This window comes from Gallinula chloropus (genome assembly GCF_964237585.1).
Source record: "Gallinula chloropus genome assembly, chromosome: 2".
Lineage (NCBI taxonomy): Eukaryota > Metazoa > Chordata > Aves > Gruiformes > Rallidae > Gallinula > Gallinula chloropus.
In genome coordinates, this window is record NC_140086.1 from 131888734 (window position 1) to 132032912 (window position 144179).

Consider the following 144179-nt stretch of genomic DNA (forward strand, 5'->3'; position numbering starts at 1 on the left):
AAAAAATAAACAAGATAGTCATCTAAAATGAATGCAAGCTATCTTTGATCCTCAGTTTGACAGTTCCAGGAGTATGCTTCACTCTGATCCAAATTACGCTGGGACATGTAATTTTTTACACCCTAGTGTTTTTTTCAGCTCATTAAAAATAGACATTAATAATCACTTCCCATGTTGAAAGCTGACTATTTCTTTTTGCTTTATAGCCAAATCCTTATCCATAATAGAACTTTACCATTTATGCTGTTGCCCCTTGTTGAATTCATATTACCTCATTACCATAAGTATATTTCTCAAATAGCATTTAACTCTTTATAGGCTATTCTAAGATTTCTATCAACCTCTTATTTAGATACTATATTTTTGTACAAATACGGAGATAATTCTGATAAATTGAGCTTAATTTTCCGTGTGTGGAAGATACAAAAGAGTAGTTTAACTACAGTAGACAGACACTAGGTGTGCATGAGCATTTGGGCCCTTGTAAAATTACTTTGCAGCTCTCCCAGGAGTTGTCAGAGCCTCTTCCACTCATATTTGTAACTCTTTACAGCCAGGACTAAATTCTGTCAGTAGTAGTCAATTTTTATATGTAGGTGAGCCTGTGATTCCTCCAGCAGTAGTGTGCAACAAGTTCCTCTTTTGCCCATGGAATGCCCTGAAAGCTCCTTACTTCCCTTTGTCAACCAGGCAAGAAAACTCATTCTCCTATCTCCTACACAAGTGCCCTGGGACTGGTGGAGAATTGGGTACAGGGAGTCTGAAAGATGTTCAGAGGAAAAAAAGAGGTAACAGTTTACCACATTGTCAGCAGCTGATGGAGAGCTTGTTCTTGCCCAAGAAGTTCCGTGCTGCCTGTAAAGTACAGGTATATTACTGAATATAGTGGGGGAAAAAACGTTTATGCACTAGCATATGATGCATGAAACACCTACTCTTGAATTTCCATTGCAAAAAATCCCAACCTCATCATCTTCCCTGAGATAACATCTGTCCTGCATTATCCTCACATTCAGATTTGTCTCTGATGTGTTTGTGAATAGCTCTTTTTTCTGTGATAACCCTGACATTACAGGACTCTCACTTACATTAGAAAACAAGGGTTCTTTTTGTTGAATGACTAGTACTGAGTCTTTCAGAGTTATGTTTTTAATGAAAGTTTCCATAAATGGTGGATTTTATTTGGATGGCATTATACTTCCATAAAAAACAGTGGGTCTTTATTGTTTCCATATATACCTCTTAGAGTAGGTTTTTTTGAGCTGGTCACAGGAAAAGCTGATGTCATGTAAAACGCCTGCGAAGGGACCCTTCCAAAATTTTTTGGATCATTATCACAGAAATATAATAGAGAATAAACGTGTCTGAAAGACCAGAGAAATTTTTGCTAACCCACCTTTCTCATATTGAGGTACAAGGCTCAGCTTAGCTGTTCCTGGCCATGCTTACACTTGCATGAGCTGAGGAAAAAAAATTAGCGTGCTGCTCTCTCTAACCATGGTTAATTTTAGCATTAGGTTTTCATTTCACCTGTAGTCTCTGCAGATGTCTACACATGAAACTTTCAGATACCTACATATAGTGAGTTCTAGGACAGTGTACAGAAATAGCATAACAAATACAAGTCCTATCAACTTCCTATTCCCTTGATTGATCTGAGGATGAATTATACCTGTAGTTCCAGTTTAACAGCATTAAGTATGTAGGATCTCAAACTCCATGCACCTGGAAAAGATATGAAGCTGTTGCTGTTTTCCCAACTTTCTGAAGACACTAAAACAGTTACAGGAAATAATTTTGATGCTACTAGTCAAGGGGAAGAATTTTCCATAGTAACTTAGGAAGAGGGGTTGAATTAATCTCATGTGACTTTAGGCATGTAAGTAATAGATGCTGTGTATAAACTGTGTGCCTACACTTCTTCTGCAGGCACTAAAAAGAGATAAGAACTTCTATGGGCAATTTATTTCACTTAACAGCCCTCAGCAACCTTTGGATCTACATAGCTGCCACACTTTTGGGAATAAAACTGTGGTAGTCACCTTTAAAAATGTACCCATACCAACTATGTTGCCACAAAGCAACGTGGTATGTGGTTAGGTATACTTGAAATCCATCCCTCTTATTGGTATTAGTGGATGGACAGCATGATACACCACATGATGGAATGAGTGATATGAATGAAGCAGGAACTGAAAGAAATGTTAATCCTATATTCTGTCCTTGAGACTACATTATATATACTGCATCAGGACTGTGCATGGAACTTTGTAGGCATAAGAGAGGTCCCAGGGAATTTACCATCTAAGGTTATTTGTCAGTACTTTACATGCAACTACTAAGTTTGGCAGGATCCATATTCTTTTCTAAAATTATGAGGGATAAAATAAGCAGCCAGGGATCCCACAGACTGAGTAATGCTAAAAGAAGGTGTTTTATACTGTAAATCTGGCACCCTCTACTTCTGTATCTTGAAAGTCGAGATGCATCTGGTCTCAAGATGGCCTGGAGTGGAAGTGGACATCATGGTCATGTATAAAATTCCTCTATCTCAGCTTGAGAACTTGGCTGCTCCCGAGCCGCAGGTGGTCCTCTGCTGGGGACATTGCCTCTTGCCAGGAGCCCTTAGCTGAGAAGGGAGAAAGGAAAGCTCCAGAGTTTCCTGTTTTTTTGAACTGAAGTGTCAATGATCATTATTTATTAACTGACAAAGGGGCCTTTTTTTCCTCTCTTTTAATTAGAAACTACAACAACTTGCTTTTCAAAGCTGAAAATACTTGAAATGATCCCAAGTAATATTCCAAAACCACTAGCCTAAAGCTGGCAGTTAGAAACCTAATGAAATCTGATCGACTGGCTGAGCCCTCCTCTTCTACACACATACTCACATGCACACACACGCTCCCCTTACCCCGGCACCACAAGAAAGGAGACCCCAGAGAAGGCGACCGCATTCCTTTTGAACCGCCATCTACATTTGTTACACAGCGGACGGCTTGGGATCTGTCCATGAGAGATTACACGTACTGCTTTGAGAAGCAAAGCCTCCTTCACGAAACCTCCCAAAGCTGACTAAGAAAAGCACATTCATTTCACAGGCTATTTTTAATTCCATTCCAGGGCTTTATAATCCTCTTCTGTGGGGAATATCTTCATGGTTTGAACTCCTCTTTAGCGGGGTAGATTTAGCATTTGTTGTGGGAGGGGGAAAAGCTAAATGAAGCTGCATTGAGTTGCAGCAGCTGCTCCATCACAGGCTCTCTCCTTCCCCGTTTAGCATGATCACTATTCGAGCACCAGCCTCTGCAGCACACACACACACACACACACACACACACACACACACACACACACACACCGGGTCACAAGATGTGAGGGCTGTTTTTTTTTTAATGGCAGAGTTTGACAGACAGTTTGCTGCTGAGGTTCAGCCAGATACAGCTGGTCAAAGCAATGCTGCTCATTTGCATCTGTCTCCCATGCACTGAACTCTGTCAGGTTTTATTTGTCATGGATGGAGTTAATTGCGAAATGCTCAATACTGAGAGAATATGGAAGATACAACATAAAACCAGCATCTGTTCTATAAGAAAAATGAAATGCTGACATAAAGCTGGCCTAAAGCTCAAGCAGTTTAAATGGCTGCATAGGTCCCATGTGTTTCAATGCTCCAGGGTTATTTTTTATGTCCCATTCAGTCCTCCTCCTAGTGAGTTCCTCTGACATAGCTTTCCCAAGGAAACAGCTTCTGAGCCTGTTTTTGCACTGTGGCATCACAAAGGGTGCTTGAAGATTGTGGTAGGACACAGATAAGTAGGGGGTATAAACAATGATAAGATTAGAGCTGGTGTATAGCAGAACAGGTTTGAGTAGGGACTTGTGGGAATGGGGAGTGGGCAGAAGTTGGGGACTTTGGAGAGGTATCAGTCATGAAGCAGCATAGACAAATACTTTATAGAATTTTGCTTAAGGCATGCCTACATCACCTGTTACAGGTGCTCCTTTTGCACAGGAATGCCTATCTGTAATGTGCTTCCCTAAACTGGCTCCAGATCATCTGTGTGTGTCATCCAGTTGCTCCCCTACAGCAACAGCAGGATCACTGTTTTTAAGAAACTTTACTGAAGACATTATGGTGCCCAGAATTTACCACAAGAAAAATATTTAATCTCTCTGAAAGTGTGGAAACAAGTCTTCTCTATAGATGTTATGGCAATGGTTACCTCTAGGAAACAATGGTTTGCTGCTGAGGTTTGTAGGAATATATAAAGCTGGCACATGGCACTTCGCACACAGTATAAAGATCGTTCCCAAAAACACACTTTTTATTAGAAACCATGTTTCATTTCCATTTACACAAATTTATAATGAGGTTTTTGTTATATTTATGGTTGATTTTATTGTTTGATGATATTGTGAGGGCAAATACTAAATGAGAAACTTTCAAGGATACCCATCCTCTGTATAGCCGGACTGTACTTTTTCATATGCCAGGCTTTCTATAGGCACAGAACCATGAAGAATTGCAAAATATTCACTACACACCACACTTAAATACTATTGAGTCAAGTGAGACGAAGCATTATACTTTAAAAACAAGCTTAAACTTTTGCAAAATGGTGCTGAAATACTTGTCAAAAACTACCTCTTTCATTCCAAAGTGCCATAATAATTTGGATTTAGTTATGCCACTTCTGAGTGCTTTGATCTGTCTAGCAAACTCCTCCTTGTTGTCCGCTGCACATCTGTTTATCTGCTCACCCCAGTTGCACTCCATTAGAGCCTGTGGGCTCTCTGCAGAGCTAGTAATTTATGTGGGATGCAACAGAAATGCAGGCCTGACCCATGAGAAGGGTGAAAAATCTTGAAACTCCTGAGTTGGGAAACTGTACCAGATGTGAAGCGATAAAAATCATAGCTAATTGCAGAAAATTGACTGTCAGCAGTCCATGGGAAGATCCAGAGCTCAACCAGGAAATCCCACAAACTTCAGGAACAGAAAGAAGTCCTCTAACCCATGGTGCCTTTACAGTATTTCTCTAAACCAAACCTCTAGTCCTTTTAATGTAAAGTTAGCTACCCCTTTCTTCTTTTGTGTGTATCATTCTTTGCTTTTTTTATTTCACAATCCCTTTCCCATCCTCCTCCTTACCTCCAAAAATATACAAGTAAATAAATAAGCAGTGACTGTGACCTCTCTCTGACTTTGTTCTGCTTTCAATAGAAACATGTTGCAGGTTGATGCTTGAGCAGAATTCATGATAATTTTAATACTCTTCAAACAAATGTTTCCTGTTGTTGTCACCTGCAGCCTTAGGATAAATTTACAAACAAGAATACGCTGTCTATATTTGTTTGCATTGTTTTCAAGATCTTTATGTCTGTTTGGTTTTGTCTGTATATAGTATATTGCCCAGTACCAAAAAGGGAAGTTGGAGTCTCTGTGCAGTCATAGCTATCTGAGGTCATTCATTTTTTTCTGTTTCAGAAATTTGGAATTTTCTTCCATGTTAAGGGTGTCAACCCCCTTCAGCAGATCAGCTTCTCCAAGTTTCTGAATTGAAAGAGCAATGTTATACTTTTTTTTCTTTGTCTTCAACTGCCATCAGATACAATATATTTTTTCTTAATTTCCCCAACTTTTTATGTCAGCAATTCTTCATCTTTTCTGTTCATATAATTTCTCTCACATCATCAGCTCCAGAACAAGGAAATCTGCCTAGCTTGCCAAAGATATGTGTAACTCTGCCACATACATAGACCATCTTCACATTGACAAAGAACTGGACATATAGTAGGTGGACATTGTGGAAGGAGGTTGTCAATTTTACCTGCAGCACACCAAAACTGTGTGACCAAGCACAGAGCTATGAATATTTCTACTCCACAGCATTCAGAATTCTGTTCGAAATGCCATAGGTATCTAGCTTTGGACATTTTGCCAGGTGTTTTCCCAAGGCACTTATGGATTTGCCTGGCAGAAGTGAACTGGATTGCCAGAATACATCAACTAGTGCCTTCTGAAATCCTGTCTCAGGCTGCACATTGTGAACGTGTGCTCACGGGTTTCACTGTAAGATAATGGAGGTCCAGGTCCCAGCTTGCCCAGCTGGAAAATGTCAATATTTACACTTCCTTGTCTACATTAGAAATTCATAACATATTAATATAGAGCATGTTAATGTAGGCCCAATTACTCTGGGCCCATAAACAGAATTCCTTGATTTTAAAAAGTTGGAAGAAGAGTTAAATAAATAAAAATGAATGCGTACTTTGAATTTTCCCATGCTTTAATAGTTGAAGAAAGAGCTTTAAATGTATTGTTGTTTCTAGAACTCACAATACCAAGTCTGAGATCAAGCAATTTAAAGGAACATAAAATTTATTTGAACCATGCTAGCTTGTTCTTAAAACCCAACATTTTGGCCTATAAACTGAGATTATTTTCATGCAAAATTAATACTTACTGTTAATAACTGAAGCCAATTGCTAAGAAATTATACCAGCAGCAATCTTATGATAAACAGTTTAAGATCAATTGTGAATTTATCATGTGGCACTGATTCAGATTTGGTCAGTTTTTGTAGTGGTTTCATTAGTAAGAAGTAAGAGGCTCTGAAAGACAGAGATGATGTTGATTATTGCATGAACAAAGCCCAGGATTTTGAAGAATTTGGGGGAATTAAAGACCCAGTGTGCAGTGAACATAGACACGTAAAGCCCCTTAAGTTTATTTATCACTGAAAAATGTTTTGAGACTTACCTCCTTCCAGAAATGTCATGCTATTAGTTAAGTTTTGAGCAGAGACTGTTATCATAGCCTGGAAAACGAGAAGTGCATGACCTGTCTGTAGCACTGTCTTGCTGGGATCTCCAGCCACAACCTGTTAACAAAAATGCCAGGCATGGCAGCATGAAGCATTAACCTGCACCAGAGAAAACCTCCTTGTTTCACATCATGCTGTCTTAACAGATCATGGGTATGAACCGAGCAGGAACAACTGAGAAGATGCAAACTCAGGATAATAGTTAGTTGCTGCACATGTCAGCTTCTGCCACTCCAGTAATAGTGTAATGTTCTCAGCTATCAGAAAATGTCACTGATGTTCTTCTGACCCACCAAGAGTTACCTCAGTAAAACCTCAGAAATAGGGAATAAGAAAAGCAGTAGTTGAGGGAGAGTATCATAGAATGGCCTTCAATTTTCCTTTTTCATTTAACATGCCCTTGCTGAACCCCCTGAAGGTGCTGTGATCAGTTGAATATACAGCACTGTGCAACCCTGGATTTTGGGTAAAGAAAAATAAAAAAAAAGGTGTTTCTTAATACTAATTTTAGCCAGTTTTTGGAAATCAAGCTGTGGTGTTTTTTACCTTGCATGTTACTGTCTGCAACAGCGTTCTGCACACCGTTTTGTGATACTATTCACCACAGCTCTAGAACACCGTTCTCCTCAACTGTGCTGGCCAGGGAAGAGGAATGGAACCAGTCAGAGCCGTAAGGTCGATTAGGTGTCAGTAGATGAATTTGGTTATTGCTAGCAGTCCCCACAAATGAACAGTGTTAAAAGTACTAAGTAGCTCTTTCGGTTGCTCCCTTGAATGCTGCATAGCCAAGAAGAATCACAACTGAGTGAAGTTCCAGGTCAGGCAACATTTCAGTGAAATGATGATCTAAAATAAAGGGGGAAAGTTACTTTGGTGGCAGAATAAGTTTGGTGATGAGGGAGACAGGAGCGTGAGGTGGACAAGCTGTGTAATGCTTTGCTTGTTGCATTTATTTTATTAGTGAGGTTTAATAGGTTGTCATATGTAAACTTATGGGACTTCAGCTCACAGTGTCCCACAAAAAGGGAACTTTTTAACTAATATAAAGTTCACGAGATGAGGGCAAGCTAAGTGCCCATCTCCACCCAGTCATAGTCAGAAATCCTACGACACATCAGCGTTGTTATGTCCCACATGGAAAGGTAGAACTGGGAATAAATGCCACAGTCAGGTTGACTCTGGTTATTTTATGTGTGTCACCTCAGGCCAGGCTGTTGCATCAACCATCACAGTATATTTTCCCTCAACTCAGACTGCTTGCAGTCGCACCTTATGAACTGGTCTGTTCTGTGTTACTGACTAAAATAACGAATAGGCACCACCAACGTTTCAGACACATTTTTAGATCCATGCTTGGCAAAACCCAAAATGGTTAACATACACTCTCTCACTTCAGATTATGTTTCAAATTGAACTGACACCTCTCTCTTTCCATTTACTTTAAAAAACAACTAATGAATCATTGACATACCTGAAATGAGCAGCTGTTTAGTTCTATTATTTTTCTTGAGATGAAAAGTCCCCACAAAACAAAACCTAATAGCCAAAACAGAACTACTTTAGTTGCAATACAATAGACCAAATTTTTGGCTGTAAACTCTACTTGTGGTGTATGATAGTGTTAGTAATTCTTCTACCCTGTGGATAAGACAAAAATGAATATGGTTGTTCTAAAGCATACACACACACACTCACACAAAAGCCCCAAACCTTATTCATTTTGGATATGTTTGTGTTTATCTAACCATAATGGTTAAAACTATTTTGGCAGTGTAACAGTGCATTATATAGTTTATTGCTTTTTGTTTTGGAAAATGAAAGCTGCTAAGATATTGTGGTTTGGAAGCTGTCTGCAGAGCATGTACAGTGTTTCTCACAGGCATACTCTTTCACCCTACTTTTGTTTTGTGGAGTACAGGATGGATTACAGACATCTCATATAGTTAGGCTTTTATGTACCTTTCTAAAGCCCCTTAAAAAGTGTAGGTGGACTCTCAGCTTGTTTAATTTCAGTCAGTCTTGTGACATCAAGAGAATTATGTACTGTCCCACAATAAAATTATTCATAATATATTATATGACCCTAAGAACTGTTGGGTTTTATGAATTATTATTAGAGTTTTTGATTCCTTATTTAATATTTAGATATGTATTTTTTACCTTTCCTTAAAGATTTCCTATTGATAAAAAGTTCTCCCTTTCTGAAATGTATTGAATAAATGAGAACCAAATTCCATATTTTTTTTTTATTGTGTGCAGTGTCCGATGACAAACACATACAGAAACAGTAGAGTGAATACAGCAAAGGACTTCAAAGGGAAATTATATGAGGGGTGTGGGATGGGGACTGATTCTGATGGAACTGCAACAGTAACAGCAAGAACAGGTTTTATGCCAAGGAAGGTTCATAATGTTCATGGCACATGGCAGGTCACTGAATATACAGAGAGATATGATAAAGGATAAGTGTCAAGATGGAGCTGAAACTTAACACTTACCTGGGGTGAGTAGTTTTACTAGTATGGATGCTGGGACCACAGTCCTGCTTTGCCCGGAGACCTGGAAGGCATCTATTTTGCTCAAAATGAATCCAAGTGTGGTGAGATTTTAAGGGTTACTAGGGAAAAAATAAGATGTTTCAATTCAAAGGTTAATAGTGGAGGTGTGAACTCTGTCAGGTCTCCATGGGTCAGACTTCTTTATTGCCCAGCATGGTCTCATGAAAATCACTAACCTGAGATACATAAATTTAGTCTGAGGAATGTCTCACAAATTTCTGTTTCCTCCACTTTACAAATAGAATGGCGAGCTGCCATTTAAACTCATCTCAGTGCCTTTTTCATCCTCTCTTCCTCCCACTTGATGATCACTATCTTGCTTGAGCAAGAAAAAAGATGACAGTTTTCAAAAGGGATAAAAAAGTTCTTTGTTCACTTTTATCTCAGGACAGAAAGACTGGTGAAAGTACAAGGAAATAAATGACTAACTTATTAAAGCCTTATTCTGCAGAGTCCAACCCGTGAGTCAAGAGGAAGTACAGAACTGTTTTTCTAGTAGAAAAATCTCCAAAGCAGTCATGAGAGCGAGCAGAGGCTGAGTAGTGCCCAGGTGCCAGTCTCCTCCACCGCAGCCGTGTCTTGCAGGCTGTGCCTGGCAGCATGCTCACCCTCAAGCATGCCTGGGCAGGCACCTTGGATTATGGGCCCAGGTATGCCTGGGGTCACGTCTGCAAGCACACAGAACATGGAGAGGAGTCTGGCCACCAAGAAAGTCTGGTCCAAATGTGGTGGAGAAATTCAGAGCTTGAGGTATCAAAGTTTTGGGTGAGGATACAGGTTTTAAAGACTGCAACACGGGGAATGCAGCTGAATTTTATACGCGGTTAAGTAAAGCATGTACTTAATAAACATAATCAAGCAGCTCTTGCGTTGACTGTACACATGGTGGTTGTTATAACACTATTCCTTTGTTATTGCCTTTTGTTACTGTAGCCACATATTGACGTACGATAAAGATACGTGGGTGTAATAAATATTAGGGTGTTCTCATCTACGGCATGCCACTGAGGGGAGTAAAATCAATAAAGGGGAGATAAAAAAGGAAATTATTCATAGAGGGTAAAGCTATAAATCAACATCATGTAAAATACCAGTCAGGTTTATTTGGTGCTCTTATTACAAAAATAAATGCCAATGTGGGACATAATAGCAGGCAGGGCTCCCAACTGTACCTTTGCCTTCACTGCCAAGGTCTTCCCTTGCCAACACAACTGCATTCTGACACTTACTCAGTGTCACCTTTTTTATGTTAATCTAGCTACCAACACCCTCACATCTGCATCAGGGCTCCCTGGCAGTGTGTGGGGGCCAGCAGACACCTGGTGATCTGAGCCAGTATGGCTGGCAGCCTGGAGAGAGGTTGGCTTCACAGCAGTGCTTGTGGGCCATGCTGCTGGGTTGGTTCACCCCCTCTTTCTCAAGAACATCCTCCTCCCTGTCTCCACCCACAGCCATGCAATTCCCCCAGATCTTTACCAGATACCAGCTGGGGCCCACATACTCCCATGAACTGGATGCAATGTTATTTCCAACACCTCTTCCAGAGACCACAGCCTGCCTGCTGGGCCCACTAGGAAAGATAAGTCTAGGTCTAGGCTGGGTTCCCAGATCTCAGAGATAGCCGCTGTGGAAACAAAGGTGCTCTTCTGCAGCCCAGGCAAGCACTTTAACCCCGTGAGTGTTGCAAGGGGGCCCCTTGGCTCATGGATAAGGAAAGTGGCAGCCACGAGTGTGCTCAGTGTGCTTTGCAAATGCCTCTCTGATCATGTCCCTTTGGGGATCAAGGCAGAGGAATGCCTGGTTCCCCAGCTCCCAGCTGCTCAGCCCTGTCAGAATGGGCCCATTCTGGGAACGTGCTGAGATGTGAACCCTGGCACTGGGGAAACATTGCAGCCAAAAAGGAAAGCATTTCTGGTGGTTAGGTGCCTTCAGACTTATGTGGCAGCTGCGTGGTGGTATTCGGTGTCTTAATTTTGCATCCACCACCAAATTCTTCTTCAGACCCCTCACTTGAATCCAGGGTGTAGTTGCATTTGAGCCATTTAGAGTGTGAACTGGTGCACAGAATCATCCCTTCTCTTTCTAAAAAGGGTCTTTGCCTCTCTGTTTGCTTATATTCCTTTATTTGACCTCAAGTTGACTCCATCCCTTTGTCTGGCCCCTGAACCCTACCTCCTCTTCTGACTCGCAGGCCTGATGCACACTGGCCTGCCCCAGTCCTCCCTGGGCGGACCTTGGCTGGACCTGGCCTTTCCTCCCTGCCTCCTTCACTGTCTCCCCAGGGCCTTCCCTGGCACTGGCTGCACACCTCACCTGCGCTCGATCTGCCTCCAATTATTCCCCAAACACCTCCCAGCTTTCTCTAAGCCTGCGGTCATGATCCATCCACAATCTTCTACTCCTGGCAACAACCGCTGCTCTTTCCCAGAGCTGCAGAGTGAGCACTCGTTCCTGAGGAAAGGGCTGATTTTTAAGTAGGAATTACAGATTTTGTTTCATTTTGTTATTGTTTCCTGCCTGAAAGTCTCCTCTGTGAAGGGACCACAGGTAACGCGTGACAGTGTGTTGCGTAACCTGGTGCAATTATGTGTTTGTTTTGGTAAACAAACAGGGTGCTGAACCCAGACAGTTCCCAGATTTCATACTTTCTCCAAATGTTTTGACAGGAAAGAATTCGCATTTCACTTCCTCTGTTGTTGCAAAGGTTCAAAGCATTTATACTTGGCATATGGTTTTATTTTATTTTGAATTTTATTTATCCTTGTTTTCCCTGAATATAGAAACTGCCATAACTAAGCTGCACTGTAAGTCAAAGGCATGCTTAACTACATAGTAAAACAATGAAAAGCAAATTAAAAAATAAATAAATGAATGAGCTCAGCACTAAAGCACAGAATATTTCCAAATGGAACCATTACTGCCCCACAGAATTATTACATTGCCTGCCCGGTGGGATAAAAATAAAACAACGTCCATGACAATTTTCAGCAAAATTACAATGGAAGCTATGCAAATAATTTTATATGTGTATATACACATACATATGGAATACCATAACATTAGCTAATACCACTTGAACTTTTTTTCTCTCTATAATATCCTTGATTACACAGTTGTTACCTTTGATTTATGTCAGTACAAGCAAGAGATGGACCTTGCCCTAACAGTGACAGGCAACTATACTATCCTGTTCTCAAAAGTACCTCTGTAACAAGTATGTTTTCCATGCTGTACTTCGTATTTCTCTCTGTTGTGATTGTTTTTTCTTCTTAAAAAATGATTCCTTTGTGGGAAGGAGGACTGAACTGATTTAAAGAGCTGTTGAAATTTTCAGAAGTAGAAAAACCATTTCTTTTCTATCGTTTTCTAATATAGGTTTATACTAAACAAACTTTATCCAGAAGTCATATTTCTCAATTGTTTGGGAACAAACCGTACATGTGACAAAAATGCTCAAACAAGATTGGAATATATTATCCTACATTTTATTCCACCAGAGATTCTAAAAAAAAAAACAAGGGAATCTTTTAGTGAAGGAGTGAATTCCATATATTAGGAAGATAATACTTTTCTAGCTAAAACAGCATTAGACATGGGATTTATTAGTGCAGGCAGATGTCAGTCATTCATCCTATTTGTTATTACCCCTTTGAAGCCAAATGCTCAATGAAGGTTAATAGAATTCCTATCAGTCACAAAAAACTCCCATTGTTCCAACTGGAGAAGAAAATGTTGGCAAGGACATGGAAGAGTCATAGGTAATCTCACATAGAACAATGACTTCTTCAATGAAACACATAAATGGGAGTTTCTGCACTGCAGTAATTTTATATCCCCCATTTAAAATGAAATAATGATCAAACAATTTGCTGTGCAGATGCATTCTCGTTGCTTTAATTGTGGCAGGATGAACAAGTTCTAACAATATGGTGATTAAAACTGATCATATTTCAATCCAGAGCTAAAAAAGACTGGGAGGTTTCAGTAGATAAGTACTGCAAGACAACTTCTTTCATCTTTCTATAGCCGGCTTGAAGCAGCCCAGGTCAGTAGTAACCAAAAGTTTTTGTTGTCCTTGATAATGATCTTCTGAAGTCTAATTGAAATGAAGCAGCAGTTTCAGTTCCACGAACCAGTAAATCTCTCACTGTCATTAGGGGTTTTGCAGGCTGTCCCAGCACATCAAGCTGTTTAGTTTTTAGGACTATGGACTTCTCACCTCTGGAAATATTCCCCTGGAGGACAGGTTTGGAAAAGCTAGCTGTGGGAATGTCTGAAGGACAGACAGTATGAAAGTCACTTATGCTAAAATTAGCATGTAAAATATACAAATTGTTCCAAATAATTATTCTTTTTTATTTGACCTGTTGAGACCTGCTACAGACCTGCTGAGCATCTTTAGAGGCTACAGGAAATACACTGTAAGTCATATGACTGAATGATCTTACCATGAAACCAGAGAATGCAGGAAGACTGCTTCATTTTCACCTTCTGCACTATCCCTGTTGGTTGTGAGTGAGTTACATTAACACTCAGAGGGAATCTTATACTGCTTGTTCCCGAATTTGAACCTGTCAGAAAAACTTCTGCATTAAATTTAGAAAGAAAGCTTTGCACCCTCTTCATTAGTGTAAATGAGTTTGCTCTGAGTCAATACAAACCTCAGAGCTGCAAGACTTACGGGAAATGGCAAATGGGTCTCTGCTTTGCATGTAGGTGAAAAAGGCAGGAGGGAAATCCCCACTAGTTTATTTGTATGAATGATAGCATTTCTCTTTTGCTGTGTTGCATGGTGCTTGAGGTAGTCCTGTTGAGGACCTGATGTTCTAGTTCTGGAAATGACACCCTGTGAATCTAAGCAGGTCTACAACACTGGTGGCAAAGAGGGGAACAGCTGGTGGGAGGGCAGGAGCAGTGCACATCCCTGTGCAAACAGACGCAGGAGTTTTGCCTGAGTAAAATACAGCCTTTCACACAGCAGATTGTCTGAAACAATGTTTTCAACACATTTTGAATCCCTCAGCCTTCTCTAGATGTTATTCTTCCTACTGAGAGCTTCTCTGTGGGACTGCCCAGGCAATAGTTGAGTTAATGAGCTGAATTTGTGAAACTGGCGCATGTAGTTGATGCTGCAGAAATATCTCAGGTCAGACTCCTCCTGCTTCTCTGAGTAGTCTAGGCAGATATGTAAAAGCAATTTGGGGTGAGGGGGAATTATTTTCTAATTGTCCTGGAACTAATCACCTAAATTTTTGGACAGCAGACTGGACTGCTTGCCTGATACTCATTTATTGTCTTTTAGCTTCAGATTCTGTAAATATCTTTCCAATCAAAACCAGGACATATTCCCAGAGATCTCAGGGTGCTTTCAAAGAATCACTGAAAACATCACTGACGGCAAGGATTGCTTATGACCCTCCACCCTCCAATTACAGCCTGAATATGACCCTGGGGGAATTTCCCATGTGCTGAGAAAACCAAAATGTTCTAGAGCAGTCTGGCAACTTGCCCTCTTGCTTTTATGTCCCTGTCACATCATGTGCACTGAGGACCAAAAAGGGGGGAGCATATAAAATTAACTCTGTAACTGATTTGTCTCGCAAGTATCACAGGCAGGAGCCTTAGAGACAGATTTTTGCTTTTACACTTGAATAAAAGAATGTGTTGAACAAGAGGATCTGCTCGACCATCTTCAAAGTATTAAACAGGTGTTTGGAGAGTTGGGAAAAGAATAATTCCAGATAATCTTTTGGAGTATAAGCAAAGCCCTGGAAGTCTTGAAAAACAAAGAGGTTTAAGAAATTAAGCCAAATAGATACATAAACATTTTTTGAAGGCTGTTGCTCATGTTGCCAAGGAAGATGAGAATATCAGTCGTCACTTTGCACACATGAAAATGTCACTTCCTAGTCAGAAATCACACCTCTGTGAAGACTTTTCACTCTGCAGGCAGGAGCCTGAACATGCTTTTCTGTGGTGCCCGCAAATAAGCTTAAGCTTGCGCAAGGATGAATTTGATTATAAGAAATCTGACTAGAAGCAATCAGAGAAATTAAAAGGACACACATTAGAAGTGTTCCTTCTGCAAATGAACCCCATTTTGAACTTTAATGGATTCTGTTTTGGCTATAGTGTTGTGTGCAAGCTTGATTTGTAATGTTTTATGTACGTGTAATGGTAGGTTAAAGTTACATGTTTATTAAAAGAAAAGCTACAGGGCTTAGCCAATATATGATCATCCAAGATAAAAGCTGATTCATTTTGGCCCAAGGGCAGAATCACTGGAATAAATCCTACTAAGCACTAAAATCAGAGAGAATCAAAGCTACAAATCTGGCATGCAAGAGCTTTAATCTAGAAGCACTATATACATTGTATTATAGTTTGGATTTTAATGTACTCATTGCTTGAGGAAAAACCATCTGCTTTATATTATGCCTGCAGTGCAGAGTACATTGATTTCATCACATCTCTGTACAGAATAACAATAAATGGACTGTGAACCATTCTTCAAATAACTTCTTTAAGAATATAACAACTGGTATAATATTTCAAGGTATGAAACCATAAAGAGAATGAAATTGAACAACTGTAAAAATGCACTTTGAGAGCATGTTTCATAACTGTCTCGGTCATCTTCCATTTATTTTGTTCTCTATTTTGACAGTTGGCTATCTTCAGCTGTCACATGAAATTGGTTCAGAACTTTCACTTTGTTCCTGTTTTAGAGATACTGTGTTATATTGGAAAGAGATATTGATCTTCTGCAACATTAAAGCTGCAGTACTTGTCCCGTGCGTTTTTTCCTAAAAGAAATAGTTATTACTTAAAACATTAAAGAAAAATTTAATAGAACTTGCATATTTTTAAGAATAGATTAAGGCAGAAAACTTTGGTGAGGCTTTCCAAATAGCTAGGTTTAGAAGTGGATGTTATGTTGCTTTCTGGAACTTCCAGACCAAAATAAAAACTCAAAAGTACAATGTTTGCAAGTGTTTTGCGAAAGAAGCTGGTACCATGTTTTGACACAGAAGCAAATCTAAGTATCCAGAACATTCAGAAAAGGCAGAATAGATGTGATCATGGCATGATGTTACACAAGCTGTATCACTGTGCAAACAGCATCTACAGCACAGTGACACGTGGTTATCTCTGTCACTGGCCAGCACACAGAAAGTTAAAAGGATGAGGTAAAGTGATGAAAATTAATACAGGTAACAGTACAGTTTTCCACTGTTTTGATGAAGAATGTGTGTTTGCTCCCTGCTGTTACAGCAGGAACTCATTCAGAAAAATTTGTCAGATCAGAGCCTGAAATTTCCGTTGTAGCTAAAATAGTACCGAGCCGGACCTAAGGGCGCAATGTGAGGGGCAAGCCTGTAAGTCCTGCTGCCCTGTCTCTGTATAACCTGGATACTCCTACTTTGGAGGAAAAATAATCATTGACCAACCATGATTAGCCCAGTAATTAGAAAATTTGTCTTAGCCATCAGAGAAATTCAGTGGTATGTGATAACTTTGCGTGTGGGTGATATGGCCAGATTCCTTTAACACTGAAGGGCTGTCACCGGTGACCCAGAAGTCCTCCTCAACTGGTTCTGTTTACACTACACCTGACTCCAATCTGTGATTCACTCTCCAGGCTTGACTGACAACAGTTTGAGATCTTTGCTGACAATGACAATTGAGTACTGACACCAAGCTCACTTGCAGATTTCTAAAATTAGGCACCTTCACCTAGTGCTGACTCCCCACCCTTTCACTCTGCTGTTGTTTCTGTAGCATTTTTTCAATCATATGAGTCAAGACAGCACTAAATTATGACTGTGGAGACTAGCTGGCACGGATCATTCTGATTCATCCATGCAACTGTAAAGCAAAAGAAGTTTCAAAAGCTCAGCAAAATGGTCTCAGATGCTGAGGTCTGTATGTAGGGATATGAAAACTTTTTTCTTTTTTTTTAGTCAGCCTTAATTAAAATGAAGGGCATCATATTTAAGTGGGGAACTAGAGAGTAGTTAGCAACACTTTATCACTGGGGTAATCTCCAGTGCTTTAGGTAAGCCCCATACTGTAACTTAGTGCTTCACAAGAGAGCAACCAGGACTGCAGTTTCCTCATTTCCATCAAGATTTAGTCATATTAAAGGGGGAGGTTGTGTTTGGGGGGTGGGAGGTGGGGCGGGGAAGGGGGTCATCTACAGCTCATTTTGGAATTAATTCTGCTTCTGTAAGGGCAACATTTTCCATGGGATCCCTGTTCAGAACAGAAAGGTTTATCTTTAGGAGTCGTGTGGGGTTGCTTGGTGCCTGTGCCATTTCAGGTTGGTAATGCCTCCTCCTTCTCCTGCCTGATTTCATGAAGTAGCATGGATAAAATCTGCCTATGCACTTTTGAAAAACAGAAACTTTAGAAATACACTTAAGCAGTTCTACCTTCAGCAATGATACGCCAGAGCTGGTCTATGCTTACTTCTTTGCAAGAGCAAAAAAGGGATGGGGATAGGCAGCAAGAGGGGGATGAAAACAGCACACCTGAGCACAGATAGGGATTTTTTTCTCTCACCTCTGCTAAAAATGTCCTCCTGCTTAAGCATCACAGCACCCCTTCTCCACTCCTGCCATGCATGTCTTCATCATCACCACCTCAGGTGCTTGGCAACTCAATTTTGAAGTCCTGCTGCTGCTCTGTGTCCACTGACATTACATGTACTGGCCCATGATGGTCTTTTGGGGCTGCCCACCATCTTCTCTGGCTGAACTTGGTTCTACTAGGTGAGAAAGGACCAGAGTACTTCTGTGAGTACATCAAATGAGCTACATTTCTTTGAATCAATTTTGGCATATTTGTGGAGGCAGAAGAAGCAGGAAATGTCTAGTAAAAAATAAATATAGGTAAAAGGACCCAAAATTAGTCAAAATTTAATATTTTACATTTTATTTTTAGACTGGGACTGAAAATGAGGTTGAAGCAGGAGAGTCATAAAATATCTCAAGTTGGAAGGGACCCAATAGGGATAGTATTATACCCTAAACCTTCATTTTCCATTTTGTGGACAATACACACTTCTTCCACTGCTAGGCAGAGGAAGTGACCATACATTTCTAGTTCCCTTTTTGGTACCTAAAAGGACATTCTGAAATGAAATGAAAATATAGTAGTGCTTTGCCTGATGTGACATTATACGTATTTTTTTCTACCTCAACATAACTCAGTGGCTGTCAGCAGACAGAAGAATCCAAATAAGTGGAATAAATCGTGACAAACAGAGATTCAAGTAAAAGGGAGAGCTTTGCAAAATTTACCAAAGCAATGGGGAAAGACTGCTAAGTGAGTTAAGGGGGTGAAAGCAAAATATGCTATCATTACACTAAACACAAAGAAGGATTCTGAAGACCTGACCCTACCTAGCATCTCTTGAGACCCAGATGTCAGAATATACCTGTGATGATGGGAGTCTGGCACACACGGTAGGTGGAAGTACGACTTCAAAGGACAGCCATTCTGTGTGTAAGACCTCAAGGGAAATGTACTGTACAGAAAACCTAAAAATCCCTTAAGTAAATGACCTTTCTGGCAAAGATCATGTTGGTATTTCAGGTAAATCAGACTGTGTTTTAAAAAAAAGCAGTAAAACCTTAATGAATGCCTCTGCATTTGGCATAAAGCCAAAGAAAAATGCTGTACCACTGCTTTTCAGAGAAAGTGAAGTTATTATTGATGGGTGTGGGATAATTATTATGCAGTTCTTTGAAGCCAAATTTTTTCAAAGGTAATTTAAAGTATCAGGTAAATTGCATGTGTTTTTAAAATAAAATACCTCTTTCATTGACAATAGTCACGTTTGGCCAGGAGGAAATATACAAAAGGAGCAGGTTTATTGGGTGAAGGGACAGGAAGGTTTCCTAAAGATCAAGACTCTAAAAAATACAAATTTTATTTTCTTTTTTTCTTTTTTTCTTTTATTCTTTTTATTCTTTTTTTTTTTTTCTTTTTTGGTGACTGTTATTGCACCTATTACAGCAAAATGATTTCAGTGGGAATTTGGTTCTAGTGTGTACATGTGTGTATGTGTGTGTGTGCATGTGTATTTAGAGAGAGAACTCTGATTCCCCTATAAGCCCTGACCTTGGTGAGTGGTAGTTCTCAGCTTTATTTATTTTATAGGGATATGCAGATTCTCAGTACACTACCTTGAACCTCTCAGTCTGTATTTTAATTTTATTTAGAGTAAAATTTGCCCTTGGATAGATAGTCTGAATTATTTATTCACTTAAACCAGCGAATATGAGGGCTTACATTGTGCATATGTCCCAGCTGAGCCTTTCCACACAGTTCTCTCAGATTTTGAGTCACAGATCATCCAGTTTCTAAATCTGTGCAGAACTGCCCACAGAATTTTTGGCCTGGTCGGCAAGCTCGTCTTTGGCCCATTACCTCATCTGTAAACAGAAAGACTCTTCAGAATGAGCAATAGGAGATAAGAGGGGAGCAGTTATGGCAGAGCTTCTATGGGAGAAGTGGATGCGTTATTTATGAAAAATATCCAGCACTGTTCCAACTAGATGATGCTACCCAGATACATGCAAAGCATATGTTTGAAGGATTACAACCAGCTTTAAAAGTCTTTTCTTCAAAAATATCTCTTCAGATACAGTCTTCTTTCCTCACCAGGCCAGGGACTTGGAGGAAGAATTAGTGTAGAGCTGAGTGCCAGCAGTGCCAGCAGAGCTGCAGGGCTGTGCTCACTGTAACTGCCCGGGGCAGCCTGGACCCATCCATAGGTACTGGCAAACAGCCTGCACCATCTCATTGTATCAGCTTCCCAGTCGACTTTCTTATCCCCTGTCAGAGAGAAGGGAACAGGCAGGATCAAACCAGCATCAGCAAACTGGTAATTCCCAAGGTCTTTTGCCCACACAACACTTAGGAGCAGGATGCAGTCCAGCTGAACATTTTGGATAATTGATCGAAATGGCTTTATATTGAAGTTCAAGGACCGGAGGCCAGGCAGATATAGACAAAAGCACTGCATTGTCTTTAGTGAGGTGAGATTGGCAGGTTTTTGCACATAAAAATGTAAGTTGCATTCCAGATATTTTTGTGATACAGTTATATTTTTTTAATTTTAAACATTTTTCCAGTACAACTGATGAGCATGAAAAGATTACCACCTGCTAATGGATTAGAAAGGTATTACTAAATTCAGTTTTGCCCCTCTAATTTCCAGGTCTGTGAGATTCTAGGCAATTCAAACTATTTGCCTATTAACATGCTAAACAAATCCGCATGTTCATCATGTCAGAATGTTCATTATTAAATGTTTTCCTCCTAAGTGTTCCTCAGCAATCTGAGGATGCCCCGATGTGGCAGTAATCCATATGCCTGGTGTAGACATCAATCTGCTCTGTCCTACCAGCTGCTGCTCTGGAAGTTTCTGAGATTACTTATGTAGATGCCTTGGATATCTGATAGCTAAAATGGCACTAGGTACCTGAGTTTAGGTCATTGAATATCTTCCAATGCATCATTCATTGGTGAGGGTAGGGAGATTGAATTTATGAGTTCAGAATTTCAAAATTTATTTGTGTGTCCACGAGCTATATATACTCTGAGTAATTAAATGCCTGATCTTCATCTGGTATGTTAGTCATGCTCTTGATACTCTGTAAAATACAGAAATCTACATCTAGCATTACATCTGGTAACAGATCCTTTCCCTTTGCAACAATGAAGTATTTCAAATAGTCACTCTTCATTCCTCAGAGTTAAGAGTAAAATGGATGGTGACATTATCGCTGAGCAAGAAGGAAAAGATGCATACCAGTAAGACTGTGTCAGTAGATTGCTTATACAGCAAAGGTTTCAATTTCTCAGTGAAGGGCAGGGATTACATTCTTTGAAACTACACAGATGCTGAGGAGAGGATGTGTGGCTGAGGAATAAAGAAAGCAGGAAAATCACAAAAGCTGATTTCTCCACCTGTAGGAAAGATAATCTTCCAAAAGGTGTTTAGAAAATAAATCACTCATTCTTTCTATTGCCTCAGCCACTTAAAATACCTTGTCATCGTTTATGAACAATATCCATCTAATGCACTAAATAGTGGCAGAACTGAAATGTGGGAAGAGGCCTGCTTTGGTTCCCATGTGGTATTTTCTATCTTCTCTGGTGCCAAAATGGTTGTAGTGTAGATCTGCAAACAAAAGTTAAAGAACCCCACAGCAGTAAGTGTTTTCCAAGCCTGATTCATTTTCATTTTTAAAATGGGCATAACAGCTTTTCTGTGTTTTGTATGACTGACAATGATCTCCAGCTTCAGAGGCAGCAGCAACTACTGCCTGGATAGGAACAGAATTAAGAGAACTAGAGGTGAAATTCAGAACCAGAACCTGTCTGAACTGCTTTTGGTGCATGTGGAGAGAACAGCTATTTTCACAAATGTGGTTTGTATTTTTCTACATGGGTAGGCAGAAGTGATCTCTTTCCTGAGGCATGCAGTTTCTGTGTACAGTAGGCTACTTCTAAACTCACCTGTCAGCTTTAAACAAGCTAATTTTCTTACTTTGCAGACTGAACTAGATCCACTCTGACTGGGCCTCCAGGTGAGGAAGAACTGTCAGGGTATGGACACAGACCGGAATGGAGGGGAAGGCTGAAAGTCACTGGGTAACTCTAACTGTGTGTTTATTTTTCCCCATAAGCCAACAGGATTCCACAATCCTGCAGAAATATTTAGAAGCAGCAAATATAACATTTGCATGCACTTTTTTTGTAAATAAACTCAGATAATTTATGCTGCAGTTTGTCCAGTTCCATGAGATAAAACAGCATCACGAGCAAAGGAAGATGTATGTTCAGCTGCTATGAGAGCATCTCGATGATAGCTGAGAACACCCACTGCAGGCTGAGATATGACACACAAAGGCTGTCAGCTAGGGAGTAAACACCTTCCCTTTCCAATTTTTCTGGATCAGTTTTGAAATGTTTGGGTGAGTCACTTCCAAATGTTTTCTATGATTTGCAAAAATACATGAAAGAAAAAAAAAAAGCTATTTGGCAGGCATCTAGGAACCCTTTAAAAACACACAGGCAAGCATCCACTCTTGAGCTGTGCACACATATTTTTCCCAAAGAATGAAAGGCCCCTGTCATGGACTAAACAGAGTCATGAATAAAAGATGGCAGAAATCCATTAAGTCATATAGATTGTTCCCAGAGTACAAGCTAGCTCAGTCTAGGTCTAAGTACCCCCCAAATGGCACCTCTAACTAACCCCCAAGGGGCCATCACTGGATCTCCTATTACTCCCCTAGATATCCTTAATATTTTGATCTATCTTTCACAATTTTATCTAACAGCTCCCTGCTGCATCTTCTTTCAGAACAGTTTTCCCTTTCCTTTTTGTCTTTATTGTTTGGGAAATGCAGATGGTCACCTCTTTGAAAGTGTGAAGGAAACAAAGAAATCTTAGTGATGGAGAAACAGACATTTGACATGAGTTTGCAACATGTTCAGTGAAACCAAACCAATACAAATCTGGCATGCATAAGGAATTTCCTCACATAAGGAAGGAGGCAAGAGCTTTCCCCATGTATGTATGTCTCTAAGATGATGAACAATTGATTCAACTGATGTTTCTTTGTCCAACATTGACATAAAGGACTGCATTCAGTTTCACAAAAAACCAAACCAAAACAAAACACAAAACAACAAACAACAAACAAAGACAAACACAAACATGCCAAAATACCCAGCTTGCTAAAATGAAATTATTTGGGAAACACAATTATAAAAATGGGCTTGCATTACAAGGGAGAAGATTGAGGAGTTTTATTGAAGAACTTTTCTTTTTGATAAAAAATAGCAGCTGCTCACCTCCCACTTCTGTTGGATTGGTCTATTTCTTGTAACTTGTCTTTTCACAGCAACTAATTTTGTGCGTGCTGCATGGAAATACCAAATCCTGAATGCATACTGTTCAACTGAAAAGTGACCATGTCAGCAAATATTTTACTATGCGTCTGTCAGAGAGGCTGTATCTTCAGATACCTACAGAAAGAAGTTAGTAGGATGAAATGAAGTGCAGGAAAAGATAGGAAGGATGAAGGGAAATCATTCTTCCAGAGAGAGATTGTATAGGGTGACGGTGATCTTGAGTGAACAGGATTTACCACAGTTGCCCCAGTCAGATGGATGAAGGTTTTATACAACAAGGAATCCTGTTCTGTCAGTGAGAGGAGACATGATGTAAGAGGCATATGCATCATTCCGTGATTCACTGGTAATATTTCTGTTTACTGATGCAGTTGATTAATCAGGTGATGTACGTCTGCTAAAGGCTTTGCTGCAAAATAGCAATTTTGAAGGTTCCTGACTGATAAGCAGAGATTAAACAGTCTGATCACAAGCTATGGAAAGCCATGGGTCATGGCTTGTTTATGCAGCTCCCCAGGAAACACTCCAGCAGAATGATGACAAGACTTCACATGAGCAGGGTAATGAGCACAATATAGCTGCAATTCATGGCACTGGACTATTTTTAGTTTCTAGTGTGCCTAAAGAACAGGCTTAGAGACATTAAGAATCAGAAAAATCAGAACAGGATGTAATTTATCCTGCAAAGCAAAAAACGTTAGCCTAAAGAGCTCTTTAATCTGATCTTAGTGGCACTGTACTGACACTCATCTGATATGAATGATTTTATTTAGGCAGACTAACAAAAAAAAATCTTAAAAGCCACAGAGCCTGCACTGTGGTTACAAATGAGCACGATCCCAGAAGCAGATAAGTAGCTGATTTGCTCCCAAATGTGCAGGATCTCAAAATACATTCATGGTGGGTGAGACTTATTTAATCTCCAGCCAAGAGTTACTATTTTTCCTCATTCTACTACTAGGCAAAATATGCCTGGATGTTTTACAGCGTGTCATAAATTAAAGAACACCAAAGGGACCTTTCCTCTTTATTATAGCAATCTACACCAAAACCACAGTCTGATTTTATATTGTAAATAAAACAACATATCTAGTTTCTAACTCTAGCAATCTGAGTTCTTAATGTGTGTCCAAAAAAGCATTTCATGCACCATTTAAGAAGCTGAGTGTAGGTAATTGTATCTGAAATTATACTACTAAAAATATAGCATGGTAAATGAAAGGTCAGATACTAGCTCTTGCGGGATGGAAGGAGGTCCTTCATCATCTGTTACATGCTATTCTTAAAGTAGTGTTTTTTAAATTTGGGGTTACAACTAGGAAGTTATAAAAGGTTTCAAAGAGGCAATGGGTGGAAAAAGTATGTAGAAGTTCTATTCCTCTAACGCGGGGCCTGACGAGGGAACATGAGTGGGCTGTAATACCTGGCTGGGTATGTTTATCTTAGCCAGGGAATTGCTACCTACCTCTCACTGCTGGCAGCAGCTTGGTTCCTCCAGGGCAGAATAATTCACTCAAGGCTGCATGAAGACTTACAGGCCAAAAAGTTGAGAAAGACTGCTTTGAGGGAAGACATGACTCAGAAGCGACTGTCAAGGAGAGTGCTGAAGTACTGCCTTGAGTCTAGTGCTGGGGCGAGGTCCCTGTTCCCAGCACACAGGGGGCAGAGGAGGAATGGTGATGACAAGGACAGACTGATGGCCAAGGCCTAAAAAACCCCACCCCAATCTCTCCACTAAAGGTGAATAAACAGCCATTAGGCAAAAATTCCCTGTGTGTTGCAAAGTGGGAGAAGCTGTTTCAGCTGACACACATGAGTATGCACATTAGGAGTCAGTGTTATTTTCAGTGTCACCTGCTCTGAGGTCCCACAGCAGGAACCACGGACCAAGGTGCCATGGCAAAGGGAGTGGTGGGCAGAGCAAGGCACCCCGAGCAGTGAGAAATCACAAAGAACAGAAGCAAGGTGTGGCAAAGCAACAAAAAGCAGACAACAGGCGACTTGGTAGCTGTTCAGAGTGGGTCCTGTTACCCAACGGGATTTATCAGTTGAGGGCTGCTACTGAAGTGATACTGGTAAGCGGACCAGAGTTGACCCAACAGTTGCCACATCAGAGGAAAACAGACTTGAAAACAGTTTGGTACTTGCTTTAGGCATTAGGTGATATAAATCATCCTGTTTACCCAACTTGTTGGAATTTTCTTCTCCCTCCTCTACCAACTAAATAAGAACAGTTAAGTGATCTGTGTTTGCAAGCAGAGAAGTCAGGTCATTTTGAGCATCAAATAATTCAAATTAGTTATTGCAAGTTCCTGGGTGGGCGGGCAGCTGGTGTGTTTGTTGTGATGCCCTACATATGAATGCAGTCCTTCCTGCTGCCAGTCAAGCCCTGACAGAAAGGTTATACTAGAACCATGAGGCTATTGCATAAAAGGGAGTCACCCGTTTCTCCACACTAGTCTGAGACATGTCTGGTCTAGGACCTTATGGTCGCCTCTGGGGCCCGAGGTGTGAGCAGTACTTAGCAATACGGATCTCCCTGCGGTGCCTATAAAATAGTTAAGAGCCTTAGCAGCAATTCTGAGCCATGTTGGTCCTCTGCATGTCCTGTTAGTAACTTCAGCTACTGCTCAGCATCATGACAGGAGGGTGACTACCTTGTTCCTAGAAGAAATGGGCAACTGCTGCAGCCATGAAGCAAATGTTCTTGCTTTGCAGACTCCCATAGGCTATCTAAACTCCTTATCTGCCTTTGCCTTCTGGGAGCTGTTTGTCAAAGTGATTTGAACAGACTTTCATACTATAATTTGTCCCTTTCTGCAAAAGCTACACAGTTGTGTTCATTGGGAAGCAGCAGAGGCTAAACCCAGCATTGATAGCATCTAAATGATAAGCTTAAAGGGGTCTTATTCTGCTAGCACCTATTGGACCCACTTCTATGTGAGGTTTATATGACTCTTGAGAGTAGGTAGGTAAATGTGTCCATTTTCGGTTCTAAAAAGAAAAACAATGAAAAATGCTACAGTGGTGCCACATGTTTCGCTTTTGTTCAGATTTCATCATTAGAGAGTAACTGGTGTGCTGACTTCAAAGCACTGTGAACTTCCATAAGTTCAAAGTTACAGCTGAATCAGAAGATCTGTATCTTTCTCATCTGCAGCAAGAAACATTTTATATGCTGGCTTTGGATGTCTGCAAAACAAGGAGGGAATGGGACAAACTTGGTGAGTGTGACTTCACAGAGCTACATTTGGGGGAAAAGCAAGAGTTTAGAAGCCTATTAATGATGTTTATCTACATACTTTTAATGGATATTTTCCATATTCCTGCTGCTTAACAATAATATTCTTGGTCTGAAAGTTCCTGTCGTCGTTTTACCCAGCAATATTAAAACTGAAGCATTAAGTTAACAAAATTTTTCTTTGCCTGTGAAATTCCTTTAGTTTTTTTAAGAACTATTGAGGGACTGAAAGCAGACTTGAGCTAAGTCCATAAAAGTTTATGTGCTAATTATAAGTCTAGGTCTGCAGTTTAACACAGATCCTTCTTTATACGGAATGAGGTGTCACAGGCTCTTAGTACCCTTTCAAGGTTTGATTAGATGGCGGTGTAATTAAAACATTCTTTGGCACATGATCATGTGCCTTTATGATCACAGGCTGCTCTGTGTGTGTGCATGTCACATAGCAATGCTACCGCCACCCACACGGGCCCACAAATGCTACACCATTTGGTCCAGTAATTTTAGGGAGTTTCACAGGTGAAGAACTGCTCTGGTTTTTTATAATGACTGGTACTACTATGAAGCCCTGGCCAGCTCTTAGCATTGTAATTTAAGTTCTACTGGTAAAGTCATTCTCCTCTTCTCTACAGTTACATTAATAACTTGGAAGCACAATTTGTAGCTTCTGTAGCAACAGGTCTCAGACACGCTGATGATCACAATGTTGATGAGAAGTTAGAAAATACGTGCTTTAAAAAACATGTATGGCAGTATGGACAGCTAAAATTAAAGGGAATAACCTTTGCTAAGATCACCTAGAGCATATTTCAGCTACAGAGATCCTTCATCTACTGCAGATGTAAAACCACTTTAGCTCCTAGGCTAAAGGATACATCACTTGCTCTCTCACTCTCTCAGTTATTCACAAACTATTTTTTCCAAGTGGAACAATTTGAGAGCTTCATTTCAGGATACCCTATGAACCGCTTTAGAGACCTCGATTTCATTCACATCCTAATTTCAAACAAGGTAGAGGAGGGAGCTAACTTGTGTGTTTTGCTTGCCCATTAATTCATTTTGACAGAAGACTTTCTGGCTGTTTTCTGTTGGACCAATTTGTTCAGCATATTCTGAAACCACTTACTGGTTTGAGCCCAACAGAGGTGCAGGAAACACCTGGTATGCAACTTCTCAAGGGTTCAGTAGCCAAGTAGCTTAATGTTGCCAGGACCTGAGTGGTTATGGAAGAATCAAGGTAGTTGGCAGCTGAGTAGAGACTCTGGAGATTTAACTTTTACTCTCTAAAAAAGTATGATTATTCAGAAACTAGAAATGAATACAAATACCCACAGACATCTTTCAGGTACGTTAAGGGTGAGGGTATCCTTTCACTTCCTTCACTGCCCTCTCAAAACTTCATTGAGTAGTGTCACGAAGTAAAGCCAATAGTTTCTTCTAATTTAGTTCTTCTATTAACAGGGAGCCTAGATCCTCTGGCTCGTACCACCTACCATGAAGATGCCTCCTGTTCCATATTGAGGGAAATCTTCACATCCTACTCAGTAAAAAGGAAAATTTGATTTAAAAAAAAAATCCCTTGTAATTCTGTAAATACAGGAGGAATTGTTAATTGAATATTATTATGATGCAGTATGCAGGATTTCAATTAGTCGTAACAACACTTGGGCTGCCTCTTCAGTGTTTTTTGTTTTTAATAAAGAAACTTCTCAAACTTTTTTTATGGATTTTAGACATCCAGACAGTTACAATCACACCTGACCTTCACAACAGTGTAAAAAAAGGAAAAGCTATTAATTTCTGAATATTGCTTATACTTTTATTTGCATCCAGGCTGGATTTCTTATAAGAAAAGAGCCTGTTGGCTTCAGCATAAATTATAAAGAACGTAGAAACGAATTCTGAGTAATCTCTCTATTTCTCAGACTGGCTGCTTTGGAAACTAAGCTGTATATGGCTTTGTTTCATGCTAATAACATTGCCTCCTGGCCCTCAGCTAGGAAGATTGGGTTATAAGGAAGAAAAGGCATCATCCCACAGTCTGATCACGTTAGAATTCATATTTTTGGCTGACTCTCTCAAAATTTTGCACTTAGGTGCTGATTCCTTAGTATTAATGTCATTCTTTACTTGTCAACTTCAGGAGCTAAGATGATTCATAAAATGTAGGTATCACCACAAAAATCAGTGCACCAGAAGTTGCTTGAGAGGAAGAATGGATGTTTTCCTGGAGAGCAGGCTCAGGTTCCCTGGTAAGCAGCAATGAAAATGCATATTGCTCACTGCAGGCAACAGAAATGAAAGAGGGAAAAGTGGACAGTGGCCCATGCTGGAAATCACAAAACGTTCAGATTACGCAGGGTGCATGATGAGTGGAATTTCATTATTAGTTTTAGATGTCAGCTTGTATTCTGGATGTGTAAAGCTGTTTTGGCATTAGAGCGTGCAGGGAAGGATACCTAGGCAGAGAGGGAAGAAGGCAGAAAGGTAAATTGACAACTTAATCAATGGACAGAATAAAACTAATAAAAGTGGAATCAGGCTTTTATTGCTCTCATTCTAAATGGTAATTTTAACCTAGCTTAATAAGCCAGTTCTCGGGTGAAGAAAATCACCTGATAAGAAAACATCTCTCAATTTAACTGTGAGTGGGAAATGCAGTTCCTCAGTAGGAAAATGCACCTCTAAAAATGCTGCTTGGATAAGCCTCCTTCTGACAGAGCCTTGAGTAAGATGATGACTTCCACCAACAAACTGACCAAGCCTATGACACAGAGGACTACTACGGGTCAGGTAGCACCATGGTGGTTAACTTTCATGTTGAATTAGAAGTGGAATTCTGTAAATTGTAAAGAAAATGTCTTAGTCCAGAAAAAAGTATCTCCTTCAAACAAAACTGGGCAGTGAGGTCTTACACTTTTAGGGACAGGTTGATATGTGGCTTGAAGGCATCCTTTTAACAAATGCAACACACTACAAAAATGATGGTCTGCTTTGCTTATATTATTGCCTGATCATTTCCAGATGTCACGTAACAGATTTGCAGCCTTGTGGAATTGCTCTCATATCGTAGTTTGTCTTTTTGTGCTATGTGAGACGAGTAAACAAAAGGCCCTACACACAGAGTTCATGGCCTAGCATTAAATCTGGGTAAGACATGCACCTCAATAGCATAGTTGAAACCAATTAAATTCTTGTTCATCATGTCACTAAACCGAAGAACTGATGTAAATTTGGTAACTGCACAGGGGATTACAGTGAGACGTTTGACTTAGCATTACAACTGGTTGTCACACACAGGGAACAGTAGGATCAGTAATTAAAAACAATAAAATAATTGTTTTCCTAACCTAAAATCACTGTCTATGTATAGCAACAGGCCATCAATGGCCAGCTACAAACCTCAAAACAGAAAATGCTTATTTCCAGCCCCAGCTATGCAGAAATCTGTTCCTGCCTTGGTACTGTTCAACTCCAAGTTTACCACCACTGAGCAATGAACACAGAAACCTTCCAACTGCTAATTGTGGTTTGCTATTTACAAAGTTTATTTATAAACTCATTTTCATGCAAGTATAAAATACTAATTCCATGGACAAATACACATTTGTTCACCACTCTAAATTATATACATTGTATTTGCATCTAATATTCAGAGAAGTGCAAAGTCCACAGTGATGTAAATAACAATAGTTTTGTAAACTATGACAAGCTCTGAAAAGATATTAGTAACTGTACGGTAACCTATCTTTTTGTATACTGCTGAAATCAAACATTTTTTGCAGTAAAAGAACATACATTTCAGCTACATTCAAGTGATTATTTTATTACCATATATTATGTCTTACAAACTTTACTGGAGATGAGCAACAGCGCTACAAAACCATACCTTAACGCAAGAGGTGCACTGCATGGTATGTGCAGACATAGCAAAGGAGGGAGAAGAAAAACAAGCTCAGAAAACTTGTACAAAAATGGGTAGTAATACTGACTAACGCTGGGTTATAATCTTACAACAGACCTGAAGGGCTAACAGAGATGCAATTTAGAAACATCTGTGCACTGTAGGTACAGTTTGGTGCAGATCAAGAGTGCACTAATACAGTCAACGTTGTATGCATAAGATAATGCACAAAATACGCTGATATGCATAAAAACAACTAATTGTTTACAGTAAGTAGGGCAGCACGGTTATAGTACTGCATCCTTGGCACTTAGTGATAGGACAACATGTATTTGGTTTAACTAAATTCATAAACAGGATAGATACTGGTCTGTAAGATCTAAAACATACATTATCCCTTTGAACCTTCTGGTTATACAGCATTTTTCTAATTTTCAAGTTCAGATGCAAACATGATACACTAGCTAGATATGGAAGACGTTTCAGATATTGGCTTAAAACAAGACCTTCAATTAAAGAGAGAATGACAGAATCACAAGTCAAGTCAAACAATGCTAATTAAATCTGTTACTGATGTCTTGAGCAGAAAAGAAAATCTGAAACGTAAAAAAAAAAAGCAATGTTGTAATACAGCCCACCAGGTGATGACAGGCTTTTCCTGAACAGTAATTGCTTCCTTAACATCCCTTTCATATATGGTAATTTCACTTAAAGGAACTGCTGAAGTTATTCACCTGAAAAGTTGTAACTGAATTAAAAGTTTGTCCTAGTATATCATCTCACACTGAATAGAAGAAAGTACGCTGCTCTTCAAAGAAAGCGTGTTTCAGCCAATAAAGGATTCCAATTTCAAGTGATTGTCCTTGCATTAACAATATCAACAACTGCCTGGAGGGAGCCAATTTACTTTTGTCTGTTTTAAACAAACTGGCTAAACTGCCATTTTATATTATATATAACAAATGTAATAAAATTGTTCTTAACATATAACGATGTAACACTTTAAAATTAACTGGTTTAAAATATTTTACAAAGACATTTTATTATATATGAACTATACAACACACAAGAGTATGAAATATTTTGAACATATACACATTTCTCTATTTTTCACGTAGATTATTATTTCACACCAAACATTGGTGCCTGCAATTTTTACAATGCTCTCAGAGAAAACCAAAACAAAACCCCAGAATATTTTTGTGGATGTGGTGGTGGGTTTTTTTCTGAAAATAAAACCTATTACAAGGAGAACTTCTCTAACGACCGCTTTCCCAATTTCATATTTTGCACGCAGCTCCTCAAATGGATCAGCACACACAAGAAGAATGACCTCTCTGTACTTTCCAGTGCAATTTGCTAGGGATAAAGTTTAAACCCAAACTGACCCTTTCCCCCACTACAAACATTGAAAACTGCAGTCAGAGTAAACATCAACACCAATCGCTCTCCAGACTCCTTTACCCCTTAATTAAAATGCAATCCTTTTCGATATCCATTTTAATGAAAGTACTTGCATAGAGCAGCCTTGTATTATTTCTGAAGAACATTATGAGCGTTTTAACACAAGATAAGGCACATGTTTTTCAGCATTAATAGTCTAAAACTAATCCTGAGGATCTGCTCCTTCCCCTCAGCAAAATCTGCTTTTTTTAATATACCCTGTATTACCTGAAGAAAGCAGAAAAGCAGTATAGAATAAACCAAAACTCCTTAGCTGAACTAAATTCAGAACATTAGTAACTCCTGATGATAGTGTAACAAATCCACAGATAAAGAATTGAGCCATACTTCAAACAAATTATCTTTAGGGGGGAAAACAAAGATACAGCCAGTAGCACTGTAGATGTTAGGTAAAAGTTCACATAATATGGATGACATTTATAGTGAGTTTCCCTAAAATAAGCTCCCATCAGAAACAAGGTAGCTAAATTGTGAGGCACTTAAGGTTGACAAGAAAAGGAGGAATGCAAGGGGTTTGTTTCATAGAAAACCTGAAGTTGCATATCATATCCTTGTATTAAGCCTTCTATTAAAGTGCTAGAAATGGAGACTTAAAACAAAAGGATTTAAATACAAAATAAGTGATTAAAGAGCTTAGTATGCATTAAAATTAAGTGCTTTTGATTGTCATGAATTCAGAGCTTTTTAATAGTTTTTAAAAAATAAAGTCTGGAAATAATCCACATTTTAAATCATCTTCCTTGTGCCATTGATGCTATTTGTAAAGTGCCCAATTATTTTCTAAACAACAAAACCATTTGCCTTATCTTATGTTGTATAGCATGACATAGTCTGTAGTACATATGTAATCCATACTGTCAATCCGATGGAAAACAGCACATGCATACTTTCAGTCAGAAGTTTCAATTCCACCTGTCCCTCTACAGAACCAGGTCCTGGATTACATACCCACCAGTACATAGTGCAACCAACCTCATGTTCTCAAAACGCAATTTGGCTGTTATAGTCCGATGCTCACAGACAAACTTATCAGGCTTCTCCTCAGAGCAGCCTGACGCCCAGACAAAGTCACAGATGGAGCTCTAGACCCGAATCACATAAATCCACTAGATGCCAAATCTGAGAAGGATCTGGGTTCCGTGGGATGATGAAGAGGCTGAAGATGTGTGGCAGTCTGTGCATTACTGATCACATCTAACTGAGAGGGATACGCTTCATTTACATTTCCTCCATTGAAACCGTTTTGGAACTGGCAGGAAAAAAAACAATATAAATAGTTAGTGTGTGAAATGGGTTTGTTTGTAAGGTTTCAGAAATCCTCCTAAATACACAGACTGGACAAAATCACCTTAAAATACAACCAATAGATTTAAACCCCCTTTTTTTTTTTCTTTTTAAATGATGAACGATGAGAAGTCAATTTACATTAAAGTAGGGTCTGAACCATCAGTGAAACTTACCCATGCTGAAGTCAGTGGGATTCCTACTTCTGGAGGAGAAGCATCAGTATTATCTAAAGCACAGTGTAGCTTCCACTTACAGAAACTGCAGCCTGACTGAGCACTCCTCATGTCCGCATCCAGCTGGTAGATTTTTAAAAGCAACCTATTTACATACTTTCATGTCTGCAGTGGGATCCAGACTTTACAGCTCTTTCAGGAATGCACATGCAGTCCTGTTCCTAAACCGAAGCGTACTGCCTTCAATCCACAGGCTGAGCTGTCCTAGGGTGGGCTCTTTTGACAGTCTTTGTACTGACAATGCCAAGTAAGAGCACTGAATGGCTTTCATCAGTCTTGACATAGTTGTTCATAGGATTATTTTAATGATCTGATGTAATGCTTCCCTGTCATGCTATGGAAAAGTCACTTTATCTACGAAATACCCCGTTCAGTCATGCAAAGAAAATACAAGAAAGTATTTTAAACATTTCCATCATCTCTTCAGGAGTAGCTTATATCCTAAGTACTTATTCATTCAGGGTTTGTCCTTAAAAACATTTATTATACATTGATTCAACTACCAAATATGCTAGGTTTTGGGAACTTTTATCCTCCTACAAAAACACTGAAATTTTACTAACTCTGCACAGTTCTTCTAAGTTTTTTAACAAGACTACAGCCACATGCATTATGCTTTTAATCAAAATTGCCATACTGCTAAAGACAGCTACAATAACATAAGCTAGGATTACTTCTGACAGAAGCAGATTATTTCAATATTCTTCCTTAACAAGATAAGCACACTCATTAAAATTTGTAAGAAAGTTCTCAAGACAGAAGCTAGTAATTAGCAAGATTTCTCCTGTTTAATAAAGGAATAGCGACCTTAAACATGCAATTAAACTATCTAAGGCCTTTCTGCCCTTCTCCACTACCGAAAGTGTTTTTAGACTACATCAGCTATGATCCTACTGCAATTACAAGCTAGGCAGAAGGTCAAGGCAGATGACCACAACAGACCCTTCTGGCTTTCTAATCCCCTAGTCTTTTCACGTAGAAATCGATGGGAGTTAGAGGGCTGAGGAAAGGATAGCAATCATGGCTTGCGTAGCTACATCTGTCCTCTCTCCAGACTCCAACCACTGATAGGCATGTCAGTGTGCTAAATCCAGCCACAAAGACTGCCCTACTTTGGTTTGGCTGCGTCAGTGTAGGCTCAGACAGCAGTATCCTATCTGCTTAGCCACATCCTTACTAAAGTTACCAATTAGCACCAAAATCAAACCTTCAGTTTGTTACCACAAGCAGAAACACATTTTCCCTATTTACAGTAAAGAAATGTATATTATTTGCCATCATGACTTCGGCACAGGTGCTATTTTACAGGATTACTTCAAGTGCAGCAGCTGTACTTCTGACTTACTCGTTCCAATGGGCTCACACATTTTAAAGTTCTTAGCTCCTCTGATACAAGACTAAACACAATCTCTGTAATATATACATATACAAATACAGGCTTATCTTTCTCTGGAGCAATGTTTCTAGGTAAAAAAAATGTTTCTACATTAAAACATTTCTCAACCCAGCAACCTGGGTTTACACAGAGCCTTACTTTGCCCTCAATCTATAAAAACATTAACTGGCAGATGTGACTAGAGGTCAAAACTGAGATGCAAGAGATGGTAGCTTATTTCATGCAAACAGCATACAGCAGCATGGGCTGCCAAAGTCAGTGCTGTTTGGTGTAGGAACAAGCAGTCTGTTCCCACCCTCCACTGCACCCAGTTGGTATACAGAAGTTTTGGATGCAGAAGGACTGGGAGGTAGCTATTGGCTATCTGCGATCACTCTTTTGTGAAAGGGGTTAGGGGAATAATCCTTCCTTATCTCATCAAGAAGCATGCTCCTCGCTCAAGCTCATTTGGACAAATGTTCAGCAGTTCTCTTCAAAGGTAAACAGGAGCTGACGTGCCCCAGGTAACACCGGTTACACCAGGCTTCTGCTCGTGCATTGCTACCCAGATCCACTTGGCACAGGCGCAGCGCAGCAAGAGGGGTTGAGTTTGCCTCTGAACAACCTAAGTAAGGATAACTTTTTACAAAGTGGCTTTTGTTCACTTTTGATGACAATATTCTTACTGCAGCACAGCACTCCCATGTTCTATTGCTTCTAACATGAAGTAATAGACATAATTGATATTTGCATTTAGAGGCACTCTCTTAATCGTTAATTTTTTTACAGATGAGAAGAAAAAGTAAGCAAGACAGTAACAAAAAGGGAACACAGCAAAAACAATTAAGGCAGTACAACAACCACATAACCTACAAAATAAATGTACTTGAGGCCAACCATTAAAAAGAAAGAAATGGAATTGCTTATGTGCTGGCTGTTCCAAACTGATGCACCACTCCAGTATAGCTTTTGTCAAAAGAACAATTCTATACTATTACAAGAGATGAACTTGGATGACCCTTGAAGTGCTTTGCATCCCTATTATCAAGCACTATGAAGGACTAATAACACTCAGCACGGCCAGGCAACATACAGCCAAGCACTGTGCAAGCTTGTGTGCTGCAGTCTGGCAGAGTCACTTCATGCTATTTCAGTCCTGGGGCGCTCAGGCAGAAGCAGCTATTCATCTTGCTGAACTGTCCTATATTTTAGGCTAAATTTCTGCAATTCTGTTTTTCCCACCAGTGAGGCAGTTTTAAACAAAGTGTCTTTTGCACTTGTATTAAGCATACCAAAAAGCTGGGTATGTTCTACTTGCATTCCTCACCTCTGTTTTGTGTAGGTTAAATGCCAATTAATACTTTAATTCTGTAAATGCTTATGCATGTGCACAAGCATTTGTAGGATCAGTACTTTAGAACATTAACTCAAGGTAGAAAAAAAAAAAAGAAAAGGATTGTGGCTCTGTACTTGAGCAGCATTACCAGAAATAAATGGTACAATTTAAAGTACTTCAACAAAGGTTATCCAGAATCAGGAACTGCCTTAGTAATTGAATTTTTTTTTTCTATTTCTAAGTTAATTTTACCTATGAAGAACTGTGCTTAAAACTGTAGCCTGAGCTACAGACAGGCTCTTCTTTTCTACCGCTTTTATTGTGCATTCCCCTTAGCACAATGTGAAAATGGTCCAACTTACCTACTGCAAATATATTTTTTTCCCTGCTCTTTTGTCTTCAGCAGACAATTTAGACAGCAGCTTGAGGAACAAGCTGACTTTCACTGCTTATGCAGTAGTTCATTATATTTCATGCTATGTATGTGATACTATAATAATCCTAGCAATTCTAAAATCACTGAAGAAGAGTCTGAGCAGCTAAAGAACAGTAATGTTTTAAAAACAAGATACTCTTATGGATCCTTACAACACATTTCATGAAAATGAATGTGCCAGACATTATTGACATCATTTCACTCCTCTAAAGAAGGTCTATAAGCAAATTCAAAGCTTTTGATGAATCTTCTTTTCATTTGCTCCTACTGGGAGCAATTGACTAGTTCATGCACTCTTGCTTTAATACTGTCAGAGAGCTACAAGGTTGTGGGTATATTTACATAAAAAACTTGCCTAAATGGAGCTGTCTTCAATCTAGTGAAGAACAAAGCAAGGACATTTGCATGCTGCTAACCTGTCAGTTTCAAACTCAACCATTCAATGATAACAAACTGCATCCCAGTAGCATCCAAAACAATGAAAACACTGTTCAAAATGCAAGCAGTTGACCTTACCTTGTTTAACAATGTTTGCTGACTTGTCATCATAGGATCATATTGTATTTGATCCACACAGCTGGGCTGTGCTTCTTGCGTGCACTGGTACATAGAAACAGCGCCTGCATAGCAGGTTTGAGGAGTCAGCATAACCGACTCAGAGTTTATCCCACACTCATGATTTTCAGGGACCTGCTGCAAACAGCTGAGAAAATCCTCCAGGTTGGAAGAAGCAGAATAGTTTGGTCTGTCAAAACCTGCTACAGGGAAATCCATCCGAGCAAAATTAGAAAGCTGCGGCATCACCGCTGTAGGTTGCTTGTAAGGAACAAACTCTTGTCTACATGCATAAGGGGAAGTGTTTACTTCTGATTTGTAAGACAGCTCAGATGTAGTGGCATGCGTGCCAGGAAATACGTACTGCTGGGGCTGCTGCTGCGAGCAGCCAAGAGGCATGCTGGTGCTAGAGCTCCAATTTGTGAACATCCCATTGACTTGCATATGTTTCATCTTTTGACAGAGCTGCTGCTGCTGCTGCTGTTGCTGCTGCTGCTGTTGCTGCTGCTCCACAAGCTGTTTCTGGTGCTGATGAAGTTGATGTGGATCTAATTCTTGCTGTACCAAGCAACCTTCATTCTGGACCAGGGGCTGCTGCTGGTTACAGCCTGAATACAAGAAGTCAGACTTACTTAAGGAATCCTGAACATATGTCAGGATTTCATCGGTTATGTCGATGTCCCCAATATCATCCACACCAGATAACTCAGTTTTAAAAAACTCCTCATCCTGCTGAATACACTTTAGATCTTCAAAATCAATACCTAGACTTTTCATGATGCTGTACAGCTCACTGGTTTTGTTATCTTGAAAGAGCGCTGCACTGTCATCAGGAAGTGGAACAGTACTGTCCTGGGAACACTCCATTAGCTCTCGTTTGAAAACACTGTGGTTTCCAGCAGGTAGGAGATTATCCGTCCAGCCGCTGCTAACAACACCGCTCAGTTCATCCCTGCTGTCTGCAAAGAAGTTGCGTTCAAAGGAAAGTTTGTGTGATGCTGGAGGGCAGAGATACACAGACTCATCTTGCCTTAACATGGCACCTAGGAGGGAGTTTGGATCCACGGAATCATGGTGTAACGTTGCTTTGGCTCCTTTTCCCGCGGTGCTTTTATTCTTCAGCTGGGAGGACTCCATAAGGCTTGGCATCGGGAAAGACACCTCATATAACACAGCCTCGCCAGTGGCAAACATGAAGGGCAACTTCATGTTACGCTTCCGCAGATGTTCTGCCCCTTCTTCATCTCTGAAAATAAATCATATAGATAGCGTAATACTGCAGTACTAAACAGTTACTGTAATCTTTTTGTGCCCCGGAATTAACATTAAAAAAATGAACTATTCTATTTGTAAGCATTTTTCAAATTCCTAGCTATTTCAGCTCAACTTGGCTGAGTTAAACTAAGATGCAGATTATGAAATAAGGAGCTTATGACTGTAATACCACCTTTATACATTACATTTGTAATTAAATCTAGATAGCATACACCATTTTCTATGCCTTATGAACTGAAATGAAAGCATGTGGGCTTCATTCCATGCATTATGTTTTTCTTGGTATAGTACATAAATGAATATTTTGATACCGAATTGTCTCTTTTCTCCATTTTACAGACTCATTAGAAAAATATTTAACCTATATAATATGCTGAATTCCATATTATGTAGAATTTAATTCAGCACCATAAAGGACTTACTTTCTTTGTTATCTCTGCTTCTACAAAAGTACAGTTAGATTTCATAATATATTTCTTTTCCTAATAGGGACACTGAATTTAAAAAAAAAAGGCTGGATGGAATAACTTGGTGCTTGTACTACTGCTCTTAATTTTTATATGAAAACAAAATGTCTGAAGTTTTACATAGAAAGGACTATGCTGCGTAAGCACCGTAATATCTTTCAGTGGAATTCTTCTCAATGTTAGTTAGCAAACTGAAAAACTTTTTCTTTCTGGAGCTTGAGATTTAAAGGGTGTTTATTAATAACAAAGACATCCTTCCTGAATATAAACAAATCCCAAAGCCTTCAGTTTTGGAAATACACAGCTTTATATGAGGATGACTTACGTAAGAGGTCTTTGCGTGGCAATGATGTAATCTGGTCTTCCATTTTTGTAGACAAGACGTGCATTTGCCTGTACCCAGGCCCATCGATTTTCTTTGGTTAGAAGTCTAAATACAGTCATTCCACTCTCACCTGTCTTCATCACTAGTGTAAAAGAGTAAACATACCATTTACTGTCCAATGAACAAAAATAGGAAAACCTGGCATGCCATGGAATTAATCCCATTTGTACAGCAATTTTACAAATCTCATGTCCTCAGCCACCTACTTCTGTGTGGCACTAATGTATTCCTAGCCAAACAGGATGATCAGTCACTTTAAGATGTCTACTTTAATTTACTGGTAAAATAAAAGCCAAAATGCAAGCAATTATTATTATGGAGCCATTATTCCTGCAATAACAGAAATTAACATAAATGAGAAAAGCCTAAGTCTGAAAAGGGACTATTACTTAAGAATTTAGAAAACACATTAGCTCTGAATCCAGTTCTTCCACATTTTGACTGATTAATGCAGGGGTACTTCAAAATCCATTATTTTTCACTCCCACTGTCACTTCACTACCAGTGTTTGATAAACATATTACATCCTTGCTGCACATTGCTGAAAACACTGCCTTTTTAGAAAGAAATATTAAATTTCAATTATTAGGAAAATTTAAGATTCCCAACCAAAAAATAATATAGGTTAAGAACTTACTGAAGGGGGATTATTTAATTGTATATACAGGGACAAAAGAAAGAAGTTTTTGAAGAGAAGTCAGTAGGAAAGAAGAAGCAGTAAAATATCCTGAAGGTATTTCTTCCAAAGAGAAATATGTGACAGCTAACAAAAAAGCAAAGAAAGAAGCCCACCAAATAGTTATACATCAGATGGCAGATACTTATTTCCTTAGCTTAAAACATTATACTTGTCTCATTGTTACTCAAACCAAATGAAGCTGCTAAGAATGAAAGCCAGAAACATACAGGACATTATAGCATGCAAAATCAGAGATGATTTTCCGTAAAAAACGCCTACAATGATAATGCAAGAAAGTACTTTATTTAAATACTTTCTAACAGGAAAGCTATCTTTGAAGTCATCCCTTTACCCAAAGGAAGTTGTTGAAATAGCAGAAGTTGGGTTGAGCAGAGAAGGAAGTGAGAAGAGAAAGATGTGACAGAAACTGCAATATATAACTAAAGGGTCTATTAAACATTTCCCCCTGCAGTCGAACCTTTTATAGGGAGGGAAGGATCATATGAAATGAATTGTGCCCCTTTATTAATGACTTTTTTTTTTTAACACTACTTATTATTTTTTTGTATTCATATAATCCATGCTTTAATTTTTCAGCCTTCTTTGGGGGATGAAGCTTACTTCGGACATGATTTTCAGCACAATAAAGCATATCAGCGGCATGAACAAACTGGTATCCTGTTCCTCTCATACACAGCTCTGCTTCAGTGTATCCCAGGACAATCTTTCCTCTGGAAGGTAAAAACAAAAAAGTTGCAACACTGCTGATGAACCAACTCACAAAAAAAAATGTCAAGCAAGTTAATTTTGGCTAGAACATTTCAAACATAAATGCTAACTACATTTTGTTGCAATATTAACTGTATGTAGAAGCATGACAGCTCTAATAAAATAAAAAAAAAAAACAAAACAAAACAGTTAACAAATCATAAAACTTTTACTAGTCCCCTAAGTTGCCTTCAGTGACTAGGAATGTTTTCACAGAATTATTAGATCATAAAAACCAAAATAAAGAGCATGTCTACGGTTCTGCTGGACTCTTAATTCCATATGTTTTGAACATACTCACTTGCAGCAGGCAGCTCCCATCTGTTGCAATAAAAAACACCCTTTGCATAGCCCTGTTTAATAGCATCTACCTACAGGTGCTTGCACGTAGAATTAAGTAGGGGTTTAACGTTAATTATCTAAGACTTCTTGCCTAAATTAGTATTTTTATCAGCTTAAAATTCAAACCAGGGCGTATCTCAGAATTAAATCCTTTCTGCTATTGAGTGGTTTGGGACCCCTGTGTTTGCATTTATTCTATGAAATGCCTCAGAGGAGTCAGGTTTGACCCTAGCAGCTAAAATTAGAATACTTTAGAGGTCAGATAGATGAAGGACTTCACAGCACCTGTGTGAGTGTTATGAGATACACGATAGTATGAAGTAGTCAAAAAGTGCCTGAAATGGGATTTGGAACAAAGAAATGGAGATCCAATGACAGGAAGAAAGAAAAAAAATAAGCAAAAGGAAAAAAAATATTAGGGATGGGGAACAATATATGAGAAAGGGTAAAACATGGCAAAAATTGGAGATTTCAAGTGAAGCACAATGAATAAAATCAGAGCGAGGAGAAAAAAACCATTGAGTTAACATTTTGTTAACTTACTTCTACCAGTGTATAGAACCTAAGAAAAACATTTCAGTTTATAAGTAGACAGAATACCAAGTAATTCGACTCCATGTTTGTCTGTAAGTAGGCATGAAAGTCCACATAAGAGATCCCACTGAAAATGAGTCTGAAGGCTGAAAGCATAATCAGTCAAAAACAGAAGGGAGAGGAGGAAGGAGGAAGGAAGGAGGCCAGGGGCATTTTCTTTTAATAAAGAAGCATCTTAATGGGCTGCTTGCCATGTTGATGCATAGTTACATTATGTTGATCTAGTAATGCAATAGTGTTTCCAGTTTTTATATAGGAAAAAGAATGGTTTGGAATTGGGTAAAAGCCATACTATAAAAAAAGGACTTAATTTGTTTATTTTGAAGTAAATAACATTTCCATTATGGTTTACATCTATTTGAACTGAAGGAGAAAACAAGCATGTAGAACAAAATGAAACACTTGCTCTATCAGTTCTAAAGCCAAACTTCAAACAGATTTAAACACTAAACTTTTATTCTTCCCTAATTCACTGGTATTCTGTCTTTTGTTTTGTTGTTTGGTTTTTTTTTTAAATGATTGAGAGTCAGAAAGCAATATGCCCTTTCAAGGAACACTATGACAACCCCAATTCTCTTTACTTACTATCAGAGCTGAGGAGAAAAATCCTAACAACTGCTAAACAGTCATTGGTATTGATTGAAACAGTACCCAGCTTTATATTTCAAATACATAAATTGAAACCTCTCTCATCAGCAAATTAATGTTATGCAGAAGAATTGACACCTACTTTGCATCACAGCCAGTAGGCGTAAAATCCAGTTTGTGTTTAGTTCTGAAGATGAAGTTTTTGGTTCGTATCTCAAGGATAGATGGTGGCTGCAGGGGAGTTGCAACTGCAAACAGAGCAAGCTGAGGAGACAGAGTAGCACCATCCTTCCCTTTCTTGTTTTGTCCATGGAGAAACTTTAATCGTCCTTGAAAATTCATAGCCTTAGGATCAGGAAAAAGGTAACTGGTTTATGTTGGAGATCTTTAAAAGGCAGATATTTCTGTTATGCTGTAAAATATTTTTTAAATTTAGACCCATCAGATTCAATCTTTGTAGCATGGCAAGCATGAAAGTTGGCTAACAAATATGGAATACTGCTGTACTCCTGAACACATCACTTAAACACCTACTAATAAACTCACTAGAAAAATCCCTAATGGGAAGACCATTTTGTTAAAAAAAGAACCCAAAAAATAATAGCAAATGCCAATTGGATCTTCTAGTATTCCAATGAACATACCCTTATGTGTATTTCCTTCTCTTGCATTTCTGTCAGTCATTAGTATAAACTATGTAGATGTGTACAATTGAAAAATCTTTTTATAAACAATTCTATTTGTAAGAAGCCACTTAGCAGGTGATAAACCCATACTATTTCTTTTAAAATCTACAGTATTGACAAACTAAAAGCATATTAAAAAGCAAGCACAGACTTTCTCAAGTAAGTGGAAAACTGTAGTTCTGTTAGCTACTATAACTTACTGCATTTCAAGGTACTAAACAGAAACTAGTCTTTGTAGTGCTTTTTTTATCCACAAGTCACAGAGTACTTTATAAAAGCAGATGCTTATTTGTATTTCACAGAGGAAACTGAGCCACAAGAAATGAAGGAACTTGCACCTGCTAGTAACAACATGTTGAAAGAGAACAGAGCAATACAATCTTTGTCATTTAGTGTCGGTGGCTGAAACATACTGGTTCAATCAGTTCAGATATGTACAGAGACTTAACAAATAAAGTAAGTTGCTGTACATATTGTAGGGTAATGCAGCTTTCCAACTTGGAAGCATGTGTGGAAGTTTTTACATAACTCCATACGCACCAGGAATCCAGATGAATTATCCAGGAGGCATCGTAACCTGCAGATGAAATTCCTTTCCATAAAGGAAGAATTCTCTGGAGGAAGTTGGTCTGGGTTATAATAGGTTGCTGGCTGTGAAAAGCCATTATCTCCTACAGGAAAAGATTATTTATAAGGATTATTTTTAGAAGAACACCTAGTGAAGGCTATCTATAACAAATCACCTTCCGTCTCATAAACAAAGCGTTAGGTCATGACCCGAGCAAGAACAATGTAAACTGGAAATATCCTCAGAACCTATACTGATTACAACATGAGGTTAAATATCACATCTTTGGATGGGATTTTGTCTTACAGGCTATGGTATTGGAAAACACATAGGTTTTTTTATTATTATTATGACTTTTTTTAAAATTCATTCATTATATTTTTCAACAAACTAAATTCCACATCAGTTACAGAGAGCACACCCACACTTCTGCAAGGGCAGGACCTGCAGAAGTAAAGTAGCCACCCAGGCAGAGTAAATACAAGAACTGAGTATTCACAAAAGCTCAGGAGATGGTATCAAACTGTGAAACTGTTGCTTTCCAGGCAGCCTGTTGAAAGCTGTCAGTAGCAATATATAAAAAGAAGCATCTTTAGAGAACCATCACAATAAATCAATGTGAGCACTTTCTCTAATTGGTGCAAAAAAAGAGCTACTTAATAGTGAAAATGGCTCTGGGCAGTGCTGATCAAGAAAACACTATAGTTACCTCTCCAGAGGAAGATGCAGCCCTTAAAGAAACCACCACCACCACCAAAAAAACCCAAAGCCCCACAAACAAACAAGCAAAAAAGGCTCACAAACATAATTCACAACTAGGATAACAACACAATAATCTTCTACCATTTCAGGGCAAACATTTGCTGCTAAGTGGAATTTGGAAAAGAGACTCAAACATTTAGAATATAAAATAAAAACAGGAGGTAAATCAATAAACTTCTGATAAAGCACATATGTCCTGCATGAGACTACATATACAGAGATACCAGAGCATGTCTACTTACGAGATCGTTTTCCTAAACTTGCTGTTCGTAATACATACAAAAACCCACAAACTGGTCATTCCCTTAGAATCCATGCACACAGAAACTTAAAAAAACAAAACCCTCAAAACGTGTAAAATGCTATTTTAGAATGCTAAATATTCTGCAATTCAAAAAACTGTCCAGGTACTCCAAGAGAACTTTTTGCCATGTACAGACAAAATAAGAATACAAATTTTAAGAAAGAACCCATATTGACCTTCCAGACTTGAAGTCAGGGACCGCATGTCACAATCACAGACCACATTATGTTCTCTGGAAAATAATTCTATCTGACAGCTGGAAAAACTTATAGATAGGCCAGGTGGTTTATACAATGGCAAATCAATCCCAAAGGAAAACAAACCATGACCAAAAGCCAGTTCAATTTAACCTCCTATTAATTAAGGGACTAAAGTGGAGTCAAGCAAGACTGCTGATGGCTCAGCAAGAGGTCTTGCAACCTAAAGCCACATAAATCCAATAAGAATGCTGAGCTATCTGGCTTTTCAGATAAAATCAGGATATACCCCTTTTTTCCTTAAAAAACTGCTATGCAAGGTCAATTTCTGCTGGAAAAAAACCTCCAAGGTATGGAGAAAAAGAAAGAGGGTCCTAGCTGACAGTGCGTATGAAAAGGGATAATCTGAAATCACAGCCCCAATGTCTGCTTTGGCCAATACAGAGTTCTGCAGATGGCTTTAATTTCAGATTAAACTCAGATACTTGTAGTCCAAGACAGTTAATATCTAACTTTGATATTAGAAAATACTAAATTCCCACACTTCTCGTATGGATGGTTCTCAAAAAAAGCCAAATTAAACCAAAAAAATACAACTCTGAGAAAAACCTTACTTCCTACTGCTGCAGATTAATTTTTTTAATTGTCTAATTGGTGGTGAGAACTTTCAACACTTCTGAGGCAGTGCTTCTCCAAGAGCTGCTGAAACAGGATAGATGTTCTCTGAAGCAGCAATGATTATGATTATCCCAACTCATCTTTCAAAAATACCAACTCCGACATCCTTGAGAATCCCTGCATATACATTACTTGAGGTCTCTCAAACCTGTTAATACACTCCATGTATCAACAGTCGAGTTTCCCAAGTACCAGCACTGAGGAAGCCACTGAAATACTACTTTTTTTCCTCCAGGATATCCCAATATTTGTGTTCCTTTTCTATTGCCATAACTTTATTCCTGTAAGACCAGCTACTACTGAGAAAGGTGCTGGATAGCAAGATTGAAAGAAAATTTGTATCAACAGCTGGCTACTCAATTGTCAGAAGAGCTGACTGCAAGAGCTCCTGGCCAGGCAGGAGCAAACTGAGAGCACTGAGTAGTTTAGGGTACCTTAAAGGCCTTATGTGTGCTTGCTCAGCCGATTCTTTCATGGAGATCAAAGAGGATGTAGGGAAACACTTTACTCATCAGCAGCACGCTCCTTGAAGGGCTCTGATTCAGTTCAGCAACTCAGATAAACCTGGAGTTGGCACTCTGAAGAGTGCCAACCAAGTGCAGCTCTCATATCCAATAAGGAGTGCAAGGTTTTCTGCTGGCAGCCTTGGCAGGAGTAGGAATGCCCTTCTGCACTTCTGCTACAGGAGCCACTCAGTGTTATTCTTCTGGTTGATAAAGAGCTGGAATTTGAATGCTGGTTTCTTATCTGTGTTCTCTCAAGAGTCTGTCAACTTTCCTAGTAAATGGGCAGCTCCCAAGAGTGAACAAGGCTTTGGTGGAAGAAGCAACAGTCATGACAGGAGGGGAGAAGTCGTCAAAACAGGACAGAATGGGCTTCAAGCCAAAGCCTCATATATTTGTGAAAGGAATACTGCTGCACTTTCCCAGGCAGACAAGGAGGCAGAGAGGTTTTAGTGCCAGGGTCTTGGAGAAGTGACTCACTGTAAGAAGGCAAAGAGTCTTATAGTGTCTGCAATCCTTGGACCAAAACTACTAGCTGACACTGCAGGTGTAGAACCCACATCCCTTCTAAAGCTGACATTGGAGCTCGTTGACACCATGGAGTAATGTGCAGAGCTCTTTTTCCTTCTCTTTAAGTTCCAGACCATACATGGTTGTGTAGCAACTAAATATTAACCCAAACTTGAGGCTGCAAAACAGGTATTTGGGAATGAAAAGTCAGGATTTTGCAAACTTCTCTGGCTACATGATGGGGCTAGGAGGAACATCCAGGAAGCACAGCAAACAGTTGAGGAGAGCACACCAGAATACTGAAGGAGAAACAACCTGTCCAGGCTGACTGAAGCAGAATTAGTTCCAAAATTAGACTAGAATCTTAAGCCTGAGCAGAATTATAGTATGTCTATAAATATCTACATAATGTGAGGTGACTGTATTAAAAAGGAAATGGATTAAATAAGCAAAAATGGGGAGGGAATCCATATGATCACACCATTGTCCATTGTTATAAATCCAAATTCAGTTTAAACAGCCTAAACTTCAAAAATTTTTATGCTGCTTGAGGCTGCAAAATAATTAGCAGCTTCTAGTAAGCTAGAAACACAAGGTACTAAACCCAACCAAGAGTTTGTAGTCCTGCCCAGCACGTCTGTCATTTAGTCAAACCTGATGCCAAGTCAACCTGGCATCAACCATTTCACACACAACCTTTTGTAAATTCATGCACACTTGCATAAGTGCTATAGAACACCATTTCACTCTGAAGCGAACTGTAAACCACCACAAAAAAATTCTGTTTTCTGAATGCCAGCAGCTGTTTGCTATACCACATTGCAATATTAACTAGTTCTGTAGCAAGTTTTTCCACTGGATTGTGTAGACTGAGCCATAAAAGATACACTCATGTTGACCACTAAATGAAAAATTGAGATAATACTGAGGTCTGAGACAAATAAGCACCTAATATGTGCTGGATTTTATTTCTCCATCAAATCACAGTATTTCTGTACTATAAAATATTAAATGGGAAACTAGTAGAGTTTTAAATCAAGTTGCTTTATAAATGACTGATCTAGTAAAAAATAATATGTACTTGTCATGGATTAAAAAAATTATCTATGACCAAGTAACTTAGAATAATGTAGAGCTTTACCTACGTATTTAAACAATTTTTGTATAAAATGGAGCGATACAGTTGTCTCAACAGATTTGTCATTGTTACCAGGCAAGCATACACATCCCATATTACACGTAACTACGTGCACCAACTCACCCCGTTCCGATATGTAAGCAGCATGTTTCTCAATATAGCAGGTCACATAAGCATCAGTCAATAACACGTGACAATCTGATGCTCTGACAAGCTCACTATTTGGTCTTAAAGGCTCATCTATTTGATCTTTTATTCCTATCCCTCTTTTAGTCCCAAGAGAAGTCCTGGTCTATGTGGCAGCCTGCAAATAACAGTGACAGATGTGGAAGAACAAAACTCTTCCATGACCAGGAATGCACTATTCCATATATCGACACTGTAAGGGACCCATTCTTAGTTATGGAATGGATCTACCAGCCTGAAGAGCTTAAAGAAGCTGCCATACCCAGTTGTCTGCTGGCCTTCCTAAGAGAATAAATTTGGTGTCGTGATCTGTAACCAGGAGCAGCAGATGTAAAAGAGAGATCCTTACTTCAGAGAAATCACTTTCTCATTCAAATGGTGATTAAAGATGAGCAATGTAATTGAGGGCAAACAGAAAACTCAGGCTTCCTTCTTTCTTATGTCACCAAAAGAAACTGTTCTACAACGCAGGATTACCTGTATTTACCACAGACACGTGAGACATTCCATCATAGAATAGAATATATACGGAGCTGGAAGGGACCCACACAGGGCCAGCCAAGTCAGAGTGCATTGTCCAGATGCTTCCTGAACTCAGTCAAGGTTAGTGCTGTGGCCGCTTCCCCGGGCAGCCTGTTCCAGTGCCTGACCACCCTCTCAGCACCCTCTCAGTAAAGAACCTCTTCCTAATATCCAACCAAAACCTCCCTGTGGCAGCTTCATACCATTCCCTCGGGCTCTATCGCTAGTCACCAAAGAGAGGAGGTCAGTGCCTGTCCCTTCACTCCCCCTTATCAGGAAGCCATAGATGATAATGATGTCTCCCCTCAGCCTCCTTTTCTTCAGGCTGAACAAACAAAAGGGCTTCATCCTCTCCTCATAAGACTCCCCCTCCAGACCCTTCACCATCCTCACTGCGCTCCGCATCATGTCATCTGTGCTCCGAATTTATAGTCTTCCAATTTATAACAAAATCAGTATTTTAATGGTGCTGCACTAGGAATGCAGTGCTAATTTAAAGTGAAAAATAATTCCCACTCATGGCTAAATGTATCCATAACATTCAAACAAGTTTAAAAGATTTTATTCATTCCTTTGTTCATGTAAAACTATCTAAACTTTCTTACTTATACAAATTAAAACCCACCAGCTAATAAGGCAGACAAACACGTAAGTTGTTTGCATTCTCACCTTGTATGCTTGGTCCAGAATCTGCAGACTGGTTAGGATTTAATGCCCAATGTAGCTGTCGTTGAAATTCAGGTCTGTCTTCTGTGTGAATCAATTCAAATACGCTCTGATGTATAATATCAGACTACATACAAAAAGGAAAAAGGTGAGAAAGAAAGAGAATAAGAAACTTACATGACAATATGATATAAGTTGCCTGGTGGACAGTACTGCTATGGACATACCAAAACCCCATTTTGCTTGGGGAAAAAAACATACATTTACACATGCATGTGAAAGCTTCACAAAACAATTTTTGGCGACACAGAGAAGAATTCAGTCACCTCCATGACTGCAAACATCAAAACCAATAATACCAAAAAACAACAACTACCTGAGGAAAAAATAACATTATGTCAAGTATGTCTTTAGCTGCTTTTATCTAAGCAAGCCTGGAACTGTTACAGTTAGGTTTTGTTTAAATCAATTAATTTTCCATACTTGTAAATAACACTTGCCAGCTGGTACTTGGACCTGACCCATTCTAAGTGCTACAGAAATACAAAAGAAGCCAAAGATCCTGAACCAAACAACTTCCAAAACTAAGCCAAGTAGATTACAAACATAGCCAGAAAGCTTCAACACTCCTTAAGGATGCATTAAAATCTGTAATTATTAAGCTCTCATATCACCAGCAATTCCATGGTTAGGAATGTGATCCTAACAGCAAAGCTACAACAGCCAGGATCTGTGGTTGAAAGAAACTAAGGGGAAAAAAACACCCAAAATATTCAAGAAAAGCCTCTGTCAACTGAGAGGAGTTACATTGCCTGTTTTCTGCAAGGATTAAAACCTCAACCACTATAAACCAGAAAATATTAAAATAAAATAGATTTTAAAAAATTAAGATGAACTGGCAAAAGCATAGGCTGAGCTACAAGTTTGGTTTGATGAATTTCATAAAAGAACCAGTATTTTCCAGAATAAATTGCCAGAAATGCTAATTTTTGTAACTTTCTTAAGACTTCCCTTCTATATCATGTACAAATGTTATGCCCCTTTTTTTTCTAAACTTCTTCATTCCCCAACACTGAAAGAATCTGTAACCCCCGGAATAATAATGTTTTGTTTGGAATACTTTCTTTTACAGAAACATTCCCCAATCTCTTATCAGTTAGCTAAGATTGCAGACCAAGCAGAGTTTCTCCCTATTTTTAGTAAGATAGAGAATCTATCATCATGCAGTACCCAAAGATATAAACTGATAACATAAACTAAGCTTCTATCATTTTAACATAAACTAGTCCCAGGAGTTCTCTGAGTAAGGCAACAATGTCCCCAGTGGGTCTTGCTCTTTACTACTTTGGTACCTGACTTGTAAGCCCAAGGAAGTTAGTCATACAAGATCTGTACCATAAATATAGCAAATGCTTGTTCTGAAATAAATAAATAATTAAATGTGAGCAATAGAACACTAAAATTCTAAAAATACTAAAATCACTCAGTTGATACTTAAAACCTCAAAGCATATGGAGTTAATTTTGTATGAAAGGTTTTTATTAAAATAATTACCTTTGCATTGAATTATGTCTCGCTCAGCATCATAAACTGGGTAACACCACAGTATAAATTTCAAACAGTTGTTCCAGTAAAGACTAATTAAGTGTGAAAATTCCCTATCTTGCCTAACTCAACTTTGGAAATTATATTCCTGTTGTGCTTGGCCTGAGGTCCCAGTTCAGCTATGTAAGCTGACAAAAAAGTAATATGGTTTCAACGTAAACCAACCCAAAGGTCCTAACTGAGATTTTTATTTCAGAAACTGTAAGACCCTAAATATGAACACTGAAATTAAGCAAAACCTCTTAAAAAAAAAAAAAAAAGACAAAAAAATTACACTTACTTGTTGGAACCCCAAGTAGTCTTGGATAGTGGAAGAGACGTAAAAAACCAGAGCATCGGCTGTAACAACTAATACAAAACCATTTAATGCCTGTGGAGGAAACACACCAATCTGTCAGCTTCAGAGACAATATTCCAAATAATTACTTTAGCTACAAGTCTTCCTATTCCCTAGTCTCTCAATGAAATGTGAAGCATGCAAAAACATATTGTTATAAGCAATGTAAACTGAAGGGTTCTTCACATACGTGGCACAACGAAGAAAACTGCATCGACTAGAAAAAAATAAATTCTTTTGGAACATTCAGAGGAGAAGCCAAAGCTTGTTGTTAACTTTTAATTACTCTTGATTGCAAGAGATGACGAACAGCAGTATGAACAATTACAGGTTTATCTAATATCAACCATAGTTCACAATGTGTGGCTCAAGCCTTTGGTTCACCCAGCTGCCCACAGGACCCACGGGAGCCATGTCACAAATTCATTCCCAAAATCTGTTCTATTCATAGCACAGACGGGCCTAAGTGGACAGGAAATCAAGTGATCAAGATCCCCTATAAAGTAAAAAAAAAAAAAAATAATTTACAGCTTACTTAAAATAGAAAACCTCTGCACAAGCAGACTGTTGCAAGTAAACAATGTTTTTGAAGAGATTTCCCCCTTCATGAAGCGGCAGACTAAGTGACTCCTTACTCAAAGTCACGCAAAGGGCATTTATCTGAACTCCCAATCAATAGGGTTCATGGCAATTGTTGTGATAGCAAACAGTACATTTGTGACTTGGCAGCTCATCTGAAAGGTGCTGATTTACTTCTATGGATTTCAGGCAGTATTTAACAAAAGGCTGTCTCCAGGGACTGGATTGCCACTTAATTTCCTCAGCTGCATTCAAAGTCAAATTTGGCCAGCATGCTCAAAGCACATTTTAAAAAATACTTATTATGCAAAATTATTGTAACACAGAAAATGTAAAGTAAGTGAATTATATCCTATATCTTACTGTAACAACAATATATTTTTATTACAAATCAGCATCATTCTTACACAAACATTAACTCCCATAGTCCTCATCCATGTTAACCAATAGATTTGCTTTTCTGTATTTTGCACAGGTATGCCTTTACGGTTGCTAGTTCTTTTACTCATATGGTCTAGTTAAGCCAAGTTAAATAACTGATTAAATAAATGCCTGGTCTTCAAACGCTGTGAACAACTCCTATTTACTGTGCATTCATTTCTCAATCTATTCTCAGAAACAGCTGGGATCTCAATGAAAACTCTTTACATAAGTTTAGTGAAACTTACCTAAACACAGCATAAGATAAAAAAAACCCCACTAAAACCCTAAATCTGAAGTTAAATAATGTGTTCAATCCAAGAAAACTTGACTAGTTACACAGAATACTTTGTTTTGATGAAATTCACAGTAATTCCAAGGGAGCAGAATGCTGCAATGGCAGGTGCTTGTGTCCTCTCCTGACCTATTCTGCAGAGCGTTTCACCTCAAGTGGTTGATGTAAAAAGTCTACAAGCTGCAGAGTATCTAATTCTGGCCCACAGGTTAAAATTGGTTCTTCTGCTCTGTTTCATACAAAGCAATGTACAGCTTATGTACCTGGAATTCAATCAGGTTTTACAGTGGCTCTGCTAGTGCAGTAGCAATCCTGTTTCAAGATGAACTGCAGAAATCAGATGCTTTCTATAAGCCAAAAATTCTGTAAAACGCACATTGTTTGCCCTGAAACCTTATACAAGTGATTGGAAGTTCCTTAAAACATGCAGGTAGCCAGAATATACCAATAAACAAGATGGTTTCAATGGAAGTTTTGGCAAAAAAGGAATCCTAAAATATTTATCTTTAAAGGCATAATGAAATTTCTCAGTGAGTTTATCAATCTGGAGCACTGGAGTCAATATTTGTGCTTCTAAAAAATGCTCTCAATATTCCTAATAAAAAGTTCATTACAAAACTGTTGATTACTGGTGATAATTAAAATGTTTTAAATTTTTTTTAGTGTCACCATTTGACTTGTGCTTCATATCATAAACTTTTTTAGATTGTACTAGATTATATATCCAAAAATAAGACTGAAATCATTTAAATACCTTCAAAGGAGATACAGATTAATTTTAAGGAAGGCAGATCTATGTATTTGATCTCTATTTCCATAATAATATATTGTATTGGTATGACAGTGTCTATGCTCAGTAACTTCTAGAAAATTCTCACTTTCATTGCTCAATTCTTACATTCCCTAAGAAAACTCTGTGTATCCTTTCTCCTATTTTTTATGTATTACAATATTTTTAAAAAATAGTAATTTAAGAAATTACTTCCCAAGGGGGGGCATATTTTAAAGTAACAAATATATCACACATTTAATTTTCACACTGGAAAATGAGCTGCTATAGCAGTTCCCTAGTATAACTTCCATTTAGAAGTCAAAACAACAACTAAATTTCACATCAAATAGATGCCTTCAACATAAACCATATACTGTACCTTTTTAGGTAATTTCCGTTTAAAAGGAAGCTCTTCACCTGCAGTAAGTCTGTAACAGCTCGTAATCTAACTTAAAAAGTTATATTAATACAGGTTTGAAAATTACATGTCTGTCCTGGTTTTATAGTAGGTTAGGAAACAATTTTCCACTAGCATTAGCTTACAGTAATTTTTTTGTGGGATTTTTAGAACTTGTTTTCATTTTTACCCTTTGAACAGTGAAAATAATTCTGTTCTCGGCAACTATTCTCTCTGGGCTACCGATTTGCCACTTTGGATACATCAATGTGAAAGCTGTGCTTGATAAATTATCAACACATTTCACATGGAGCTGCAGGTCACAGCAAAATCTATTAAAATATTGGAACACTTCCTTCACTTTAATCCAGACATAGCAGCATATCATTATACTTCATATGATTCAACACTCTAGGACATTAAACCAGACTATAAACCAGACTCTATCATTTTCTAAACCCCTATTTTTCATTAATGCTTTCCAGTGGTTCACACTGCCAAAAGTATTTTAAAATTTGAACTATGAATTCTGTGTTCCTTCAAACAACTGAGAGAGCAAGGTACTCCAGCAAGCCCAAGGTCTTTTAAAGAGAAATTGATTTTTTGATACAATATCACCAAATATTCCATAGATTACTAACCTAGCTGACTTTTATGAAGACTGTTTCTTTATATTAATATCTTTATTAGCAAGTAGATGCAATGAGGCAGGGAAAAAACAACTCTAAGAAAGGATTTATAGTTGAGTCCCTTCTTCAAAGCCCCTACTACCACAAGAGAAGAGTGCATGAGCTGTACAGGCCTAAAGTAAACAAGGAAAGAATTTGAAAATAAGAAAACTTCCTTTTTCAACTTATCAGTGAATAACTGGTATGTTAAATACAATATAATCTTTTTTATTATCTTTTAAATAAAAAAATTAAAATCTTTCAATCAACCACTGCAAAAATACCTGCAGTAAGAGTTCTCCTTCCAGGATCTGCGTTCCTTCTCCATGTTTTGCTGTTCTAGAGTTCTCCTGAATGCCATTTTTTTCTGGTCTTGTAGAGTTAGAAGATTTTAATGCAACTAGAAATAAGAAAGAAAAACATTGAGCGATCATTGAAAGGCGCACTAGGAATTTATGTGATGATGTGCTGTTTTGTGTAAGAAAAATAGAATTTAAAATGCTTATGAAGTCAATCTAATGAAAAATTTCTGTTTCAATGTCAAGACTTTTTCCTTGCTTTAGAGATAATTCCCAAATTTGTCTGTCATTCCCTTTCTAAACTATAATACATTACAATAGATTTGGTACTGAAATCAATCCAAACCTCACTAATTTTATTCCCTTTGTGGTTTTTAAATTTTCTTTTTCTTACTATTTTTTTAAGGCTCAATTTAGTTTGCCGTTCTTGCTAATAGAGCACATTTTTGTTTTCATACAACCTCCTATAACCTTTGATAACATATCTGCTTTAAGGTATCAAAAACACAGTTATTTTTATCCCATCTAATTTCAAACATCAAACTATGGTACCTTAGATAGAAGACTTCTCTAGACCTAAGGGTCCCTTGGAAGAAATCCTAAATGCATATTACAGGAATCTTAAATTAATATTACACATATTAAACTATTTTAAATGGAGAGAGGTATTTTTCCTGACATAATTAAATTTTACCATTTAAACAATTAAGCAAACTATTCAATTTCAGGTAAAATACTATAACCATGAATCACCATTATTCAGATCACAAATATATATATATATATATATAGAGAGAGAGAGAGAGAAATAAAGAGAAAGAGAAGAGAGAAAGAAAAACAATTGATAAAAAAAAAGAATCTGATCAAATTGCTACAAAGTACCTGAAAAAATCCCACCTCTCATTTCTGCATCATGTCTTCTAATAAATAGGATGTTATCAAGTAAAATTAGGTATGTAAAGATTGTTCTTGTATTGTACCTGGCTGAGATCACAGAAATGTCTTGGTTGGAAGGGACCCTTTAGATGATGAAGTCCAAGCATCACTAGTAAACCATGTCCCTCAGGACCACATCTAAGATGGAGTTAATTTTCCCCACAGCAGTCCTCACAGTGCTGATGCTTTGTATTGGTAACTAGAATGTTGTTGATAATTCACATCTCAGCCAGACTCAATCCATGTCCATAACTCAGAATTTATCTAATTTCCACAGAGTTCTAAAATGTTGCCAAATCTGAGGTGAGTCTGAATGGGTCTATGGTGTATAAAGATCTTAAATTGCTTGACTAAATCATACCTTAAACCTTTACCATAAAGCTAAATCCCTCTCCCAGCCCTAAAGTTTCTAAGCTGTAAAGCAAGGGAAATTTACAAAAACAAATGCATTTCTGTAAAATACCAGCAGTTTCTCTCATTAAAATGAGATATTCACCCTGAAATCCAAATGATTTTTCAACTTGCTGAAAACATGCTCAGAACTATAGTCAAGAATCTGAAAGAACTCCTGTTAACTCACTTTTCAATGAGGTTAAATGGTATTTTACACTAAGTATATTACCTAAAAGATAAATTACGCCTTTCAGGGTTTTTTTTAATCTATCACTGCAGCAAAAAACTTTCAAGCCAGACAGTTTTCATTAAAATATCCCTCAAAGGCACCGCAGAGGAAAAACATGTTCCAAAAAGACATTAACTGATTAATCAGTCAGGAATTTATCTGACTTGCTTTGAAATTAAAACCTTAATGCTCTTTTTCCTACCAGATAGTCAAAAAGTCCTGTAATAGGCCACAAAGCATTGCAATTGCAAATTTATGTTAAATTCAAGCGAACAGGCGATGTAGCAATATTTTTTTAAAGGGTATCTGGAACATTCACTAAAACTCCCTGAAGTCCACTGACAGTAGAAGAAAACTTACAACCCTTTTAATTTATACTGTACAATTACTGAGAGAGTCCACATTCAGCTTTGGAAATTGCAAGTAAAGACACCTAACCACGCTTGCCATTCTGAAAAATACCATTTACAACTATATATAGGGTGTTGTGTTGTTTGGGTTTTTGGTTTTTTTCACAGTGTACAAATAATGAAAGAGGGGTAGGAATCCCAGGTGAATGCTGTTCTGCTGTACATCAGTCAATTAACTGAGCTCACAGCCTACACACTGCTACAACCATATTCCTCTTAACTTGCAGAGAGTGAAGTCACATATTTTGCTGAACTGGAACTACACTTTTTTGCAAAAAATCAGAAAGTGGATAAAATGACGCTATTGCAAACTGAAGAGCTGGAAAACTGCTGACAATCGAGTTAAAAAAAGGGAAGATACAGTGGAAATTACTGCTGTATACGTCATTAATTAGGTGTGTACAAGTCCTAAAAAAACAAACACACACATGCACACACCCCCCACAAAAATCCAACCCCAAATATATCTTGTTCTGTCAGATAAATCACAGGCAGTTCCTGCCACAAGCTACTCAGACACTGGAGTTTCTGCCTTAACACCCATAGGTTGGGGAAAGAGATCACACCACAGGGGACTTTATGTTGTGAGGCTTTGGAAATGCAGTGACAGCTCTAAAACACCCACATACTTTTAAAGACTAAGTTTGGAAAACGTTAACTGTGCCACCTATGGAAAGGAAATTTTTTATCATCCACCTTCAAAAGTAATAAGGGGAAATTAAAACTAAAGTGCAAATGCTGCTTAGGTAGCGTGTCTGGTCTCCTCTTGATTTCAGAAAAAACAAAATCAATTTTTTTTTTTAGCTGGTATTAGAAAAGCCCATTTCACAAAAATCAAAAAAGTCAAATCAACTAGCTAGAAACACATAATTACAACAATTATTTTTTTATTGTGAGGTGGAAGTGACAAAAATATAAATAATAATGTAGAAAAAAAATCAGGAAAGATGACCAAATATTTCTATTTAATACTTCTGAGAATAAACACTGAGGTAGTCACATTGAAGATGAAAGTCCTTTTAGTTCAACAGAGCAAAACTGACTGAACATTGACATCTTAGATCAACAAGTCCTGATAAATTTTCGTCAGATTTTAAAGCATCTTGAACTACTCAGGAAACAGGGCAATGGAACGAACGATACAGAACCTTGAATAATAAGTATTTAAAAGAAGTCAGTATAAATCAGTATTCAAACTAAGTATAAGCTCTTATTAAAGAAATTATAAACACAAATTGTAAAGTTTTCAATGCTAATATAATTAAGGAATGGTAATTACCAACATTTTGTGATGAAACTTATCAATACTCTTCATTCAAACATTAAAAAAAATCACTAGGAAGATTTTAATTTCACACAAAGACAATGAGAGCAACATGGACAATGCAGGAGAACTAAAGCTAAAGAGGACGACTCATTCTAATGTAATATTACAGTCAATCTCAACTAGTTTAAAATCAGCCATGTATTCTGCTACTTCTCATAGTCTATGTTATTCACATAGTCAGATGAAATAATCCAAAGAGTTCACTGCTTTATAAGGTGTGAAACTTTGAATTAAGTACAACACATCAGCCTATCCCCTTTTAATTTACAGCCACGGGAAATGAAAACATTAATACTCCCATAGAATAGATAGAAAAAAAAAAACCACCTCTATGTACACACTCTAAAAGACAAGAAAGACACAAATTATCAGAATTTCACATTAATAGTGTTAAGGAAAAAAAAAGAAAAAAGCAGAGTTGATATACCTGTAAAAAAGAAAAAAAAAAAGCTTTTCTGCTACACAGTTTCGCTAAGAGGGCTGGATTGCCAGCACTTGCTTTACAAGTAGCTTAATGATTGCTGCTTAATCCTATGTCTAGCAACAAGCATCATCTTCCACTGCAGGACTTTCCTGGTTTGAAGTAAAAGCTAACTCTCAAAGACAAACAAACCAGACAGTGACCTTTAACGGGTTTTCTAGACATGAACAACGTTATCTATTTCTGGTATGTTTGCTTTACAGCTGTGAAATGCTTTGGCACCCAAACCAGCAAATGTAAAGACAGGCAGGTTTACATTATATTTACAAAGACAAATCAAATAATGGTAACATCAGTGTTTTACCAGCTCGTTATCTCTGGCGTTAACTGTTACATTCAGGTGAGGAGGGATTCACACAGAGACGTAGAGTACTTTGTTGGATTAACAATGCATCTGGCATTTAAAATATCGAGAAAAAAAATTTTAAAAAATTCTGACATACAACTTTGCCAGATCTGGAACAGAATTCAAGCAACTAAGTTCTAACTACTGCAAAAGCCATCTGTCATTTTAAACCCATGTAAAGTATTCACTGAAAATTATTCTCAGTACCTAATGAGAGAAGGTACTAAGCACACTTACTTCTCTCCAGGGAATAATATTCAGTATGAGTTATAAGCAGCGTGCTGAAATGACTGACAGTACATGATAGATGAATTTTATGAACCATTTGTTTAGATACTTGGAAATCACTCGATGTTATGATGCAGGAAATCATTATGTCTTGCAGCTGCTGGAGCTGTAGGAATAACAACACATTTAGGTGCTAACTGGCTTTTAAAAATTCATTTCCCTCAATATTAGACCTGTCACTTTCACCATTTATGGGAGAAAATCCTCGTATTCTTCCTCTCTTCAAACCAGGTCCCTGAACTACAGCGCACTTAACATCAACTGTGAGTAGTCAATGGATCCACTTGGAAAGGAGCAGCGATCAATAAATTAAGAGATTTTATGTAATGCAATAATCTTAACTCATAACAACAGAAGTAAAGCAAACAATACAGGGAAAATTGTTATTAAGAAATAGTCTACACACCACCTTATTTAATCTCCATGCTGCCCTCCAAGATAGGCCTTAGACCAGGGTGAAAAAGGCCTTCAAACATGTGACCTCTAGTGTTTCTATTTGGTAGATGTGCTGCCCCAGCTGCAATCCACAGCTGCTGTCCTCTTTCCGGGCTGTCATTCCTGTCCTCAGCAAGAACCTTTGCCATCATTTCCTCACTTGAAAGCCAGTTGCTTTGAAGTCCCACCTCTGCTATTTCATCCGGTTCAACTTGTGAAATCAATGACCACGCAGCCAACTGTAGCTACCAGCGTACCTTCAGCAGGAATCCTGTAAACAGTGGTTCCTTACTTTGTTTACTAGGGTTACAACACCAGAGGAGTGTCACACTGTCCCAGTGCAAATACACTCTACTGACATACTCGGAGAGGGTGCTACCTGTACTAATTGTTAATAAAGTAACCAGAGAAGCAGAGAATTCAGCATAAGGTTTATGTCAGCAAGTATCTATCCAACTTTCTGATGTACATTTACATAGAAGCTTGATTTAACACACAGATACTTGTCTATTACCTCATGAAAACAACATCAGCTGTCAAAGTTCTTAAAGTAATACAGACAGGCATTCAAACCCCCTTAGAGTTGCCCTTTTCAAGAAAGTGTCACACCTACAATATTCATACAAATATTAGAAAGGAATATCAGTAAAAATGAAATCTAATCAAAATGCCTTTAACATTTGCATGACTACAGCCTTCTGGAATATACAGTTGTCTAGCCAGAGAACAAGAGCTGAGCATCCCCAGCAGTGTGGATCAGGACATTGGCAATACTCAACTCAGCCAAACCAAGACCTACTGTAATAGTTTTCCTCAAATCTACAACCTACTTAATTTGAAAAACGTGGGGTTTTTTTCAGAAAGAGCAAAATAAACACACACACAAAAGGTATTTTTTTCTTTATTGAATGAATAAAGAACTTTTTCTGATGTAAAGGAAGAAAATACACCACATTTGCTGGTGCTTAGCCATGGAGTCTGGAGAGACTGTTCAGTTCACAGCTGAAACCTGAGCATTCCCACACACACTGTTTATTAATATTATTAAATGCATGAAGAAATGTATGATTTAACAGTCTTCTCATCTCCAAATTCACTTAAACAAGGCACATGTTCTAAGAGTGCTGGATACAAACTGTTTCAGTGACCACTGGCTGAAAAGATTCATGGAAACCACACCAAGATACTTTGCCATTAGGCCCTTCTCTTTTCACCCCTTTTCTTCTCCAAAGAAAAAGCATAGGAAAAAAAAATTGAGGAGCCAGGATAGCTCACGACAGGGAGGTGCTGAGAAAGGAATATCAAGATGCTAAATTTTAACTGGGATTTTAAAAATCATATTGAGATGCAACAAATTACTTAGGCTGGAGATACTTGTTTTCTTTTAGGTAAATGACCTGTTCAAGCCTAAAACTGTATTAAAGTGACACTTACCTAATATCAGAAGTATATCATTAGTACATCAGTCCCACAGTCCTGGTATTTAATCTTAAAGAGCTTCCCAGAACTGCTTTATATCAAATTCTGGCACAGTTCCCACAACTGGGCCAAACAGGTCAAAGTTTGCAGTCAGAGCCAATTTAGACCGTTTCATAACCTTTACAGTAGAACTAATTCAACTAGTCTTTTCTAGATTACTTTAAAAAACAACAATTCTCATGATGGGGGGTGGTTTTACTCGCTTCATCAGCAAATGCTAACCTCCACACAAAATTCACCAGCCAAAACAAGACAAGGGTGGCACTACTGAGACAAGAATGTTTAATATTAAACTCTTGCCTAAATCATTAACATATGCTAAACTGTTTATGCTGGCAAAAGATCCATCTTAAGTGGGAGAAAATATAATATATATTCATGTATCCAGCTGCAAACTCAATTACTTAAGTTTGTATGAAACATTTTGCACTTGCTATGTCTGAGACTTTAAAAAGTAAAAATGTTTATGAAAGTTATTAAGTAACCAAAGAAAAAAAAATTACTCTTATTTTTTTTTCTGGAAAAATAAGAACTGCAATGATTGGATATTTTGTAAATAGCTGCATTTCTCTTAGGTAGCAACAACTGTACATTTCATTAATAAAACTTAATAAAGATTGCTCTGTACTTAGAGATACAAGAGAGAATAAATACAAATTCAGAATTATAATAACTCTATCTCCGAAGTTTTACTTATGTTACACGAAGAGGTAAGAGATTTCTATGCAGGCTGCATGCACAAGTAAAACACATTACATAAGGAAAAAAGGGTTTCAGCATATTTTGCATACTTAGGTTTTGCATTTCCTATCTCTTCATCTATGAATTCTAAATAATTTTCAAGATAGCAATATTGTTTGTTTATATCCTACTAGCAACCGAACAAGTATTTACAACAATGTACTAGGAAAAGGCAACATATAGTAGACAGTTTACCTTTGTTCAAAGAAATTGACTGGTACCAGCATTAAATTTCTAATTATTCCACTAATTTAGGAAAACTTTGTCATTTATTTTTTCAGCAGACTCTTGCTCTCACAGTTTACACATGATCAAATTTCTTGCAGGTCTTTGGTTTTGATATTGTCATCTTTTTAATATTGAAGAGTTCAATATTTATTTTTCCTAATTCAATACCTTGGCATCCAATTTTTCTGCATCAATTAAAAATTAAACCTGAATGTGGAGATATGCATCAGCATTTCTATTTCTAACGTGTCTGAAGAGGAAACAATTTTAAGGCAGTTTTCCTTGTAAGCTTTAAACTGTGTAAACTGTGGATAGATGGATAAAAATACGTATTAAACCACCAAAACTCAGATACATTAAAAAAAATGTAAAGTATACATCACTATTCTGACACAAGCTGGAAAAATATACGCAGAAGACAATTTACAAAACTAGTCATGAAAGTGGAATAACCGGATTTTGTAAACTTAAGCAAAATGAGGGTGAAATTGTACATTTGGGAGTGACAAGTAACAGATACATTTTTCTTAAGCATGTGAATGACTCGTGTCAAATTATGGCAATACTGGAATTGCTTTCAAATTTTACTTTTACACCTGAAAAATATGAATAAAACATATGCAGGAGCTGCCTATATTTCACTTATTTCCATAAAAAAAGCCAAAGGTTAAAAAAATTAGTACCAACCACCTGTAACCTCAGATGGCATGGCGTTTGGATTCATGAGTGTGTTTTCTGCAAATGTTGAGATATATAAACATGTTAAATATTTAGAAAAAGCAATTTAAATAATCTGTGAGCCATGGAAGACAGGTATTTCTTGATTTGTCCTCAAAGAAATTATTCATGGTTCAAGAGAGGAAACACCACGAAGCAGCTATCACAAAAGCACAAAAGCATTAGTAGGTTATGACTGGTGACGGAAAATAAACGAGACTGAGGGGGACTATCACTTTTACCAGAACAAGCTTTAACAGGAGAGATGGAAAAAAAAAATCTGAAAAAAGTAATGTCTGATAATTAAAAAAGGAGATGAGAACAAGGGCAAAAAGAGGTCAGGTTCTGGGAATTTCCTGGGCTTTTGAGAGTCAATGACTGTTGTACACATACAGATCACATCCCTATTTGAACCAATCTCTAGAAATCAAGGATTTCCAGCTATATTTCTCATCTACAATGCAGGTTTTGTGCCAGTGCCAGAAACCATAGTCCCTCAGTTCCAGAGACCTGCACTGAACTCAATGCAAGTTCTGCGTGTGTGTCCTCCTCACTTTCCAGCCTCACAGTACTTGCTAGTTTAACCCAAATTCAAACCAAGTAAAATGCAAATTCACCTGCTCTACAATTGGACATGGCAGAAAGAGCACAAGACTACCCAGCCGTGAGGATGTTTGAGGCAACAAGAAGTTTTCTTTAGGGGAGGAAGAAAGAAATGTAGGATTTGTCTCAACAATGCTTAGGCTAGAGAGAAAACAGAAAAAAGAAAAAAAATCAAAAGAAATAAAAAAAGTGGATGATTCCAAGAGCTAAAAATGCCTGAATGCAAAAGGTTTTAATAGAAACTATCTAGAACCTTTAGGGGCTGCCACCAAAGCAACTACTAAAATGAAGACACATTTATCTGCTAGACTAAAGAGAACCATTTGTACTTTTGGTATAATCAAGGTAGAGAAGTTTCAATCTTACGGTTCTATTATGAACCATCCTTGAACATTTCACAGACTGTGGATAAAAGCAGACTTACAAACTAAAAATAAACCAGTAAATATTTTGTCAGCACTGGCCTGAAATTACTCAAGGTACCACTTCAGAACTTCCCCAGGGACTGCTGTACTTACACTTCAAACATGTCTTCATGCATATTTTACACTTAACAACAGAGAAGCACAGAAGTGGTACACATTACTTGAATTGCTGCAGGAGTCTAAAATACTGTCTTTGCTGCAATCAATATGAAGCCAACATACATGAGGAATACAAAGAGCACAAACCAATTCTCTCAAGGCCAAGTACCACAGTTTTTGAATGTGTGAAATTTCAGATTCACCTAATAAAAACTTATCTTATTTTAAAGAGACGTTGGGTTTCCCCCACTAGACAAAAAAAGTCCAAACTGTAAAAATATTATTTTCCATTTATCTGTGATCAAACACTATGCTTAAATAATTTAGCACAAAAGCTATTTTTGGCATCAGGAAGTCTGTTGCTTGCCCTTTCAAAACTGACATCTCTGTGAGCTCAGACCAGTGCTACTCAGTTTCCAGGTCTACAGCAAGGATACATTTCAAATGCTCAGAGTTATAAATCATAAGACAGACAAAAGCTTGGCAGGGGTATCACCTTTTTTATATCTAAACTTCAATCAAATTTCACTGGCCAAGACTCAAAAAGACGCGTGAATTTCCCAGAAATTACATTTCTGGATCACCAGATTATTTATGAGACAGGAAACGAGTTTACTGTCCTACTGCAAAAAAATGTATTTAAAAAAAAATAAATTATTATTACCACTTTGCAACATTTACCAAAGCCACCAACAAGCAAAACCAGAAAGATCCTTTCAAAAGGTTTCAAAACCTTTCTGCATACCCTTTGTTGATAAACCACTTTATCCTAGAAAACTGTAACATTATTTATTGTATTTAATTTCTCTTTTTCAGTCTGGTTTTGATATATTTTAACATACTATATATTTGCATATGTATCTTTCATAGAAAAAAAATATTTGAATCTGTCATTTTTGTCATTTAAATAATTTTATTAAGCAGCAGAGCCATAAAAAAAATTCATACAAATGCATCTAAGATGTTTTTAAAGTATCCTAAAGTTACAAAAAGGTGAACCAAACAAGTCAGTAATTTATTTGCTAACTTAGTGCATGTAAAGTTATGTACTTACTGAACCACAATTTCAGTCATAAAACTAGGAGATGTATTTTAATAGTCTGTTGTACTGACAATCCATTGTTCTACTAAGCATATAAATATACATTGGTAAATACTAAACAGGAGGAGGAAGAAAACCATAAACCCCTCCTTCTGAGCACCTGAAATACGGGAAAGTCTCACTATAAAGCTCCATCTCTCCCTGGTATTCTTTTTATACCAGCCAAAAAGCTTCTTAAAAGAAATGAACTTCAACCTCTCTCTCCTACAGAAAGCTGAATAGGTAACAGTAGGTAACCAGGACAGGAATTACATCTTACCTAATGAGTTTATTCGTGATGGGCTAAATGTATAGCAACTTCCTAAGCCGGAATTTGGATAAGACATTGGGTTTATGCTGTTATTTTGGAGGAACATCACAGCCTTCCTATTTAAATATCTGAAAAGGATGACGGTTTAACCGCAAGAGTCTCCAAAAACCGATAGCTTTCTTCCCCCACTGCTGCAGTCATGGTAGCGTTTTAAGACAGCAGAACTCTAAAAACGAGAAAGGTAATGAATGGTACAGCACCTGTGGCCTAGGTATATTTTTCACATGGCAACAGACGTTGTGATACTTTTCAAAAAAATATGGGGTTATAAACTATACTACAGTGTATACACGGGGAAAGGCATGTGGTGGGTGGGCAAGAAAGAGGCTGAAGACAAGGACAAAGTTATCAAAAGCATGCAAAAAAAAAAAAAGAGAAGATGTATGAATCAGATGTGATTCTGACACCATTAGATAATATCTAGTTTAAAGCTTCTGGTTGCACAATGTTTCAATATCATCTTTTCTGACAACTTCAGTTAGCAATACTGAACTGTATAGTCCATGAATTAAAGGCCTATGAATGATTATAGTCTAAAATTAACAAACAAGGTAAAAATGTCACTGGCTTTCTACACAAAAATCAGAAAGGTTGGACTGGATTTCATTCAAATAGTTTTACTGAAGACTCTGCTTAGAAGGTCACGCAGGACAGAAGCCTTTATTTTTGATCAAGCATCAGAAAGCAGAATTAGCAGCAGCAAACATTATATAACTTACATCGTTAAGGGTTAGACTGTGATGCAAAAGAAAACTATCTTTTATTCATTACATCCCTAAGGAGGAGGGAAGGAGAAAGGCAAGGAAGGCTGCGAAGGGGGACCTGGAGCCAAAAGGATAAATTCTGGAAAAAAAGGACGTGAGGGAAACAGGAATCTCTGCCTCTTGTCATCTGCTCTCCCGCCCTGGGATGCATTTCACGGAGAGCCTGTTTCAGTCCACCAATGAGTGAACCTGTGAACGTCTCCATTTTCAAACTGAAGTGGTCTCAAAACCACAGAAAAACCATGGGTGTAAGTTTCCCAAAGCTTATTCCATTAATTCTAACATTACAGGACTTAAAAATATACCTTCGATCCATTACACTGACCATTAACACACACTTGCTCTGAACAACTCATTTAGCAGTCCTGTAGAAAAGTAACTGCTGAATGCAGTGGGCAGTGTATGGAAACAGCCACAGTAAAGACAAAGCAAGAGGCTTGTTTGATTAGCACATCAGCAGGCAGGCCTACGAAGTTCTCAGGGCAGAACCTTTCTTCTTGCATTAAAAATATTTTAATGTATTTTCTATGGAGGTGCTGATTAATGAAAAGCCCAAAATGAGCTGGAAATGCACACTCACAGCCCAGAAAGCCAACCATGGCCTGGGCTGCATCAAAACCAGCATGATCGGCAGGTTGAGCAAGGGGGTTCTGCCCTACTCCACTCTCCTGAGACTCCATCTGGTGCACTGCATTCAGCTCTGGGGTCCCCAGTACAAGAAAGACATTGAGCTGTTACAGCGAGTCCAGAGGAGGGACACAAAGATGATCAGAGGTCAGGAACACCTCTCTTGTGATGACCAGCTGAGAGAGCTGGGCTTGTTCGGCTTGGAGAAGAGAAGGCTCGAAGGAGACCTTATAGCAGCCTTCCAGTAGGAAGCCTACAGAAAAGTTGGAGAGGGACTGTTTATCAGGTAGTGGAGCAGCAGGACAAGGGGAAATGGTTTTGAACTAAATGCAGGTAGATTTAGCTCCTAGAGAGAAATTATTCCTCCCTGTGAGGGAGGTGAGGCACTGGCACAGGTTGCCCAGAGAAGCTGTGGATGCCCCGTCAGCTGGGCACTGCTGGCCCAGTGTTCAAGGCCAGGTTGCACGGGGCTTTGGGCAACCTGGGCTAGTGGAAGGTGTCCCTCCCCATGGCAGAGGGCTTGGAACAAGATGGTCATTGAGGTCTCTGCCAAGTGAAACCATTCTGCAACTCTATATTTTTAAGACAAAAATTTAATCTAGATTTGTATTTATGATTTAAATTGATCTAAATTAGTCCAATTAAGGCTCAATTACCAAACTTCTTAACACAGAACTGATACATCCCCCTTTCATTGCACAAGTCTTTCAGTAAACTAAAAACTAGATCAAATTGTCTCGGTATTTTCAGTCCTTCCATTCTACTGTTAAACTGCCTCAGAAGTCAAGACACATACTTAAAAAATATTTATTAAGCATCACCACTTAATTGACTCACTGATACACATAACCAAAGAAAGCTTCTGCCTTGAAAAGAGTGGCCTGGAGGGCAACCACACAAAAACAAAAGGTGAGTGATAGTATCTCAGACTTCTAATATGAGATTTCAGTTTCTTGTTGCAGTTTCACTCTTTAGAAGTACTATATCACTTGCATGGACTTGCAGAGTTTTTTTGGTTGGGGAGGGGGAGGTTAAAGGGTTTTGAGGGTTTGGGTTTTTCTGTTTGTATTGTGAGGTGTTTGGGATTTTTTTTGTTTTCAAACTATAGGTTGTTTTCACAGCTCATTGTGAGAATCTGACAGCTCAAGGGACCTTTCTAGAGTGGTGACACTACCTGGCCATGGAGCTGACAAGGTACCCCTGATATAATATTGCAGTATCTTATATCTCTAGAGTTGGAAATTCTAGGTGAAAATTTAAAAAGGATTTTCATCTGTTTCCACATAACTTTGTTCCACAGTCTTATAGAAAGAAAATGAGACTTTGCTAGATGCACAGAAAGACGTACCATTTCACTGACTCATTTCAAACACATTCCTTTCGTGTTTGGGAATTCCATATATTCTTCCTCCTAAAGAAACTCTGACATTTGAAAGGCTGTGCATAAGTAATTAACATTTCCTCCTGAAATGCTTTTTGAAGCATATTCAACTTTCACTGCAGCTGAAATGCATTAGAAAGCTAAGCTGGAAGGCACGATATCTTAAAGGAGACAATAATATCTTCAGTCAGCAAATGCTGTAAGAATTAAAAACTTTAGAGGGACCACAACACTGCAGTAAACATCAAGCTAAATCTTAGTAATAGTCCTCTTTTTTTTTTTCTGAAATCACAGTAAAGTTTATTTTAGTAATCAAACCCTTCAAATCTCCAGTGCATGTTTCATCATGCCCAGCTGTAACACCAGCCATTACCTTTTCTCTTTTCAGTGTTACCCTACCTGATATATTCAGAGACAGCAACATAGCCCCTAGCCTTCATTTTGCCATGCTAAAGATGACAAACTCAAAGTTCTCTCCTGTTGCACTCACTCTGTAGTCCTTCTCTGCACCTGCTCCAGTTGTATTCCAAAGACCCAAACTTGATTTTACAAGCTGAGTGGTATCTCAGATCATCCAGAGAATCTCAATTCACTTTAAACTGAATTTTATAAATTGAGTAACCCTGCTGAGGACTTGGGGATTCTGGTGGATGAGAAACTTCACATGAGCCAGCAGTGTGCTCTTGTAGCTCGCAAGGCCAATGGTATCCTGGGCTCCATCAGAAGAGGGGTGGCCAGCAGGGACAGGGAGGTGATAGTCCCTACTCTGTCCATCTGGAGTACTGTGTCCAGATCTGGGGCCCGCAATACAAGAAGGATGTGGAACTGTTGGAGAGGGTTCAGAGGAGGGCCACAAGGATGATCAGAGCACTGGAGCACCTCCCCTATGAAGAGAGGCTGAGGAACCTGGGCTTATTCAGCCTGGAAAAGAGAAGGCTGAGTGGGTACCTCATCGCAGCCTTCCAGTACCTGAAGGGAACATACAAACAGGAGGGGAATCAACTTTTTAAAGGGGTAGACAATGGCAGGACAAGGGGAAATGGATTAAAACTAAAGGAAGGAAGGTTTAGATTAGATATTAGGGGGGAAGTTTTCTAGAGAGAGTGGTGAGGTTCTGGAACAGGCTGTTCAGAGAGGTGGTGGATGCACCGTCCCTGGAAGTGTTCAAGGCCAGGTTGGATGGGGCCCTGGGCAACCTTGTGTAGATCCAGGCTTGGAGGTTGGTGTCCCTGCCTGTGGCAGGGGGGTTGGAGCTCTATGATCCTTGGGGTCCCTTCCAACCCATGCCATTCTATCATTCTATGGTCTAATACTATCTCCAAGACTGCTTCAGGAGACTACCAAAATCTTCAAAAGGAAGAAACAAAAGACAAATAGTTCAACTAAATGAACAGTCCTCCCCATTACTGCAGTTAAGTCCCCCCCCGAAAAGTTGAAACAAGAACAACTACAAGTTTATAAAATCACTCTTCATTGGCATTTATTAACTGCAGTTACTGAAGTGAAAAGCATTCTTAACATTTTAGTAGGTGGTTTGAATAGTTATTGTCAGGCTCCCAGACATCTGAAAGCAGTTAGATAATAGGGAATACTGTTTTAACCTGGACACTTGTAATGGATTGATATGGACCGAGGCCAGAGTATGAAACAACTAAACCCCAGAAGGCCAGATCTACATAAAGCACCTGATACATGAAATTTGGGGTTCTATATATAAAAAATTATTTAGAAACTTCACAATTGAAATACCATACATGCTTCAGCTTCCCGAAGCTGCCATACCTCCCTTTGGATGGGAAAGAATGGCTGGGTACCCTTTTCACCCTGACCCCAAGCATAGTCCAGAAACTCAGTGGTTTCCTGACTCCACGCCGCCCCCCACCCCCCATACAGCATAAATCCAGGTTCTTCTGACAGCTGGTAGCCACTGTTTCTTTTCTGTCTGCAGAAAATTATATAGCCGTTTTTTATAGTATCAGGATATACTAAACCCAGGTTTCATTCCCCCTCTGCCATAAGTGGTTGCCAGTCCTTTCTTCCACTGCAGTGGAAGTCTTAAAGCTGGTGTACAGGTAATGCCTGCTCTTCCTGTGGAAAAATTTCTATCATACAGAAAACAAAAAAAGATACCCAAGCCTGAAAGTTAAAATCCGAAAGCAGGTTTCCAGCTGGGGCACTGACTACAAAGGACAAGATCACTCTATGATCTGGTCCTCACTGAAAGAGCCATTCTGCTCCTTCATGGGATGGGTGCTGCATAGGAAATGCATAACCTAGTCCAGAACACTCAGTTCTGAAAGAACTTTAGATCAATTAAGAGAAATCAGAAGTCATTCTATTTGGAGCATACTGAATTAATCTTGACAGCACATTTCTTCATATATAAAAAAGTGTTTTTTATAGATGAGGCTGCATCAGTAAGGATAATCTGCCCACACAGTGGACACAGCAATGGAGAATTAGCATTCACTGATTTTTTGGCCTCCAGATAGAAAAGAAAAATAGAAACAATCTTAGAGCCAAAACTTGATGTCAGTTTTATTTATATTGAATGCAATAATGTGCATACATTTGCTTGTGAACACCTGCATGTTATTAAGCTTGTTTTTACAGTTACATAGATTGTTCAGGTTCTTACCAAGATAAATGTACTTTGATTCCTTTGCATCAAAATTTCAGTCAGAAGTTTGTGCCATGCCTTTATCAAGTATATTCAGATTCATATTAGAGTAAGCACAAATCAACTCATATTTTCATGGTGCCATCTGTCATTTTTTTTGTAATCTTCTGCCAATACAGCTGAAGATCAAATGAAATAAAAATCAACACATGAGGTTTCACTTACTCCGCCACAAGAAATAATGTTCAAGGTGGCAAAGACAGATCTGTTTGATAATTATGTATTTTCTGCTAAATTGTTCCATATGCTTAAAATATTTGGGATTTAGCCAGGAGAAAAGCCAAAACACTTCTGGTAGTTGAGCAGTTCCTCCCGAAAACACACATCAAGTTATCTTTGCACAGTTGATTCTTAGGTAAGAAGATTTATAAAAACTTTTCTGTTTAATATATTCACTAGGAAAAAAAAAAAAACAAACGTAATTTCTGAAATAAATGCATTTAACTTAGCAGTTTAAAGAGAGAGGAAAATTGTGCAAAAATACTTTGAAATACTATATGAACAGTTTCACTCAGTTGACTCCATCTGCTTTACTAGGTCTTTTGAGTTAACAAATTTTATAAATATATTCCTTTGGCAACTGTCATTAATGACAAGACATATTTTTATATAAAATAATCCAGTGCAGGTCTAGCTATCCACCATATCAGTTTTATCTTTTAAACCCCCCCAAGTTTTACTCCCATATTTATAATTTAAGACATTTGACCAAAATTAATCCATCTAATTAAAGATTAGCTTTTATAAAACAGAATGAGAAACCAATAGTAGATTTAATATGTTATTGAGGGAAGCACATAGAGGACCAATTACAAGATAACACAGAGCTCTCTCCCCAAGATTCAGCCTGTTAGTGATAGGATCCCCATTTCCTTCCTGTACCCCAGGCCTTTGTGCAGGAGGATTCTGAACATATCAAGCCTCTTTTAATTACCAGTTGTAAGCTACATAATATTCTGATAATTTTAATTTTTTTTTTTAAAATACAATGCTGCTATGAAGTGGTTTGTAGAAATGAGTACAGTAGATTCCAGGCACAGCTTTCTACTATCGCTCTGATCTTACAGTACAAAAGATGGGAGAGCAAACATGAGAATTTTTGGCAAAGGCTGTTTGTATCTCCCTTACTACCTTGTAAATGACCAGTGTCGTAACAAAACTGCCCATAATAATTTCAGGAATTAATTTTACCTTTATATTTAATACTTCGCATATTGAAATAGATAAACATTTCTACTTCTCCAGAGATGAAAACTTCCTACAAGAGCTTAATAGCGCTTACATATAAATGCATTTTGGATTTAGTTTATTAATCTGCAGCTCTGTTTCAGATATCTGCATTCCAAAAGAGCACAAAGTTCAATGATACTCCTTCTTATAGGAAAACACAAGTAATAAGATGGAAACACCCGCAATGGTTCAAAGAACAGGAGGGCTTTATTTCTGAAGGTAAGACAGCCAAACACTGTTCCCAACATGCTTCCCCACCTGAAAGCAGACATTACCAGCTCTACAACTAGGGTAGCTTTAGCAGGGACACACTTGCATTTACACTATGATAGCTCAAGAGCACCTCATGGTTCATGTCAAACAAAAAAAAATAGTGTTCAATACAGCGAGGGGCACACTGCTGCAGCTCAATGTTCACAGCCACCCAGCTTCAGCCATTGCTACAGAGCTCCACTGCCAACGTGAGCCAGAAGCCTGAACAAAGTTTAATATATTTAGTAACATCAGCTGCAACCTCCCAATTTTGTAAGCCCCCTTTGCATACATTAAATATTTCCAAATGGGATAGCCAAGTATTAAATGCTATTATATCCAACATCACACTTATCAACAAAGAGAGCAGATGACCACTACTATCTTTTCCCTAAAAATGCTAACATTCCATAAACAGCTCTCAACTCTCTGACCCAAACATATACAATTAAAACAACTAGGCTGTGCAAAGCTGCTGGAAATCTGTACAAAGTTAAGTTAAAATAGCAGGTAGGATGGACACAGTCCATTTTGCTCAAACCATATAGAGAACCTCCACGATGGTCTTGTTCAGTCTCACATGACACAGATGAAACCGCCAGGTATTCCTTCTGCAGGACAGCCTGGCTTTCTTGGGCAGACAAAAAATTATCTTATTACTATGAACTTTCCTAGCCTACCCCTAGCTTTAGAAACACAAGAGGATAATAAAAAAGAAGCGTCTATAGAATCAGATTTGCTTTCCAGCTTTTCATGCACAGAAGACAAAGGTACCCATACTTGCCTTTCTCCTCAAGAGTAACTAGCATAGTGTAAGGGTCAATTACAAATAAGCTAGATGGAGTTCAGTAATATATTTTTAAGAAAGGAACTACAGATATTTAGTCTAGTTAACACTGTAGCAATTTACAACTTTCTGCTTTTATGTTTTAATTGGCATTTCCATCCTTATACCCTAGCACCAAAAAAATGTGTTTCATTCACAACATTTAGCTGTATGACACTGACTATGCCTACACAGCCACCAGCTTTACAGAAGAAATTCAAGTGACTAAACACTTGACACCCAACCTGTGCCCCGAAAGCCACTTATAGCAAAATCTTTTACTATAAAAAAAATTCATCCTGCTCGTAAAACTAACAATAAAATTTGGGTTTCGCAGCTGATTCCAACTTTCATTGTTGCATGGCATATAAATACAAAAATAATCAACCTTTAATAAAATTATGACCGACTCTTCTCTCAGCTCCATTTATCTTTTGCATGCAACTTCCTTACACAAAGCCTTTAACTGGGGTGACAATTCATCTTTAAATTCAGTATGAGAAACATGTAGTCCTTTATTGCATTCAGAAAGGAGGCAGCAACAATTCCTTTCAGAGAAGTACATAGAAAAGATGACACTGTAGCAATGTTATATTCTAACTTACTTCAGCAGCTAAAAATTTACCACATTGAGATTAACTTTTGAGTTACCAGAAATTACACAACTATAATTTAAACATAAATCAGTTAAGGCTACTATCAATGTCTTGAGAGAAGAGTTTTGTTTCTGGCCTTAATACTTATCTTAACAGAGTAATTATCTCAAAATAAGGATTTGTTTTTTTTTCCTAGGTTGATTTTTGACCAAAAGTAGCATGTAGTGAAGTGCTTTAGTGCTCTGGGTTTTCGACAGTAAGACTGCAAACAAAAATATAGAAACATAGAATGCGTAAGACTGGAAGAGACCTTTAGAGGTCATTAAGTCCAGCCCCTTGAGGGCCACTTCCCAGGGGTCCGAATGACTAACTCCTTGAAGAGCTGGAAGTCAGCTTTCCTGAAATTCGGGGTCCTGACTACACTTCTCATTTGGTTCATATGCCTTAGGACAGGAAACCAGAGGGTGATCACTGCAGCCCACGCTGCCTCCAGTCTTGACATCCCTGAAGAGCTCACTCACATTGGTGACCACCAGGTCCAATATCGCTTCCCCTCGAGTAGGGCTGTCCATTTCCTGTCTCAGGAAGTTGTCCTCAAGGCACTCCAGGAGTCTCTTGGATTGCCTACAGCTTGCCATGCTACTTTTCCAACAGATGTCAGGGTGGTTGAAATACAAAGCTGTTAAAATACAGAAATGATTCCCCAGACATTTCACAGATCCTGCCATATGAGCTACACCCTCTGTTAAGCATTAAGTTTCTAATTATGGGAGAGGAAATCCTCCTGTGTCCCATCACAGTGGTAAAATTGAAACCAATAATCTTGACTGTGTATTCTACCTATTAAAGCTCTGAAGTATGCCTATCAGTATTTAATTGCATGATTTGCACTTTTAAGGTTTCTCAAACATGGAGTTCAAATTCTTGATGCTAAGAAGGGTTCTAATAGCACCTACTGAGTTCTTCCATCTGAGAAGGTAAATAGAAAGGAGATTCTAATCACAACATATACAGTTAGTAAACACTTATATAAAAAACAGGATTTCCTACCAGGGAAAAATCATAGAACCCTGTAAGGATGTCAAAGAATCACACAACTGTGCAGATAGTGCCATCGTGAAACCTTGAGTTAGAAAACCCTGAAAATGTCTGAAATATAGCTGCATTCTCTCTGCTGTAGCTTGCTAAAAGAGAGGAAAAAATAAAACAATTCCTCCAAGAGTCTCTGGTACCTTCCTTTTAATTTAATATGGCTCTAATTTGACATTCACTTTAATATGGCTGTGGGTATGGGGTTGGCTAATGCAGCCAAAGAATCTTCAGAATACTTGAGAGCTACCTCAAGTATGAAAATATTTATACACAGTCTAAATTCCCATGTTTTATTTTCATCCTGAAAGGAATGTGACCCTTTTACAAAAGGGAGCAACTGTAGGCTTTTGGGGCATTACCAAACCAGAAGACAGGCAGATCTTTTCCTGCACGATTTCATACAGATAAGATCCTATGAAGTTTCAAGCAGCACACAACTTTGAACAGCACTGAAAGATTCCACAAAGGTAATTTTTTTTCTGAGAAAGTCTTAAAGCAGAAGTGTTTCCAAACAGTTACAGCCATCTAATAACACGTCATTTGAATCTGCCCCTTCCGCCTGATACTGCCTTCCCTCCCTGTTCATTTCCATCTATCTTCCTTAATCAGTCAAGCCCTCTCCAAGAGATTATGAAGTACTTTGCATATGGGTTTTATGGGAGAAGATGTTTAAGAGCTTAAACTGTGAAAATTAGGTGAAAGACTGAAAATGAAGGAGAGTCTTAGCTGTTTATCACCTGGTTAGTGACTAAGAGTCAGGTAAGACCTCAGACGAAAACACAGGAAGACATAAGATGATCTGTCCTCACTCTTGAACTTCAGACAGTTTTCATTCTGACTGTTAATGGAGAGAGACAGTGTCTATAAAATCCAATAGCTTTTCCAAAACCACGTCTTCCAATATAGATACAGCAACTCGTCTGAGCCACGCTTTTCCCATGATGAGATGCATTTCACAACACAAGCACTGCAACTCAAACTGAAGAACAGAAACGTAAAGTAAATGGTAACATCAGAAACATCGTGCCTCTGCACTAGAACGACACAGACTGAAATGGATGTTGTAGGTGACATAAAATAACAGCAAAGTAACTAGAAGTTGGGAAGCACAGAATAGAAACACTAAGGTCCCTCTCAAACACAGCCATGTTTCCCCATTTTGTGCAAAGGTTTTCACATTGTTCTATTTTGGTCTAATTTAGATGGACTTAAATCCTAGAAGAAAAAAAAAACCACAAACTTGTACAAGTCTTCCAGTGTTCTTGCACACAGAGCAGGTATAGCCTAATGTCAAATTATTTTTGAAAGCTTGCCTGCTCAGGCACTTCCTAGTCCGTCATTAGTATCTATAATGTTTTCTTCTCTTAAGTTATAAGATCACTACATTATTAGCAATCCAAATCTGCTTGAATTCTTTTGTCCTATATAACTTGTAAAGTTATTACGATATTCCATCACTCCATCTTTTTCAAGGCTTCCTTATTGCTTAACGTAAAATCTTATTCTTTGTTAGTCTAACGAGGCTTTTAAACTTCTCCTTTGTATACAGAGATTTTATAGCTTTCCTCTCTCTTTTACCAGGTGTCTGTCTTATTTAATTCTCTACCAAGCTTTCTAAAGATTTTTTAGAGGTTTCCTCTGCTTTTATCCAGCATTGGCTTCAATTCATTTTCTTTTTATAGTCTATATTTTACTTGAAAAGCATTTACTTAAGAGGTAAAAAATACAACAACTGATTCATCTTGTGTATTCATCACCTCTTGAAATTTTTTGCCCAACTTTATTCTGAATAAACCCTAAATCACATTTTATGAGCAGGTAGCTCAGATCCATTTGGTGAAGGATGATCTGCTTGCACACACAGCCCTGCTCTCACAAATATTTTTTTTCTTTACAATCAAGGACTTTTATTGTTTACAGAAGTTAACCTTTACTTGGCCTGTACAGCAAAACAAGATAGGGATTTTTGTTAAGCCTGTTCCCACCACTGCTAGCACTCTCAATTAAGCAAGCAGAAGTTGTGTCTGAAAAGGAAACCACCTTGCACAAAGTGCTCAAAAGTCCAGGCAATTAGCTACTTTGAAAAATACTTTCTCATTCAATGTTTACTTCTGTATCACTAATGCAAAAGTTAAAAAAAAACCCAAACAAAAGCCCCATAACTTAACATAAACTGAAGCTGCCTAGTGACCTTCTAATATGGTTTAAGTAAATGTCTATTTTGTTCTTGAATCCTGAAGTGACTTAAATATTTAAGTGCGTGTTTTACAACATTTTTAAAATATACCAATCAGTGTAAAAGCAATTGGAAAGCCTGTTGACGATGTTCCGCTAATTTTTTCCTAATTCACCTCAAATATACTGATCTCATAACATCCAGAGTTTATCCTCAAAAATTTCTTGACAGCGATGTCTTGACTTTTGAGGTATTAGAAATTTCACATCTGAAATAAATATTCTGGTGCTAGACCCACTAAAATGGAAAACCAGTGTGAGCACCAGCAGTTTAACGCCTGAGCTCTTACCGTCTCTCTTCTCCCATCCTGACAAATGTACAGACTTTTGGCTAAATGCTGCTCCTAAAGTCACATCTGCAACCATCTAATATACTGCTACCAAACAGTAAAGTTGTATTAGCAACTACAGAAAAAAGTATGACCAAGAGTAATGAATGTTCCACACACACACACATCTGTAGAATTAATTCAGTTTTCAAACCTTGTATTATATTTTAGTCCTCCATGTGAGACATCAGAAGAGGGATAGTTTAGAAGTTAGTTAGATGACAGATAATGTTAATCAACCCTATTGGTTTATATAAAAACACCTGTTTCATGCTTAGAGCAAAAGCTTCATAAAACGTAAGTTGCGGAATTCTTTTCCATACAGTAGCACACCCCACTGACAGTCAGCGTTTCTTTTAAAAGCAATAAGGAGCTATGGCATTCTCAAACATGACTGAAATTACGACAACCTTGAAGTAACACACTTACTGGTTTTAGAAGTAATTTACAGAAAGAAGACATTAGATTTTAATAGATTTGCCTACCAGCCGTACCTTAAAGGCATATAAATGTGTTTTAAAATATTCACATAATCCAAGAATTTGAAGTTTAACCAGACTGCGTATGAGATTTTCCTCAACTTTCATAGGATGCTCTTAAAACCATTAAGATAAATTAAAAAAATCTCCTGCTAAAGATCTGAAAAAACCCTATACACCAACAAACTGCTCACACCACAGATTAAAACCAACTCAAACTCTGTTAACACAGAACAGCTGAAATCAGTTTTAACGTTCTATCCTTTTAGTGTTACTTTTTAAAGAAAGACTAACAGCATTATTAAGTGTGGAATGTGAAGTGTTTATGCAGCAGTCTCCCTAAAATGGGGGACATATATTCAGTTGCCACAAAGTGGTACTTAGCATACTGCTATGTTTTCTTAAGTAGAAGGGAAAACCAACAGCCAAGTTGTGTATTTTTTTTCCTTAAGTGACTGAGTGATGCTGAACTTAGTTCACAGCATGCTAATTAATCACTCCAGAAACACCACACTAAGTCAACATGTGCCTGCCTCCAAAAATCAGAGTTCAGTCACTGCATTTGGAAGAAAGTCTTTGTTCACACAAACACTTGCCCTACCTAAAGCAGATGTTCCTAAACTGTGCTATGCAAGACACTTCAAAGTTGTTTTACGTGTGTGGGAGGCATTAGGAGCCAATGGTCCTGAACTAGGGCAGGAGGAGAAAAAAAAAAAAAAAAAGTGTAGAAACCTTAGAGCCTAAAATGACTGTTCTACACAACCCCATTGGTCTCCCAGAATGGGAGAAAGTAAAAGGGAGACAGAGTGATGTTTAGATGGGAGTTCAAAGACAAGCAGCCTTTAATTTCTCAGAGCAAGAAGTAGGCAGAAGGTTACAGAACCATGAAGTGTAGGATCAGAAAAACTATTATGTCTTTAGCCAAAGGTATCTATATGCTGTCTGGGAATTTCTAATACATCAGTGCTAGTTCTCCTAAGTTTAAAGTAGACCTGGAGTTGAGCAAAAAATGCTGAATACAGACTGTACGTGACATTGGTTATAATGCTGCAGAACAGAAATAAGTGGTCAGTGCTTTTACAGCTAGGCAGTTGCTAGTCACTTGATGCCAGAATTTTAGTTCAGGATCTTTTTAATTTTTTAAAATACACAGAGGGAATGTAGATTTATGTTTGCCTTTACCATTTACTTTAAAACATAAAAGTCAATCTCAGGAAACATGCAGTTGTTCAAATTTGTCAACTCTCACTTGGGCTTTGAAGCTTAGCAACCACATACCAAACCGTATACAGCTTGTGGTTTCAAGACTTAGAGGCAACCAACTCTTGTTCCGTAAGTGTCACAGAGATGACAGTCACCTGCTGAATCACCAAAACCATATCCTGGCACACCCGTGTTCCTTCTGAGGTACTTCTCATTCTACTACTTCTCTGGGTACATCTTCCTTGTGTCTATAGAGAAAAGTCAGCAAGAGGTGCATGCTTACAAATTCTAACTTACCACCAGGCCTGCTAACATGATACTGCTTTAGTCACAAAAAGCAGATTAAAAAAATGCCTGCTCAACTTTTTGAGGTGAAAAATCAAAAAGGAAAGTGATTTACTTACATGTAGAGTAAGAGCTACGAGAAGTTGAGCCTATATGTACATTTTTGGCTTTTTTTTTAAAATTTAGCTCCTAAAAGTTTTCTTTTCCTGCAACTTCATTTTGCTATGTTACAACAATGCAGAAGGTTTATATGCTTAAATCTTATCAGACATGATTTTTTTTTTTAGAAATCATCATCCAATTGTTTTGCTTTTGATTTGTAGAAAAGATTAATGCCAAGTAGAAAAGTGACTTTTAATACTACAGGTTTTTTTTTTTATATTAAATCACTAATTCCGAAACAAATGGTTAAACTCTTTGCTAAAAAGTGTCTTATCAAAATAACTGTTCTCTCAGTTTCATACATCAGTAGTCGTTTTTCTTATAAAGCCTAAGAATCTAAAGTGATTTTTAAATTCCCTTTATGGTTCACAATTTCTTACTAATCAGTTTCACTGAGGAATTTGCCTCACTCAAACTTGGACCTGATACTCAATGATTAACTCAAATTGGTTGTTTGGGTATTCTTCCTACTGAAACAACTTTGGCTTCACCCAACTGATTGCTCAATAGCAACTTCACAGAATTCTTGCCTGGGGAATTTCTCTGTGACTTTAACTGAAAAAAAGGAAACTGTAAATTACATTCCATGTACGAAATAGGAAAGTTTAATTATTCTACCAGTAAAACCAGACATTGAGTTTTGCCACTACTACATTAAAGGGGCACGGTGGTGGGTTGGGAAGGTTTCTTTACAATACCATTCAAGTCCATAGTAATAAGGGCATTACTATGTACACCGTAACAGAAATCTCTTATTCAAATTGAGGGAAAAGCATACATGCCGACAAGAGATGAAGTTGTCTTTTTATGCAAACTCAAAATTTTCAGCAATTTAAGACTTTCTGCAATGAGTGACGCGTGGCAAGGGAGTCAAGTGAGCTATTGGAGAGTTGCCTCCTTTCCAGCCCAACACTGTCCACTTTGGATAGGGCTATTTCACTGGTTATTTCAGTGTCAAGGTCTACGGACATACCATGCATGTCTTCAGTCTGAAAAAACTAATCTTTCTTTGTCCCTTGCAGGAGCTATTCACCCTTGCATTTCACAGGTTGTGGAGGTCACCACAGTCAGATGTCAATTGTGGTACACACAGGGTAAGAAGAATGGATAACTAGGGACAGAACTGGAGAGGTACTCTGGAGACACCTTAAATCACCAGCTTGGTGACAGGTAAATGAGAGTCAAAATTGAAGACCTTGTCAAAGTCAAGAGAAAAAAACTATTGCTCTCCCATTGTCCACAAAACCAGGCACCGTTCACAAAAGGCCGTCAGGTTTGTCAGGTGCGATTTGCCTATAGTCTACAGACGAGTAAGACCAGGATTCTCACAGGGTGAAAGCTGAGAAAGAATTACTTCACTTAACCAAGGCAGCAGCCATTTCAGAGCATTACATCCATGTTACAACACTGAGAGATTCAGGGCAGCTGATGTTCCTACCACCAAAGGTCAGTAATTGCAAACATTTCAGCAGAGAGCCTGCAGTCAGTTAACATGGCATGAGACATGCAGAAGTAAGGAGGACAGCTCAGAAATACGCAGGCTGATGGACTCCTAAAAACTCTTACGGTCACAGGGCTCAAACCTTTCCTGGAGGGGAGCAGAAGCCTTGTGTTCTAACTTCAAACACTGGTGGGGTACATGAAGAGGGGCCACTTTTTTCCTTCCACATCCCTAGGTGAAGTCCATTAGCATTTATGCCACCTGATCAACATACTGACCATGAATTCATATTTGCATTATTATCCTTCTAAAGGATCAGCTACAAAATGTAAAATTATATATATTAGGCTCCACCTGTCCACAAACTATTAAATAGGTCAAGAAAGAATATTAACAAAAGCCTTCAATATCAGCATGCTGTATGTATCCAGATGCATTCCAACATCCTCTAATGTTATTAAGTCAACACCCTGGTCTCCGGTAAGATACCACATAAAGCACCACACAGAACATAATGGTATCAAAGCAAAATTAAGAGCAGTTGGGAGAGACACAAGAAGGAAAGACTGATTGTTCTAGATGCGTGTCTTATCATTGTCTGGTAAAAGGACAACAAATGGTATAAGCAAGGAGGAGACTGAGGGCTATCCTTATCATTTCCTCCAAACATATGAAATTTTTGTGTGTCACATTGAAAAATCAGTAAAGGAAAGACATTATCCTGCAGTTTGTAATGCTGATGTAGACACCAAGAAAAAAAAAAAAAATCACAAAAATGAGTACTTCAGCATGAAAAGCTAGTGTCTCGTGCTGGCCCACAGGAATTGTGCCACTGAAGACTTGACAGCAGAGTCTGATGGGAGCATCAAATCGTTTGACCAACTAGGCCATGGACTTGATCCAGTAGATTCCTACTTTATGCAATCAGTTAGAATTTGTCTTGAGGGGCCAAGCATGTATGTCTTTCAGTTTATTAGATGTTATATTATGCCACGCATAAAGTGCGCAGTACAAAGCGATTCAAAAGGCACATGGGTTGAATTTCAAGAGGCAATTATTCAGTGGAAAAAAATGAGCATCTCTTCTTCAATTAAAAACAGAGTTTTGCATGCATCACTGAAGGCGACTAATTCTTATTTGTGCGTCCCCTTTAACGTCCACAGCTGGCAAACAACAAATCTACATTTTCTTAAGGCCGTTTCATATAACTATTCTGGTTCTTACAGTTACTTTCATTTAAGTTTCTAGAATAACTACAGGAAGTTTTATCATTAATGTAATGCCTTGTTAGAGTCCATTACTGCACTGAGGTGCAGTAACACCTGGGAGGCTCTTTCCAGGAAAAATTTATCAGCACATCACCTGAAACTCTGAAAAGTACTTTTGAAATGAGTTATTTTTTGCCTTTTCAGATTATCTTAAAAAGAAATAAGTGAATCTATTACAACAATAGAGCTCTCATAACTAGAATTAACTTCTAAGTATCCTGCTAGGTTTCCGAAACAATTCACAAAACAATCCTCCTTTAACTAGTTAGTGCTCTATCAAAGCATGTATGGGGCAGAAACCACTTTAACAGAACTAAAGTTTTTGTTTACTCAGGAAAAATACAGTGTTGTAACTCAGTAGAACTGTAAACATCTACAGAGATCAATCACACAAGCAAGCCCTATTTCCTTATCAGAACACAGATAAAGTCACGCAGGAAAAGCTGGGGCATTTCTCCGATCAACAAGCACACAGAGGAGGAAAACTGTCGAGTCATAAGGGCGCACACAGAATTAAAAGCGATTCCAGGATGAACAGATTATTTGTGCACATTTTTCAAGTGTATTCACATTGAAGCCTTAAGCTACCAGGGCATATTTTTAAGGTCGTAGTCAAGCAAACTGTACTTGCACCAATTCAGATGGATGACTCAAAAAGCTGGTGGAAGACAAACCTTGAGAGAGCATGGTGCTACCTCTAATTATACTTCCCCCCTCAAACTGCCTTTAGAGGAGGGATCAGCAGACACTGTGGTTTGTGTAACAAATTAAACAGCTCCAAATCTCATTATCTTTAGGCTCTACAATATAGTAATATAAACCTTAACAAAGATTACAAGATTTGGAATACACAGTGTCAGAGAAGCAGCAGTACTTGAAGCCAGGCTTTTATCGCGCTACTCATTCTGCATTTGAATGTCATACTGACCTTAACAATGTCACTCTCCAGAACACATATGGTTAACATGGGATACTTTGTATTTTAGACTCTGATCTTGCAAATGAGAGGAAAGTCCAGGACTAATCTCCCTATTAACAAGGACTGTGGAGAAAAGACAAATGCTCTACATACTAGAACAGGGCTTTAAAAAATTTTTACAACAGCTTTTTGGAAGGTAAGAGGCTTCTACACTGACTTCCCATATACTCTTGATTAAACAATAAATATAGGGCAGAGAAGAAGACATAGCCTTTTGTTCTTCTTCCTTGCCAAGGGAGTTCTAAAAATGATTAGCATTAACCACTAAAATGCTACAGTGCAACAGGAGAAGAAAAAAATACATTAACAATCAGTATTTGTACCCAGTTTCTCCTCTTTATCCTACAAAGATGTTGACATACTAAGCTCTTATTTGGTGATATAAGTAGAATTTTATATTTTAGATGTTCAGCTTGGGGTATGTTAAATGCCAGTTTTATCAGTCCATAGGGGTATAGAGCTGGCTGCATAGCATGACATGCCTACTGACACAGCAGTCCTAAAAATAAAATGTTTAAGGTGATGACACAGCTACACGGCTCTAAATCATTTTTCAGGATCAGAATTTAGGATTGTAAAGCCTAAATCCCTACTTATGTTCTGTTATGTAAAATACAGGCTAAAATAGCCTCCTGTAGCAGACAGCCACAAATACTCATTATGAATGTCAGAGGACTGGGGGCAGGTAGGAAATTTTTTCTGAGGGGGAGAGGGGGAAAGTACAGCAGTGAGAACAACCATGTGTAAGGAAACAGCTCCAGCAGTACAACAGTCTGATACTGAAATAGCTATACAATTCCACGGGTCACATTTTGTCATAATTTTGGACTGGGGCCAGGGGAAAGACAGTACAAAAGGAAATATAGTTGGTTTGTTTGGGGTTTTTTTCAATTACTTTTTTTTTTGCCTCTAAGAAGATAAGATTCAAAGCAGCTCATTCAAAAATATGAAAATAATTCATGTGTGTGGGAGAAATACCAAATATAGAAAAACTAATTACACAGAGAACGACATAACTTTCAAGGCTGGAAACCAAGCAAGTTCCAATTTGAATAGTATTTTAACAGGATGATATATCTGATGTAACAATCCCTAAGACTCTTCATTTACCTCCTTCACATCAAAATCAAATGGCATTCTACAAAAAAACCCACATCCAACCTCTCTCAAACATTGGGTGTTTTCTAAGTGGCTCAAAAGAGAGTCATGAATCAAATAAGAACAGTCAAGCCCACCAAAAGCTGCTGGCAACAGTAAATTCCTATACAGCATCAACATAAACACTGGAAAGTACTAAGTGCAGCCTGACTCCACTGCTCTATTCTGGAGGGCTTTGGCTTTTCCTGACGTAGGAGTCAGGATGAGTCTATGTATACAGGAGAAGCAGGCAAAGGAGGCACATGAAAGGAAATCTCACATTCAAAAAACACAAGGAAAACCGCATTAGACAAACAACGCAGGTAAATATAGTAACAGTCTGAAATCAAACCAGGTCAGGCCAGATCTGCTGCATTATCATGGCCTTAATGTGCTGAGTTTTAATCAGTTGGTTTGTACTTTCAAAGTCTGTGTTTCAGACCACCACCTAACACTTGGCAGAAAGGCTATCTGTATCTGCTAGATATAGGTGTTGCAGCCCTTCTCAATGTGACACGACAAATACATTGTCTCCCACTCTGCCTGCCTTTCCCATCTGTACATCTTATCTTAAGCTACAGTCTCCCGAGCAGAAGCCACATGCAGTCTGTTCTCTCCAGTACACAGCACGACAGAACAGTGGGCATCACAGCAAAAATACATTATATCAAAGAATATATTCTATGTGATGACAATGGGTGCATTACAGATTTAAGCTATGTTATGCCAAGGAATGTGTGTTAATTATATTACAAAGTAAAATTAGGCAATGCAAACTTACTGGAAAAAATTCTTAATTATTTTGTTATTGCTTTGCTTGCCAGAATCACTTGCATACAGCAACATAAGAAATCAATTCTAAACTAATTTTAAGCAGAAACTTTCTTCTGTAATTGCAGAATACTGTCCAATAAGCAAAAGGAGAAAAAACCACATACTTTAAACCACAGGAATTCTTAGTGAAATGGATGAAAGGATAATTAATAAGCAACATGTTAAATTCTGGTTTTAATGTATCGATACACACATAGGACAGCTACCTCATTTTAGATTCTGCAAGCCTCTCCTTAATTCTCAGTGTACCTTTAAAAAGAAAAATCATCCCCCTAACACTAGAAAGGTGATCAACCATACAATCTCTACTTCTACCCCTTCAATCTAACTTTTTCACCAAAACCCTGAGAGGATTCATTATAAATGTCCTTCCTTACTGCAGTGAAGTATTTAAATTATTATCAATTCATCATATAAGAACGAAAGCTAGAGGCAGAAGGGCTTTTTCCTCTAGTAAGCACGGAAAACACAGCCTATGCCTAAATGGTTGTCCAGTTGTGCTCCAGATGCTGAACTCACAATAGCCTGCACCCACACAAAGAGCTGTTGTCCCATATTCCACTTTACATTTTTCACTGCTGAATGCACACATGCATGGGCACTTTGCATCAAAACAGAGTGAAATAATACCAGGACAACATATAAAGTCTTTCTTTACTAACTGCCAGCAGACACCTGCCTGGTTTATCCTAGTCTTTTAAAAAAATAAAAAGCTTGTCATAAACCACTTTCAGCAAGTATCTTACACACACAAAATAAATACTCCAGCAGCGATTTAAGCTAACCTGCTTGACTTTGAGGACTGCTAATCCACTTCACTATAGGGAGGTAGCACCACACAGCTGAGAAGCGACACCACCTTAAATCACTTGTTAGCTTTGAGTCACCATGCAAGAACTTTGACTTTATAAAGAAACAGACTCGAGACATTAAGCCACTACTGAAACTTCCTTCTTGACTACAAGGTCAACTTTGTTCATATAAAACCATGCTAGAGCACTCGACACAGGGATACAGGAAGCTGCCTGATACTGCGTGGACTTGAGACTAACCTGAGCACGCAGGACTAGTGTATCTGCAGGGTAGTGATACAGAAGGATCACTTAGCAACACAACAGCTTCACTAACAAACAACGATAATCAAAAGCAACTGCTTAACAGAGTACAGTTACCAACAGAAGAAAGATGCTCTGAGGTTGTGGAATAGGAATAGGAATAAACAGGATACCTATTCCCTACAACCTGAAATATGGTGAGCCTGCAGAAGTCTACCAGGTTTCAGTTGACCCTATGGAAAAAACTCATCTGTCTTTAGCTCTGGAGACAATCCTGCACCATCTTAATGTCTGTAGACAGGGAAGATGCTTTTTTGTTTGTTGATTTTTTTAGTTTTGGAAATTTGTTTATATATATATATATATATACACACACACACTTAGCTTTTAAAAAGTACAAACAAAAAAACAAGTGAGGTACATTTATTCAAATTTATGTAACTTCTTGAGACGTCTTTCACAACTCATTTTCCCCCCTGCCCCCCCCAGACTTCCGCCGTCAGAAAACAGACATTCACTCTGGATTATTTAAACTTGGAAAAATGCAAGTGTTTTCTTTGAAAAAATATCTATTGTTACAGCAAAACCTTGGGTTTCCTCTCAAGCAAGATCATATGATTACGCGTTTATATTTTACTTTCCGCAGGAATTTACACACCCCCCATTTGCATCCTGTTATTCATTCAGCGTTTCCCTTTGCTTCAGCACGCTGCGTTAATAAAGTGGACCTGCTGGCTCAGTCTAGGCACTCAAGGTGACAATCAGTGCTCACTCCTGCATCTGTCAGATTTATTCTGTAGGGCTTCACGCATATATTTAACTACCAAAAAACTGCCTTAAAAAAAGCAGTTAGGAGAAGCACTGCATAGGCGCCTTGTGAAACTCTAAACCAGGGGTTTTCAGGGAATTTTTTGTTAATTTTGTACTTCAAAGCACTAATTTCGTCCTTTAGAGGGTAAGTTTCAACTGAAATAGATTCCATGTTATTTGAGTACATTAAAACAGTATAAGATATAATTTTCAATACTGGGTCTGTCATAGTCACAGATTGGTTACTCTTGTTTATCTTCATTGTAGCCACTGATGTTAGCCTTTAAGCAACTTCAGATAGATGATAATGACTAAGCTGCTTTGTAATCCCACAGTTCATATTAGAAAGAAGCAACGAATGTAAATTTTGGTGTGAAGTGAATCTGGCTGTCTCTTTACGGCTAAAGCTATGAATTCTTCTCCTATACAGAAATCATGGTCTTAAAACCCCTTTATTCCAGGACCTTCAAGTGCAGATTATCAGAGGGTAGAAGAAAGAAAAATCAAGCACTTCCGTTACATGAAAAATTGAGATTTGCTGCTATCACTCCATCCTAAGTAAGGCAAAAAATGTGCAATCTTGTATTTGTTTCGGAAGACTTTTTTTTTTTTAAAGCCCGTGTTTCATTGAGACTAGATCTTCCTTTTCAGTTCACCAAGATAGTACAGGCAAGGTAAATCACTTGTTTTAAGACAGTCAACTTGAGACAACATCTCATGAAGCCAAGAGACCTCTTTCATTTCACTGAAGCAAATATTTTCATTTGAAAAAACACTGCAAGAATATTTGACCAACTGTAGCCTTGAGTAGATTCCATACTAAGAATTGTCCTGAACAAGCACAGAAATCAGGACCCTTGCATATACTCTTCAAGCAATAAAACTCAGGATATAAATTTATAAGCATTACTAAATTGAAATTACTAGACAGAATAAATGAAAATAAATGTTCTGTATTCCTGCAGGAAAAAGTAGAACTATCTTGGGCTGTTAGGTTTCTTCAGTCCTTTCATCCACGGTATGGAGTCACTATCAAGAGGCTGAGGACAGAAGCTTTTTATGTTTAGAAACCTTAGTAAAAAAACCCTAATTTGCAATTTAATATCAATCAACTCCACTGCAAGCAAGATTCCTTAGCTACAGCTGATCAATATAATTCCATCTTCAGTATAATACTATAAAACTTTACTGACTTATTTTAAAAAGGACAGTTATTTAAATACAAGCTCCCTGGCATTATTCCAGCAATGAAAAGGACCAGACTATTTTTGCTTTAGAAGAAACTGGCACGAAGTCAGACATCACATTTCACCCTACAGAACAAGCTGGGTAGTAAAGGAGAGGGGTAGGACTCCTCAGCTAGTTCTGAGATGGTGTAAGAGAACACATGGTTCCAAACACTGCTGCATTACCCTTGCCAGTGCCAGAGAAAACCTGCCCATACAGCTGGAGAACCTTAGCTGCCTCATGCCCTTCATTAATCAAGGCATGAACACAGGAAAGACTTTGCCTCTATTTTTTTAGAAGTCACCTTTTCAATAAGCCATAGGAAGGGGCACTAACAATCATTTTGTATCAAAAAAAATATATTTTTGATGCATCATTAAGCAAAACATACCGCTCATGGGAACTAACATGACATGTTTCTATGAATGATTCTGAGTGGGGGAAAAAAGAAGTCTCTTCAGTATCTCTGAAAGTCTCAGGAAAAGGACTGGAGAACTCATTAACGGCAATATGACTTTCAAATGCAAAGCTTTGAAAGACTGGTGATTTAAGTGTAATATAAGTAGTTCCTTTACGTTTTGAAGAAGCTGGAAAACTTACTTTATACAGTTACATCATATGTACCCACACAACTGGATGTTCCATTAAAATACAGATAAATTAACAGTTTTAATTACTTAAACAGCTGAAATCAGCATACAGTATGAACAGAATTTTACAAGCAGCCAGAACTCAAATATATTTCCAACCCTTACCGTCAAAAAAGCTTTTGGCTCTCAGGTAACTGACGCTCAGCCGAAGCACAGACAGCTTATCCAATTTGGCGATGACATCTTGAGGGAAAGGCAGAAGGCTGGCCAAGCGGTCCAGCTCAGCATTCAAGCGGTCCCTGTGTCTCTTGGATGGATTGGACTTGACTCCTTCAGCTGGGGATGGTTTTACTCTGTGGCAGAAACAACCCAAACACAATATAAATGTTAAGTTCCTTCCCAAAGTGGAAGTAAATATTGGCAAACCTAATTTTAATTGAACATGAAAAATGTTTCTCTCAAGTGACTTGTTTCCCCTTGGGGCAAAATAAAATAATCTAAGATGGTTTAGCCCCCCTCCAACACACACAGTTAAATGAAGCAGAGCTACAATAGCAGAGCTATTTAAACATACATTGAACATTTGAAACCTTGGAGATTCAGCATTTTTTATAAAATACTTCCTATACTTTAAGTCAAATGTCACTCGAATTCTTCCAAATGTTTGTATTAAAATAATCCAATACCTTCTTGTAACATTAGTGTACAAATGCATTTGACAACACACTTCTTCAATTAAAATTTTTCACGAGTGCTTTTAATTTTTGTCAGTGTTTGGAACAGGCTATTATCAATTGAATACCACAATTTTTTTTTTAACTTGCTAGACAACAAGACATCCAAAACCGCACAAGAAAACAAGAGATACAGCTCAATCAGCAGGTAAAATCTTTGTAGCAAACACTGAGTTCATCCCTTAAGTCACCTCTGACTCCGTGGAGGTCCAGGCTGGAGCAGTCTGGGCCTGAGAGACATTCTATGATTTATGACTGCACCCCACAGCAGTGACCCATACTGGGGCAGCTGGTAAAGAGCTGAAGCCCTGTGGGAAAGGACTCGCATTGGAGAAGTTCATGGAGGACTCTCTCCCGTGGACATGACCCTATGCTGGAGCAGCAAGAAGCGTGAGGAATGCCCACCCTCCCCTGCTAAGAAGGAAAACACCTTATGAGGAACTCAATGAAACTCCCATACCAGTCTCCCCATGACACTGGTGTGTGAAAGGGAGAGAAATCATAAATAAAGGTGAGTCCACGAAAAAGGGAGAGGTGAGGGGAGGTATTTTAAGATCTGGTTTTACTTCTCATTATCCCACTCTGGTTTCAGAGTGTGTGCACGCACAATACATTAGATGGGTTTTTTATTCTGTGTTGAGTCTGGTTTGTCCATGACAGTAATGCCAGAATGGTCTCTCCTTGTCCTTATCTCAACTCCTAAACTTCTCAATACATATTTTCTCCCTTATCCAGGTGAAAAGGGGAGTGATAGAGCAACATTGGTGGGCATCTGGCTTCCAGCCAAGGCCAAACCACCACAGCTCCAGTTCCAGATACTTGGACAGTCACACCCTCCCACATACACAGAAGTCTAGGAACAGGTTTAAATCCCTACTCATTTGAATTGTAATTAGTCATTACAAGCCTATACTGAAACCAAATAATTTATCTGCACAAGTCATGGCAGACTTTATTATATTTATTACACAGTTTTCTAATTAAACAGTGATTCAGTCTCATTTTTCCTGTACTGCAGTTCTACTTGAGATCTGCATCAGTTATTAATTTGTGCTCTCCTCATAGTAATGTTGAATCTACAAGATAAATCACTTGCAAAAATACTGAGCATAAAGACTTTCAGCAGTACATTTCTCCAGTATTCCATTTAGTCTGCTTCCAAGCTCCATCCTTACATCAATTTTATGATGAGAAATTGCAAAAGTTCCAATAGTTATTTTTGCCACTGCTGAAATTAAACCATACTGAAAAATAATTTCATCTTGTATTTGCAGTCAAATAAGTAGTGATAGAGTGAACGGTCCTATTTTCGGCTTGTTTCTACTTTACATTACAATTACACTTCTTGCTAGTTTAAATTCAAGCTCTTCTTTTTATCAATTGATCACCCTTGATCAATTATCAAGGGTGAAAAACTTGCACTTCTGCCTGGCTGGCTGTTCCCTAGCACTACAGCTGCCCTTCAGCACATGAAAGGAGGCATGCTCCTGATGTGAAGCCTGGAGATTTGAAGATGTCATGATACAAAGCATTAACACACAAAAGTATATTATACCACCAGCAACTACTTACTCCCTGGATGGATAAAGATAAGTTTGCTGCAGGGTAAAGATTGTCTAGGGCATGGTTTTAGTAGAGCTTTATGCTAAAAACATTAGAAAACTGGATAGATGAAACAATTTCAAAATCCTCTCAAAAAAAAAAAAAACCACCAAAACAAAAAGCCACCCAAACAAACAACTCACAAAAAGGTTCATCATCAACGGAAATGGATGACAAGCTATTTGGTTAGATGTATGCTTTGGTCACAAGACCCAACTTTGAGACCTGCAGCTTACCACATATGCAACTCAACAGCAAATTTAAAATAAATTAGTAAAGCTTCCATCACATTCTCTTATTCTAGCAGAACATTAATGGTTGGTACAAGCCATATGGTTTACACAATTTAAATATAAACCTAACAAAATTCAAAAGCACCAAACTCTACCAGTAACATTCAAAGTTTTTTTAATGTACTGAACTGTCATAAACATAGAGACAGGATAGTAAATTCCAAACTTCAAGCAGATAACAGTTGTAAAAATCAGTTAACAGCTCACTACTATCAAGTCAGGCAGACCCACTTCAGAAAATATAGGTCCCCGTGGAAATAATTCAAAACAATCTTTTCCAAGTAAATCAGCATCAAACACCAGACTTTCCTATTTTCGCAACTGTCCTCCACTTTGCTTAAAACTCCTATAAGCAGTATGACAAGATAGCTGAAATTATATGCAACTGTGCAGGTCCTGTCAAGTTGATAGTTAGGTCTAATTGGCGTTGCTTTACTTTCTAATGATTTCTCTCTCTCACAAAATCCTTATGCTTTGAACTAGTTTTAAGTGTAGCATACAACATTTCTGAAGATTAAGTTAGCATCTTTTCTCCCTCCAAATCAAACATTGTTTTTCCCTAATTTTCCTCATTCTCACCCAATTAAAACCCATTATGCAAAAATGGATCCTTCAGTGACAAAGGGAATAAGGGTGGAAACGCCAGGGGCGTAAGTAGCAAGCTAACCCATTTTCCATCCACTTATGTAAACCCTTAATGCTAAAGACAGCCCTAGCTGCTTTGCAGAAAATGATCTTCAAGGAAAATTACGTGCTATGTCAAGATTAAATCCATGCATGTGTTTTGTTTAAAAAAAAAAAAAAGACTACAGGAGGCGATGGGTTTTAGGCTGATATTTCAGCTCTTGATCTTTTACCATTCACAGGAAATATGAATTCCTTAATCAGAGGCCAGAGGTCTCTACAGAGTCAGTGCCTCTAAACTGAACTAAAATCCTTATCATCCAACAGCTGCAAAACAAGCAAGTACTCCTAATTCTTGTTTTAACAATTCTAAAGGATTTCCCATCATAACATTAGCGGACTACTATTTTCACAGGTCTGCTACAGGCTACTTAATCAGAAGCTTGCACTACACATGCTTACCATGTGTGCCTTCTCTAAAGGCTAACACTAAATTATTAAAAAGAAAGTTCACAAGTACCCAAGTCAATTATTATCAGAAGGCCAAAATAAGTTTTAATATTGATATGCTAATCGGTATTTTTAAAGGCAAACTGAAGCAGCTCTTCGAGAAAACTAAAAAAAAAGCACAAATTTATTTTGTTCAAAATATGAGAACAAAAAACTTTGAAGAGAATGAAAAAGCCCAACACCCAATCACTGAAAAGCATCACAGCTTATTAATGAGACTGAAGTGTGACAAAGTCAGGAAATAAAACAATACATAAAACCAGCACTAAAGATACAGCGAGGTGTTAAAAAAGTAACTCTGTTAAAAAAAAAATCCTTCTTAATAGTTCATCAGAATTGATTTATTCCTTTAGGAAAAAAGACATAAGAAATAACACACATGTTACCTAGCTAATGAATTTACTCATTTCAGCTACACGTATTTCTCATCTCATGTTTAACAGTTCATGCATTAACATGTTATTCTTACATCTATTTAATTCAGCGTAGGTCAGGTATATTACATGCATCAGGTATATACTAAGCAACTATTACAACAGGTGACATCCTCCAAAATTCTCTATTTACTTTAGCAACTGAAAAATACTGCTAAGCATTTACTCTTATTTCCCACACCAAATTCACAATTACTGAAAATTCAGCTGATGATCCTTTGGAAGCAACAGGTATGACACAGATTATCAACCTGTTGGATCAAAAGTTGTTGTCAGCCTATCTTGAATGGGTAAGAAACCCTTTCCAAAGGCTCCTTCAGCAGGCAACAAAAGCAGCAAATATTTAGGCCGCTGAATGGATACTTTTTTTTACTAAAAAACATCAATCAGTGGTATGCTACTCATCTCCAGCTAAGCAACTGTTGGTACTCCAGTATTAAACAGAGTTTTAGCTTGCTCAGCTTGCTCTGGTGTGTGAAGGACTCCCCCAGAGTGACAAAGCCAGAAAACCAACAAAGAATCAAAACTGCACACTCAGTTTTAATGTTTTTGTCACTGTTTAAATGACAAGCCAAGGCTATTCGAAAGGGGGGGGGGGGGGGGAAGGAGGAACATTCCTATCTGCTGGCCAATTTATCTATCCCCACCTGCTGCAGATTCTCTCTCTAAAAAGTACATTTTTACAAGAAGCACCGACGAAAAACCAACAACACCCAAACCTTAAAACCAGTGAATTTTAAGTAGCAGTCCGGTACAAACTGCTGTTTGTAGCAGATACTGCTTTACACAAAGGACTCTCTTAATGATTATTTTTCTTTTCTGATGAACTTCCATTTTGAAACCTTGTTCTGGCACTTCTTGTTTGTTTGCCTTGAAAGAATACATAAACAGTTTAATTTTTTAAATTAAAATATCTCTGCACTGCTTTCTAAAATTACTCTGTCGATTCAGACTTAAAACTAGCCAAGCATTTCTCTGGATTATTTAATATAATACAATTAAGCTAACACAGGGGAAAAAAAAAAACATCATTTCTTATTTAGTCTGCTAACGAAACATGCCATTACACTTTCTGTGCCTACGTAACATGAAACATTTAGATCTCCTCACCCTGTTCCGTGCCTGTAAGATTCACACAGGTACACAAAACAGTTACTATCTCAACACCAAACAAAACCAGGCAAATCGGAGCTAGTAGGCAAAAACTATACGGTGGAGCTACGTTTATACAGGGTGCTAACATGAAGTGAGGACTATACCTCCAGTAAGCCATAAAACCTGCACGTTACCCTTCCTACTATAACACTAGTACATTGATTCAGCATTTCAGGCAGTCGCTAAAGAAAAGGAGTTCAAGGCTCAACAGAAGAGAAGCCAAACAGCAGCGGGGCCCGGCCCCGGTGCCCAGGCCCCGGCCGGGAGCGCGCGAACGCGCCGCCACCAGGGGCCGCGCAGCCACCAGGCGTCAGCCAGGGAGGGAAGCGAGAGGCTGTAGGAAAGCGACTGCTGTAGCACTACACGCCACTGCTGCGCACATGGCTCAGGGGCAGGCGCTTTTCGGGCTTGGGGTTTGGGGTTTTTTTCAGGCAGAGTAAGAAGATGAACTGCAGGAACGGTTGTCTATTAAGTTCCCCCATGACTATTTCTCTTTCAGCTGTGATAATGTAACTCCCGGCTGACTGGAACGAGCGCCTTTCACCCCTCAGCGCTGTCAGGCAGCAGCCCAAGATTCCCTCTCAAATTCAGCCCTTTTCGTGGTTCATAATAAAAACGGGGAGTTGCAGGGGGGAAGTTTCTTCGTCTGGTTTTGAGTTACCACCGTGGCTTTAATGAGTTATTCGCACCTGAAGCAAGAAGTGGTTTTTCTACTTCGTTTTTTTTTCCATGGCAACCAGGGCACTGTATGAATAGTTTCTTCTACTACTACAAACTAGTTGTCTATTGCCACAGGTTACCAATTATGAAGCTCAGTTCAGAGTTACTTATGTGGCAAATGAAGCATTAGAACTATCTAAAGAAAGAGCCTTCAGTCTCTCCTATAAAAGGGTACTACTCCCAGAAACCACACGGATCACCTGCTTTCTGTAAGAGCTGTGAAGTCTACTGGGAGGAGAAAAATATCAACTCCAAACAGATTAAAATCACAGTAGCATCAAACTACAGGACAAGAACCGCAATGTAGGAACTGTTCATACAGTTTAAATCCTTTATTAGCCAGCAGCAAGTCCATCTTCCTTCCCTCCCCCAATCAGTTACAAGAGATTATTGCCTCTCTTGCCTAAAGGTATGGCCTGTAATTAGTTATGTGAGAAATCAGAGTTCTCTGACCCACTAGCAATGTTCAGTAAGGTTGGTCTAACAGAAGCAACCCAAGAGCATAGCCGATTAGAGGAGAAAAGAAACACACAGGCGTTATGTATGAGACAAATTTGTCTTGCATAACAGTAATTTCTGGTAACCCAAGAAAGGTAGGTTAATAATCTGCCTCCACTTCAATTTATGGGTGAACAAACTCTTTTCATAGAAAACTTTTATTTTAAGAAGAAACATCTACTTCTCCCTTTGGTCCTAGAGGACAAAGTCCCTCAATAGACTTTCATTAATAATGAAAAAGGCTTCAATTGACCAGAGAAGCTTGGCCAATGTGCATAAGAGGGAGATACATGGAAAAGGTTTACTTACAGAGATACAACACTAACGTAAAAGAGAAAGTTTCGCATCCTGATCAAGACTAACTAGAATTTGCTAGTAAGCCAGACATGAAGTGATCTTACCAGCAAGGCAGAGCACCCAGTCCTTTCACCACCAGACCTTAAGAAGCAACAAAGAACCTGCAAGTACCACCAAAGCACTCTTACTTCTTCACAAAACCCCATTCATTTCATTCTTAAAAATCCAGGTCTACACTGTGAACTTCATTCACATGTACATTTGTTTTTGAAAATTAATAGTCAAAGTAGCAGACTTATTTTCATAATGAATGCATCTTCTAGCAAGGGAATTAAAAAAAAAATCCATGTTTAGACTTCCTGTGGTAATTTGTAGGGTGAAAACCCAGTTATGTACATGCATTCATTCCAACAACTTCAACCGTAAGGAAACAAGCACTCAAACTAATGTCCCCTCCCCCAAGACAATTATCCGCTATAAATCTAAAATCGTATCATTCACAATAGGATTTCATGAAACATTTGTCATTCTCTCCTTTAATGCTTTTGTACTCTTGACAGGAGCTTTTTTACATTTACAGAAGTACCCCGCAGAAACAGATCAGGATTTTTTTGAGCTTTACGGTTAGCTTGTTTTTCTTGCAGGTCAGTAGTTCAGCTTTGCTACTTTTCAGGACTTTTGACTTTTAGTTGAAAGTGCAGTTTAAGCATCTCCTCCAGCCTGAGGAATCACTCTCATGGGACCAGTCTTTGGGCAGAGCATGTGTAGCCTAGGACTCCAACCCACAGCAGGTGCACGACATGAAGTTACTCAAGTACTAAGTTATTCCCAGGATTTCAAAAAAAAGAGAAGTCAATAAACAAAATCCCACCGTACAACCAGAGGGGTTTCGGCTGGGTTGTTGTTGGAGGGGGGGGCGAGGGGGTTTGGCCTCTTTTAACCGGTCTGCAGCACCCGGGTTTGTTTGGTGCTGAACAAATAGAGACATCTAATGTAATACCGGAGGGTTAAAGCTGGTTCAGCCCTTCTAGATAAGTTAAAAATAGCTTTAAACAGTGGGAGTCGTCGGAGCCGGGAGAGGCTGCCCGCAGAGACACCTGAGCACCCGGCAGCCGCGCAGTGGTGCGGAGCGGTGCGGCCCGGGCGCGGGGCGGGAGAAGCGCGGCAGCCATCGCTCGGGGCCCGCCCGGGACGGCGCGGCACCCACCAGCGGGACCCGCTCCGGTGGGGCGAGCGCAGCCACCCCTCCGGAGCCGTCACCTCAGACACCTCCCAATCTAGGTCAGCCGGCTGCGCCGCGCTGCCGGCACCGCTCCCTCCTTCCACCAGCACGACCCTCCGCGCCCCGGCATTCCCCTTTCATTTTTCTTAAAGAAGAAAGAGAAAAGGGAGGGGGGAAAACCCTAAAACCAACAAAAACGCCGCCGGCACCTCCAGGCGCCACCTCTCCCGGGCACCCCTACACCCCCGGCCACCCCCGCCGGGCCTCCACGGCGCGGTGCGCGGCAGGACGGCGAGCCGCCGAGAAGCCGGTCTCTCCCTGCCTGCCTCTCTCCCCTCCCGCCCCGCGGGGGCCGCTTACATTTTCTGCACAGGTTTCCGCCGCTTGCGACTGGCGTAGGTGACATTGGGGTTCATCCTGCCGCGACTCCAGCGCCCCGCGCCGCAGGCTCCGCCGGCCGGGGGCCGCCGCCCTCCTGCCCGACTCGCCCGGGCTGCCGGGAAGGAACGAGCCGCACCGGCGCCGCAGCTCTCGCCTCGCCTCGCCTCGCCTCGCTTCGCCCGCGGGCCCCGGCCCTGCTGTCCGCGGCCGCCTGGAGCTCACTCCCTCGCTCGCTCGCAACAGCGGCGCTTTCCCTGGCCGGACGAGGACGGGAGGCGGAGGCGCTACGGGGCGGGGATCCCAGGTGATCGGCGGCGGCTACACCCACTCGCCGCCCCCGGAGGGCACAGGTGTGGGGGCGGCCGGGGCTTTCCAGCGCCGCTCGCCCCGCGTCTCTCCGCCGAGGCGACGCTGTTTCTCAGCCGGCTCCCTCTGCAGCGGCGGGAGGGTGTACGGCAGCCTCTACACCCCGGCGCGGCCGCCGTCTGCTGGCCGAGCGCCTGTCAGTGTGCGCGGCGCCGGGCCGGGTCCCGCCGCCCCGCCCCGCCCGGCCCGGCCCAGCCCAGCCCCGCGCCCGCTCCTCCCGCCGCCACCGCGCTCCCCCCGGCCGGGTCCCGCCCCGCCCGGCTGACAGCCGCCGCCGCCCCCTCGCCGAGGAGGCCCCTCGCGGCGGCGGGGCGGAGGGAGCGGCTGTGCCGCCATGTTGGGAAGGTCACGCGAGGAGAGGGAGGACCGGCGCGGCAGCGGAGGGGACGCCCGCCGGGGTGACCGCATGGAGAGGGTCCGGGGTGGGGTCGGAGAGGGAAGGCACCCAAGCCTGTGGTGGCCGGGGAGGGGTGCGCGGGGTGCTCCAGCGACAAGTGAGAAGGACGGTCAACTCCAAGCGCCCGCGTAGCCCTAATAGCAAAAACTAACCCGGGGAGGGGAATAATCGCAGCGCTCGGTTGTGAAGGGAAAATGACACTGCCTCGGCGGCACGGTGGGGCTGTGCCTGTCGCCCCCGGACCTGCCACCTCGCCTCCTTCCCGCCTCCCCCAGGCTGAAACCGTCAGCCGCAGATCGCCTCGCAGCGAAAACAGAAACAACGCGCGACCGCCTAAAAGCGGGGCGGGGGGAGAGCCCTGGGCAGGGGCGGGAAGGCGCCAGGCTCGGCCGAGACAAGGACAGCGGGACACCTGGGGAAGGGAGTCGCCGGGCTGAGCTGACTGGACGCGGACGTGGTTCGTTTCTCATTAGGGGATAAATCCTTGCCTTGTTGTTAGGCGAAACCATTATTTTCAAGGAGAGGAGTAGCATCGCAAAAAAAGTTAAGAGGCGTTGGCGACTAAAACCATGGACGGAGACCCCCGGTGCCTTTCTGACCCGCCGCGGCTTCTCCCGCCCGTTTTCCTCCCCAGTTCCCTTTCGCAGCAGCAGAGCTCTTCCCCTGAATAACCGCAATAAATGTTGTCTCAATGCTAAACTCGGGAGCCCGGGAGTCGCCCTGTGTAAACACAAGTTGTACGCGGTCTCAGCTGAGACAAGAGCCGGGAAGGGCTCCACTCTCTCCCCTTCAAACGTGTCCAGAGGAGGACGGAGGAGACTGGCCGCCGAGGAGCGACCCCAGCTGCGGGTTCGGCCCCGGCCCCCGGCGGTCCGGGCGCCCTGCAGCCGCCCGTGCCCGGCTGCCGGGACGCTGAGGCAGTGTCCGTGGTGCTGGTTGTCTGCCTGCCGATCCGCGACGGCTGGCCGGGCTGTCAGCGTCGCACCGGCGTCTTGGGAGCCGGCACCTCCCTTCGCTGGTTATGCAAGGGCTCCTGCTCCGCTCCGCGGGCAGAGGTGATTAGAGGTGGCCCGGGTATTACCGTAGGATAAAAACCTGGGTCTGTGCAAAGCCCGGCCCCAGCCAACCTGCGGGCCAGGAACGGTGCCCGCCCCGCAGCAGAGCTGCTGCTTGCCCCGGGGCCGCGGCAGCCCTTCGGCGCCTGCAGCTGCCGCGTCCCGCGGGACCGGGCGTCCCCGTCCTCCCGCCCGGGCCTCCCCCTCCTCGGGTGCTCGCAGCTGGGATTAGACAGCATAACGCGCGCTTGTTTACCAGCTTAATTGCTCGGGTTTAGTTGCCTGGGAAGCCATCCCAGCTGCAGAGCACGCTGAAGCCACAAGATGCAGATAAAATTAATTCGACTGAACCTTAACGATGCTAGTGTGCTTGTACGCCAGGAGTTGGTCAAATGGTGTTTTGAAAAATATGTCTTCAACAAACATTTTTTTTAAAAAAAGTATAGTAAAAAGAACTGTATGCTTTACGAGGCCAGTGCCTTGCAGTCACATTCCTGCCACATTCCTGGCCAAGCACCTTTGCAGAAGACAGCTATTCGCTGCAGTCCCCTTTCCCCTGTCTCTGCAGTCCCCTTTCCCCTTCGCTATCCCCTCTTCACAAGATCTAACCAGCATCCTGGAAGGAAAGGTGGATAATGCTGTACACAACACCTTACTTCTGTCTCCTCTTCAGCCATGTTCCTCTTCCAACCTTAGGACTGTCAACACGAGTGTGCTGTGATCACTCCATACACAATATAAATTGCTGCTCAGTTTCCCTTCTCTTCAGCTACGTTATCCTTGCAATGAAAGCTAACAGATGTTGTTTAAGGCTCTTATTCTTCTGATTTTTAATTTGCTTCCAGTCTGTCTTTTGGTTCCTCACTGAGATTGATCAAAGTCCCTACCAACTTCTTATTCTTCACGTGACCTCAAGATCTCAACTGCTTGTTGACCTTTTGTGCTACTTAGATAATCTAAGAGACACCCATACCTATGCTGTATCATCTGCCAGCATCTGCTGTAGGCTACATGAAGAAGGAAGTAGGCCTCTCGTGATGAACTTCATCTCCCAGTTCCTGCCTGGGGCCATGGGAATTTGCTTGGCACCAGTGAGGTACTGTGGTTACTCCTCAACTCCATAAACTGGAGAGTGAGGAAAACTCATACTGCCAGGAAGAAACTACATCTTCTGTAAATTTGCAAGCCACTGCCTAGTCCTATGGGTCCTATGTGTCAGCCACCTATTTAACAATAAAGATGAGATTTCAGATGTTCAGCACACACAGAATCACAGAATGCACAAAGAAACTTCCTTCTGTGTCCCTGAGGCCCTTTAGGCAGAGTTACCTAAAAATTTCTGTATCGCATTGTCTGCAGCTTTTGCAAATCCGTCCTCACATGATGTAGTTATGTTTTGCCTAAACCATTGCCCCAGGGTTTTCTATTTGATCATTTGGGTACAGTAGAGATCTTTTTTCATGTTAAGTGCAAACCAAGCAAGAACAATACAGCCATGATCCAGCAATCTTAGAACCTTTTTTACAGCATTTTTGTTGTGCTTTTCTTATTACTATTGTTGGTTTTTAAAGTAACATTTTGTCAGGTTTAACTACATGTTTGACCTTGCAAAAGATGACTGTGGCTGATGTCATGTGAACAGTTTAAAGGATCTCATTCTTACGTGTATCACTTGCAAGTGTATTGTGCATCTCTAACTAGTCTCCTCTCATTTTATCTCTAGGCTGCTACATGGGTGACTGACTTGGTCTAAAGATCCCATCATTCCTTACTAAGTTCTCTTAAACCATGAATGAGCATGCTCAAATCCATCATTTTTGCAATTATAATTATGATGAGACTTTTAAGAAAAATGTGTTTGTGCATCTAGTGAACCATGCCTTTCCCTGTCCCCAGCACGTGCAAGGTGCCATATTAATGATTACATTCTCCTGTATCCAGGATTCTTTGCAGTTATCAACACAGAATCACAGAATCACAAGGTTGGCAGAGACCTTTGAAGATCGAGTCCAACCATTCCCATCCTATGCTAAACCATATCCCTAAGTACCTCATCAACCCTTATTTTGAACACATCCAGGGATGGTGACTCAAACACCTCCCTGGGCAGCCTGTTCCAGGCCCTGACAACTCTTTCAGTAATGTTTTTTTTTTCTAATATCCAATCTAAACCTGCTCCTCTGAAGCTTCCAGAGCTCTCATTTGTCAGTAGTCACATCTACCCTGAATCCAAAATGAGCCGTATTCTTTTGCTCCACGCATCCATTCTGCCCAATTTCCGCTTCTCCTGCTCTGCAGTCTCGTCCTCAGCTCTGTCTACCGGCCCCTTGTTCATTTCACAAGGTGGGAGCTGTTTGGAAGAGGGGACTTTTATTAAATGGACAGAAAATCCTGAGTGGGCTGGAGTTTCACAGGATCACCACGAGACAAAAAAATATCTTGTCATTTGGGAGGAATTTATAAGAATTGTAAACACTGCTTCTTATCTTAGGGTCATCTCTGACTCATTTCTAGCCTTTATCCTACTCTTTCTGTCCATGGCCAAAATTTTACTTCACTCAGCTGAATTCTGTATGCTGATCTGTTCTAGCTGTTACCAGTGCAAATAACACAAAGAAATCTGGTTTGGTTATATGTAATCTCTTTTCTGCCTCCCTGGAGATGACAAAAGAGGATTGTGATTTAAAAATTGTGATTTATGCAACTTATATTTGGCAGATATACAGAACTACTGCCAATTTAGGCATTAATTTCCATGCAACTTTGTTCTGCCAAGAAAGAATATCTATGGTAAACTTGTATGACTCTCTTCGTACTCATTTCAGGGAACAAATAATCTAGGGAAGTTTAATATAAAGTTAACAAATGGTCTATATAATGACTCTGTAGTGACTGGGAAGGTCACACAAACATTGTGCTGTGAGGAACCAGGAATACTGATAGAAATTCTGCCCTGTTATTTAAAACTTAAACAGAAAAAGCTATACCAAGAAAAAAAGAACCTCTGTAATGAGACTAGCAGTACACTGCTTTATGATGACTTCTCTTACAGAAGCCTCATTTTCAGATACTAATTTAACTGTATAGAGTTTTAATGAGAATTAGATTGACAAGATGTGGTGGTTCAGCCTCAGGCAGCGGCTCAGCACCACACGCTGCTTGCTCATTCCCAGAGGAGAAACAGAGCCTCTGTGGGTTGGGATAAGGACAGTTCACTGACAAAATCACTGTGAAAGGGGAACAATAACAGCAAATTTCACTTACATCTGCTGATAAAACAGAGTACCTTATTGACCCAATGGTAACACAGAGTACAGCACAGCACAAGGACCAACCCAACTCAGACTGCCCTGGAGGCATCCAGGAAAGTCCCTCCCTGACCAGTCCGTTTTACAGGGGAGTGATGTCAGGTGGTGTGGGAAACAGCCTGGGCTAATTCAGCAAACCTGTGCTGGTTGCTTGGGGAGGTTCACTCTGGCCTGGCCAGGACCAGGACACAAGAAACATTTAATTTTTTCCTCTGCTGTTTGTATTTTTGCCAATATAGAACAGAACCAGCACATTCTTTTTGTTTGGTTGGTTGGTTGGTTTTTTTTTGTTTTTCTTTCCCCCATCCCCTCTGCCAGTACCCTTGCAGGAGTTTCTTATATATCAGTGTTTAAAGTTGCACCCAGGTTTCTGTTGAGGTTTGAGGCTGGGGAGCATTTCCAGAAGTTGATGAGCCATACAGAGGGGAAGAAAAAAATAAATAATTAATACTTGTCCCACTGGACTATGATCTGCACATAATGGTTAGTACTAAAAGGTCTTTGTTAATCAAGGTATTTTAATTATTTTAAATTCATTGAATCCCACTCATCCAATAAAACCTATAGTCAATCATAAAGTAAGTACGAAAATGATTGCATTGCTTACTATTTTCAGGTTTTCTCTCATCTACAGAAATAAGCATAAGAGAACAAGTTAAGATAGAAACTGTCACTCAGTAGAAGAGAATCCTCTTATTTTTCATCTAAAACAAAACAAAACAAAACAAAACAAACAAACAAACAAAAAAAAAGAAGACCTATCCAGGTATAGCAAGCAACTTCATTAACTTTGCCTGTTAAAACATTCAGCAACCCTTTTCCCTCACACACATTCAAAGTAAATCATATTGCATGACTAAAATAGTTTTCACATTATCATTCCAGTTAGCATCATGGGGTTTTTTACTGAAAAGTAAAGAGCTACTCATTTTAATCCCACATAACCACTCCCAATCAAATACTGAGTGCCATAAATTAATGAGTGATAGTGCAAGTCAAGAGGACCTGGTAGAGCCTCTTAACCAGGACACCAGCAGTTAGACATCCATATGACTGACTGCCACTCCTTCTTTGTTGAAAGACTAAGTTTATGTTTGTTATGTCAATATGCAAAGAGTTATGTCTGCAACTACAAATCTATTTAAAGAAAAATACTGTTTCTGCATGCATTTTACCATTTTTCTGACAGTCTGATTACCAATTGTTAGGATGAACAAATACTTTCTGTTCACAGGATCCTTCCCTACCACTGATGGATCAGATCTGTATATCATATTTTTTTAATTTTCAAACTAAAGTGGCTGCAGGCAAACTGAAAATGGCCACTGGCCAGTGCTAACCCCTGAACTGCCCATGGGAATGAAGTGGGAACATGCCAAAAGCGTTTAAAGAACCATTCTAACCACTTAAAGTTACCAATGATTGAGTTTTAATGTCCAGGAAATTCTATGGCACTTGTTAAATTTACAGCACAGACATAACCTTGAAGTATATTTCCAATGTTTTTGGCCATAAATGAAACAAACAGCCTACAATTATTAGTATGCAGAAGCAGGAAAGTTTTGGTCACAACAGTAAATCACCATGACAGTCAGCAAATGTGGGCAGCATATGATCCAGCTGCACCAACATATGATCTTGCTGTACCAAGATCACAGAACAGATACATAAAGAGCTGATCATTTTAATTCTGCTTTAAAAACACTACTGAACTATATTTAATAACAGGGGTTTGTCACTAATTGGCATATAATATTAGCAGGACCTGTGGTTTGAGAGGGCCTGAAACAAGCTTACAGTTATGATGGCCAACTCAGTAGGCTGCAAATTCTCTTTCTGCTCTCATTAAGAGAAAAGGGTATACACAAAGTAAAACCAATGAGTAAAAAAAATTATCTCAATTAGAAGTGACAATGCAGTTGCCATGCCAGAGTTTAATTTCTGTACTAACAAACCTGAGCTAACTTTAATAAATATAGTTAGTTTTCATGAATTTTAATTTAGCCTTATAAAAACTCTCTGTAACTAAGACAAGCTATAGGTGTTGTATTAATGGCAATTGTATTCTCGCTCTTCTTAATGGGGCTTGCTATCAAAGCTATTAGGCATACATAGAGAAGAATAGGAAAAAAATAGCAAATAGGTACACAGATGTCTGAATCTGGGCAAGGCCAAAACCAAAGATTGAGGCTAAAACCCACATGGAATCTGTATAAACACACAAAGAGATTTCCATGAACAAGCTGCATGTTTAATAATAAACCTGAACAACACATAATTATTAATAACAAGAGCAAACAAACAAACAAGAAAGTCTTAGCGTGGCGATTTTAATACCTACTGAGGAAATAGTCTTCCTGACAACAAAAATATGGTGTCAGTTCCATTCAAACTGTTTTCATTGATGGAATACAAAATACGGCCTTTCACTGAGTTCATAGTTCCTGTGTCACACCTGGCAGCTAATTGCCCTACCCGTCATTTACAGCCTTCTGCCACAAGGAGACTACAGCCTCCCCAGGTAACCTGTTCGTGGCTTAATCCTAGAGACTGTTTCTCAATTGCAATGTTTGTAATTTAGACCTGTAACATCTTTTTCTATCCAGAGTGACTACAAGTTTCTATCATTCCAACATTCAATGTGTTTGCGTCTCGGCAGTGACTGACACACCTGAGGAAGTGAAGAGAGAGGACAGCAGGGCTGTTGGGGCAGGCACGCAGGGAAAGAACTGTCTCCGGGAGATTAAACCAGCATGAATCCTTGAGAGCTACCACACTACATAGAGCAAACAATAACGGAGAAAGGTTAAAAGGAGCAGGTAATTTTGCTACAGGAAGCACGTGAACACTTCTATTCTGCAAATAGTAGTCATGTAATGTTTTTTCTTCTCAGCGTTGCAGAACACGGACGTACTGAAAACTGCCCACAAGCTGGTTGATGTATTGTTTGTTCTATCCTTTTTTTTTTTTTTTCCCACATTTATCCTGATAAATGTCATAACTAGACTGTGTTTACATGTATCCCTAAGCAAACCACAACTATTGCTAGCTGCATATCATCTTTATAGTCCCATTATCTGCGGTTCTCGAATTCAGTCTGGCACACAGAGTAGCTTGTAGTATTTAACACTTGCTAGTAATGAGTCCTCCAGAAACCTTCTAATTGTTGTGCCTTGCATGCAAGAGAAATCTTTAGCTCCTCGATTATAGCGACTTACCTGTCAATTTTTACTACTAGCTACGTAGCATCAGCTTCAACAGAGAGCCTCAGGTGCTGTCTGAAAAGTAAGGTTTTAACAATCTCAGCTATGCAGAAGCTGTCTCTTAAATGTTTGTATAGTATAGACGTACAAAGCCACAACAAGAGTGTTCTGCAGTTCATAGTGTTCTTTAAATATTTTTCAATTTACATTAATACAGTTGAATACTCTGAATTAGAAAACTATCTGTTTGGTAAGCAAAGCTGGTCTGTTCTGTGTATTCTTAAATAAGTTGTGTTGACAAATTTAGAATTTGTATATGTAACTTTGTAATGTATCTAAAAGTAAGATATTAAAGTGGAAAAAACTATCGCAGGCATTATTTGTAATAAAACCCAATAATTATCTTTTTAAAAGAAGTGCTTATTTTCAGTGTATTAACCTAGAAGACATTAGGAAAAACATCTTCAAAACATGCACAGCGATGGTTTTCATGACTGTCAGTGCTCTTAGCAAATCCAGTGGTCTCAGAACAATAGTGTTCAGAACTGTTTCTTCAGTGTTTCTCACAAATATTCTTGCTGTGCCCATATAGCTACAATAGACTGTATCACCAAGAAACCTCAAGGCCTTATAAGTTTATCATTTTCCCTAAATAATCAATGGAGCTGCTGTCTAGTCTAACTGCTAGAGATTAAAAGTTGCTCATTTCAGAGGTATAAAATATTGCTGATTTATTTCTGAGGGTGTGTATCTTCAGCCAGTTTGCAGCTTCTTTCATAAAGAAGACTTGCTTAAAGAGATATACTAGAGGCAGCAAGACTCTGGCAAGCATCGGTTTTCCGTCCAGGATTTCTCTTACAGGAACTCCCTGACTGTACAGTTGTTAAATTAAGGGTGAGATTTCTCCAGCAATGAACAGAATGATAGATAGTTCTTCAAAAGTAGTTGATAATCCTTCCAAGGAACACATGAAAATATATTGGAGTGGGAGATGAAAAGAAAACAAACACCGAGTACAGAAATTGGGTGAGATGGTCTCATCCATGTAAAATTAAAAAATCCCAAACAGATGAAAGTTGGTTTATCTGAACCTTTCAGGTGACCTTCAGGCTTGATTTAAGTTGGCCTATGGTCTGCATAATGTCCCAAGAGTGGTGTGATTTATTTTAAGCGTTTCCAAAGATAAGAGAAATAATTTCTGATCTTGTTGCTACCTTGACCTTAAAATCAGAAGTTACACCTGAAGAATATATCAGTTATTGAAACTATCTTACTGAATGAAACGCAACAACTCTGTTACATTGTCTTTTTTCTCTTTTGTAGTAAATATTCCTACTATTCTTACTAAAAATATAAATAGTAATAACAATATGCAGTGCACCGGGTCTATGATTCACCCAGTTCCTTAATTTCAACAGATCAGAAAATCTGGAAGAGGCTTATGCATGCTAGCTAATAAGAGAAAACCATGTTTGTCTCAGTGCCATATATGCATTTGTTATCTGCTAAGTACTTAAGCATCTCTATGCAACCTTGAGATGTTTAATAACAAAAATATCTTCCAATCAGTTTTTGGATTCACAGACCCTTTAAAGTCTTACTCTCTGAAAGTGGGATTCATGCAGTACATTCCTAGAAATACACAGAATTGAACAGGAAGATAAAACTGGAGAAAAGGACAGAGAATAAGCATAGCAGTCAAGGAAATCCAGAAAGAAAAAATAACTAGTAGTTAAAAGAAGTAGCTATTTAAGAGAAGTCTGGCAATGGCGAAGGAGAAACTTTTTCCCTGAGATGACCAAGCACAAGACATTAAAAGAAAAATCTGAGAAGAAGAAATAAAAGACAAAATCAGAGATTCACTATTAGCTCACAGAACCATGAAAACTATTCTTTTCTAATAATTCATTTGAGATTAATTTAGGTTCCAGTGATCTGCTTGTTTTTACACTAAGACCTTAATGCCCATAGTTACAGTGGCAGAGTGCCATATGAGGATTTCTAGAAATTTGACAGCAGTGCGGTCTGAGCTGTTGCAGTCTGAGCAGTCTGAGCAGTGCAGTCTGAGTTGCAACATCTGGGTCCTTGCCAGCATCTGTGGTATGCTTCATTTCCTAGGTTGTACACCCATGGTCTAGGATCAGCCAGTCCAAAACATGGACAATAAGGGAAAAATATTGGAATAATCTCCAGTTTGTTCCCTTAAAGTCTTCTGGTGGACTTTTTGCTCCGCAGAGCATTTTGTGAATTCACAATAATTCTTCTATAGTGGAGCCCTTAGGAAAGGGCATACACAGGGAAACCTTCACTTCCCTTACTGCAAAGTCCTTCTACAGTAAACTGAAAAAAAGAAAACCTTTCTAAAAATGGAGACCTGGAAATAAATTTACTTTGGGATGTTAGTCTTCCTGTAGAAACCTCTCCCCAGCCACAATTGTTTCAGCAGTCCATGCTCCAGAATGTTATGGCTAGATAATGTTTGTTCAAGATATATTGCTACCCTTGGATAAAATATTTAGGTCATTCCCATAACATTCTCAATATGTAGCAAATACATATTTCATGGTTTCCATTGTTTAAGGCCAAAGTTTGAACTACAGTCATGACAACATTTATAACGGACACAATAAGGCAGTTATCTTGATGAGGGCAGAACCTGGTAGCTACCATGTGTGTGTTTTCCTCTTGTTTTCCTTCCCTTTGTAGCTACACAGATGGAAGAAACACAGCTCAGTGTTTTTTTTTTTTTTTACCCTTCATCTCATTTATTTTCTATTGTAGACAGAGCAGAATAAAGAAAACCGCCCATTTGGGATTTTTTGGCCTAAAGTATCACTGTTCCTGACAGCTGAGAATATGGTTACCTTAAAATTGTGGTTGCATGTCACCTGAACTACTTTGATTAGATAAAAATAACATTAAGTATAAGAATTTCTGGTATGTTTGTTCCACTCTGTTCTTGCTGTGGTTATTGATGTGTTGACTTTGCTGAGTTTGCTCCTTCAGCATCTACGTACAGTCCACAGTAAGCAGTTGAATGGTTGGACATGGAACTGTTAGAACAAGTCTGTCCTACGAGACAGGCTGAGAGAGTTGAGGTTGTTCAGCTTAGAGAAGAGAAGGCTCCAGGGAGACCTAACAGAGGCCTTCCAGTACCTGAAGAGGCGTCTAGGAAAGCTGGGGAGGGACTTTTTAGAAGAGCATGTAGTGATAGTACATTGGAAGGGGGTAGATTTAGATTGGATATTAGGAAGAAATTTTTCACTATGAGGGCAGTGAGGCACTGGCACAGCTTGCCCAGGGAAGTGGTGGATGCCTCCTCCCTGGAAGTGTTCAGGATCAGGTTGGATGGGGCATTGAGCAGATTGGTCTAGTGAGAGGTGTTCATGACAATGGCAGGGGGCTTGGAACTTCATGATCTTTAAGGTCTCCTCCAGCCCAAACCATTCTTTTATTCTGTGATAATGTAATTTCACACAGGCATGATAAATGACATTAATTTTGATGATAATGATGTGGATAGCTCAGGCTTGTGATGGCTAGAACAACCTACTGTGATCCTCTCCAAGTTTATTACAACTGCAGCTCATAATGACTGCAAACAGCATGAGATATATATATATAAACTCTCCTACAAAGGTTTATATACGCCTAACATACAATCAGAAAAAAAATATAACACCATGTTATATGCAGGCTTAGAGCAGAATTTTCTACAAATGAACAAATGATTTGTTTAAACCACAATGTGTTGTGAGGGAGGGAAAGGAAGGAATACGATAATCCTTTTAGCTGTTAAGTTACTATTATTAACACTAGGCATTTAATGGAAGTTCTTGGTATTCACAGGGTGTAAGAACAGCCAATAGCTCCAATATTTGATTTTTAATTATTGTTGTTTAATTATTATTGTTTTTAATATTTGATTATTTGATTTTAATTGAGCCTCTTTCATACTGGGAATATGCTTACATGTATCCAAACAGCAGAGGTATACCTTCTTTTCAGAATTGCCTAATAAGAATGACATAGCTTTGAACAGTATTCCATATTCTAACTCACCCGTGTCTTCTTTATTTTTTGAGTAGCTAGGTCATTTCCATCTATAAAAAGGACAGAAATCACGGTGTTTCCTCTGGTAGTATTGCCCAGTTCCTTAAATCTATTTAGTTTAACAGATGTACAAGAGGCATACAGATGGAAACAAATCAGTCCTTTTCAAACTCGTTGTTTCAAGAAAATAATCAGGACAGCAAGCTGGTGACACTGTTCCTGTCTTCTCTTGTATCAACCTGCCCGCCCCCCCCCGCATATTAATTTCTGGAAAACTATGGCTTTGATGTGAGTTATCTAATATCTAACCTCTCTTATTCTCAGAAATCACTCCAGTTTAAGAGAAGTGGCTTTCCTCATGAATTTTGTGTAATTTCAGTTGAAAGTAATGGTTCATCCAAATTCCAGGTGCTGTTAGTCCCTGAGCTTGGGTGCAGGTGCTGGGTACTTCCTAAAGTATGATGAGGTGAGCTGCAATTGAATATAATTTTCTCTCTTCCTCATAAGACAAAAGGAAGGAAAGTCAGTGTGTGAACTGCAGGATCAATTACAGACTACCCCAGGTCCACAGTCCAAATGCAATCCAGGAAGAGATATTACTGAATATAAAGTTAGCAGAAGCTAACCAATGAGGAATACTTTTGCAATTTCATCATGCTTCTCTAAGGAGAGACAGGATTCAGAAAAAAAACCCACAAAACAAACCACAATGGTGGTGTGTTTTGGTTTGATGAGCAGCCACCTGTACTGCCAGATGTACAGATCCTCAGGCTTTTGTGCCTTTCAAGTCAGTATTCTGCAATCCAGTCACTCAGACCAACAATCAGGTAACAGTCTCAAACATTCGGCATGGCTCACTCAGGAATTTCAGCTGGGATTTGGACCCTACAGGACTTCCCTTGGGGGAACTTGTCAGGGCATGTTTGCACTGACAGAGGGCTTTAGAAACAGTAATTTATATTACTTTTTGCAAGGTAAAAAGCCTTTAGGAAAAATAATAAATAAATAAATCCTCTTTGTGAGCAAATCCCACCACTGAAAAGAAAACAAACAAAAAAATCACCTTATTGTTTTGAATAGATGTGCCAGTGGCACATTTTTTATAGCTTCCCCTTTTTCAAACTTCCTCCTGTTTGAAGGATTCTTGAGATTTTTGGGTTGCCCTCAGCTGGTCATTACTGGGTTATCTGTGTTCTATCCCCGCCAAGTGTCCTTGCTCCAAAATACCCGAATGTGCAACCATGTTTCTCTACAGCTTTGAAGAGATATGGGGAGGTTGTACCAGCACCATTATTCTGCCTTTCATTCTTAGCTTTTTTAACTCTTCCTTTGTTGCCTTCTTTTATCTAACTCTTAGCTGTTGAACAGGCAGGCAACAAGACAAAGCTAAACACATTAGTCATTGAGAAGACTTCCATCACCCTTCATCAGAATGTGTTTTGTTTCTTCTGCAGCTGTGCACTGCACAACCACACACAGCTCTGGTTATTCTGAAGGCACGGGGAAAACAAACGACAAGAGCAAAACAGGGAAAAAAATCCAGGAGTAGACATACCCCCTTTAATTGCTCTCTTACTGAAATTAAACTGTGTTCTTCAAGAATGAATGCTTAAGGTCTTAAGTCATATCAGATTAAAATAAATCCTGTTTTTTAATAGTTCTTATGTCGCTGCTTACATGAAGTTTTATTTACTGTGACTCTTACTGCACTAATAAACAAAACCAGAGATGAAAATTAGAAGATATCAGTAAGACTGACATGTAAATGTAATGGAAAATTACAGGTGTAGTATGTAAGCTGAGAGATATTCTTACAAAGCAGACGTATTTATTTCTAGAGGGAAAATAACTATAAAGTGGGAGAGAATCAGAAAAAAAGATTGAGATGGGTTCAACTGGAACAGTGATATTTCAGATTTTCTAGAAAAATGAACATTTCCTTACCTCCAAATTTCTTATCCAAAATGAATGCAGTTATTTAGGCATGGGTTAAGGTTTCCAACCTTTGGAGTAAACACTATAAAATATACTGCAACGTTTTTTTATTATTATTTTTAATTTTCGTTTGAAATAAAGTCAGTGGATTTACTGAAACAGTTGCATCTCATACATGTAATGAATAAACTACTTGAATCCAGCTCTATTAGAAATTGTGTTAATTTTTTTTTCTGTGGGTTTACACAGTAATATACTCAATGAATCCAACACAATTCAGGATCAGATTTTTGTATGCATGCTCAGGCACACTTTCCATGTGTTACCTATTCCATTTGAAGCTATCATGCTAAATTGAATAGGAATCAATTTATAATCTGCATGATAACTAATAAATAGATTTGAAGAGATTCCAGAGAATCAGTCTTAAAAAGTCAGAAATTAACTGAACATCCTGCTTGAAATCTAACAAATACAGAATACCTTACATTCCTTAGCGTGCTGTATTACAAATATAAATAGCACAACACACCATACCTGTAATAACAAATGCAACTGCAAAAGCCAGTAGTGGCATATCAGTGCTCAGATGCCAAAGTGCTCCAAAAAGCTGTTGTTACTGTGTGGGAAACAATGCAAAGCAGGAGAAGAGCTCCCAGAGAAATGTCACTTTTAAGGAATTGTTGCTCTTAGTGGGTTATTTCACAAGCAAGCTCATGGGTAATAATAACAACATTAATTTAAATAAATAATACATAGTTCCTGAACAGTAAACATATTGCACAAACCCTGACTAGGCAAAATACTAAGTCATGCCTGTTTGCTTTCATTCCATATTTTCACCTTGGAGGGAAACAAAGTCACGTCCTCTCTCAGTTGTACCCATAGGAACTCCAGGAATCAGGTGTTTCAAGCTCAGCAGAAGCTGCAAGAAAGTGTGGGATTTTAGGGGTTGTGGTACAGAACTTAAAGGGAGCAATCACAGTGTGAAGTCCACATCCATCCTATCAACCATGGTAGCAAGTGTTAAAAATCTTCTACAGGACTGAGTTAAAATTCATAAGCCCACAGAGCTTTATTCTGATGGCTCTGAGATTTCAGCATAAATACTGCAAACAGCCCTGTTATTAACAGGCACTTGTTCACCTCAGTTTGTGAAGAAAGAAAGATATTGTTGTTGTTGTTATTATTATTACTATTATTATTATCAGCATAAATCCATGTTATATTTATGGCACAACTAGTTAGTCACAAAAAGAAGTTACCCAAAAAAGTTACAAAAATGAAGAGACAGAAAAGTCCTAAAATATAGCACTGATAAGTAATCCTCATAGCATCAGAATACTTCATAGGAATATAATTAACATAATTAAAGTAATAGTAATAAATAAATATAACAGCACAACAGTAAAATGGAGCTTGGAAACAGAGGTGTAACAAGGCAAGTGTAGGGTCTTGCATCTAGGGAAGAACTGGCCTGTTGGAGAGCAGCATAGGTCGGAGAGATCTGGGGGTCCTGGCAGACAGCAGGATGACCATGAGCCAGCAATGTGCCCTCCTAGCCAAGAGGGCCAATGGCATCCTGGGGTGTGTGTATTAGAAAGGGTGTGGTTAGTAGGTCGAGAGAGGTCTTTCCCCCTCTCTACTCTACCCTGGTGAGACTGCACCTACAATATTGTGTCCGGTTCCAGGCCTTTCAGTTCCAGAAGGACATAGAACTCCTTGTATGAGTCCAACACAGGGCCAAGATGATTAAGGGAGCAGAACACCTTCATTATCAGGAAAGGCTGAGGGAGATGGGTCTCTTTAGTTTGGAGAAGAGGAGACTGAGTGGTGACCTTATTAATGTTTATAAATATGTAAAGGGTGAGAGTCAGGAGGATGGAGCCGGGCTCTTCTCAGTGATTGTCAGCAATAGGACAAGGGGCAACAGGTGCAAGCTGGAGCATAGGAAGTTCCATGTGAACTTTTTCACTGTGAGGGTGATGGGACACTGGCACAGGCTGCCCACAGAGGTGGAGTTTCCTTCTCTGGAGACATTCAAACCCCTGCTGGATGTGTTCCTGTGTGATTTAATCTAGGTGATCCCGCTCTGGCAGGAGGGTTGGACTAGATGATCTTTCAAGGTCCTTTCCAACTCCTGACGTTCTGTGACTCTGTGAACAGGGCACAAACTGTTTCTAAAATAGAGCAGAACTGATCTAAAGCATGGAGGCAATGAAGTAGAAGAGGGGTTAATCTGATCATGCAGCAATCCTTATGACCCCTTTATGTTGATAGGATCATTCCTCTTAAGAGGAATTAAAACTTATGAAGGAATAAATATGCTAAATTGTACTTAGATGAAAATGCCTATCAAATTATATTTTGCTGAAAATAGCTGTGCTGGGAAGGCTGCCCAGGAGGCATCCCTTGCCATCACTGCATCGCTACCTGTTTCGGAAGGCAAGGTGCTTATTTTGAATAACCTGCTTCTGCAGAAATCTGCTGATTTGCCCAGTGTGTTGCCTCACTGCTTCACTTGCCTTCTCTCCTCCTCAGTGTTCAGCAGACCACCAGGAGGCACTTAGGTTTTCCATTTGCTTCAACTAAAAATAACATTAATGAAATATCGACCAGCTTCCATTCATGGCTGGCCAAACTGAAATGAGTAGGTGCTGTTCAATTTTCCCATCACAACTCATACACGGAGCTGGATGTTTCAAGAAAATTTAAAATAGGAAGCCTATAATTTAACGTTTTGAAAGAGATCCAAGAACTCCAGAATTTCTAATACAAATAGTGAACACAAGATTTTATGCAGTGTGTATAAGCCCTGAAATAAGCTTGAAGAGCTTTATGTTTTGAATCATTGGGAAGTCGAATGACATTTTTATAAGTACAGCAAATGAGCTAAATGAAAGGGGAAATATATTTAATGAAAATAGTTCAGCAAATATTTTTCTTTAATTATGATGCTAGCAATATTCACTTCAAGCTCTTAGCGCATTACAATTGTGTCTTCCTTTGCGTACAAGTAATCAAATTGCCTCAGCATAATTTAATTCTTTTGGGTGTAATAAGCTTAATGCTTTATATAGCAGTGCTAAACCTAACAACTGTACAGAGTCCTGTGCATGGGAAGAGTAATTCGTCGTCGTATAAACTGTCACGTGCAAATGCCCCCATATAGACAAAGCTATAAACTACTTCAAGCAAGATTTCAAAGGTGTCAGCACAGGGCATGACACGAAACTATTTGTGCAAGAGAACTTTCCAGGCACTAAAAATATATTTACAAAGCACAGACACACTTTTTCTTTTCCTTTTGCAATTATGTGCTGCACTCTGCACACACTAAATGCTCAAATGCAGTTTCAGGAAGATTTTTAATTAAAATAAGTTATCAATGACTTCAAAATAAACCTCCTCAAACAGTTCATTACTCTCTTCCCACCTATGAAATTTTCTCAGTAATAATGCTTTCTGGTGGGCAGATGGGAAGGGAAGACTGATACTTTAGATCACAATGATGAAAACTGTCTGTAGCTGGTGTGCAGCATATAAAAAGACAAAGTGTCAGCAGGCCTGTTAGTCTTCCTCTTTATACATGGTGACTTCTGAGTAAATTAACAAATTTCCTGTGAAAAAGTGGCCAGCCTTTTATTTAAAAACAAGAAATAACTTTTACATAAAACATATTTTAAAAACCTTTTTTAACCATAAGGATCAATATATGCATTGATATTGTATGATTAAATTAGCCATTTTTAATTTATGAGTGTAGCTCCTACTATTAAGATACAGCCACAATATCTTTCGAATATGGATTTTTTCCTGAAAGCTAAATTTCCTAAATTTTCTTAAAGTGACAGTCCCATCTCCTCTCCTACTACAAAAGGTTCATTCCAGTAGGACTATTTCAAATATTAATAACAGAATTTTTTGACTACACTAGGTAGCCATAGTACTTTGGATTGTTAGAAATCACAGTATATTTTGTATTCCAGTGCATCTTGCGCAGTATTTGCTTTTTTTTTGTCTAAACAACAACAAAGAAACCCCACAACAACCTGCTTGTTTTGTCTTTTACAATAAGAAATACCAGAGTTGTGAACAGACCCAAATGTTTCAGGATTTTGTGTCATGATGTCCTTGTACATATTTGTGTGTGTCTGTGGGGATTATTCTGTGGAAAAGTGAAGCCCATTTGTATGGTTTTCATATTGTGCGAGTCGTTGACCTGACATTTGAAGAATACATTTGACTCACACTGCCACCTGTCTTGGGGAAAACTTCTGGAGTATCGCAGTTCACAAGAGAAGAAAACCTATGCAGGCTTTTTGAGTTGACCAGGTGGTGTGACCAAGTTCAACCCCTTCCCATCTCCAAACAAGACAAGGGTTGTGTCTCCCTGCACTGCCTTTATGTCAGCTGAACACTAAATATAATGTACAGGGGAAATACTGAGCTTAAATGTTGTTCCAGACACAGCGGTGGGTCCCTCTTTGCATTAGGCATTTGGGAAGATATTGAATGAAGGCCTGAAACAGAATGTAGTCCTAAGGCCCACGTGGGGCTGTAAGGGTAATGTCATGTGTAAGGGTGTCAGCTCTCCTGAGGATTAAAGCAAAAGAAATGAAGGCTTCCACCGTGCTGGGGAATTACCTCTTCTTCAAATGGAAAATTTTGACTGTTTGACTTCAGTATTCATCATAGTAATTCTGGGTTTCATCTAAAGAGACTGTAATGTCAAATTGATGCCAAATGCTGCTAATTGTTGTTAAACTTCAGTTGTCTTTGCTTTACTTAGCAGGAGAGTGGAAAAAGGGAAAAAAAAAAAGTGTGATGAAGTAATTTCTTCATTCAGCTTGGTATATTTGCTCATTTTATGTTTACTATAACAAGGGAAACCAAGCAAAGAATTTTAAAAAAAAGAAAAAAAAAAAGAGGAAGAATATTGGGGTAAAAAGTGTTTTGCAGACTTTGTCGGACTTCTTTATTCTCAGAACTTCTTTGTCTTTGTTCACTCAGACTCCACACAGAAATGCACTGGCGGTGCTGACAAGTCCACCCAGTTCAGGTTTACTTCCCTTTTCCATTGAACATAATATAAATGGTAACGACAATAACAAAGATATTCCATTCTACTAGTTTCAAGTGAAATTCAGTGAATATCTATGGCTGATATGTACAAAATAAAAAGTGAGCACTACAATTAAATTATAATCATATTCTTTTCCTAACTTTGAAAATAATTCTACTAGAGATTAAGTGGTTCAAGAAGGGTTATTTTGGTTTTGGTTTGTTTGTTTGTTTGTTTGTTGCAGCAAATATTATTTAGAATGATGGAGTAAGTTGGAGAACTGAGATCCAAACCTGCTATCAAAACATTCTCAAGAGCTGCACACATCATATGAAGATTCCCATGTGTCTACTGACCCTAACCTAAACACTTGCCCCAAAGAAGCTGGTATGCAACCCAAAAGCTGATGGCTAAGACCTACCTGTAACTAATGATCTTTATTATAGTTTCAAGAATCTAAAACATTAAGCTTTTTGCTTCGCAAGAGACCTTTCTAAGGCTTTCAAAGAGGACAGCACCTCTACTCAGAAATACTGATCATATTTGGATTTATCTTTGGGAAAATAGAAAAGTAATAATACAACTCCCAACAGTTGCGTTGGGACCTATGCTTTCCTGAATAGGGATGGATTTCAGAAAACTCTGAGGAGTTTGTCCAGTAGATACAATGTTTTGATAGCATGTAATTTAACTTGTCTGTTGTACCAGGGAATGTGTAAAACATGCAATATAATTTATTTAACCATTTACAAAGCATTCTGCCCTTTGAGAAGAAACAATACAAAAGGAAAGGTAAATTATGTTTCTCCTCATCTGTGTCCAAGACAATTGGATATAGTTTGCACAGGGAGGGCACGAAGGGAGAATGCAGGCAGCTAACCAGGCAGCCATCACCAGCTCAGAAGAACCGGCACCAGCTATGGTCTTCACTCAGCAGAAAGCCTCCACCAGAAAGAACATGGTGACCCAAACGGAACACCCACTAAAATATGCAGCAGTCCAAGTCTCTGGCTGCAGACAGTGCCTGAGCCAGCTGCTGGTGCCAGGGAGTAGGGGTGATACCGACTGTGTGCAGTGTGAGCAGGTGCATGATTTGCTTAGCATGGTGGTGGAGCTTAGTGAGGAGGTGTAACTACTGAGGAACTGAAGAGCATCAGGGAGTGTGAAAGGGAGCTAGACTGGTGGAGTCACTCCCTGCCATCCTCACAAGAGAGGCACCAGGGGCAGGGGTGGGGGTGGTGCTCCACAAGTTACTCCAGAGTTGGCAGAGGTTCCCCTACCCTGTTGCCATCAGACAGAAGGCAGGGACCAAAGGGACAGGAAAGAATTCAGACAGGTCCCTACTTGGAGATGCAGGCACATGTCCTCCCAGATGTCTTTGCCCTCCCTGGTACCCTTGCACAGTAAGTTTTCTATGCTGGAACTCAAGGGGCAGGAAAACGAGAATGTGGACAATGGCACACCCAGGATGTCACCTAGGGTGAGTCAGTCATCCCCATGCCTCAAGACTGCTCCTGAAAAAAACAAAACTAAAAGGAGGGTAATTGTCATAGGTGACTCCCTTCTGAGGGGAACGGAGGAGCTGGTATGTCACCCAAACCCTATCCACAGGGATGTCTGCTGCTTCCCTGGCAACCAGGTCAAGGACATCACTAGGCAGGTCCCTAAACTGGAGCACTGGAACAGGCTCCCCAGGGATGTGGTCACAGCACTGAGCTTGACTGAGTTCAAGAAGCATCTGGACAATGCGCTCAGTCCCACACTCTGACTTGGCTGGCCCTGTGTGGAGCCAGAAGTTGGACTTGATGATCCTTATGGGGACCTTTCAGCTCAGGAGATTCTATTATTCTATGTAGTTAATCTCACAGGGCTGGCAGTAAGAAGACCAGGCAGTTAAAGCTGCCTCATTTGCATTTAGGAAGCTAGGCTCTAAAACAGAATAGTCACCATATAAACTAAAGGAAATCAATTTGATTGTAGTAGTTAGAAACAGAAAAGGCTGATTATAGATTTGAGAATCCAACCCTATGCTAATTTATGGTATAGTCACCAGACAGAGCTTCTAGCAGATTAAAAAATAAGATATCCGAGATACAGGAAGAGTATACAGAGCATATTCGATACAGGAAGAGTATCTCCTGTAAAATGAATTGGAATGCAGAAAGGAAAATGAACAATGGCTGTTTTGACAACCTGTACCTTGATCCTCATTTTAGGGATTATTCAATGATTTACCCAACACAGGTGTGTATGTGAATCACCTATGGAGCTTCTGTGTATGCTTTTCACTATGTAAATATTGACAAATACAATTTTTATGCGCCTCTGTGTTGTTCCTGTGACTGGAATAGTGGGAGGCATAACAGGCTCTCCAACATCTTGCTGCAATCATCACTTCTCCAGAGAAAGCAGCTCTCTGCAAAGCAGAAACATTCACTCCACTCAGGTGCTTTCCCACAAAATCCTTCAGATGGGAGGCTTAACGTAAGCCCTTAAAGGGATCAGATTGTGCTGCTGGGGAGTAGCTGCTTTTATGTTCTCTTCTTTCTATGAGAAAAGGATGAGTGAAACAGCTGCAGTAGGTTCTGAGGCAGTTAGAAAAAGTGTTTTTTGAAGAAGAATAAGGGAGAAGATGAATCCTAGAAACAAATGGGTATGAACATGCTGATTGAATGTAGTTTTACAAACTACCAGAGACACTTCTGTCATATCTACCATTATTACATACAAAATTGCAGTAAAGTTTGACTTACTTTAGAGCAAGAAGGTAAATATTGCAGGATTTACAGCAGGGTAAGAAGCCTTAAATCTTCCTTCTTATGTAATTCTTGAGAAGTCAGAATAAACAGAGTGCTGTGGAATAAGGTATCATGTGACTGTGCAATTGAAGACAGTATTGCGTTAGTTGTGTACATACAGACCGTAACACTACCTGTATCTTTTCCTGCATTATAAAGCTTGGCTTCTGGACTCAGTTGTGTGTAGCACTCTACACACTAAGCAGTCCTCTCCATACACTTCAGTTCTGTAGCTCAAACTGTCAGCTATAAGACACCTCAGCTATGGAGCAACTTTGCAACTGTGGTGTATTTTTGTGCATGTTTTCATCTTCCGAGAAAAAAATACCAAATGTCTAATAGGCTAGTCAAGCAACATTAACTCCCATGGAATGCCTGTATCATCATATATAGTTAATTAATCTCTGAGAAAAAAATACCAAAAAGAATGTTATTTAGGATGTAAAAGCAGCTGTTGAAGAGTAGCACTCAGATTATGAAAGTGACAATTCAGCTCTGCAGCGTGTTCTGGGTTCCACAATTGCTTTCCACTCCTGAGCTTTGGTTGCTCACCCTTTGCAGTTCCAGGGAAAACACATGAGAAAGAGAATATGTCAAGACTTTTTCAAGTTTTGTGACAGCAGTCACTGATGTCTGGGACTGTTTCCAGTAACAACTGCCCTGAGGAAACAACACAACCAGCAGCTATGAAATACAAATATTAGAAATTAGTTTGGCATACAAATCAGTAATATGGAGGAAAGGAGCCAACTGAAGAGCATTTTATGCATCTGGCATCTGGTGAATAGCTATTCCTTATGGCACAGAATGATATTGTGGGCAAAGATGTGAAACAAACTGGAAACAAGTGGCTTAAAACCAAGCTTTCTGGGGATTGAGAAAGATTCTGTGTTGATAACAATATGGGAAAGCTAAAATATAAATCCCCTGGGAAAAGGATGAACCACAAGAGAGGCATTGCTAGGAATGAGACTGAACAGTACCAAGTGTCATTTTCTGAAGCTTTAATGTGCAGATATACTAAACCCACATTTCTCTCAGTAAAGACAACAATAAAATTATTAATACATTATTAATTTCATTACAAGTATAAAAAAAAGCTACTTTTAATTTACTAGAAATGTGATTGTTAACCCATCAGTTTTTTAAACGATCCATTTTCAGTGCAAGTGAGAAACATGGAATTGGGATCTACAAAATTAAAGGGACTCTGAGTAATGATTTAATATAGGGCTTTGCCTAGTGTTAGATGAAAGAAGTATGTGAATAAACTAATGTTCTGTAAGCCCCAATAGGATTAAGGCAGCAACATGATGCAATTTGATTAATGATTCCAGTAAGAAGTTCAATGCATTTGGTTTTCACTGCCATAAAAGAATCACCCTTATAAGTGTTTTCTATTTTGATGGAGTATCCAATATAACATGATGTGGATCAGCTTAAAGACAGTTGTGTTTGATTATTTTCCTCCCTTTGTTTATTATGTTCCTACTGTTATTTTAAATACAAGGATCTCTGCGATACTGAGGAGAACAGATTCAAAAGCTGTAATTAACAAACTCTAGACATGGGCGACACTAAATGTATACAAATACAGAAGATGTTTTGAGCCAAATCTGAGCATGATGAGTAAATTATTCTAAGAACCATTACTTAAGTATCATCAGCAATGCCAGACTGCAAGGAACAAATTGCAAATTGGAAACACGACCTTGTATTTTCCCCAATTGCAGGCACTGAAAATTTACAGAGCCTGAACTGCTATTAATTGTGAGCTTCTAAATTTCTGTTAAAGAATTTTTGACCCAGGGCACCAGCCTAGCTCCACGATTCCCTTTTTTAAGTCCTGTGGCCATATAGGTTTTGGGTTTCTTCTCTCACCACAGCGTGCAGGGTGATGCACGTGTAACTGTAGCCTACCAAATGAGTCTGCAAGGCTCCTTTGGCCTTCTTGCCTTCCAGTTCTTTCTTCAGCTTAGCCTCTGATTTTAGTGATAACCTTTTAACCAAACGATTACTCATGTTCTCTTTGTGTGGCCAGCTTCTCATGGAAAGTCTACTACATTCATCAGCAGGCACGAAACATTAGCACATTAACAGTCTCCTGTATGTTTGTACTGAGCAGTTGTTAATGTTCATCTCAGAGGTTCACCTATCTGACAGAGAAGGCAGTATTTCTATTTTTTTCAGACTACAAGTCAGTGGCTTCACATATACAAGAAACATAAAAATCAAAACAAATTGCAAGTGTGGGGAGACAGCCTTCTACAGCCACTCTCCAAATCCACAACTTCTGTACAGGTTGAAGAGCCTCCAAAGCTATCTTTGAAATGTAAACATTTACTCATGGCAGAGAAATCATGAATTTTACCTTGACTCATTGCAGTGTAAGAGACAGGTCAAAGGATTAACAGAGCAGAACTTTTTACTGCTTTCCAGTTGTGAGATTTAGCTTGCACCAAAAGCTGCTGTGGTCCCTGGTTTATACCTAACAGACAGAAGAAAGTACCCTTAGATAACGTTTGTGAGACATTTCATAGTCTAGAGACCTGGTTTATCTCCCCTTGCACCTAGCTAAGCTCCCTCTGCTGGGGACTTCATCGGCTTCATGAGGGAGAAGTTCAAGCCTTGTTTTGTAAACCAGAAGCCTACCTCTGTACTGAGGGAATTCTTCCCTCTCCTCTTAACCGAAACAGGGATCAGGAGTAGCTCCCAATACTCCGAGTTCAGCCTGACTTGGCAAGAAAGAGCAGCATTTGTCACTAAAATTTCCTTCTTTAAAGCTATGTTTAAAAAAAAATATGTGCTGCCAGTGTTCGGGAAAGGGCAAAGGGGTGTGGAGTGTGGGGTGTGTCCATGGTGGTTATTACTGTTTAATTTAAATTTTATACTTGAGTAGATGTATAGTGGTCAGAAGACATTAGTCTTTTAAGGCAGATTTGCATTCAGTGCTGCCATGTTGACACTAAGGTCTGTTTTACTGCAGCCAGGCTCTTTTGCTTTGGTGTTGGCGTTTCAGCTAGGAATTCTTGTAGGCTCTCAAACATCTTTAAAAGGGTGGCTGACACCCACCACCAACACCTTTCCCTTTTATACAACCCCTGCCATGGCACAGAGTGCGTTTGCCTGGGTATTTTTCAGACCAAAGACGCCCAGTAATGCTTTCATGGTTACTATCCTCATTCATTCATATATCTAGTTTAGTCAGGGTTTATACCCCAACCGTTTTGGGCAGAATTAAATACTCAAGTGTATCAGCTCAGAAGTCAAAATTTCTGCCATTTCTTGACATTTATACCACAGAGATGTTAAACCACTTGATAGACAAGATGTTACTATATTTATTAATCAGATAAAATGATGGAAATCTAACCATGACTGATGATTGGATCATGTTTTCATTCTAATACCAAAATTTCACCGACACAGCCAAATAGAGAAATACAGATGTGAAACTACACCCATTGCTTCTGAACCTGACAAAATCTTCAGTGCAATTTCTCCTCCCACTATATCTTTCTGTACTCCTGTGGCTTTTAAAATCCATAGGCTCACACACCCACACAGAGCAACTAAATGAATCATTTTCCTCCACCACTTCCCCCACGTCTACCAAAAAACCCCCAAAAAGCAAACAATTTTTTTTTAAAAAAATAAATTTAATAACCAGACTGTTAGCAGTCCTGTGTACAAAAATGAGAGACAATCAAGGAAACATGACTTCTTAAAATGTCACCAGTGCAGCAAGTTCCATAAAGAGCTTTGAATGAGGTCAGAGTTGCATATAGAGACGGCGTGTGTTCTGCTGATCAGACTGTCAGTTCCCTATCCAAGGGAGGCTCCCTCTTAAGAGCATCTGATCACTTCCATGCAAGAGCAATCCCATGGAAGTAACAAGGATACATGATTGTAAAGTTTAGCTCAGCTTATTAATATGTCAGAGAACAGGGGAACACCCACTTCAATCCATGACGGCTTTCTTCAAGCATCTCAAACTGAAAGTCTACTTTTAGTGCTGGTTATTATCAAGAAAATATAAATTATAATCCTGAAGGCTGTGTGAAAACAATCTCCATTTCAAATTGGAAAAAAATAAAAGAAAGAAGAAAAAAAAATGAGAGAGAAAAAATCATGACACTATACCACTGGGGAAAGTTGTAACCAATGATAAAATAATCTTTCGTAGGATCATAGCTGAATGCATCAGTCTTTGAATACCACGCTGCTTATCAAATTTAATACACATTTCTTCTTTTCAGTAGTCAAAGAAAAAAAATCAGTCTAGGACTAGAGCAGACATCTCTGGGAATACATTTTCAAGTGTTTTAAAGAATCGGCACAGCAGTTTGAACAGCTGATGATATCAAATACTACGACCAAAAAAACCCCAAATGCACAAGTTCCATCTTTTTAAAATTCTTCTTCATTCTTCTTCATGAAAAATGCTAGACAGCCATGTATTAATAATTTCTTCACCTATATTTGCATTAAATATAAACTCTTTGTAGTTCCTGTGGGTGTACAAATATAAAGTCGTCCAGTTAAGGTAGCTTGAATTTCAAAATCATCACACGTCTGTCTGTCCATGACAAAATATTAGGGTTTTTTTAAATGTGAAAATTCTTATAGTAAAGCTTTGTAGAATTCCAGTTCCCTTCCATGTTACATTATACAATGACAGCATTGTCTTGGCTCCAGAGGGATTCCAGGAAGCCTGTCAGTATTCACTGCTCTGCAGTGCAAATACTGCTTCTCCAGGAAGCTGTTGAACTGTGGCACTAATTCTACTGGTTGCAAAGGAGATGACTCATTTCTATGTATGTATAGGGTGAAGAACAGCTGTTTCTGTCTCTCTCCAGGTGCTATGGGTGCACTTCTAGGCAAACTGCAGGTGGTCATGAACTTCTCTCTCACATGCTGGTGGAGGCCTGGCTTGCTTTGAGATGGAGATACAAGATCTGGCTCCAATTAGCTGAGAAAGAAGTTGCATTTCTTATCTAAGAGACTTGCCTAAGCCATCAACAAGGGGAAGGTGGCTACTTGGTAGACATCCCGAAAGCAGGAAGGTTGAGCATCCTCTACACTTTGAGAGTTATCTTCAGTTGAGAAAGGGGGTAGAGAAGCATAGGGATGCAAAAGCATGGATTTCCGGTGTAGACATATGAACTCTATTTGGAAACTTGGGAGATGGCACCAGCAATAGGTAGCTCCTGTCAATGAGTACTCATGTTGTGACACGTTAGCCAGTTACATTACAATAAACTGCAGCTGAATAAGAAAACTTCTCTGCTCCAAGGACTTAAAGCTGGATTTCCAGTTGAACAAGTGTTTCTTGGAATTGCCAGGAGCCTTTGCTCTATGTAATAGAAATAATTATATTTTATGGAATAATAATTTTGATTATATAATTTTACATGATAGAAATATTTTGTCCTGCAACAAGAGCAACGTACACATCTACAACCTGGAAATTACATAAATCATCCATGTGCAAATATCACATGAAACCTTTCATTCCAAACAGAAAAAATGTTTGATCACAGAATTAGTAGATGATGTTCCAACTCTGCTGCAGCTGTGTGCATAGGGTTGTCACATGTCTTGTGATGAGTCTGTTCTCACTGGAGGAGGTTATAAAGAATACATATTTCATCCACACACCACAAGCTATCTACATTTCAGCAGATGTTTTCTCACAGCAGAAATTTTGGAAACAAAACCCAGTCTTTGTAACCACAAGATATGAATCACACTGCAGTAGCATGGAAACCAAGGTTTTAATGTGATGCACATTCAGAAATAACAAATAAAGAACAAAGATAGCAGTCTATCATGATAACTATAATTCTTAAGAATTTCTACAGGAAATCTTTTTTGCTCTATGAACAAATTAAACTTTACAGTTTGCTTATGAATGAGACTGATTAAATTCTTCTGCCTTTGAGCAATAGGGTTTTGGATCATTATCTTTTTCGCAGGTAGTTCTAGTTTATGTTTAGTCCAGTATTTTAAATTATATCTCTCAGTTTTATGGATCTGAAATACTACTTGCATTTAAATTTTAAAATCAAATATGTTGGAATTTAAAAGATTTGAAAATAAAGTTAATTTTCATTTCTTGAATCCTACCATCACTTTCTGCTATACTGTTTCCTAGATTCTCATTCTTCTCCTCTTGTAACAATTATATAAATATAAATATATAAATTATATATAAAAAAATATAAATTTACTAAAAATCTGAGGTTTTGGGCATGGTTTGCTACATCCAGGCTGTTAAGTCTCTAACCCGTGGCAGCTGCCTCTGTTCTGCAGTACAACCCAGATAGCAAAGGCAACGCCAGCATCAGTGGAGCTTGGAAAGATACTGGATCGGTCAGTGCTGTGCTGTGGCGTGATGCTTTCCCAGCGTGCCTAGAGCTGGTTCCAGGACTGTGCTATGCTGGGCGCATTGCACCTTGCTCCAACATCTCTCGCCCCTTCCTCTGTACTCGGCATTGTGTCCAACACTTCCCTTCCTTCCCCTTTGTTGATATGCTCATTCTGCTGTCCTTCTCCAACACACAGTGCTTTTTCTGAGTAAGGGCAGTGGTTACTCAATCTCAACAATTTCTCATTGCATCATACAGTCTGTGTTGCAATGGTGGCATAGATGGTTGATGGGGGAGAGGAAAAAGATGCAACACTAAAGGGAGAAGGTACACACCCAGTAGCTAGACAAGTCTGCAATGCTTTCATGAAGGAGATGTAACCCTGACCCACTCGTGGGTTATCATTTTACCTCCCACAGAAACCTAAGGTCTAGCACATGTCTGAACATCCCACAGACCTTGGTTTAAGGTTAGAAAAGACAGATCATCATTTTGCAGAAAGTAAAAAAAAATAAGTAAACAAATTCTGAGTTTTGACAGACATGTAATTTTTGTTGTCAATCAGCAGAGATGCGTGCACATGAAATTCACCCAGCCTTTCAGAATGATTAAGAAAAGCTCTGTTCTGGACCTGTAGTTTGGTCTCATCACAACTTTGGAGACTTTGGCCTGTAGCGTACAGTGTGGTTTGGCAGAACAAAGAATATGTTTAGTCTCCTTTCCCCAGCTCTTATTAAGCAAATCTGAATTATCCCACATTTAATGATTAGGAATGACATAATGAGCATGTATGCATTTAACAAAATCCTAATTAAAATTAAAAACATTAAATTAATACTTATGTCCTTTCTTGGTCTTACATACCACAGGGCAGAAAGTAAGCAAATAAATAAAACTGAATGCAATAGACCTCTGCCTTCAGCTAAAGTTGGGTTTATTAATGCATGCAGACAGGTCAAATACTGTTGTGGTTTCACATCAGTTTCTTCTGTTTTACTTCCATATTTTTGAGAGCTTCCCTTAGGTAAGGAACACATCTGTTTATGTCTAAAAACAATAGATATGCTCAAGCTGGAATGTGGAGGAGGTTTCTCTTCACAAAACAAGCACAGCAATCTCCTGGCAGGCTTGCCAGAGGGCACAACATAACTAAGAATATGAACTGCTCCACTTACCATCTCTATACAAACACAAGATTTTTCTCGAGACATGCCCACGATGATACCAGGAGAATGTATCTGAATCTAACACTGGAATATTCCCATTTACACCGGGATAACATAGCTATCAATCTCACAAAGGCAGGTTACTTCCAGTATAGTATTACTCAGATTATTCCAGTGTAAAAAAGCATAATAATAAAATGCCCAAAGTGTCATATCAACAAAAATCCTAGGTATGGACACAGCAAAATGCTGGACATCCTAGAGTCAGAGAATTTTTGCCCTAATTTTTAATTAAATTAATATTTAACCTTAAATGTCATGGAATTTAATATGTAGTCTATTGAAAATCAAATCAGGTCTGAATTACACATTTGGCCAGGCTTTAAGGAATCAATCATGAAAACGTTACATGAACACTACTAGTACGAGATCAGTGTTAGAGATAGTGCCTTGGCAGTATTTCCTTCAAGCTATGGTGAGAAGAGAAAAACACATTTTTAGTACAGACATTAAGTTAACATCTTTCATAATTAATAAAGAGTCATGAGTCATTTTCTGGGAACAGCATTAAAGGAACTTCAGGACATAACATTTGAAGAAAGGGAATTTGGGAATTATGATATTGTGGAACTGCATTTCCTAATAATTCAGGCAAGTGATTTTAAGCAACTTTTGAGGGGAGCAATGATTTCTTTTAATAAAAACAAATCACAGAAGTAATGAATGCTGGAATATGACAGTCAGAGCGAAACATCACAAATAATTCAAGTAGCTGGTGATGTAGTTCTGAAGTACAAGCAAACTACAGGTTTCTGGCAAGTGTTTTATCAAGAAAACTTTGAGTAGTCACAGCAATATAAATCAGAGGGAGTAGATTGACTCCTGCTTCATCCAATGAAGATGTATTCATAGCATTTCTTTCAGATTTCAAATAACACAGTTGTTAAGAAATCAACAGTGATGAAAATAATTCTGTCTAATTCATATACTTACTTCATATCTAGATTCAGCAAAAGATCAGTGTTGTAGCCCCTCCTTATAGGTCTGCTTTTTATTTTATTCAGTGATGAACTAATATAAATGCATATATAATCCTGGCCACGGCATTTTAGTCATGTCCCCAGCCGCTACACTAGGCTCTCTTTTACCTGCTTTCTGTTTTACCATGTGACATGTCTGTTCTTGCCAGTGCAGATGAATCAGTTTCAGCCACCAAAGGCAGCATCTCACTCAGGCTACGACTTAGCCCTGTGGTTAGAAAACAGATACTGGAATCCAGGTTCAATTCTCTCCAGTTTGAAATGTCCAGTACTACCCACTTCCTATGGCGATATCAACCTCCATCAGACTTAACTGCGCACTTGAGCCTTATCAGGCTGCTCAGATTTTCCTGCAAGACTTTGATGAAGCAGCTTCCCACCCACAGGAACACCAAAGAGGAAATTGGTGTCTCTCTTTATCTCCAGGAGAGTCACTGAGAGCAAATGTTCTGAAAAGCTGAATATGTTGAGGGAGGGGGAATCAGAAAATACTGAAATGTTATTCAACTTTTAGAATGTCTAAGAATATAATCTTCAGGATCTGTCAATCCCTGAAATGAAGTGAAATTAAAGTTCCCAGATCTTTTGGGCATCGTTCAGGCAGATCCTGCTCTACTTTATTATGAAATTCCTTATATAATCATATCTGATAATAAGGCTAGTCCGGTTTGTATCAAGGAAGAGAAACTTTATCCTATGTTGTATTTTCACACTTCTCTAATTACTAATTTAACATTGCTTCAAAGGAAAGGTAAAATGGATCAGTAAGTTCCGTTTCTTCTTCTCCAGTCAAGTTAAAATTCTTCCCTAAGAACTTTTCTTCCATCAGAAGGTTAATAGTAATAAAAGAAAAAATTAATAAATGCGCATTTAAATGTACATTTTATTAAACAAAACCTAAAAAAATTTATACGGTAGGGGAGAAAGTTTAAAGGTAAATGTAAAAGAAGTCATAACTTATATTCTCATATTCCTTTTCCTTTCTGCTCTTTTAAAAGCCTTTCTTCCTGAAATTGTTATCTTTGTCTCACATTCCAACTCTATTACACAAACACTCTAACTAAGCCTTTCTTTTCCTCTACAAACCTCCCTACTCCCCATTCCCCAGCAGAAAGATGAAAGGCAGGTAATTAATTTGTCTGCAGAGTCTCCAGAATGATGAGAAGCAGGAGATTCTGTGCACAGTGGAAGTTCTGTGCACACATGACTAAAGAAAACATCACAGAAATGTATTTCTGAGGGACACAAATATGATTTGAAACAAGTCATTGATGGGTTCATGTATTTAAGATATTGCCACGAGAAAGTAACTCTGCATTTTACATTAAAGGAGAATGTTTCCACTGAAGGTAAAACTATAGCAAAATGTTATATTTTGCTTTGGAATAAGGACCCAAAATAGATGATCATGTCTTTACAGTCTTCCAGAACAGAAGTAATCAATCCTCAACCTTAAGAGGAAACTTTATATCTCAGTTTAATGAGATATTTTGTAAATATATTCTTCCTAATTTAGGAAAAAAATTTTAAACATTTTTCCTCAAAGAGATAAACATTTACTTTTTGAAAGATGAACACTTCCACACACAGCTTTATTGAGCCTGTTACAAAGTTTGAAGCACAAGTTGTAGTAGACACATCTGTGCTTTTGTCTTTTGATAGAATTTCAGCCCAAAGTGGGAAATAACTAAAGTCAGATTACTCCTGCAGGTGAAGTAAATAGGTCTGACATGAGCAACAGAAACAGACAAACCAAATTACTTTCAAGAATATATCCTTTTATCTAAAATAAGTTGCGCACCTGCTTTTTGTTTCTGTTGTTTTAAGACAGACTCTTCACTTAAAGAGAAGTTTTTTCCCCTGAAGGGGAAATATAAAGAATGGGAACTGATAACAAAAGACAAGCTTTACAATTGTATCCCATAGACACAAGTGCACAATGCCTGGGGGTGGGGAGTGTGTGAAGGGAAAAAATAATTGTTTCCAGATATTTCTAAATTGCCATCAATAACAGTCTCACAGTAAGATGTGACATCATTTTAGCTTATCTCTCCCCAACAAAGCCACAAACCCTTCTGACTTAAGAAAAACCTTTCAATTTCTGCTGTTTTCTTTCACATAGCAGAAGGAAACCTCAGGTGTGACAGAAAGGTAGGTAAAAAAGGGAAAGAAATCAACTTATAGTTATCATTTCACTATACAAGCCAGCCTGAGACTTCTAGATGGAGCTCCTGGTGAAGCCCAGGATGTTCCCACTGGCAGCACAGTGCAGGCACCAGTTGGGCCCAGCTGCTGCCCAGCTTTTTATTACCTTTGTACTTTTTCACTCCAGAGAGAACCACTCAATGCAGGTACTGCCATTCACATTGAAATAACCCATATTAAAGGATGGCCTTAATAACTGTGCTTATTCTGTTTCTAGAATTGAAGGAAATGACATTTCTCTGTTGTTCTTTTTTTTCTCTTGTAATTTCTTTTCATTTTAAAGACCCAGGCAAAATAACATCTGCACAGTATAATCAGCAGGTAACTTCTCAGAGACGACCTCCACTCCTTTCCTCAGCTCTTCCAGCCACGTCTGCTTCCAGTCTTTCTTCTTACACACTCAACCTCCCGCTGCTGTCAGTATGCCCCAAAATATTTTTAAAGTCTCAGTGGAATGTTACAGTAAGTGTAGCTCAAGGGCTACATTTACTATACAAAACTAACCTTCATTAGCTATTTCCCTGATAAGGCCTGTGTCAGGTATGAGAAATACAGTTGTCTCAGACATCTGAGTTGATTTATTGCATTCACAACTTCTCAAAACAAAACCATACTTCAAAAAGTGTTGGCTAAGCATATTTGCCTTCTTAATTCACTGAATAATGCTGAAAAATAAAAAAGGAGGTAAGACCAGTGATGGCTGCTCTGGTTTATTACTTGAGTGGTAGAAACCATCCTTCCCTTCAAGAAAACTCAATTTTAAAAATGAGAGAAAATACTCAAAAGTTCAATACAACATTGACAGAATGAAAGCAGGTTGCTTTCCCTTATGCATGTCACTGGCTAAAGATTCTCCTACAAAGCCCTGCTTTACCTCTGCCGCTAAGAAGTACTTTCATGTGCTGATGTCATTACACCATGTGTCAGATACTCATCTGGTCGTTAACCGGACAAAGTAAGACAGTTTCAAAATGAGGGTTTAAGGTTCAGCTTGTGAAACATACAGCTCCATGGTTTCAGATGAAGAAACTTAGTTTAAAAGTTTGCATGTTGATCTGGGAGGAAAGTAGAAAGCAGAAAGAAGAATAAAACCTCTTCCTGTGGGTGGTCATCAAAGTATAGGTCTCAGTTTAAGAACATATATTACAATGCTACTAAGTGGTGCCTGAAGGCCAATAAAGAACAAAGCCCTGCATCACTCTGTCTAGTATCTATACAAATAGAGACATAGGTTTCCTGTAAAGCTTCTCAAGCAAGTAGAAAGGGAAGACCCAAGGTAGAGGAAGTGGCCCGATAATTATCTATTTGAGCTGTGTGAAGACAGCACTTTCATGTTAGTTTCCTTATTAAGTAGAAAGGACTAAAGTAAATAGAAAAAAAGAGTATGGAAGTCTGTTGAAGGAAAGAGGGGAAGAATTAAACTGTAAAATGAAGCTGAGGAAAAAACAGGATGATAAAGATCCAGTTATCACAGGATAGGGTAAGTGTAGCCAAATTCAGTAACATTATCTGAATGGCAAAGCATCTGATTTGGTTTTCATGGATACATCTGAAAGTTGGGCACTTTGCTTCACATACATCTGTGATTTTCCTTAAAATATCAAGTATGGAAAGGATGAGCATCTCAGGTTTCAATGGCTTCAGAGCTGGAACCTCTGCTGCACTGGATTGCTCTCTGGCGATGCTGGGCATGGGGACTGTGCTGTACTTGCTTTTGTGGGACCTTTCTGCGTACAGGTGGTTCCAGCCATCAAGAATAAATAAAAAAGTGATGGAAACCAAACACACAGCAGATGTGTGTCCTGTATCTATAAACAAATTTGGAAGGTAAAGATATGACAGAACCCTGGCAAAATGAATTACACAATTTCCTGCTGTGCATAAAAGCTGTTCATTTTGTTTTCTCATACTTTTTTGTGTTGCTGTTTCAACCCAGACGGATTCTGTGAACTCAGTACTTCAATAAGAAATAGATAATGCACAGCAAACAAGCTAACACCCTGTGTACAGTTGCCTGAAATTTCATGCAGTGAGATGATCACATACATCATATAACACGTTGCTGACTCATTGCTAGTACAAGAGAATATACTTTCCCCTCAGGGACAATAATAGCTTATCTGTTATCTCTCATCTGCAAAGAGAAAGAATAATAACCTTGAAGTCATAGCAAATGATCTCCACCTGTGACACTGATGAAATACTGAGGTGACGCTGGCCAGGTGAAACTGAAGAAGTTGCAACTGCAAAATGAAAACATCTGTCTGGAAAAGTCTGTATATTCAGGCACAGGACTTTGTTTGAAGAAGGTAAACAAAAGGATAATGTTCAGTTTTGATTTCTGTGGTGGAATATAGTGAGTCAAATAACCAAAGTGTATATTGTAGCTGGAAACAACAACAAAAAAGAAACAAAAAAGAGACGCCTTCTGTCTGAGTCTGGCATCTATGAGAAACAAGAAGTTCCTTTGCTGATTAAGTTTCTCTTCTTAATAACTTCCTAAACTCCCAAGGTATACTTTTTATTTTGCTCCTTAACTAAGGAAGTAGAAGTCAAAAAAATGAGAAAAAAATATTACACAATATCACAAAGGAAAGACTGTGTCTGTTTTAGAGATGGATCAGACTAGTCTGTAAAAGCAGAAACTTTGTACTTGTGAAATTTAGATGTCAGTATAAGCACTTGCTACATTAAAAACGTGTAAATGCTGAATACATATGTTTGTGTTGTTCATTAAAACTTACAGACATTTTCTCACCATTGATCCAGAGTCAGTGAAACTTTGGTACAGATTGGGGCAACCATGTGCTCCCCAGCTTTGTTCAGATGGGCTACGAGCATGCTGAGATAGACGATGCCAATCACTCCCACTAGCTAATCAGTCTCCTAACTCAGGATTTCATTTTAGTGCTGCCTTGCTGTAATTTTATTTACCTTGCCACAGGAAAGGGGAGTACACCGATTTAGGCCCTACATTCCCTGTAGAATCAATAGTCAGAGGGAGACATCTTTAGAGTCCAGAAGATGAAAAGCCATTCCATTTGCCACAGATGCTTTCCACCACTTTGGATGCACAGGCAATTTGAGAAAGTTTCTCCAGTTAATTTACATAGATATCTAGGTCTTCTGCTGAAGGTATAAGGAACTAAAAAAGTTTGACCCATCAATCTTCTCATGGTTATTGTGGTTTTGCCCCAGACAGCAGCTAAGCACTATGCAGCCACTCGCTCACTCCTCCCACACAAGGGGATAGGAAGAAGAATGGAAAAAATGAACTTGTGGGTTGAAATAAAGACAATTCAATATGATAGCAAAAGAAGAGAATAACAGCAGCAACAACAATAATAACGATACAAGTGATGCACAAATGCAATTGCTTACCACGTGCAAAAGGAAAATAACACAATCTGACACCCAGTCTGTTTCTGAGCAGTGATTCTGCCTCCCAGATAGCCTCCCCAGTTATATAAAGAGCATGACACTGCATGGTATGTAATATGCCTTTGACAAGTCTGGGTCAACTGCCCTGGCTGTGCTCTCACAGCTCCTTATATACCTAGTAAAGCATGAGAAGCTGAAAATCGCTTGAGTTTGGGTAGACACTACAGCTGGCTAGCAACAACTGAAAATATCAGCGTGTTATCAGTATTATGTTCATACTAAGTGCAAAACACAGCACTATACCAGCTAATACAAAGAAAAATCAACTCTATCTCAGCTGAAACCAAGATAGTGGGCCAACTAGCCTAGTTTTCTTTTGACAAGGCTAAATCTATCTTCTAATGTGACAACAGCACAAACTGGCATGATATGGGTTACATTATGCTTTTGACTTCACAGCCTCAATATTCAAGTACACATTTAAAAGTGGGAAAATTTTTTTGAAAATTCTGGCTTCAATTTTCACCTCAGTTTCCAGAGAGATTCATTCACCATCATTCAATGTACTAGGTAGGGAAGAAGCAGCTATTTAGCTCCATTAAAGACATCAATAACCTCTTATTTTCTTAAAATCATTCCTTTCCAATGACAGGCAGAATCTACGTACGATTTCATCATGACAGAGTAATAGTTAAGAACTTCCTGTCCTTCCTCTGAAAGCTTTTGCAGATTATTATGACTGATTTCAACTTAGAAAGGAAAGAGTATGGAAGCACCCGATAAGATCTTTCACAATTGACTGTGCTTCTATAATTAAAAACATGAGCAGAAAAGACAGAAGTCTAGAAATGTAGTGGTGGTGGTGAGTGTTAATACAGAAAAATTAATGTTGTGAGTCTATAAGTCACACTTCATTTTCATCATAGCCATTTCACTATCACTATGTCATTGCCTTAGTTAACCCTAAAGCATTTTTCTATCAGCATCATTTGTTTATTTTAACTATTCCATAAGCTCAGGAGTGTTGTAATGTACATGACAACTACCATAGAGGCCTGGATAGATTATATTACAAGGCTACTGCTAATTCAATGCAATCACTTAATAACAGGTAAAAGAATATGGGTTTTTTTGCAATAAATATCAAAATGTTGATGTAGATATTAACATCTTTAAGTGTTCATATGGTAACCCTGCAAGATAAATTTCTTCACTTCATGTACTAAACCTTTCCCAGGCTTTCTGGTCCTGCCTATTCAACAAGGACAGTTTATCTATCATACAGTACTGAATGGACAAAACCAGTGGAGGCTAAAACTTCTGATGGGTTGGATATGGTTGCTGTCCAATTCCAACTGGTGTGTGAAGGCAGCAAACCCTAGACCTTCAGCTGGTCCAGGTCCTATTGAATGAATTCCCTCAAGAATTAAGAATCAATGCAGAATAAACTTTACATGTATCCTTATAGTAAATATTTTATGTAATTAAATCAATTAAAAAGTGACAGTCTGAACTCTGGTATTGCTTTTGTAACTTCTATTTAAAGTAGTTTCAGCATTAATACTGATGATAATGACCATGCACACACATAATGAACCTACCTATGTACATGTATACACCCACACACACAAATGCACGCATACTCTTAGTAGGTAATCTTGGTGTTGCCTTTTACAGCCTTCTATTTCTTACTTTCACTTGTGGCATCATGTCTTAAGTTTGAGGAAGCTCCCAGTTGCTCAAATTAGCATGTGTTACCACTTTATTTTGTTTGTTATCAAACCCCAATATATTTATTGACAGTAAAAGACACCGTAATTCATTTCCCAGCACAGCCTATAGTACAGCACGTGCTTGCAGGGCATGAGTTCTTGTAAACTGTAAGCAAAATTCAGTCCTTTCTGACCTGTGCTGAACTCAGTGGTTCTGCTGCTGGCCACTGAGAGTTCATAGTTGTACCCTCATCCTCTCTGTTGCCTTACAAAGAACCTGGACAGCCTTTAACTCTAGGAGATATTAGCTGAAAGAAACAGTAAATGCCGGGTTTTAAAGCTTCCTGTTTTCGTGGTGTTAGGAGATCTAATAATAATCTAAGCTTTACCATACACTTGTGAATGTTGTGAAGTGTTCACCTTCATCCATCATCTTAAACCTATCATAGTTTTACAATGTGGAAATAAAAGCCAAAAATCAGAAGCAGAACTTTGTTAATGATTCATTGGTGATTCAGAGTGTGTCATTTATCCTCTATTTGTTACCAAGGGAACTTGACACCCACTTCCTACCACATCATCGCTACAACCAAAACAGTGTCAAGCCACAATATTGCTTTGCTGCAGTTTATGACTGCTAAATGCCAACTTCTTGTAAAAAATAACAGCATAAAATAGGTTTTCTTAATATCATCATTAAGTTCTATCTTAGAGCTATCAGTGGCCAGCTAGAAATCACATCGGAAAAAAACTGATACGATCTGCAGCTTCCAATCTGTCTTCTGAAACTGTTAAATTGTTTCTGCAAGTGATTTGAACAGTAGTACACCTCAAATCTTGAATTGTGTAAGGGGTTGATGGGTTTTTACTGAAATATTTTCTTGAATTCTAAAAACATTTCAACAACAACAACAAAAAAGGTTAAGATTGGAGGTGCTTGAAAGTGGTTTTCTGAGTTATAAAAAAATGGGTGTTTTGGTTTTGTATTTTTAATGTGGTTTACATCCAGAACATGTTGAATCAATCTTTTTCAACATTTTCAATGAGCTGCAATCTTCTCTTATCCTGTTCATTACCAGTGAGACTCACATTCTTGTCACCAGATGTGTCTGCCCTGAGGACGGGGAACTAAAGTGGCATCCATCATACATTAACTGAAAATTTTTAGGTTAAAAAAAACTGATTTCCAAAGGAAACACCTTGCTGAAGATGTTATGGCCTGGCATGATAAAGATATTTCAGACTGGGTCTATACTTTCTGACTTTAAAATCAGTTCAGCTGAAATGATTTTAAAATTCTTTAGAAAGTCCCACATAGACTTTGGACTGGTCTGTAGAATCACTCAGTAATCTCCTTTGTCTTCTTCAGACAGTTGACTCTGTCACTGTAGAAGAAAAATACATGTTGAAGAAAAGCAGTTGCTTAATAACCAATAAATGAAGTTTACTTCATGTACTGTGGTATGTACCTTATCACAGTATTGCAAGGTTTCTGGTGTGGTTTGCCTATTGGAGAGCGTGCTCTCACTGAGGGCTGGACTTTGCAAATTGGTGTATAGATCTGCAGTGGGAGCTTTTCCTTGTCACACACAGAAAAGTGGTCTTGAAAACTCTTTGTATCAGCACAGAATTAATTCAAGAAAAGCATGTGAGAGGGAGAAATCTCTGCTCCCTACTGGAAGGGCCCTTACTCCAAACTTGTAGTTTAGAAAATCTGCTCCGAAAGTCCATACTTTTTAAACTCAGAGTGACTTCAGAAAAAATCTTTGCTTCAAAATAATCAGAAAAACAGTTTAAACCTGTGTCTTCTACTAATACATTTTGACATTCACTAGAAATTCTACTTCTCAACCAATTTTAAATTTCTGTTTGCGAATCAAATCTTTTTTGTTTTTACTAAGTTGCGTTTTGGCAGAATGAAATCTTGGCAAACCAGATGAAGTGTTAAACATGGTGGCTTTAGTCCAGCAAAGCACTTACATGCTTAATTCTAAGCAAAGACTTAGCTCTCATTGTTCCAGTTACTTGAAATTATGTAGAGTGTTCCTTTAACATCAAGGCTGTAATAAGATAGGAACTTAATGAGAACATACTCTGATGCAAACACCATGCTATGGTTCAAAATAACCTGTTACCAAAGTAACATGTTCTAGGAATTCATTGTTACAGTGTTTTGGTTTCATTTGTCAAAAACGATTAGAAAATAATTGGGAAAATATTTTTTCAAACTTTCTGATTACAGTTTCTCTCATGCCTCAAGAATTAAACACTAGAAGTTCCCTAAATTACTATCAGTGTTTACTACCTGTGGAAAGAATATTTCTGAAGTACAAGAATTATGGATATTGAATATAATACCATTCTATAGATGTTTTCTTTTTAACACCATATTGTACAATGTCTCTTTGCAATATGAAAAGTAAATATACCTAAACTTATGGGTATTTAAAAAACTAATTGCATTACAATAGTAAGCTGTACACATTTGTAACTGTTAAATACATGAAAATACAAACATGGGGAGCAGAGATATTTATTTCTGTCTTCCCATAACCGTGTGAAAAAAATTTCCCTGTAATCCTACCACTGTTTATACATATGTATACACACAAGTAGCTAGAAAGAGATTTCAACAAAAGGTTTAAAAGTTTAATAAGCAAGAATAGATAATGGACAAGAAAAAAAATTCTTCTAAGCTTAACATTCATCATTAGACTCTCCACAGTGTGGGAAAGAGTTAGAAGAAGATCAAGTTATATTCTTCAGGGCACAATATATTCTCTTTCTGGGGCCAGAAAATATTTTTTTACTGGCTTTTTCACGGCATTGCATAGTTGGCTAGGTAAGGGCCAATGACTGAAACCAGAGTCCTTTTCCAAGGTGCTGATGCAGAACATCATTCTCCCCACAACTTGTCTTTCCATGGTCTAGTGCACAAACTAGCATACTGCTTTAACTTGTGAGGAAACTGAGGGAAAGAGAGGTTATTTGTCCAGCCCCAGAGTGAGTTAAAAGAACTCATTTGGAGAACAGAGAGCCAGTGGCCTTCAGCCAGTTTTTGGCTGCCACATCTGGGACCTTAGGGGCTCTGCTAGGTGGATGCTGACAACCAGAGGAGAATGTGTGGCACACCAGCAATGGCCTTATGTGAGAGACCTGGAGGCAAGGTTGGAGCAGAGCCTTGTGTCTTCAGTGACTTGGAGAGAAATGCAGGGAGGAAATATAGACTTTAAAGAGCCATTACATTGCCAAACAAGCAAAAAGGAACTGTGAGTGTGGCCAGCGGGGTCAGTGGTCCAGCTGGAAGCCAAGCTCTGTTTGCTTCATGTTCAAGTTCCCTTGAAGTTCCCCTGTGTCAAATGTTAAGCATATTTTAGATGGTAACTGTTTCTTAACACGATTTTAAATTGTAACTAGTCCACTTGAAATCAACAATAAAGCTTCTATTGACTTCAGTGAGATGAGAACTTGACTATCATCCAGGACCTGAGAATAATTTTTTACATTTGATAAGGACTCCATTTGATCTCAGATTACTAGTAAATGTTTCTCATTGATTTCTTCCAAAGGAACATATCTGCACCCAGGGAAAAAAAAAAAAAAGAACAATACTGGATCTGGTACTTCTGGGAGAAAAGACCACACTTTTCTGAGTCTTCTCAATAATATTTTTGTGCCCAGAAGCAAGGCTGAATAGCTCACCCCTGTTGTGAAACTTTCCTTCAGTTACCACTAGAAAGAATGCCTTGGGTTTTTTTCCACTTTCCAAGCATCAATTATTGCAAGCTCAACTTAAAAACACAAAAGAATGTGTTTCTTGTAGCCTGAGATATGGGCAATTTTTTTCAGCTAATGATGTTTTTTTAGAGAAAATGTTAATGATGTGACATTTGCCTCAACACTGTAAGCTGCTCATAAGTTTAAGTGATTTTAAGCATATGTTTGTCGTTAAGGCACCATCATAATCTTGTAATATCATTCTCTACACCTACCTTTTTTTGGTGGTCACATTGGGTAAATAATATTAAAATTTTGGTGGATGTTATTTTCTTTTTTATAGAAACACCTGTTGGCTGCAGTCAGAACCAGCAGTCCTTCAGCTGACTTTTTCTTGGTACAAGGGACATATCCCTTGGTGCCTTCTCAAATTCTCACTTGCAGAAACAGTTACTTTTAGATTCCAGTTGTGCAGCCTTGTCTACTCAACAACAATCTGCACCACCACTGAAAAGAGGATGGTGGATGTCCTTCTCCATGTCAGTTCTAGTCTTCAGGTGGATGCGTCGGGAATTACATCAGTGATTCAGTCTCCCTGAAAAGTGATCTGGTGAAAGCAAGGACAAAACAAATCCATCAAGCTGCACTGTGGCTGGGTGAAAGTAGCTGTACAGCTGCAATTATAGCAGAGTTGGTGTTGACTGAAAAGTAGGGCAGCCTTGGATCTTTCCCAAAATAATCTGAAGTCCAACGTGCCGCTCAGCTACAAAACAACTCTGGCTTCAGCCTCACACAGAGCACCACTCCAGGGGCCCACATGAATTGGACATCTGTTTGTCTGGATTGATGGGTGGACAGACATCTACCTCAGCGTGGAAGCACACAACATTGTTGAAGGCATTCATGTTGCTACCTGCTACAGGTCTCCACTTCTACACATATCAGAAATGTTTGCTAATGTTGAAACATCTCAGATGACAAATAACACTCTTTTCTCTCTCCGTTCCATTTTCACCCCAGAAGGAAAAAAAGCCAAAACAATAGCCAGGAATTTTCATGGTTTCCCCAAATAAAAGTTACGTTGTACTGTGCACTGTTATGTAAAAACAATGTCGTTGAAGTTAATGTTTGGGTATTATTTTCCCCTGGATTACTAAATCCATGCTTTGAACTCCAAGTGTTGGTATATATTAAAGTCAGAAAAATATCAGAAGTTCAACGCTTGAAGGCATGTCTCCCTTTTTGGCTGTGCTCAGGTCTTGAACTTTGGAAGAAAAAAATTTTTCTAATACTGTGACTACATCTGCAGCTGTCAGGAGATCTATATCCAATAGCCCAAAAGGCATTTTGGGATGAGTTAGATTTAAGTTTTAATGTGAAAGAAATAGTTTAGTCCATTTTATTAACTTAATTTAACCTCCATACACATTCTTCTTTTCTCTTGCATTACTAAAAAGACTGTCAGTGCTATCTTCGACATCATTTCTGACACAGCATGTGGACTCGTTATAGAATTGTGTGTGGAATATATAATAAACCTATATTAATGTTTTGATTCCAGCATCAGTTTTCCTTGAATGTGGGTGACATCACTGCTTTTGCAAAATGCACCATGTGTTGTATATACAACTATGTATTCTTTCTGTATATTGCACTACTATTTCTGTAAGACAGCTACAGGGAGCCACTGGTTTGTTTTAATAATCTTTTCCAATGAAACTTTTTTTAATATGGAGACATATTTTAAGAAGAAACCCTTTAATTTTTTTCCTCTAGTTTCCTGCATTTTTCATAAAAAGCTATGTTCTCAAGGAATCCTCACTTATCACAAGTGACGAGTCCAGGAATGTAAAGTACTGCAATACTCTGGGAGGCAATTAAGTCATTCTTGGAGTAAAGTGCTGTTCACAGAGGGTCACTGTCAAATATTTTGCAGTCATATATTTTTGCCTGATGTCATTCTCCTTTACATTAAACTAATAAAATGCTTATTTAGCGATGATACATGATCTCAGCATAACATTGTTGGATACAGACCAGCTGCTTTCATTGCTAACCGGATTGTTATGTGAACATGGCTTGGCCACATGCAGTCACTGGTTGGATGGCTGGATACTCTGATAGTGTGGCCACTAGATCTGATAGATTTTTTTTGACTGAAAATTTAGTTGCAAAAATGAGGGGTCATAACTAGTGAAATTCTTCACCAGGATGTTTTTTAGCTTTCCAGAAGTATTTAGATTTTTTTATCTCAAACTTTATTTTGACATAATATTTTTAAGAGCAATGTAAACTTTCATTTAACTTTTAACAATAGAAGAAATTATGTCTTGAATTGCATTTTACACTTCAATTATCTTTGCAAAACCCAAACATTATTCTAAAAGAAAAAATCCCCATAGAACTGAAGTGTAAAAATAATCTTTGTTTCTTAAAAGTATTTTAATTGGGTTATGAGAACTTGAAGTGGATATTTAGTCCACCTTAGCTCACAATAAAAAAATAAAAGGGAATTCTATCACCAGCCAACCCATGAGAGTCATGGCACTAGTTTTCTTAAATTAACAGGGCTGTGTTTAATGGGGGGGGTTGGACCCAATGATCTCTTGAGGTCCCTTCCAACCCTACAATTCTGTGATTCTGTAATCACAGGTCCAGGAGGATAGGAAAGGTTAGAACATAATGGTGTTGAAAGGGTGCAAGCAAACGTACTGACAAATTATAGCTTTAAATTGTCCCAAACTTAAGCAATTAGATATTTCAGGTAACTCTGTAGTCAAAGATTTTCAAAGAGATCAGAGCTCTAAAGAAATCTCACTGAAGGAAGCAGAAATTTCAAAGGATGGTTTTACTCCATCCTTTATGAAGCTGCACACACCAGACAGCCCCACAGCCCCAGAAATCACAGCCTATTGCAACTTCCTGATACTTAGTGTGATGTCTTCAAGAAAATATATGGAGGCATGGAACTGCAGTTGTAGTGAAATCTTTAGTGCATACTGGGATAGTTGCTTCCCAACTGACAGACCATTTTCTTTGTTGTATCCATATTATATTATATCATATCCATATTCTTTATATATATATGTATATCCATATTCTCTTTTGTTCTTACAAAACTGGCTTTCCCAAGAAGAAGTGACTGAGCAAATTGTGCTGCAATGACTGACCTGTATGAGGAAATATAAATAAAATATTTTAACTTCAAAGACCTAAAGGCTTTTTAAATTGCTGTGCTGAAGAAATTAGATTTATGTGTATCTCATGTTCCTCAAGCTTCTAATTGAGTTAGTAAATGAGAACAATCTTCCCATTTCATCCAAGTGAAACTATCTTGGGTAACATTGCCCTAGTCTATAGCTGCATTTAGGCTAGGTAGTGGATGAATATTTTGTCATGGTAACTAAATCCTTTAGCCAGCAGACATTACTTTGGGATTTAAGAAAGATTAAACTTCTAGGATCCTGCCAAAAGCAATAATTAAAGTAACTAGGATCTCCTTATATAAACAACAGTCATTTTATTTTAACTGGGACTTTGGCCTTTTACTAGTGTCAAACAGAATAAACTTCCAAAAGACTCAACTTTCAAGAGGTTCCCTTCAGTAACTGTATCTTTCTGAAATGTTAGTCCTAGACATCATTTGCATACTCTGCTTCTGCTAAGACAAAGCTATAAACTCTGGAGAATGACAAACCAAGTTTTGAACATAAAAAAATCATGGAATTGTGATGGAGTAAAAGTTTCTTAACATAATAAAAAAATCAGAAAACTGAGAAAGAAAAGAAGTAGTTAAATTGACAAAGAAAATAGTCAGCTGGGGAAAAGCAAGAAAAAGCAGTAAGCCGAGCCCATGCCTCAGTTGCCTGGGTTCTGAGTGCTCAGGACACCCAACTTCTTGCCCTGTGAGGAGGTATACATTATCTGGTCACAGTCACTTAGAAACTTCAGCGACCTGTGAGACAAATGCTCGTTTCTCTAGGATGGAGCCCAGAGTATGGACAAGTTGGGCAGCAGAAGGCCTGGTCTATGCTGGCAGAGGCAATATCTATCCACAAGTAACAGAGTGGACTCTTGGGAAATGCATGCCCCCCCTCCCCCTCTCCTCTCTTCTTGATTGCCCTCCAATGCCACACATGCACAAGCACAGCCTAGATCTGCCCCAAGCCAGCCCTGAAAGTCCCTCACCAGGAGAGCAAGGTGGATAGCTGGGAAAATGATCCCCTTACCTCCCTTGGAGAACGGGCTCACAAAGCTCAGTGTGTGTGTCCAGCCAACAGGGTCTCCCCAACTAGTCCACAGTGAGGACAGACATGGCACAAATCTCTTTCTTTGGCTTCTGTGGAGACCCATGTTATGGTTTCATTGATGGTGGGACCTCATGTTATTGCTTTCCCCAGTCTGGAGCCCCGAATCCCATCTGTGACTTCCTGTAGGTTGCAGTGAGCTCCTATCCAAGGTCTCCATGAACACAGCTCCCAGTCTTATGAAGTTATTGGGTACTAATAGGAGTTCTAGGATGTGGCCCATGACCTGTTACTTTTAATATGTGTTTCATTTATGTTTCTACTTTTCATTGCATTATTTTGGCAGGAAAAGAAGGAAAATTTTGTGTCAGGCTGCTGAAAATCCATTCTTAGCCACTGGCAAAGCCAGCACTTATTTTTCATTCTCCTCTAAGTCCTGCTTGGAGGACAATGGTTTTAACTCTATTTTCCTATCCTTTAAGTAAATTAAAAACATTGTATTAAAAACAATGCCAGCAATGTTTTCCCTAATAGACTGATAGACATACAGAGTTTATTGGCATAATTAAAGGCAGACCGGTCTTTAAAAGCTAACAATTTCCACAGAGTCTGAGAGTCTGTCATTGAATTAAGAGGAAGCAGTAGATGTATTTCATGATTTCTTTGTTGAGGACCTGCCCTCAAAACTTATTGCCAAGTTTCTAGGTAAGCCTAGAAGAGTCTTAAACCTCCCTCCAACTCCCAGAATGCACGTTATCCCAAACCACTTTAAATTGGACTGAGTTACTTAAAATTCTGTCTGCTGAAAATCACATTCTGAGGAACAAGAAGAGAAAGGTGCACAGGAAAAAACTACCAGCAGGAGGGTGTAAGAAATTCGAAATTAAAGACAGCACCAAATACTTTCACACACAGTATGTTTTGGCTTCTTGCCAGTTGAATTACCAACGTTTTAGACACCCACCTAACAGTTGCTTTTCAATCTTAGAGAGATTTACAAATGCAAAGTGTGTAATCCAGGGAATTTCAGATACTATTTTGTATGTCTTTTTGTACAGTGAATCACTCTTTTTGATCAATTATGTATACAGTAATTGCTGATTGTTGACCAAATAAACAAATATAGTGTTCACGAATATCGTCTCTCGTCCTTTAACCTGTGTCCCATCTGACACTAGCATATCCCCCTGTCAGAGATGGAGACTTGAAGGCTGCTCTCTTGACAGAGAGAATACGTGAGAACTGGGCTATACTTAAAGTTTTGTTGATTCTGGCATTCAGTGACCACATGTGTCTGTCACCAGTTCTCACAGAT

At 38.9% G+C, this 144179-nt stretch overlaps 1 protein-coding gene across 1 annotated transcript; it reads right to left on the reverse strand.

Moving 5' to 3' along the window:
- Positions 1 to 33025: 33025 nt before the first annotated feature.
- AHR (aryl hydrocarbon receptor) lies at positions 33026 to 96937 on the reverse strand (the record flags this gene model as incomplete). The annotated part of the gene is made up of 11 exons (XM_084280060.1): positions 96825 to 96937; positions 88541 to 88728; positions 54330 to 54445; positions 50858 to 50947; positions 48976 to 49099; positions 43479 to 43609; positions 42395 to 42597; positions 40582 to 40691; positions 39222 to 39363; positions 37116 to 38400; positions 33026 to 33181 (listed from the first exon to the last, which is right to left on the reverse strand). The coding sequence occupies exons 1-11, from the start codon at positions 96878 to 96880 to the stop codon at positions 33026 to 33028; spliced, it is 2601 nt and encodes an 866-aa protein (XP_084136186.1). The 5' UTR covers positions 96881 to 96937.
- Positions 96938 to 144179: the final 47242 nt, after the last annotated feature.